Below are 109,291 nucleotides of genomic sequence, written 5' to 3' on the forward strand. Positions count from 1 at the left end.
CTGTCAGCTAGGGACTTTGTAATCACTTGACCAGGCCTAAACAAAATTTACACTCGGGCTTCTCGAGGACCCAGAGTCCTCAGCCCAGGGTCTGCTAAAGGAGACCGCTCAACATTCTCACTTGGCCCCGGAACAATGGCGTCCACCCCTTGGGTTTGCCCAGCACAGCCCCGCTTCATACCCGTTGGCTGGTATAATCATAAACAACAGTTCCTTTCACCCTCCAAAGTTCCAACCTCGGCTTGCCACCATAATAAAAGACTTCTCACTGACAAATGACGCCCAGTTAATTCTTTCTTGAACAGCTGCTACAATGAGTAGTCGTTTTAGACCCATGAATTCCTTAGAAAACGGTAGGTATCACAGGAGAACGGATAAATGAGATGTGGTATATCCACACAAGGGAAAATTATGTGCATCCAGAGGAACGCAGTACCAGCACGTGTCACAAGGACAAACCTCAGAAATGTGCGAAGAGAAAAGCCAGATGCAAAAACCCACATGCTATACAATTCCACCAACTCAATGGACATGAGTTTGAGCATACTCCGGGAGATAGTGAAGGACAGGGAAGCCTGGCATGCTGCAGTCCATGGGGTCGCAGAGTCAGACACAACTGAGCAAGTACAAGCATACATGTGTACAATTCCAAGTATAAGAAAAGCCCAGAACGGGCCAATCTATATAGACAACATAGCTTAGTGGTTGGTCAAGTCTAGAAGTGGATGGGTGTCTTTTGGGGGGTAAGAGAAATGTTGTTAAGATGGATTGTGGTGATAGTTGCAAAATACTGTGAATATACTAAAAAAAACACAAAACTGAATTGTACACTTTAAAAGGGGGATAACATGGTATGTAAATTACATCTCAATAAATCTGTTACCAAAAGCAAACAAACAAGTTCTTACCCAGAAGTTCTTACTCTGTCAGTGGCTGCTTGCAGAGGAAATTCCTCAGTGGTGTCTGAGCATGTCTCTGTATTTGGCAGACTGGTCCTCCCAGAACCTTCTCCCCCACCACCTGCTACTCAGAGACCATCAGCCACTGTGCCAGCATCTCAGCTTTCTATTAACCTGGTCCCAACTTCCATCTCCTCCAAACAGACACACCTGCGCGGTATTCCATACACAACAACTGCGAGTTAATAAGTGAGCTCACGTGAGGACCATCACCCATGCCCAAGCATTTATTTGTTTCTGATTTCAGGGGATGGGCCCCATTAATCGTGACCCAAGGAAGAAATGCTTTGCCTCGGGTCAGTGAATGTAAATGTAAATGTGGCATTCACGGGCCAGGCAGGGAGGGAGGTGACCCCCATGGGCCACCTATGGAAGGAATGTGGGGGCTTCCACAAGACTGCAGAGGTGGCTCCATCCTCATGTAAGCTGAGTGGGCTGACGCAGACCATGCCTGACAGCAGATGGCAGGGAGGGGGCCCAGGTGGCCAGTTCGTGTGCTTTAGCCCAGCAGTCCCCAGCCTCCAGGATCTAATACCCGATGCTCTGAGGTGGCGCTGATATAATAATGCTAGAAGTAAAGTGCACAATGGCTTCCTTGGTGGCTCAGACGGTAAAGAACCTGAGTGCAATGCAGGAGACTCAGACTCAAATATCTGGGTCAGGAAGACCCCCTGGATAAGGGAACGACAACCCACTCCAGTCTTCTTCCTGGAGAATTCCATGGACAGAGGAGGCTAGTGGGCTAGTCCTTGGGGTCACAAAGAGTCCAAAACAACTGAACAACACACACGAGATGCACAATAAAGCTAATGCTCTTGAATCATCCTGAAACCATCCTCCCCACTCCCCAGTCAATGGAAAATTGTCTTCCACAAAACTTGTCCCTAGTGCCAAAAAGTTGGGGACTGCTAGTTTAATCTACCTGCTAGGTTATTCTGATCCTGTTTATCAAAGCTGGAAACTGCCTGGTCCGAGACTCCTGTGTTAGGGAAAACAGACTGAAACCACTCATCCTGGCCAGGCACCATAGTATTGTAACTATTTGCATGAGTTATTTTATGACAGGAGAGCCTAGTAAGGAACACTGAACTAAGGAGTCACCACCAACCAGAAGAGTTTGGGAAAGGACGAAAGGAGACACCATGCGTCTTACCACCTCCTTCTCGCGGGCATCCATCGTGGTTGAGCAATACGTACCCCACCAGGAAGGACCTTGAGTCAGAGTGATTGACCAGACAACCAGGGAACTAATCCCATCACCATAAAACCCGATACTGCAAGCCACGCGGCAGAGCAGTTCTCCTGGGTTCCCACACCCTCCTGCTCTCCACCTGGGCACCCCTTCCAATAAAGTCTCTTGCTTTGTCAGCACGTGTGTCTCCTCAGACAATTTATGTCAGAATAGTAAGACAAGAGCCCACTCTTAGGCCCTGGAAGGGGTCCCCCTTCCTGCAACACTTGAATGCCAAGCCTGTGTCCTGAAGGATTTCCTAACTCGCCCAGGAGCTTGCCTCTGATACCCTAAGAGAGCCAGCCCGTGGAATGTTCCAGCATGTTCTGGCATGTTCCAGACCCTTCCCTCTGTGCATTTCCCAGCACAGACTTTTAGAACAGGAAGGATCAGCCTGGCTCGTTTTAGAGAAGAGAGGAACTCAGCCCAGGAAGCTGAAATGATACACCTCAGCCAGACAGCAGGTTGCACGTGGCTCAGTTGGTTCTTGATGGAGCTGTTTTCACTTTTTCTGCTTCTCAGATTCAACAAGTTCATATGGCATACTTACTGTAACCCGGCACTGTACCAGTTCCAAAGACAGCAGTACTGAGGTTCAGCCCTCAAATTCTACCCTTGCTTTTAAAATATTACTTAATTACATGTTATGTTTCTTATTACACTGAATGGTCATGACCTCATTTACAGATCCAATTTAGGCTGCATTCACAATTCAGTCCAGTCCCTTCCTACCAACTATCACTTTATACAAATAGGCACTTAAAAAAAAAAAAAAAAAACTGAGATGAAACCCTTCTAGCATAAAATTAGCTATTGTAAGCCAGTGGGAGTTTGCTTTATGACTCAGGGAACCCGAAATGGGTGCTCTGTGAACACCAAGAGGAATGGGAAGTGGGTACAGGAGGGAGGGGGCATGCATATACCCATGGCCAATTCATGTTGATGTATGGCAAAAACCGTCACAATATTGTAATTATCCTACAATTAAAAATAAAATATAAATTAAAAAAATTAGCTGTTGTAAACAAGTCAATGGCATTTGGTACATTTTATGATGTATAACCACCCCCTCTATCTAGTTCCAGAACATTTTCATCACTCCCAGAGGAGACCCCATGTCCATTAAGCACTCTCCCTCCCCACCTGCTTCTTGGCAACCAATCTACGCTCAGCCTCTATAAAGTTATCTATCCTGGACATTTCACATCAGTGGAATCATGTAGGATCTGGCCTTTGTGACCGACTTCTTTGACTGAGTGCCATGTTGTCAAGGTTCATCCGCATGGTAGCCGGAGTCTGTGCTCCCTTCCTCTTGATGAAAATGGGTGTTGTAAAAAAATGTTTTAATTTGATTATTTATTTGGCTGCACCAAGTCTTAGTTGTGGCATGTGGGATCTTTTCTGTTGTGGCATGAACACTCCTAGTTGCGGCATGTGGGATCCAGTTCCCCCCAGCCCCCTGCATTAGGAGTATGGAGTCTTAGCCACTGAACACCAGGGGAGTCTTGGAAATGGGCATATTTTATGTTTTAAAGACAGGTGCAACCCACTCCAGTATTCTTGCCTGGAAAGTCCCATGGACAGAGCCTGGTGGGCTACAGCCCAAGAGGTCACAGAAAGTCAGACATGACTGAGCAACTGAGCACTCACGTGGGCAGTGAAGGTCACCCCAACCCCCAGACACAGGAAACGCTGGGTTCAGCCCAGGTACTTAGCCCAGGGGGTTCTCAGCGGGGCGACTCTGTCCCCGTGGGAACACCGAGTAACATCTGGAGTTTTCGGTTGTCATGACTGGGGCATGTGCTTCTGGTATCTGGTGAGTAGGGGTCAAGGATGCTCCTCAACATCCAACAAGGCACAAGACAGCCCCCGCCCAAGAAAAGATCTGGATCCAGATGCCAATAGTGCTGAGAGTAGGGACCCTCTCTTGGGCTGACTTCAGCTTCTTCTCTAGGGCTGATCTGGCCCGGGTCATGTGGAGCAGCATTTCTTAAACTCACCTACCCTCAGGAACCTGGGTGCTTTTATATAAAAATACATATTCCTGGGGCCCTTCCCAGGCCTTCTGAATCCGAATCTCTAGGCAAAAGCCCCAGAAATCTATATTTAATAAGACCAAGGTATATTTTATTATAGGATCAGAAGTCCTCACTGAGCTGTGGGTCGCTTGGCAGCTTATTATGTGTCTCTGTTATTATTTTATCTGTAAAATGGTGAAGATGTCTTTCTTTTCCATCTGGAAGAGTTCTTGTCTTGGCGGAGGCTATAGAAGTGTTCTACACAAGGTAAATTTATCATAACATGCAAAACAATCCTAAAATGATGAAGTTCTTACTTAAATTCCTCAAGACCAAGGAGTCTGTCTCCTTGCACACTGTTGCTGTTACTCAGAGGCTAAGTTGGGTCCAACTCTTTTGCGACTCTGAGGACCATAGCCCGTCAGGCTCCTCTGTCCATCAGATTTCCCAGGCAAGAATACTGGAGTGGATTGCCATTTCCTTCTCCAGGGGACCCTTCCTGAACCAAGGATCCAACCTACATCTCCTGCGTTGGCAGGCTAATTATTTACCACTGAACCACCTTGGAAGACCTCGCTACACATTACATACTCAGTAAACCTTTACTGAAAGAAAGCAGGCAAGATTTATTCTATCCCATAAACAACAGACCAGGGCCTTTGACCTGAATCCATGTGTAGACTTCCCTGGGTCCCTCTGTCCTTAAAACTGTTCCTATATTGAAAGGTATATTTTAAGGCTGTATTGATAGGAAGAGCAATATAGTCCAGGTTGGATTCATTATTATATGTTCATTATTATTTTATTCAGGCTTTCCCCTTCTATTAAAAAAATTTAGGGCTTCCCTCGTGGCTCAGTGGTAAAGAAACCTGCCAATTCAGGAGATACAGGTTTGATTTCTGGTGGTCCAGGAAGATCTCAAATGCTACAGAGCAACTAAGCTCATGTACCACAACTATTGAACCTGTGCTCTAGATCCAGGGGTCTGCAGCGACTGCAACTATTGAAGTCTGCACGCCCCAGAGTCTGTGCTCTGCGACAAAAGAGGCCACTGCAATGAGTAGCCCCCCCACTGTCTGCAACTAGAGAAAAGCCCACACAACAACAAACACCCAGCGTGGCCAAAAATAAATAAAATTTTAAAAATATTTTTAAAATCATACATTTCCCCGAACCCCTAAAAATATCAAATGCCCCTGGTGCCCAGTAAGGAAGTCGGCCCCCCCCCAGGAGGTTCTGATCCAGTTGGTCTGGGGTGTGGCCAGACCACACAGGTTTGTAAAGGCTCCCCCCAGCCCAGGCTGAGTGCAATGGCCAGGCCTGGTCCTGCAGTGGAGGGTTCAGTAAGAGTCTTTCTCAAGCGGAGTCACCTGTCTACCATGGGAAGTGATTGACAAGGTCAGGGAGGCCAGGCATGTCCACGCCCATGCCATATTCCAAGCAGCTTACGTGTAGGAAGTGGAAAAACCACTGTTCTCACCTTCTCAGTCCCTGAGATCAGCAAGGGGCCAGCCATCGCCCTGCTGGGTTGGTTGGCCTGAAGTCCTTGGCGGCCTCTCAAGCTCGGGGACTGAAGGGAAACTGAAGGGAAACCTGGAGGGCACGCAGCGCTGAGTAGCTCTGTTACTTCTCTTTCCCCTGCACGCGCGCGCGCACACACACACACACACAGAACCACTCACCCTGCCTACAGAGAAACACACATCACAGACACCTAGAACCACCTCTCCCCAAACAGCCACCAACACACCCACATACGCACACAAGTCCAGCCCCCCATGCGCCCTCACAGAGACTACGCACCAACACACACACACACACACACACACACACACATGCACGCACACACACACACACACGCACGCACACACGGATGAAGCCCTGAGCTCATCTACAACTTTAGGACAGAGGGCGGGAAGAAGATGAAATGAGGAAGAAAATACCTAGTTAGAAAAACCACAAAGCAGGAAAAAGTAAACCAATACAACCACAACTTATGTGTGGAATCTATAAAGTAAACAAAAGAATATAACAAAATGGAAACACACTCACAGACACAGAGAACAAACTAGTGGTTAGTAGTCCGGAGAAGGAAGTGGGGAGGGACAAGATGGGGCAGGGGATTAAGAGGTACCAACTACTAAGTATAAAACCAATAAGCTACAAGGATATGCTGGGCAGCACAGGAGTATAACCCATACTTTATAATAATACAGTTTATTGAATCACTGTTACACAACTGAAGCTAGTTGTAAATCAACCGTGTATGTGTGCATTCAGTCAGTTGTGTCCGACTCTTTGCAACCCCGTGGACTATAGCCCACCAGGATCTTCTGTCCAGGGGATTTTCCAGGCAAGAATACTAGAGTGGGTTGCCATTTCCTACCCCAGGGGATCTCCTGGACCCAGGGTTTGAACACATCACTCTTATGTCCATTGAACGTTCACTCTTAGGTCTCCCGCATTGGCAAGCAGATTCTTTATCACTAGCACCACCTGGGAAGCCCAAATTCACTATACTTCCTTTAAAAAAAAAAAAAAAAAAAGGTAGGCCCTCAATGAAACTAGAGAAAGTGTCTCTAAATCACATCATTGCAGGCAGCGGTGATCAGATTCCACGGATGAAGCCAATGAGTTCAGAGCCCCCACCCCTATCCCACCCCCAACACCCCTCCCTGACAGCCACCCCCAGCTGCTGAGAGCTCCCTGCTGTGTGAGGGTTTCACGTTCAAGCATGTGCAGAAAGGGGAGACCTCAACCCACCGCCCCTCCATCAGGTTTATGATAAGGTTTTTATTTTCCTCCCACTTTAATTTTAGACGTGAACAAGAAATGCAGATTATGGCTTAGAAAACAACCTTAAAGAGTTGTTAGTGTTCTTACCTTCCTAGCTCTCTCTGCTGGGACAGCTCCCACCCCTCCCACGAAAAAGCAAAAGAAACATCCCCAGTGAAAGCAAAAAAGTAGTGAAAGTGTTAAGTCACTCAGTCATGTCCGACTCTTTACAACCCTATAGCCTGTAGCCTGCCAGGCTCCTCTGTCCACGGGATTCTACAGGCAAGAATACTGGAGTGGGTAACCATTTCCTTCTCCAGGGGATCTTAATCCAGCGATCAAACCCCAGTTTCCTGAAGTATGGGTGGATTCTTAACCATCTGAGCTGCCAGGGAAACCCTAAGAACTGATTGTCAAATGTTTCTCACTTTCCCTTTTCTCCACCAAGTTCTTATTGAGGATACTCGGGTTCGAGGGGACCGTGGGCAGGCGCCTGGGAGAAACTTGTGGCCCTCTGGGGCCAATGGGACATTTTCTACTGACCACACTTGGCTGGAAGCCACCCACTTACTCGAAGCCAGCCTTGCCCTTCCTGGTATCGAGGGGAAATCCGGAGACAGGAGCTAGAGAAAAGGGTTAGGTTTCATTCTTCCAAGAAAATGGAAGGCATCCAGTGATTCTACTCAGAGAGAGAGACAGAGCAAATGAAATCACACAAAGACACAGAACAGAAATGAACTTTCTAACACAGCTTTCAGACTCCTCTAGCATTCAAACATAAAGGCTGCCCCCTCGGCAGAAGAAAACATCAGAATGACTGGTTAATTTGAGAGGATAAGGTGCCCTTTCCCCACAAGTAAAATCACTACCATCGGCTATTTTCCTCCACTTTCCCCTCCTGGTGAGTAACAGGTTGGAAATGTTAGATTTTCTTATTAGATGTCTCTCTCTCCCCTTCTACCATCAATTCCATGAGGCAGAGAACAGCGCTCCCACCCCCGCCCTTTACTCTTTCCCACGCTGGGCACACAGGTAAACAAAGCACCAACAGCTGAACCTCTTAGAGAGGCCACTCAGGAACTGAGATGCACCGTCCACCCCTCCTCATTTTTCAGGCTCAGTGGGAGCGAGGCAGGCGGTAGATGGGTCCCCCAGGGTAAAGCGATGGGAGATTCATTCCCTGGGGTCCAAAACTCCAAGAGAAGACTAGCAGGACAATTACTGGAGAAGGCTAGGGCCTGCCCAGATCACATAAGTCTCTTTCCTGAAGTCGGGAGACCTCCCCAACCACACATACACAGAAAGCTCCTTGGAGACCAAAGGGGAGTTATGTCAAGGGACGTTCCACCCAGAGGCCTTTTTGGTAGGATCCATCTTGGCTAAGAGAGGTGTGCTCACACATGGGAGGATCCTGAGATATACAAAATATGGAGAGTGAACCAGGAGAATCAAAATGATTGCCTGAAGGAAACCTGGAAGAAATACCTCATAAAAGTGATTCAAGCTGCCGCGAGGGCACGACTCTCTCCCCGAGTCCGCGCGTGTGTCTATTCACACGTACTGCACTTGTTCTTCCCTCTTAATAAGCACTTCACTTTGTCCACTACTTCCCGACTTTGGGGGAATTCTTTTCTTCAGGAGCCAAAGGGCTGGGCCCTTGTCACTGTCCACCAGCTGCTTTCACCACAGCGACCTGGCCTCAATCTCTGGCTGGGAAGCCAAGCCTCGCTGCAAGTCGAGGCCACCCGAGATCGGGAGGAGAGGACTGAGTGGGGTTCAGATCAGCTGAGGATCTGGGGCAGGCCAGCCCAGGGTGCAGGTCTTCTTGTTCCAAGTCCAGTTCTGTCACCACCAGGCTGCTCCAAAGAATTCACGCTGCAGAACAGAGCAGTTCTCCAGGCCAGAGCAGTTCCAAATGGTAGTTTAGGCCAGAAACAGCTTTACGAAGCCATTGAAGGAATTCCCCAGTGGGCCAATGGCTAAGACTTTGTGCTCCCGATGCAGGAGACCTGGGTTCAATCCCTGGTCAGGGAACTAGATCCCATATGCTGCAACTAAGAGTTCACATGCCTCAACCAAAGATCCTGAGTGCTGCAACTAAGACTCTGATGCAATCAAATAAATAAACAAATATTTTTGTAAAAAACCCCAAAACTTAAAAAAGAAGATGCTATCAGGCAGTTGCTCAAGAAGCTAAACTGAACTACCATGTGACCCAGCAATTCCAACCCAAAGAGAACTGGAAACATACACCCACACAGAAAACTGTCAATAAGTGATCACAGCAGGCTTATTCACAATCATCAAAACGTGGACAAGACTCACGTGGGCCACCCACGGACAAACAGACAAAGTGCAGCATACTCCTACAATGGAGTATTATTCAGCCACTGAAAGGAAGGACGCCCTGAGAGCAAGCTACAACGTGGATGAACTTTGAAAACGTGACGCTCGGTTAAAGAAGCCAGATGCGAATGGTCCTGTAGTACGATTATGTCTATATGAAGTATCCAGAATAGGTAATTCCAGAGAAACAGAAGGAAACGGGTGGCTGCCAAGTGCTGGGGCAGGAGGAATGACAAGACACTGCTTAATGGGTAGAGTGTTATGTTGGGCTGATAGAAATGCTTTGGAACTCGATGGAAAGGTGGAGGGCTGCCCAACACTGTGCATGCACCAGGTGTCTCTGAATTATACACTTTAATATTACACGACTGAGGTTTCAATTAACATATACACACTACTATTCATAAAATAGATCATCAACAAACCCACTGTATAGTATAGGGAGCTCTACTTAATACTCTGTAAGAGCCTGTAAGGGAAAGGGCTCTGATTCTTTTTCAGATCAGATATATGCATATGTATAACTGAATCACTCTACTGTACGCCAGAAGCTAACACATCTATTGTTGTACACAACAATATACACAACTATATTGTGTTGTACACAACTATAGTTGTAACACAACTATTATAAGACAACTAACTGTAAAGCAACTACTCTCCAATGTAAAATTTTTTAAAAATGCTACATGAAAAAAAAAAAAATGTTACATGAATTTTAGCTTAAAGGAAACAATAAAGAAGCTACTGGAAAATGGAACTGAAGAGCCTATTTGCAGGGCAGGGACAGAGACACAGACACAGAGAACAGACTTGTGGACACAGCGCGGGAAGGAGCCGGTGAGATGAATTGAGAGTAACACTGACGTGTGTACACCACCACGTGTCAGACAGACAGCTATCAGGAAGCAACTGCATAGCTGAGGGATCTCAGCTTGGTGCCCTGTGATGTCCCAGAGGGGTGGGATGCGGGGTTGGGAGAGAGGTTCAGGAGGGAGGGGATACATGTATCCTTACAGCTGATTCAAGTTACTGCCAACAGCAACCAACACAACCTTGTAAAGCAATGATCCTCCCGTTAAACATAAATGTAAAACAACAGCAACAAAAGCCACGGAAGTGCTGGCAGGCAGGGCAGTGCTGGGTCGATGCTCACGCTTTCCAGGCAGGGGTGTCTGGCATCCAAGCTGTACAGCACCTGGGACACAGCAGAAGTCAACTGATGATACATGTATATGTATAGCTGAGTCCCTTTGCTGCTCACTCACCTGAAACTATCATAACACCGTTAATCGGCTCTACCACCAATACAAAACAGCTTTTAAAAAATGACACATGAAAACCACAGATGTGCTAGACTAGAGGTTCCCAGATGTTGCCCTTGGCACTCACTTTGCACTGTGGCCCCCCACCCTGTACCACAGCATCTTCTCAGGACAGCTCCATGTCCTCTGCCTGCCTCTTGTCTATAGAGAAACTTTAGCCAAGGAATAAATTTAATCAGAGAAGTGAGGAAATGCAGATGCAAAGGAAGAGTCAAGCAAGACAAAATAGCAATAGTGAAGCCATTAAACAAAGTCAGGGGCCTTTAGTTTCTCAAGGGCTATCGGTAATATTCTGAGCCATATCCTTTGAGCTGTTTTGCAGACCCTAAAACCCCCATCAGGTGAAAGAATTTAACTGCATAATGACCAGACAGCAGCAATGACATAAGCTGCTCCAAATTACAAAATTCTGATAACTGGCCTCAAGCAAATGCTAGCAAACTGACCCTGGAATTTTGTACCTAAAGCAATCAAGATGATGTTCATCAGGCCACGGCACCACTAGTTTCAAGGTGATGGTGGGAGTGGACTACTGTTCTGCATATAGCTCCGCCCGCTACCTGTGCATCCCTGAAACTCCCCTTTCAAAGCTCTTGCCCTGATCAACAGTGGGGAGTTGGGTTCTTCTTGAGCAACAAGCAGCTAAACCTAAACCCAGTAACACTCTCACACATACACAGCTATATAAACACTGGTTTAACAATCCTGTGTTCTCTGAAGACACCGATATGGCGCACACGAGCTAGCGTGAGTCTGCCCACTTGAGAGACCAGGAACAAGATCGCCGAGACAGGGCAGTACTAAGAACAGGGTAAGTGCTGGGACTTCCCTGGTTAAGTGACCCAGCGGTTAAGATTCCGCGCTTCCGTTGCCAGGAGAGAGGGTTCCATCCCTGATTGGGGAGCTAGGACCCTGCAGGCTGTGAGGCACGGCCCCAAATTCCAAACGAACAAACAAAAAAAAAAGAAGGGCTCTTATCTGAATAATAAAGAAATGAGCTGCCAAGCTATGCAAAGATAGAGAACCTGAAATGCCTATTCTTAAGTGAAAAAAGCCACTCTGAGAAGGCTGATTTCCCTGTGTATGTTTCCAACTGTACGGCAATCTGGGAGAGGCAAAGCTTTACAGCCAGTAAGAACTAGGGGATAGGGGAGGCAGGCAGGAACAGGCAACAGTTTTTAGGGAGTAAAATCACTCTGTATGATACTGAGATGGTGGATACATGTCATCCTACATTTGTCCAAACACGCAGAACATAAAACAGCAAGCATGAACCCTGACGCCCGCTGTGCATGCCGGATGACGATCACATATCAGTGTAGGTTCATCAATTGTAACAAATGTGGGGGATGTTGAGAATAGGGGAGGCTATGCATGGGGCAGGGAGTACATGAGAAATCTCTATCTTCAGCTCAATTTTGCTATGAACCTAAAACTGCTCTAAAAAAACAACCTGAAAGGATAAAAAAATAAAAAAAGGTACTTAAATGTGTGAACACTTTTCCTCAGACTGCAGAGAACAGTCACAAAACAGTTAAATGCACTCGACTGTACACTTGGCCATGAACTTTTTTCTTTCTTTTTTTTTTTTCCCCAGTCTTTCCAAGCCTCAGATTCTTGTTTCTTTAGCATTCTTAAGACTTAAAAAAAAAAAACCTCCGGGTTTCTCTCTTTCATTGCCCTTGCTGGATCTACTTTCAATTCACTCGTGCACCCATGAAAAACAGACGACTCATTGTAAACATCTGAGTCATAAATACAGGAGATAACTTTAATAGGATCCAAAATGCAAATCAGAATTTTGTAAGTAAAATTCCAACGTCTACACTTACTCCTACACAGAGATCTTGGAGCCCAAAAAGTCAAAGCAGGATTTTAATATCCCAAACACGAGAGGCTGTCGCTGGGGAGAAAACTGAAGCCAAGTTTGTGTGTGAGTGTATGAAGCCACATTTTATAAATAGTTCAGGGCCCCATAGAAGTGTTCTCGGTAGCAACTGCGGAGCCAGTTGTCCCAGAGAAAACATTTTCATGGGTAATGCTGTGGTCAGCCAGGAATGAGTCACGTGCTCTAAGCTGGCTAAAACAGATGCAATAACTGATTTCTTTTTGCTAACAGGACTCGAACCCAAACTTGCATGTACAAGGACTCACAGTTACAAACAAGATATACAGCCATTCGGGGTTTGAAATTCATAAATTCCTCTTTGAGGTCCAAGTAGGTATAAAATAAAGCTCTTGCAATAATTGAATGTGATGCAGTGCTTCCAACATACTCCCAAGTCCCCAAGAAACAGGGCAGAACAAAATAGTTTTTTAATTCGTAAAAAATACACAGATAAGCCTGTACTTGGAACAATAAAATGGAATGTCTACTGAACACTCCAAGCGCCAGGCATCTGATGTTATTTTTCAAGTTCTGCAGACTATATATGTTACAGTCCTTGAAATAGGGCTCTTGTTTTGAAGATTTTGAAGACTCTGCATATGTAACGGATAACAGTTTGAGACAATTTATATGCCACCATCTGAGCAAAACTGCTAAATATGCGTGGCCTTCAATTTTGTCAAAAGAAAGAAAAATACACACTCGCGATTGGGGTGAGTGGCAGTCTTTCAAAACCAGAACTTAGGGTTTAAATTGACAAAGTCACACGGCGATGACACGATTTACCATCACCATCCACAATGAAGTTTTATCACCAGGTAGGAAAAGAGGGGATGACATTCATAGTCCTGGCGAGTTACAATGCCCTCCTTCTAGCATCTCACATCTACCCCGATCAATTAACAAAGCATGTTTTGTTCGGAGCATGAATGAGAACAGCTTCCTTCTGTGCATCTTGTTAAAACTTGAAAGCTACGGCTTGCTGCCACTGATGACGTTTACTGGGTTCCGACAGCCTCATGTTCAAATCTGACTCACTAGCCATCCACCCAACTCACCATCGGTCATGTTGACATCGCGGATATTCAGCCAGTCTGAAGTTTTCTATCATGAAGGACCTTCTACTGTTATGGAACAAATAAAGGCTCTTTGTAACAACAGCTGGAAACACAACATAAGACCTTTCTTCACATGGCAAGAATTGATAAATAGTTCACGGAGTGAACCAAAGACTTTATTTTTGAAAAGCAGAGAACAAAGTACTATGAAGTATATCTATAGTCACTGCAAAAATAATGACTGGAAGTTTCAAAACATTAAATGAATAAGCTGAATCAATGGGTTATGACTATAATTTTCACCCAATATACAGATTTTTGATCAATGTCTAGGCTTTGATTTCTACACAGTATTATTCACATGCATTCCTTGTGCCTATTTATTATCAAAACAGGGACTCTTGACAGTCGAGTCTGGCTTTGTCTTGATTTCAAAGATGACACAGCAGCGAACTGAGAACTCTAGCTTGCTGCTTCAGTCCTAGGAATCATGTCTTCCGATGTTATACAAACAAACTGTATTTCTGAAAAATAAAATCCAGACTTCAGATGCCGTTGAATCAGTCGGGTCCCCACGCTTTTCAGCACCATGGTACCCAGACGTGCCCCAACGTGCTCTGTCTATCCAAGCATCCGCTAGGAACCCCAAAAGGGCCCACTTTAATGAGTTCCATTATAGAGGTTTCCAGGAACCACACTAAACCCAAGAAAAGGCAGTGGATGAAATTATCCATTACTTTTCCTGTTAAGGCAAAAAAAAAAAAAGTGAGCGTGCACTGGCAAATAGGAAAATGACAACAGTCATACGGTTACGGAAAATGGTTCTATAAATCCCTTCTTTCAAAATTATGCTCAAAGGTGTTTAAGGCCAAAAGAAGGTCACAAAAAGTGTTAATATAAAAAACAATCACTCTACCAGAAAAAAGCCCTTCGTGGAAAGTGGCTGAGGATCTGGTCCCAAGTAGGCAGATCAGTGATAAGATCCAGCCTTCTATTTATAGCCTGCATTTATGACCTCATGGCTACGTGGGTGTGAATAACCCCTGCTTGTACTTCGAGACAAATTAAGAAATTAAAGTGAATTCATGTGCTATTTAAAAGCCTGCAGCTACAGAATCTGAGAGCCAAGCCCTTAGTCTATAAGGTTTTTGTCATCAGAAGTGGAAACAGATGGCTATGGTGGTAGGCACTAAAGGTTGGTTCAGCCACACTGGGGCCAGAACAGTTTCAAAAATAAGGCAGTCTGGGGCTTCTGATTTGGAGACCACTGACAGAAAGGCCCACTGGAGGCAAGGAAAGAAGCCAGCCAGTGGCAAATCACCAGAAGATACTCAGACAGGACAACGATCACAGCAAGATGGAATGACTTGGGGTCACAGTCAGGGGGAGGAGGGAGACAGAAAACCCTGGACCCAGCACTCAAGGAGAATGTCTCCGCGTGTCTGTGCGCGACTCCGAGCAGCCATTTCTGGGGTTTGGAGGTGTGTGATTTTTGCGATATTTTCCCCCCAAAAGAAGACATGAAGGTGGAGCCCCTGGAGACATGAGACCACCAAGGTAGAGCCTTCAACAGGAGCAGGGGCTGGGTGAAGAGTCGGAGATGCCTTCCTGCAGCTCACGGCTCCCTTCAGGTCCGGCTGAGTCCTACAAACGCTTGTAGGTGCCCAGGAGAGCTTTGCAGTTGGGACAGTGGTGGTCCACATCCTGCAGGGCGTCCACACAGAAAGGGATGAAGCAGCAGCCCGCGATGCACCTGGAACAGAAAAGGCCACACACGCAGCGTGTTACTATGATCATCTGGATGGCAGCCACCAAAAAGATACATGCGTGCGTGCTCAAGCTGTGTCCGACTCTGTGACCCCACGGACTGTAGCCCACCAGGCTCCTCTGTCCATAGGATTCTCCAGGCAAGAATATTGGAGTGGGTTGCCATGCCCCCTCCAGGGGATCTTCCTAACCCAGGGATCAAACCCACATCTCCTGTGTCCCTTGCATTGGCAGAGAGATTCCTTACCACTGAACTCCCTGGGAAGATTGGTCAGAGTCCTAACCCCTGTAACGTATGACTGTGATCTAATTTGGAAAAACGGGTCTTTGCAGATGTAATTAAGGATCTCAAGATAGGATCTTCCTCAATTATGTGGGGTGGGCTCCTGAAACTCAGAGACTGGGGTCCTGATAAGAGAAGAGAAATACAGAGGTGAGACTTCCCTGGTGGTGCAGTGGATAAGAATCTGCCTGCCAACGCAGGGGACACGGGTTCCATCCCTGGTCAGGCGAAGATTCCATATACCATGGGGCAACTGAGCCCAAGCGCCTAGAGCCAGTACTCCGCAAAGAGAAGCCTCCACAGTGAGAGGCCTGAGTGAGCGTCACAAAGAAGTAGCCGCCCCGCTCACCGCAGCTAGGGAAAGCCTGTGCGCAGCAACAGAGACCCAGTGCAGCCAAAATAAGATTAATTAATTAATAAGAACACTATATCACACGAAATATTCAAAAGAAGAAAGAAATACAGAGAGACAAAGCCCATGGGAAGACAGAGGCAGAGACTAGAGAGATATAGCCACCGCCAAGAACACCTGGACTTCCAGAAGCTGCAAGAGGCAAGGATAGATTCTGCCCTTAGAGCCTTCCGAAGGAGCGTGGTGCCTTGATTTGGGACTTCTGGCTTCCAGAACGCTAAGTCCCTTCAGTCGTGTCCGACTGTATGTGACCCTAAGGACTGTAGACTACCAGGCTCCTCTGTCCGTGGGATTCTCCAGGCAAGAATACTGGAGCGGGTTGTCATGCCCTCCTCCAGGGGATCTTCCCAACCAGGGATCAAACCCGCGTATCTTACATCTCCAGGATTGGCAGGTGGGTTCTTTACCACTAGCGCCACCTGGGAACCTTCCAGAATGGTGAGAGAAAACAGTTCCTTTCGTTTGAAGCCACCCAGGTTTACTGTAATTTGTTATGGCAGCTCCAACTCTCGCCAAGGCTGTCACCACATACAGACTGTCCAGGGCGTATTATCAACTCTTCAGTCATTGGGGCATCTTTCAAAGTCTTAGATTGCAATCAGCGAACTCCTCTTACAAAGGGCCAGGGGGTACGTATTTCAGGCTACAAGGGTCTTATTCTGTCACTGGAGCGTGAAAGCTGCCACAGATAATCTGTTCATAAAGGGCGTGACGTGTTCCAATAAAACTTACAAGGGGCTGGATTTGGCCCCTGGGCTGTGGTTTGCTGACTCCTGTCTTGGACTGATCGCCTTTCCATACAGAGAAGCTGCTTCTCACAGCACCAACCAAATAAAGTCCCGCAAATTATGTCCTTTAACCTACATAAGTCAACATCGGCACACACAGGAAGGACCTCTTGGCAGGAAGGGCCTCCCTACAGCCTGAGGTGTAAGAAGAAAGATATTCAGTCTTTGTCTCTGGTTCCTGGCACAGAGCTCCAAGACTCTTGGAATTTCCTGAGTGATGGAGTTGCATCTTCTGTTATTCACAAGGAATCGCTTTCCATCACACCTGAGTGTATGCTAAGGAGGGCGACTGGGGTGGGTCCCTAGACAGGCTCGGGATGGGCTGGTCACCAGAAAGACCAAGTCACTAGAGGCTTGGAACTCTCAGCCCCAACCTCGGGTGAGGGGCTGAGGACTAGATTATAAAAGCTCCTGAACAACTGTGTCTGGAGAGCTGGGTTGGTGGATGCATTTATGTCCCCGGAGGGTGGCGGCATCCCAGCTCCGCAGGGACAGACACCCTCAGGACCCATCTGACCTCGCCCTGTTACCCCCTCAGCTGGCTGGCTGTCTGTCTCCTGGACAATAAACCGGTAAATGCAAGTCAAGTGCCATTCTGAGTTCTGTGAGCCATTCTAACATATCATCAAACCTGAAGAGCAACTAGCAGGACCCCTGATTGGTCCAAAGGACCGGGGATCCAGGACTTTTGACTGGCATCTGAAGTAGGGGGCCGGCTGTGGGACTGAACCTTTAAGCTGTGGGGGTCTGTACTGACGCCAGGTCATTCGTGTCTGAACTGAATGGAATCACTGGACACCCACCCGGTGCTGGAGCATTGGCTGGTGTCAGAAGACACCCCACAGCCTCATAACCAAAGTTGGCCAAAAACACCGTTTAAAAAAAAAAAAAACCAGTATCTTACAGGAAGGCACTGATTTATATAAAGCAGGATCCGGATCTGGAAACAACCCGATGAGGAAACAATCTCATGAATGGAATTTCCTATTGCCTAAGCTTACCTGGGTTCACATAAGGGTAGCATTTAGAGATAAGCCTAACCTCTGGTTCCAAGGGACAATACACACACATTCACTGACTTTATCCTCAGCAACCCCTCCAAACCCCCAAGGGAGGCATGAGCACTCCCAGTTTACAGATGAGCAAACCGGAGCACATGAGGTCACCGGCCCACAGCCACACAGCAGTGAGAAGCAGGATCTGAGAACACGCTACTGCACGTAAGGAAGAAAAAGGAGGAAGGGACAGAAAAAGCTCCCTCCATTCGAAAGCCAGGGGCCAATATGTGATCAACTTTTCCATTTTGTCCTTCCCTGATTTCAAAGATAAAGTTAGTTTCAATAGGAATGTCCAAAAGATGATGAACTTCTATGTCACATGTTCAGTATCCTTTCTTCCCCACTGTATGCAAGTCCTCAAGGAAGTCAATTAAGCTCTTAGAGGCTTTGAGCTTCTCTTTCAAATTAGGAAGATATCACTCCTTCTCTTTTTAGGTCACAAGCAGAAAATGAGGAGACAGCCAAGCAAGGCTTCTGAAAAGAAACACACAAACCCTGCTTCCTTCAAGGAAGAAAACGGAGCGCCTGAGGTTTCCCAAGTGACTCACCCAACCAGGAATACGGAGGCTGCCTGCCTTTGTTTAGGGGGAAAAAAAATTAAGTGGTACTTCCTCAAATTTCTCCCAGGACAGAAAGTATTATCTCTTTCAACATAATACCCTTGGTTCAGACATAAATATTTACACACTCCCGTTCCGGAGACAACAGAAAACTACCGGGGGTCATAAAAGGATAAGAAGTTTTGAAGAGACGACTATAAAGTATTTTAATGTACAGATTGTTTAAAGCTTCTCCCTGAATCAAACAAACATTATTACTTAGGTCATGAAATCCTAGAAGAAAAAGAAATCCCCAAGGGTGTCGTCCTACACAGATGCACCCGGCTGCCTCGCTTGTCCCGACACACAGGGAATGGTCTGAGAACAAATGACGGGTGAGCAGCCTCTAGGCGCTGACATGATCGAGGGCAGGGGTCCTCAACTGGGCACAATTTCTGGGTTGTAACAACAGGGGCAGGGGAGCTACTGGCGTCTAGAGATGTGAGCTCAACATTCTACAGGGCACACCCCGCAACAGAGAAGCATGTGCTGTGGCTCAGAAATCCTGGAGGAGAGGAATTCGGGAGAGCTCGGGGTCCGAGTGGACCCCAGACTTACCCCAGCAGGCACAGGCTCCCGCAGGAGAGCCAGGTGAGGGCGCCCGCATTATATGACAGCTGCGTCACAATCATCTTGTTGCAGGAAGGACAGCACATCTGGACCGGGCGGTCATAAAAGGAGATGGGCTGCTGCACGTAGACTGTCTGCACGGCAACTGATCAGAAGAAGAGAACAAACCGGCCAATCAGGAAATGAGAGAGACATTTGTTACGTGCAAAACAAGAGGGGCAGGGTCCCGACAGATATCTGCACATCCGTATTCAGGGCAGCGTTGTTCACAAGAGCCAAGAGGCAAAAGCGGCCCAACTGTCCATCTGTGAATGACTGGATGAACAAAATGCAGTCCATTCATTCAATGGAATATTACTCAGCCTTAAAAAGGAACGATACTCTGATATATTTTACAACATGGATGGACCTTGAGGGCATCAGGCTAAGTGAAATAAGCCAGTCACAAGAAGACCAATACTGTATGAGTCTACATAGAGGAGCCAACTAGAGTAGCCAAATTCACAGAGATAAAAAGAATGGGGACTTCCCTGGCAGTCCAGTGGTTAAGACTTCATCTTCCAATGCAGGGGGTGCAGGTTCGATCCCTGGTCGGGGAGCTAAGATCTCACATGCCTTGAGGCCGAACAATCAAAACATAAAACAGACACAATATTGTAACAAATTCAATAAAGGTTTTTTAAATGGTTCACATTAAAAAAAAAAAAAAAGGTGTAATGGTGGGTGCCAGGCTGGGGGATAAGAGGGATTAGAGCAACCATTTCATGGGTACAGAGTTTGTTTTGTAAAATGTAGAGTTGTGGAGATGGGAGGTGGTAGGGATTGCACAAAAATATGAACATACTTAATGCCACTGAAGAGTGCATTGACATGCTTCAGGCAATCAATTTTATGTGCATTTTACCATAATAAAGTGGGGACCGGGTTAGGAAGAGAAAGATGACAAAAAGGGAAAAAGAGAAAAAAGTGGCAGATTTCCAGAATTTTCAATTGAGGGGTTCTTGAAACTTCCACACACAAGATGGGAGGGGAGGACTCTTTGTTTCTGGGGAGACTTGGCCCAGCTCCACCAGGCTTCAAACTCAACCGTCTCTGAGCTCAAGTGGGGAGCTAGCTGAGAATGCAGATTCCTGGGCCTGGCCCTCAAGACAGTCTGATTCAGCAGGTCTGGGGCAGGGTCCCCAAACCAATTTTTAAGCTTTTGAGTGGCTCTATGAAGGTGGTCTGCACATGGTAATTTCAGAAACAGTGATGTGATGGGTTTTGGCCTCAATTTTCTTCATCCATAGATTAGTGGTTGCCAGGGGTTAGTAGGAGGGGGGCTGAGAGGGTGACTGCTAACGGGAATGGGGTTTCTTTCTGGGGTGATGGAAACATTCTGGAATGAGTGCTGATGGCTGCACAGCTCTGTGAATATGCTAAAACCACTGAACTGTATACTTTAAAAGAGTGAACTTTATGATATGGGAATTCTATTCAATAAAGCTGTTAATGAAAAAATGCAATAAGAGCCATCGCTAGGATTAAATGGGACAAAGATGGTAAAGAACCTCACCCAGTGCTGGTATAGGGTGAATCCTCCATACACAAGCCTTCAATTCACACAGGCTCCTTAACTAGCTCAAAGGTTCAAAGATAAGACAGGCATTTACCAAGCCAGGGAATACTGACCCAGTTCTTTAAAGTCAGAGGACCATGTTGATACATGCAATGGGTATGTAACGTCATGCTAAAAAGAGAAAACGATGTGGACAACATCCACAAGCATCAGAAGAGCACCAAGAGTGACGGAAGTCACTAGGCCCTCAGGGCTTAGTATGTTCTTTTTGATTTTTGGCCAAGTTGTTGAAACTCGTAGTTCTGTCCAAGTAACTTCCTTCTGTTCTTTTTTATGTTGTTGAAATGCCATTTCTGTGATCGCTGTATTAGGGGACATTACAACCCAGAGCTAACCAGACTTACTATTCCTAGAACGACCTATTAATAGAGGGCTCCTGCACACACACCGTCCCCGGCAGAAGAGCAGTATTAAAGCACAATTTAGCACTAAGGTAAGTTTTTTGGGGCTGCAAGAATGAGTTACTTATTGATCAGAGTGGGATCTATAAAATAGTCTAAAGCCTTTTCATCTCCCATTTGGAGCAGTCAGTCAATTCAGCATGATTTTTTTTATCTTTTGACCACGCAACATGTGAGATCTTAGTTCCCTGACCAGGAATCAAACCTGAAATCCCTTTACTGGGAGCACAGAGTCTTAACCACTGGACCACCAGGGAAGGCCCCCAGTGACAGTTCATGTATATCCCAGGATTACTCATAGAGCTTTATTTAACCTTAATAGTCTCCGACTGTAGGTACTTAATGAGCCCCATTTTACAGATGGGGAAAACTGAGGCACAAGAAGGCTGATGAACCCCGGCAGCCTGACACCTGGGCCCACTCTCTGAGCTGCATATGACAATGAATCAGCAACATACCTGAATGCATCTGAGCAACAGGAAGTACCAAAGGGAAAGGTCATGAAGAAAGTGCTGGAAGGCAGGGGAGTGGCCTGCACTCGTGAAGAGCTGGGGGGTGGGTTGCAGCCTACCCATTCATCAATCACGGCTGCATTCTCTCCCTCTCCTACTCCAGCCCTAGCCTCCGGGCAGGGGTTCTCCAGACGAACCTCAGCAGCAAGGGTGGGAGCCTCCCAAATCAAGCTCCCATTCTCACATTTTTCTGGGATAGTCGGTCATCCCCCTGTGATGAACACCAGAGGACTGACTGATGTCCGACTTGGGAAAGCTCATGAGCCAGGCTTTATATTATGGAAAAGTCAAGAGCCTTCCTGACATGGAACCCAAGACAAGATATGAAATTTTAGGACAACAGGGAGAGCTGGACTGACTGCCTAGACTCTGGGGCAAAGTCCCTTTGGTGGCTCTCCTTTTAAAAAAAATTTAAAAATTATTTTTATTCATTTGAAAGTGAAAGTCTCTCATATCTGACTATGACCCCAAGGACTGTAGCCCACTAGGCTCCTGATTGTCCATGGAATTCTTCAGGCAATAATACTGGAGTAGGTTGCCATTCCCTTCTCCAGGGGATCTTCCCGACCCAGGGATCAAACCTGGGTCTCCTGCATTGCAGATGGACTCCTATTAATTTATTTTTTGGCTGCACCAAGTGGCATGTGGGATCTTAGTTCCCCGACCAGGGATCGAACCTGTGCCCTCTGCAGTGGAAACCAGGAGTCTTAAAACTGGACCACCAGGGAAGTCTTTGGCCACTGCCCTAAACCTCAAGAAGTCCCACCCAGGGCAGGGGGCCAAGGAAGGGAAGGGGCCGGGAAGTTGTACATACGTACTTGCATTGGCATTGGGGACAGGCACTGGCTGGGTATAGTAGGCAGGTGGGTTCATTCCCTTCCCGTCTGGGCCCGTCATGAGCCCCGTGTTCGGCCCAGGCGTGGGTGCTGGAGGTGTGGGGTAGTAACTGTTGACGGCCACCGTCTCTTCATAGGATGGGGGCGCGGTCGGCACCGCGGAGGGCCCAGCGGCCGCCTGGTAGGATCCTGGAACAGACATTTTACCTAAAGCAAAACCAGAAGACACCAGATCAGCAACTCCATGGACATCCCCGCCCCCGTCCAGTCTCTTCATTTCCACCCTCGGTCTTTCATTTTCTTCCCGATAAACAGATGATCAGGAAATGACCAGTATCCAGCCTTGATCAAAAGCCACAAAGGGAATGACCATCAGCCCTTCCCGGCTCAAGAAGGACCACCTTTAAAAAGAGATTCCCTACGTAAAGCTAAAAGGTAGAGCACTCCCCTGGTGGTCCAGGGGTTAAGACTCTACGCTTCTTCTGCAAGGGGCAAGGGTTCGATCCCTGGTCAGGGAACTAAGATCCCACATGTTAACCAAAAAAAAAAAAAAAAAGATTGCCTTGGGTATTGCACATCCTTTGCATTTTCATTTTAATAAATAAATAAAAGGTAGATAATGACAAGAGAAAAGTCACCCAAACCTAGAAATTTCCCAGGGCAGGGGCTTCCCTGGTGGCTCAGTGGTAAAGAATCAGCCTGGTCCGGGAAGATCCCACATGCCTCAGAGCAACAAAGCCCACGCGCAACTATTGAGCCTGTGTTCTAGACCTTGCACGCTGCAACTACTGAGCCCATGTGCTGTAACTCCTGAAGCCTGCAGGCCCCAGAGCCCGCGCTCTGCACCAAGAGAAGCCACCGCAATGAGAAGCCCGAGTACCGCGAGTGGAGAGTAGTCCACCGCCCCCTCCCCATCGCCACAACTAGAGAAAATCCCGAGCAGCAAGAAAGACAAAATTAAATAAATAAAACTATGGAAAAAAAATATAGAGAGAGAAAAATCCCCAAGGCAAAGGTCTGCCCAATGTGAGCAGAAGCTTTTTCACACTTGAAACCATCACCTAACCACAACCTATCTTTCACATCTAACGTTTTTTCCTTTTGTTTCTTTCTTTCAATTAACCGCTGCAACTTTTACTCAGTGTTTCGGGGGATGGAAAAAACAAAGGCCTTCAAAACCCAACTACAAACTATGGCAAAAGGAATACTGAGCAAAACAAGCCAGATGCCAAGAAATGCATACCACGTAATGCTAGAGAGCTGAGGTCCAGAAACAGACAAAAGGAACCTGGGGGTAGAAGTCAAGAAAGTGATGAATCTGGGAAGGGGAAGTGGAGTCTAGAAGCAGGGGAGGGGCTTAGTCATGTTCTCTTTCTTCATCTGGGGAGGTTACATAGGAATGTCCACTTTGTGAAAACTAGAGTTGTACAATAATGTGCCCTTTTTTGTATATGTGTTAGAGTTTTTTATTTTACTTCTTATCATGCATTCATTAACTCATTCTGGGGAGTATTTGTAGCTTTTAATACATCTGATTACAACTGATAACCTAGGTAATAGGAAAAATATTCTTTAACATGGTATGTTGTTGCTGTTGTTTTAGTCACTAAGTCGTGTCTGACTCTTTTGCGACCCCATGGACTGTAGCCTGCCAGGCTCCTCAGTCCATAGGATTTCCCAAGCAAGAATACTGGAGTGGGTTGCCATTTCCTTCTCCAATATGTTATAGTTTTTTTTTTAAAGTAAACACACAGGCACACACACACCAAGCAATTCACATTTTGACAAACGAGAATCAGAGCACATATTTCCTTTAGTGAGGGCAAAGAAAAGTTTTTCTTCCCCGCAGAGCTGATGCCTGCCTAGAATTACATGGCCTGGACCCGGGGCGTGTTCCTGTCTGCGGTCCCATGCTCGGCCGCCCCCGGGGCCGCTGGAGAAGGACACAGTGCCGTCCTTTGTCTGGTTCTGCTTTCCAGCGGGGCAGGGCTCAGGCTGCGTTAGAAGATCCATTCAAACCTGTCTCAGGAGAAACGGGGCCCCGAGCTCTGAGGGCAGTGAGCCACCGGCCGGCGGCTCGGTCGGCCCGTCGCTGCTTCCCACGCACCCTGCCTCTTCTTCTAGAACCCGTGGGAAGCAGAGGCAACCATTCATTCTGCCGCGGGGAAAGGGGGAGACTCCTTCAAGGACACTCTGCTTTTCAGCCCAGCCCGAAAGAGGAGATTTCTCTCGGGGAAGAGATGAAAGGGCTTTCAAAGTGGAAAGAGAGGCATGGGAAAATGAACGTGCAGAAAAATCAATCAGTAAAGCCAGACAGGTCGGGGCTGGGTTCTAGAAAATTTTGAAAGTTCTATGGAGATGTTTGGGCCTTATTCTATAAGCTTGGACTGTCCAAAGGAACTTTCTGGAATGAGGGAAATGGTCTCTATCTGGACTCTCCATTACGGTCGCCAGCAACCACACAAGGCTGGCTGAACACTTGAAATGTGACCGAGGAACAGAATGGCTAAATTATATTTAAGTGATTTAAATTTAAAATAGAAAATGGGGGGTGGGGGTGGGCAGTGGCATTCCCTGGTGGGGCTCAGTGGTAAAGAATCAGCCTGCCAACGCAGGAGAAGCAGGAGAAACAGGTTCGATCGCTGATCTGGGAGGATCCCACATGCCTCGGAGCAATCAGGCCCGTGGGCCTCAACTGTTGAGCCTGCGCTCTAGAGTCTGAGAGCTGCAATTAGCGAAGCCCTCGCGCCTACAGCCTGTGCTGCACAAGAGAAGCCACTGCAATGAGAAGCCTGTGCCCGCCACGAAGAGTAGCCCTTGCTCGCCAGTTAGAGAAAGCCTGCACACAGCAACGAAGACCCAGCGCATTCAAGAGACTTAGCGTGCATGCTTTTTAAAGTTCATTTCACCTGTTTCTTTTTAATTTTCAACATGTGGTTGTGTTCATCGCTCTCAGTCATGTCTGACTCTTTGCCACCCAAGAGATTCTAGCCCGCCAGGCTCCTCTGTCCATGGAATTCTCCAGGCAAGAATACCGGAGTGCGTTGCCATTTCCTTCTCCAGGGGACCTTCCCAACCCAGGGATTGAACCCAGATCTCCCACACTGCAGGCAGATTCTTAAATGTGGCTACTAAACCACTTTGAATTGCCTACGTGACTCTCTTTCTGGTCCTATGGGACAGCGATGCTACAGAGCAATAGGAGCCACGGAAGGTTCTAGAAGAAAGGTTCACCCTGGACAGGGCAGAGGAAGCAGGTCTGTGGCGGAAACAAGAAGCACAGTTCAGAAGGCCCCTATGTGTGGGTGGTGGCTGGGGGTCTACAGTACAGGAGGAGTTAGCCAGAAGGACCACAGGGCATCTCTGCAAAAACGGGTTTAGGGTTTAAGACTGAGACAGACTGTGAAAAGCTGTCAAAGTTCTGTGTCAATTTCCTCTGCTACCCAGAAACTGAAGAAGAAGTAGGCGGGGAAGACGGCCACAGACCTCAGCCCCAGGACACCTCTCTACCAGGCTCACCTCTGAGGTCGGCTGTTGTCCCCTCCAGGCTGTCCCCCGCCAGCCGCACCTCGCAGCCCCCATCTGTGGACTGGGCTGGAGACCAGTCGGGAGGATACAGTGGCCTGGGGCTTCCAGGTAACTTACATCCGTGCTGACCGTCAAGGACTCACTGTCCCTTCCTGTCTCAGGAAAGGCAGCCCCGGAGCTCCCCGCGCCACTTATTATGAAAAATGAGTCATGTTTAAAACACCACAAGAGCAGAAAGCATTGCGGGTGTGGGGGTGGGGGGGGGGTCTAGAAAGTCTAAAACAGCACAGTCGGCCATGGTTTCAAGCAGAGTGCTTTGCGAGGGGAAGGGGCTTCCCTGATGACTCAAATGGTAAAGAATCTGCCCGCGATGCAGGAGACCTGGGTTCAATCCCTGGGTCAGGAAGATCCCCTGGAGAAGGAAATGGCAACCCACTCCAGTATTCTTGCCTGAAAAGCTCCATGGACGGCGAAGTCCAATGGGTTACAGTCTATGGGGTAGCAAAGAGTCAGACACGACTGAGCCATTACCTCTCAGAAACGGAAGAAACTCGGCTGGGAATTGTGAACTGTGCTGTTGAGGGAGAACATGTAGGAGTTAGGAAGCGGGGGGCAGGCAGAGTTCTTTCCAAGACATCTCAAGGAAGGAAGGCCCTGGGATTCTGTCCTGGAAATGAACACCCACCCACCCTTGCCCCCGTTTTATTATGCGTCGTCATCTTCCTTGTAGTCACGTCCTATTTTCTGGAACTTTAGGACACTGTCTCTTGGGAACATGGCTTTTGGATCAAACAGCCACATAAACACGCTCATAATTCTGAAAAGAACAAGAGCCAACAGCCTAGAATGGGGTGTGTGTGTGTGTGTGTTTTTAAGAAAAAACATAACCAGCTGCTTCAAAAGCTTTCTAAATAAATTCCACAGCCTGCTTTCTTCCCCAAGGCCCCAGGCCAGGAAATGCCACTTCAGTGAGTCCCCATTTTTTTTTGCCCCCCTCTCGCCATCCCCCATTTCTTTTTAATTTGATTTCCCCCAAGATCAGGAGGCCCACCGAGCCACCCACTTAACCACCCTTCCAGAATGGGTTCAACTGGCCTCCATCCGCTCCTCCTCTCCCGCACAATGTGAAACGTTTAAGGGCAGACGGACATACAGACACAGACATACACATGGGGACACTTGCAGACACCCTCCACTGCCTCCAGAGAACACTTTATATCGCTCCAGAGCACAACTCCATCGAAGACATGTGGGACAAACGGGAAACCACAGGAAAGCATCTCTGAGGTTAACAAAACAGCAAAGCCACAGTTCTGGCACAAAAAAAGCACAGCCTTGAGAATCCTTTGGTTGCTCACCAGGTGGCTAGGGTACAGGCCTCTGCAGAACTCAGGTTGCCATAGTTACGGGGAGCTTTGTGGGGGGAATAAAGGAACAAACAAGGGGTCTCCCTCCTCCGCCCCCAGTTGTTTAACTTTGTCGTTAAGCCCCTGAGAGTGGCTTTTCTCGACTGTCCATTTAAAAGGACACATTGAAGGGGACTCCACCCACCTTCCACCTGCCCCTGCAGGAATCAGGGAAATGTTAAGGGCTGGAGAGCTCTGTTCACACCATCTCAGAATGACTCTTTTATTTAGCTCCTTCCAAATCCAGAGAGAGGCATTTCAAACTCATTTTTTAAACATGGAAAATGTGACTGGGGCTGGCCTCCTGGGCACGCGACCCATATAGTCCCACAGGACCCTACAGGCACAAGGGCCTGCCAAGCTCAGCTGAATGTGGCCGCCATCCTGAAATGTCAAATACTTCTTGAACCAGGGGCCCTTCCTTTCCACTCTGCATTGGGGCCGAATGCTATGTAGCTGAATGTGACCACTGGTTATAAAAGGGAGGCATTTCTGAGGCACCAAGAGATGCATTCCTGGTGCAAAAAGAACCAGGCTTGACCTTGGAAATTGGCCCATGACCAGCTGCACCAACCTGGCCCCCATTTTCTCATCCACAAATATGTCCACTGGAAGTCTGGGGTCCCTAACTGAAAACATCCCTTGTTCTAAGTCTCGATGATTTGCTGGGTGGGTGAAAGTTACTCTCTTAAGTGGTCAGGGAGGGTTATACCGCTATTTATTCCTGGGCCTACAGAAATGAGTCTGGGAGTAGCTCATTCATTGAACCCAGTTCAGAGCAGGACTTTCCAATCTTGCTTTCATTACAGTTGCCTCTCCTCTTTTCCTCTTCCCCACCCCCAAGGAAAAAAAAATTATATTCAAATTCAATTAATTAATTTGAATATAATTTAATTTCCACCTAACAAGAGAAATTCAATACTAAGAAATAAGATTTGGTTGGGCAGGGTTGAGTTTTGGAGGGCCACACATCACTGTGATATCTAAGATTTTTTGGCCCCCTCTCCCCTCCCCTGAGACCTGATTTTTCCCCATGGGTCCTCACTGAGAACCCACTATTTGGAAAGAGGTATTAATATTTGAGTATCCCCAATCACCCACATTTATTCATTGAGTCCTTCTGACATGTGACCCCTCTTTTCTTGGTGTCATAAATGCAATTGTCCGAACGCATTCCTTTTACCGACCAAGTCCTAGGATCCTTGACAACTGCATGTTCTCCTCCAGGCAGGCCCAGCCCTCTCACAACTTCAATCTCATGAGCCACGAGGAAGGGAGGTAAATGCAGTGAGGGGGGATCAGCCTGGGGGACACTCCCTTCTGCTGTACGGGGGCCAAGCAGGGCTGGGCTGGCTGGCGTCCGCTTCCTCCTACACTGGTCACTCCTCTGGGTCTTGAATCTGCTGGATCCTCACCCCAGGAAGAAGGTAAAGGGTGCTCAGAGGTTGCAGATAAGCAGGCTTATTTTGGCATCTTTGAATACAGAGGTCCTACCTGGCTGAGCAGAATCTACTACTCATACCTCAACCACCCCAGACTCACAAATGCATTAAGATGAACCATAATGGGCTCTTAATTTACTGCAAGGGGCCCTGTAATTCACGCCTTTACCTGCCATCATCCCATCCCCACAACACTGAGTCAGGAATGAAAAATTACAATACCATCAACCTGTTTTACAAATGAAAAAACTAGGTACCATACAAGGTAACTCCCATAAGGTTATCAACTGATTTCTCAATGGAAACTCTACAAACCAGAAGTGAATGGCACGAAATATTAAAGTGATGAAAGAAAAGATTTTACAACCAAGAATACTCTACCCAGCAACTCTCGTTCAGAGTTGATGGAGAAATCAAAAACTTTACAGACAAGCAAAAGTTAAGAGAGTTTAGCACCAACAAACCAGCTTTGCAACAAATACTAAAGGAACTTCTCTAGGCAAGCAACACAAGAGAAGGAAAAAAAAACCTACAAAAAATAAACCCAAAACACTGGTAATATGGAAAATGGTAATAGGATCATACATATGGATTAAATGCACCAACCAAAAGAGACTGGTGGGATGGATACAAAACAAGACCCATATATATGCTGTCTAAAAGAGACCCACCGCAGACCTGGGGACACTTACAGATGAAAGGTAAGAGGATGGGAGAAGGTATTCCATGCAAATGGAAATCAGAAGAAAGTTGGACTAGCAATGCTCATTATCAGACAAAATAGACTTTAATACAAATGAAAAAACTGGGCACCCAGAGAGATTGAGCATCTTGTCCAAAGTCACACAGACGAAATGGCAGGGTTGGGATTAGAACCCATGCCCCTTGGACTCTGGAGCTCTTTAGAACTCACCAAAATACCTCCCAGGATGGGAGATCCAGACACAATCAGCAACTCATTTCACACAATTTAGCCCTCAAAGAAATGTGAAAGGAAAATCAATTGAACCCGAGGTGACAAGTCACCTCTTTTTTTCTCTACCTCCCTCATACTTCTGAAGATTAATTTCCAGACTTTCACACCACATACCCAAGACAAGATTCTAAAAAACACCTGCCAATTTATGGTCTCTGGGGCTTCCCAGGTGGCGCAGTTGGTAAAGAATCCACCGGTCAATGCAGGAGACGCTGGAGACATGGATTTGATCTCTGAGTGGGGAAGATCTCCTGGAGGAGGAAATGGCAACCCACTCCAGTATTCTTGCCTGGAAAAGCCCTCGGACAGAAGAGCCTGTGGGCTACAGTTCATAATGTCGCAGAGAGTCAGACATGACTTAAGTGACTAAACAACAGCAACAACAAATTAAGGACTCCCAACTAATTTCGTCACTGAGGACTTTCAATTCAAAATGATCTGCTTCTTTAAGGATGATCAGGGGTCCAGGAGTCACTGATCAGCCTACGGTAGATATCCACAGAGCAATTCCTGCTCTTTTTGGAGGAGGCAAGCAATGGGGATTCCCTGGTAGCTCAGCCTGTAAAGAATCCGCCTGCAATGCAGGAGACCTGGATTCGATCCCTGGGTTGGGAAGATACCCTGGAGAAGGGAAGGGCTACCCACTCTCAGTATTCTGGCGTGGAGAATTCCAAGGACTATACAGTCCATGGAGTCGCAAACAGTCAGACATGACTGAGCAACTTTCACTTTTGGGCTTCCTTGGTGACTCAGAGGTTAAGAATCCGCCTGCAATGCAGGAGACGCAGGTTCAATCCCTGGGTCAGGAATATCCTGTGGAGGAGGGAATGGAAACCCACTCCAGCATTTTTGCCTGGAGAATTCCATGAACAGAGAGGCCTGGCGGGCTATGACCCATAGGGTCACAGAGTTGGACATGACTGAAGAGACTTAGAGCAGCAGCAATGAAGAGGTGATCTCAGAATTCTGAGATGCTGTATCTGTTTAATTTTTATATTTTGGCCGTGCCATGAAGCATGTGGGATCTTAGTTCCCCAGCCAGGGATCGAACCCATACCACCTGCAGTGAGAGCATGGAGTCTTAACCACTGGGCCACCAGGAAAGTCCTGTGAGATTCCATATCTGTTTAAAAAAAAAAAACATGTGGAGCTGAAATACCTCTACCACCTGCTGCAGCTCCCAGGGAAGAAAAAGCAAACGCCACATCATCTGAGTCTCAGATTGCGCTTTTTAATATCCCTCTGGTGAAAGACAGGAGGAAAAAGCCCTCAAAATCCTGGAGAGAAGCCATGTCGACGGGCACAGCCATCTTCTCTCCTTGAGCTGCGATTAATGAATTGATCCTGAAACCTCAAGACGCAAGAAAAAAACTCCAAGTCACTTTCAGCACCAGATTTTTTCCTCAAAATACCTGGCCTAAACAGTCTTAGAATTTCCTGAAACACCCCAGTGGAGCTCACTCAAGCTCTGGGAGTCAACTTACTCTGCCTGTGACTGCACAGGGGCTCAGTGAAGGGCATGGGGGCCCAGCCTGGCAGTGTTTGCCTGGAATCCTAAATTCAGAAGCAGGGACTTGACTTCTAGGAAGCCTAGAGATGGCTGGCCAACCAGCTTGGTCACTGACGTGGCAGTTCCAAAACATCGCTGGGATGAACCTCAAAAACATGACTTCGAGAGAAGTCAGACTCGAAATCACTGTATGATTCCATCCATTTATACAAAATGTCCAGGACAGGTAAATCCAGAGAGAAAACCAACTAGTGGGGCAGGGGTTGGGGGAGCCGGGGGAGGAAACGGGGGTTCTTTTTAGGGTGATGAAAATGTTCTGGAACTGGAATAGTTGCACAGTGCTGGGAATGGACTGCATGCTGCTGAACTGTACACTTTCAGATGGTGAATTTTAACGTTTGGTGAACGTGAGGAACAACAGCAACAACTTTAAAAAAAAAAAGAAAAGAAAAGGCAGTGCTAGCAGAATTTCCTGGCGGTAAACTGGTTAGAACGCGGTGCTTCCAATGCAGGAGCATGGGTTCCATCCCTGATCAGAGAACTAAGATCCCACAAGCCATGAAGTAAAAACTAAAAAAAATATAAAAAGAAAGAAAAAAAGCAGTGCTAGAAATCTCTACAGTCTCCATATTACAAGCCAAGGCCTGTAATTTAAGCTCCAATTCACTGGCCTTAGTTCAGCCATCCAGTGGTTCATTTACCTAAAAGAGACCACTGGGGTCTTTCAGATAGCTGCCAACATGCCTCCCAGTTAAGGTGACCAAAGGTCCTGCATGGCCCAGGGGTTCTCAGGACAGGCTGAACCGCTACTCTGCACCCTGCCTCTCACTTCACCTCCCACCACAGATGCAAATCTTTGACGTGTCTGCAGCCTTGCTTGGATGGCCCCAAACGAGCCCAGAGCATTCTCTTTCCTCTTTGCCCCCTCCCACCACCCCCACCTCGCCAGTTTCCTTCCTTCCCCATGGGTCTGCAAATTCCTCTCACCCATCATACCCTTGCTCAGCTGTCACCTCCTGCAAGAGGTGATCTCTGGCCTTCCCAGGGAAGAACTAATTCCTCCCAAACCTCTCTACACGGTGCAGAAATCAGTGGTGCATGGTCTGAAGCCAGATGGCCTCTGGTCGGTCACCTTGAGTTCCCCAGAGCATGACTTTGGTGCCTCAGTTTTCCCATCTGTGAAATGGGCACACTCGCAGTTTCTTCCTCATGAGGCTCTTGGGAAGATTAAATGAATCCACTTGTGGCAAGGACCCAGGGCACCGAGAGACATGCATGCCCTTAGCAAGTGCTAGCTGTCATTACACATATTTATCTGCTTTACTTGTCACAGGGATTGAAATTTACTAACATCTGCATCCCCAGCACTCAGAACTAAGCTCAAAACATGATGGATGCTTCATAGGGTGACCCACTGTCCCAGTTCACCCAGGATGGAGCAGTTTCCCCGGATACAGGAGTTTTGGTACTTAAACTGGGAAAGTCCCAGGCAAACTCGATATTCCCACATATATTTGGAGATGATACCTATGCATAAGGACACCAAAATCCATCTTGGATGGCATCCAGATCTGGAAGTAAACATAAATGGGAGGAACTAAACCTTAAGAGCTTCAACTTAGAATCTAACCAAAATAAAGCTTTTTAAATAGAAAGATGTTAAAAGACTGATACTGGGAGAGAGTGAAGGCAAAAGAAGCGGGTGGCAGAGGATGAGATGTTTAGATAACATCACTGACTCAACGGACATGCATTTGCGCAAACTCCAAGAGATAGTGAAGGACAGGGGAGCCTGGTGGGCTGCAGTTCATGAGGTTGCAAAGAGTTGGACACAACTTAGTGACTGAACAACAACAGAAAGGCAGATGTTACTAACAACAGACCTCAGTAACAGATGGCCCTCCCAGTTCAGTTCAAGGTAGCCGTGAGGATCTGGCCAAAGCATCAGCAAATATGCTCCAGAACTAGAATCGCTTAATTGGTCTGGAATCCTTTGTTTCCTCCAGAGTTCTTTGGAGAGGGTGATATTTCTTCTCAACAGGGCACCCTGGGATGTCAAGGTGCAAGATCAAGATGTGGGCAGAAAGAACTTGAAAAGGGAAGTGTGCAAACACCAACAAGATAAAAACAGAAAGAAAAAAAAAAAGCCAAACCCTCCAAACTTCAAGATTAGTTGATTTTTTTTCTCTTCAATGTTAAGTTTCATCTTGGGTCTCTGGTGAAGGGGTGCACATGGATTCTGCCAACAACCACTCCCAGGTCTGGTTGGGATTTCAGAAGAGAGTGAGGAGGGGGTGCTTCCCTCGGCTCCACCATCCATTCAAGATCTGGACTCTGAGCAGGCGCCTTGCTGCCACCAGCTGAAACTCAGTAATACCTGTCACTCCACATTCATCACCTGGTCCTTGGTGTGCCTCCGAAGCCACTTAATCTAACCCAGATGGTGCGTCATGCATTCTCCAGAAATGACAGTCTTTTTTCATGGGTGTCAAGAAAATTCAGAGACTCTAACGACCTTCTACCCTGAGACACCATAAACGTCAGCAACTGCTGCTGACATGCATGGACAGGAAGAGGGGGGACAGAGTTCACACTGCTGCAGGCACCTCCACCCTCAATGCTTGTTTATAACCAGCAAGGATGGGAGGGGGGAGCTGGGCAGAAACCAGGGGCTGTAAGGAGCCTTGGGTGATTTTTTCCTTCCTAACTCCAATCCTTTCTGGTGAAACGACCGACAGGGAAGCAGGGTCCAAAAACAAAGGAGAGAGAAGACAGAGAGGTAACGCCTGATGCTGAGTAAATTCTCCCTGGGCAATTGCACAAGACACGCGGGCTTGACCGCCGACTCCGATCAGGAGCTGACCTGGTGGAGATGCATGGCCACTGAGCTCAGAGATGTTAGAGGTGGATGTCTCTGACCAGTACCTGATACCATCGCCTGTGGGGTTTTCAGAAACACCTGCATGGGTCCTGTTATTTACAAGCATGGCCAGGCACCACCCATCTTTAAGAGGTCAGAGGGGATGATATGGACCACAACCTGCATACCCAACAATGATTTAGGGAAAAGAGAAGACACGGAAGAATGTGAGCAGGTGCGGCACATAGAGGGGAACAGAAAGGGCCCAAAGAAAATTAAGACCACAGGACTTTTTTTTTTTTTTTTTGATGATAGGATTTTTAAGACAAGTTGAATATGTAAGAGCAAAAACCTGGAGGGCTTCCCTGGTGGCTCGGTGGTAAAGAATTCACCTCCCAAATGCAGGAGACACAGATCCGATCCCTGGTCCGGGAAGATCCCTTGTGCAGAACAACTAAACCCGCGTGCCGCAACTACCGAGCCTGTGTCTAGAGTCTGGGAGCCACAACTACTGCGCCCATGCCCCTAGAGCCCGCGCCCTGCAACAGGAGAGGCCGCCGCAGCGAGAAGCCTGCACACCCCAACTGGAGTAGCCCCTGCTCCCCACAATGAGAGAAAAGCCCGAGGAGCAAACGAAGACCCAGCATAGCCAAAAAAAAAAAAATAAAAGAAAGAAGAGTACAACCTCGGTTCAAAACCCAGCTCTGTCACTTCTAGACTGTGTGAACCTGTTTCATTTCTCCATGCCTCGGTCTCTTCATCAGGAAAATGGAATTATAATCAGACCTGCACCTCCGCAGGGTTGCAAGTAGATGTGCTCAGAACACTGGGCACTTGTGTCACTACGAAGGCATTAGATCTAACTACTTACAGGGAAGCGGAATCCAGTCCAGGGCGGGGGGAAGGGGCTTTGCCCACAGTGACACAGACCTGCAGAAGGCAGAACACAGATCCCTTCACACCACACTCGCCCCTTCTCAGGCCACTACCTTCACGCCTTTACTTGTTTGTCCAAACTGCCTACAGTCTGATCCTCCCACCCTCACCCGCAATGGGGAGACAGAATAACACCCTGTAAAGCTGTCCACAGCCTCATCACAGAATGCTCATTCTGGTGGCTCAGACAACAAAGAATCCATCTGCAATGCAGGAGACCTGGGTTCAGTGCCTGGGTCGGGAAGATTCCCTGGAGGAGGGAATGGCTACCCCCTCCAATATTCTGGCCTGGAGAATCCCATGGACAGAGGAGTCTGCTGGGCTACAGTCCATGGGGTCCCAGAGCTGGATACGACCTAGCAACTCATACTTTCACTTTCAATTCCCAGAATATGTGGTTCTTTTTTTTTTTTAATACTTATTTTTATCTTTTAAAGGTTTTTTTAAAATTTGGACTTTTTTTTTAAGTTTCTACTTACTTTGATACAATATATTGTTCAGTCACATAAGTCATGTCTGACTCTTTGCAATCCCATGCCTGCAGCATGCCAGGCTTCCCTGACCTTCACCATCTCCCAGAGCTTGCTCAAACTCACATCCATTGAGTCGGGGACGCCATCCAACATAGTTTCTGTTTTATGTTTTGGGTTTTGGCCTGGAGGCATGTGGAATCTTAGCTCTCCAACCGGGGATCAAACCTGCACCCCCTGAATTGAAAGACGAAGTCTTAACCACAGGACCGCCAGGGAAATTCCAGAACATGTTGCTTTAAATGGCAAAAGGGACTTTGCAGCTGTGATGAGGTTAAGGCCCTTGAGAGGAGGAGATGATTCAGGTGGCCCCAAGACAACCACAGTGGTCCTTAGAAGAGGGGAGGCAGGAGGGCCTCAAAGAGAGAAGAGGCCCTATTGGCTTTGAAACTGGCTCAGGGAGCCATGGACCAAGATACATAGGTGGTTGCTAGTTGGTTTATCCAGTAGTCATGTACAGATGAGCGAGTTGGACCATAAAGGCTGAGAACAGAAGAATTGAGGCTTTTGAACTGCAGTACTAGAGGATACTCTTGAGAGTCCCTTGGACAGAAGATCAAACCAGTCAGTCCTAAAGGAAATCAACCCTGAATATTGACTGGAAGGACTGATGCTGAAGCTGATGCTCCAACACTTTGGCCACATGATGCAAAGAGCCAGCTCATTGGAAAAGACCCTGATGCGGGCAAAGATTGAAGGTGGGAGGAGAAGCAGGCGACAGAGGATGAGATGGTTGGATGGCATCACCGACTCAATGGACATGAATTTGAGAAAATTCTGGGTGATAGTGAAGGACAAGTGAGCCTGGTGGGCTGCAGTCCACGGGGTCCTAAAGAGTCAGACACGACTGAGCAACCGAACAACAAAACAAAGAAGGTAGAAAGGGCCAGGAAACGGATTCTCTTTCACCGAGAGCCTCCTGGAGAGCAGCGCCTAGAGTCTCCCCCAGCGACACACATTGTGGACTCCTGACCTCCAGACTCTATGATGATAAACGTGTTATTTCAGCTACTAGGCTTGTAATCTCTTACAGTAGGCAGAGCAAACAAACCTGCCCACTCCTAGCTGGGTTGCCCAATTCTTACCAGCCCTGCAGGCTCCCAAGGGGTCTCTCCCACTCCCACAACAGTGCCCCCACCAGAGACCTGAGCCCCTCAACCTCCCACCCTAGCCCCCAGGCATCTGTCCACCCACCCTCAGCTCAGAAGGAACCCTTCTCCGGGCTCAACCTCCACTTAAAGCCCACGAGAGTGGCCACCCCACCACGCCCTGCCACATCCCAGGGACGCTGCTCCAGCAATGACCCCTTCTTCCAGCCCTGCCCTCTCAGCTGGCTCCTCTCCTGATCTCAGGCTTGCTTGTACTTGTGCTCAGTGTGTCTGATTTTTCTGCGACCCCATGGACTGTAGTCCACCAGGCTCCTCTGTCCATGGAATTCTCCAGGCAAGAATACTGGAGTGGGTTGCCATGCCCTCCTCCAGGGGATCTTCCCGACCCAGGGATCAAACTCATGTCTCCGGCGTCTCCTGCATTGGCAGGCAGGTTCTTTAACACAAATACCACCTGGGAAACCCCTCCTAATCTCTAAGTTTGTTCAAATTGTTCCTCGATAAAAAGTAAACACAGGGCTTCCCTGGCGGCTCGGTGGTAAAGAATCCACCTGCCGATGCAGGAGACACAGGTTCCATCCCGGAACCAGGGAGATCCCACCTGCCATGGAGCAAATAAGCCCGTGCGCCCCAACTACCGATCCTGTGCTCTGGAGTCCGGGAGCCACAACTGATGAAGCCCTGCACCCTAAACAGGGCCTGGGCTCCTCAACAAGAGAAGCCACTGCAATGAGAAGCCTGCGCACAACTAGAGTGTAGCCCCCGCTCCCCGAAACTAGACGAAGCCCGAGCAGAAACGAAGACCCGGCCCAGCCATAAATAAATAAATATTTTAAATAAGAAAGGTGAAAACAAAAGCCCCCTCTACCCCAGCCTGCATCCTCAGCCCCCCTGACTACGAGCTTCTCTTCCACATCCTCAGATTCACCCCAGACCACCAATCTCCTTCCTCCCTCGGCCATGACCCCTCCAAGCCCACTTCCCCTTTCCTGTCCTCCTCTCCCAAGGCTGCTGGCACCTTCTCTGGAAGGACTTCCTCACTAGCCTGGCCTTGCACCTCCCTCTTCTTCCGGGTCAGCCCTTCCATGGAAGGACCCCAGGGACTTGGGGGTCTGCGCACAACCCCGAGAGTCTCTTTAACTCCTCAACCCCACATCTGCCATCTTCACCTTTAGCAAAGAGCAAACTGTTTGAACAGAGAGCTGGCCTCTCCCCCAGGCCTGGTGGGGAGGTAGACTGAGTTTCACACAATGGAAGCACCTACCAAAATTTAACACGCAGGAGTCCTTTAACCCAGCGATTCCTCCTCAGGTATATGCATCGGAGCTGACGCCACGCATTGAGGCAGTGACAGACGCTGAGCACACAGGGGTACCCACTGCCCTGTTGCTAGGAACCACTTAATTGTCCACCAGCAGAGAACTGCGTAGACCAGTCACGCTCCATCCACACAGGGGAATGACATGCGACCATCAAGGCTGAACGGGGAACTTCACGTGTGGGAACACAGATATCCCTGCAATGTTAACAGACCACTGCGTGAAAAAAGCCCAAATGGTGTTTATCGTCTCAGGCCATCACAGGTGTACAAGGAAGGATACACACATTTCCTTATAAAATACGCATGAAATGTCTCCAAATGGATACGCAAGGAAGTGATACAGTAACCGGAAATTCTCTGGCAGTGCAGAGGTTAGGACTCAGCGCTTTCACCGAACCACCCAAAGGTGGGGGAGGAAAAAAAGAAACAGACAACAGTGGCTGCCTGTAAAAGGAGGACGGAGGTACACTGAGGAATGTAGCGGGATGAATGCTTTTCACTCTTAGACTCGGTCTTTTGTATACTGAACCATAGCAATACTACATAGTCAAAAAATTAAGAAATTATTTAAGTTAAATATAATTATAACATAATAAATTTGTAGTTCTATGATCTATTCTCTAGAATTGGTATTAATTATAACATAGTTATAATTAAATGCTTTACAATTAAATTAAATTTAAAATATAATAGACTTTTTTTTTTTAAATAGGGACGAAGAGCCCTTTCTGCAAACCCCATATCTGCTCTTCCCAGGTTGGTTTCTCACATCCTCCCACTTCTGGGTGAAATGACATCATCAGTTCCTGGTCCCATGACTGGTGTTTCATGCCCATCAGCTGGCCTTCGGCCCCTCCCTAAGGGGTTGCAGACAGATTTTCAAGTTACTGATTACTTCTCTTTGGTCAGAAGACATGAACACCACCACTTGCTCTATCTCAGTCCCAATCTGTACTGACAACATCCTATCTGCACTGACAACATCCTATCTGCCACAGTAAAACTCTGCTCTTTTCGTTTTGCACTGTGGTCTATTTTTCATGCAGGAAGTTCTAAAGGCTGAGGGTGGATGTGGGATTGTGAGCTGGGTGGCAGGGGCCCTCCCTCATGGGCCTTAAGGAGCCCCTTTGAGGAGGGAAAGTGAACCAGCCTGGGAAGACATGGAAGCAAAGGGGAAACAGCCCAGATTCTAAGGCAAGCGGAAGGTCTAAGAGAAGGATGCAGGCAAGGGAAACAGGAGGGGGATGCAGAGGCAGGCACACCTGTGTTCCATGGGGAAGTGACAGAGGTTGGCCAGGAGGGTGGGGCCAGGTTACAGGGGCCTTTTCGCCATCAAGAGCCCGGCCCTGGGACTTCCTGGCAGTCCAACGGTTAGGTGAAGTTACTCAGTCGTGTCTGACTCTCTGCGACCCCATGAACACCAGGCTCCTCCGTCCATGGGATTCTCCAGGCAAGAATACTGGAGTGGGTTGCCATTTCCTTCTCCAGGGAATCTTCCCAACCCAGGGATAGAACCCAGGTCTCCCGCATTGTAGACAGACGCTTTACCGTCTGAGCCTCTAGGGAAGTCCAACAGTTAAGACCCCGCAATTTCACTGCAGGGGATGTGGGTTCAATCCCTGGTCAGGGAACTAAGATCCCCCACATGTTGCACAAACAAAATAAAACAAACAAAAAAAGCCTGGTCCAGGGGAGGTGGGGATGGGGCCGGATCTTTCAGGGAGGGAACCCCGCCCCGCAAGCAGGTTCTGTTTCATTAACCAGCAGCCCAAAAGCGACTTGAAAAACCCCCTCCAAGTTTTCAACTCCTGCCAAGGATAATTCAGATTCTAAAAATAAGCCTCAAAACCTAGAATATCAGGAGAAAGCAGCCACAGCAAAAGCCACCCAACAAGTCCTCGTCAGTATAAACACACATCAAAGGCCCAACTTCCCATAGCCAAGGGCTTCTCTCCCCAGATCACAGAATCAACAGGACAAAAACTCCAGGCTCATAACTCCTGGTATTGCTATCGTCTGACCAAGGCCCTTTTTTCAATATCCCTCCCCCAAAAGTCTCTTAATCATTTTCTAAAATGATCCCCTGTTTCTCTCTGCCTCCTTAAGAGTCTGCCAAAAAAAAAAAAAAAAAGAGAGAGCTAGAAAAACGCTCACCTCGGAGTCTTGTGGTCCTGTGACACCCCAGGCTGCGGACAGCCCCCATCCCGTCCCCCCATTTGCTGTTTCAAGGCTTCTGAGGGCGCCCCGTGGGTAAGAACTCTGTGTAAAGTAAGAGCTACTAGCTTCCCTGGAAGCCTCCCATAAGGAAAGTCAACAAGCTGGGCATTTGTCTTGATGATAACTATCTGCGTTACTTGGGAGGCTCCTATTTGCTTATTTCCTCAATTCTGGCCATATTCCAGATGACTGTGGGTTTTATAACTGTCATGTCTTTGAGAATTATAAAAGCGTTTCCTTCAGCAAGACTTCAGGTGAGGACAGGGTGGTAAACATTAACCTCCTGCAGTCTTTTCAGCCTTCCCCTGGCCTATCCATAACAATCCCAGCCCTGGATGATGTACGCCTTCCTCATACGTCCTAATTGCTTCCTGTCTGCAAATTAGATTCTGTTTCCCTAACTGGCCCGCATCACACCCCTCTGGGGAAGGGCTGTGATCCTTGTTTCTCTGGATTCTCCCTCCACAGAGCTTTGGGGAAAGTGACGCACAGACTACCTCCTAGCCAGAGATTTCATGTGCATAGATGGCATATATGTCCCATATGTGATGCGGCAATCTATAGCGTAAGCTCAAAGAGCTTATTGGCAGGGCGTAGTTTTTCCAGTCTGACATACAGCACTGTATAAGTTTGGGGGCTTCCCAGGCAGCTAAGGTGGTAAAGAATCCACCTGGTAAGAGATGGGAAGATCTCTGGAGAAGGAAGCAGCCACACACCCTAGTACTCTTGCCTGGGAAATCCCATAGACAGAGAAGCCTGCTGGGCTACAGTCCCTGGGGTCACAGAGTCGGACACCAACTTAGCAACTGAACAACAACTGTGTAAGCTTTAGGTGTACAACGTAACGATTTCCCTTACACACATCATGAAATGATCACAAGCAGTTTACTGGACAGCCATCCTCTTGTAGTCTCAACACTAAAGAAACAGAAAAAAATTCTTTGCATGAGAACTCTGATTTACTCTCTTAATAAGTTTCATGAATAATGTATAGTATGTTCATTATCTTTATTATGAATTTACATTCTGATTACTTACTTAGAGAACTAGAGAAGTGTGTATTTTTATGTTTTTTGCTTTTTTAAACTTTTTATTTTATGTTGGAGCATAGCTGATTGACAATATTGTGACAGCTTCAGGTGGGCAGCAAAGGAATTCAGCCACACAGATGCATGTACCCCTTCTTCCCCAGGCTCCCCCGCCATCCAGGCCACCACGTAACATTCAGCAGAGGAGTGTGTATTTTTTAAATAGAGAAGAAAAGACAAATTTCCTTAAAGAATTCCAAATGACAGGTGTAGAAGCGCCCTCCCTCTAAGTGAAAGTGAAAGTGAAGTCTCTCCTGTCGTGTCCAACTCTTTGTGACCCCAAGGGCTGTAGCCTACCAGGCTCCTCCGTCCATGGGATTTTCCAGACCAGAGTACTGGAGTGGGTTGCCATTTCTCCAGGGGATCTTCCTGACCCAGGGATCGAATCCTGGTCTCCTGCATTGCAGGCAGATTCTTTTTTTTTTTTTTTTTAAATTTTATTAGTTGGAGGCCAATTACTTCACAACATTTCAGTGGGCTTTGTCATACATTGACACGAATCAGCCATTGAGTTACACGTATTCCCCATCCCGATCCCCCCTCCCACCTCCCTCTCCACCCGACTCCTCTGGGTCCTCCCAGTGCACCAGGCCCGAGCACTCGTCTCATGCATCCCACCTGGGCTAGTGATCTGATTCACCATAGATAATATACATGCTGTTCTTTTGAAACATCCCACCCTCACCTTCTCCCACGGAGTTCAAAAGTCTGTTCTGTACTTCTGTGTTTCTTTTTCTGTTTTGCATATAGGGTTATCGTTACCATCTATCTAAATTCCGTATATATGTGTTAGTATGCTGTAATGTTCTTTATCTTTCTGGCTTACTTCACTCTGTATAATGGGCTCCAGTTTCGTCCATCTCATTAGAACTGATTCAAATGAATTCTTTTTAACGGCTGAGTAATATTCCATGGTGTATATGTACCACAGCTTCCTTATCCATTCATCTTGCAGGCAGATTCTTTACCGTTTGAGCTACAGGGAAGTCTCTTCTCCCTCTAAGAGGTAGAACTTAATCTTGACCCTTCATCTCCTGGATGAGGCCTTCTGTGATAGCTCAGCTGGTAAAGAATCTGCCTGCAATGCAGGAGACACCGGTTCGATTCCTGGGTCGGGAAGATCTGCTGGAGAAGGGGAAGGCTACCCACTCCAGTATTCTTGGGCTTCCCTGGTGGCTCAGCTGGTAAAGAATCCGCCTACAATGCGGGAGACCTGGGTTTGATCCCTGGGTTGGGAAGATCCCCTGGAGAAGGGAAAGGGTAGAGGTCTATGAAAAGAGAAAAAGAGGAACTCTGCTACGGGGAAACCTGTCAAACACCACCAGCGATGTCATCTGAGTATCATGTTGTACCCCCTGATGTGACGTGAAGTGAAGAGCCCCTTCATCTCGGTGGCCTTCTCCCCCCAAACCGGTAACCCCAGTAGAATCACAAGACAAACATCAGACCAACCCAATGTGAGGGAAATTCTACAAAATCTTTGCCCATTACTGCCTAGAAACAGCCATGAAAAACAAGGGAAGATTGAGAAACCAGAGGAGACAGGAGGAGACTTAGTGATGGTGTGATTAAATGTAGTGTGGTCCCCTGGATAAGGTCTGGGAACAGAAAAAGGGACATTAGCAGAAACTTCAAACAATGTCTGGAGGGTGAGCAACAGTGAGGTGCCAGAGCTAGTTTCCTAGTTTCACAAACGTCCTGCGGTGATGATGTAAGATGTTCACAGATGAGGGAAGACATTCACAGCGGGGAAACTAGGTGAGGGTGGATGAAAAACTCCTTGCACTAACTGCTACGTTCTGGCAAATCTAAAATTAAACTATCAGATGGAGGTTTCCCTGGTGGCTCAATGGCTAAGACTCCCGAGAGGGCCCAAGGTCAGGGCACTAGATCCCACATGCAATAACCAAGATCCCGCAGAGCCAAATAAATAAATATTAAAAAAAAAGAAAAACCTTTAAGATGAACTGGAGCAGGGCAGGCCTTACTCAAAAGCATACAAGTTCAGTTTTTAAAGACAAAACAGGGCTTCCGGAGTAATCCAGTGGTTAAGAATCTGAAGGCCAGTGCTAGGGGACGCAGGTTCAATACCTGGTCCGGGTAGATCCCACGTTCCTCAGGACAACTACGTTCTTACGCCACAACTACAGAGGCCTGCATGCCTGCCTAGAGCCCACGCTCCACAGCAAGAGACGCCGCCGCAATGAGAAGCCCACGGACGCAACTAAAGAGTAGCTCCCGCTGGCTGCAACTAGAGAAAAGTCTGCCCAGCAACGAATACCCAGCGCAGCCAAAAACAATAAATGAGTCTTTTTTTTAATTAAAAAAAAAAAAAATCTAGCTGCCATCATAAAGAAGTTTAAGGTTTAATTTACTTTTTTTTTTAAAAAAAAAGAAAGTTTCCTTTTTTTTCCCCTCAAGTATTTTGGTTAAATGGGAAGGATTAAGTGGAGACTGGGTGATGATCAGGGTTTCTAGTATTTCTCTCTGACCGATTACCAGATAGGTACACAGGTAGATAGACGACTACCAACTACCAGATAGATACACAGGTAGGTAGGCAAACAGATAGATACATAGATACCCCCATTTTAAGTGAATAAGCCTTAAAGTTTAATGAATCTCCTTCCAGCTTTTGCACACTGATACCTGGCCACAAATAGGTGATAAACTCTACATATATATCTCACCATAAATAGGTTAAGTGGCCACAGGTAGGTGATAAACTCTTCTAAAAATAAACTGTCTATAGAACAGTTTTCTGGATTTAGGTATTAGATCAACACACAAAAGGGCAAGGCCTTCAGAGAGAAGATAAAGCAGCTTTTTCACCACCAACTTAATCTCTAAAATCAGTTCTTTCAGGAAGAGAAAGAGGAAGATTATTCAATTCCATTCCCTGCCCCCACAGTCCAGGCCCCAGAAAAGAATCTTGCTTGGAGAGAATACAAGCATTAGAGAAATGACCCCAGGGAAAAAGACATTCCTGCGCAAAAAAGGACACACACACATGCAAATCGTCGGGCCCCCTAAGAAAATAGCCTAGTTTGTACACAAGGTGGAGAACCAGCCGAGGAGGTCAAAGAGAGCTGGTCTTTCACAGTCTCTGGAGAAAACTATTCTCCACAATCTATTAGGAGGAAGAATTTAGACAAAAAGGGAAACTGGGATCTCCAACTCTCTTCGGGAGAGGAAGTGAGAAATTACACTAAGGTTCTTAGGCCAGTGAACCCCAAATAAATTCAGTCTACCTCCATTAAAAATACAGGAGCTCACAGGCAAAGATTTCAGAGACGTGTTTTCACAGTCCATCTTCCGAATTCAGTTTCTTTCACCAGGCAAAGATATAGTGACCACAATCTGAGAGTCAGGTTCAAATATGGCTTAAGTACAAATTACAGTGATTTGTGGAATGGAAAATGCTTTCACTGGGGAGCTGGGCTGCGCCCCCAGAATCAAAGGGAAACAATCCCCCCCTGGATTCCTGGTGAAACCACATCCCCAGTTTCCACATGAATGACGGTTTCTGATGAAACAGCACAATGAGAACATTAATAGGACTGCATCAAGAGACAAAATTATACGTACCCTGATTACAACTTCATAAAAAAACAGGCACCGTGACAAGAAGCCGCCAAATAAAGAAAACTGATGCTAGCTGTTTCATTCACAGGCTGAGATTATACCGGATACTCTTCGTTATCTTTCATGCTTTCTGTTATATTGTTATTTTTTACATAACTTTAAAAAATACCAATGCAGCCTTTCTGAATAATCTCCCTGGACTCAAGGATAGGGTGAGTCAATGCTAAGCTCTTACATTTACACCAGGAACATTGTCAATTCTAATATTCCATGAGAGGAAATTCCCTGGCAGTCCAGTGGTCAGGATTTCCTCCTTGATTTCACTGCAGGGTGCATGGGTTAGATCTTCCAAAATAAATAAATTTTTTAAAGAAGAAAAGAAAAAACCCCCATGAGCTAAGTAGCTTAAATTCGTCACCATTATTTTCCCTGACATTAACACTCACAAAGAAGAAAGTGCCTCTGACTTTTCAGATCTTGGTGAATTAACTTCCTACCTACTAGGTAAACAGGGAATTGCCGCTGAGACACCCGTGATATTTACTTTCTTCTGTCCAGGCCCTAAGTCTTATGAAAGTACACATAGTTCTTCTACAGAAATAATCTGCAGTCAAAAGACAACTTCACTGGCTACAAAAGTGTTATCCCAAACGCCCGGAGCTCCAGTGCAGGTGCAAATAAGATGAAATTGTGAGGACTCAAACAACCCCGATCAGTAAACACCAGTTCAGAACCGGGCATGGTTGGGGACCAACCAACCAACCATGGGGAACAGACACCAAAGACAGGGACGCAGGTACTGAAGTACAGCAGAGTCAAGGAAGGCTATTTGCTTGGTGATGCGGACCACCTTGCCCAAAGAGCTATTTTCATTGCAGTAAAAGCACAGATAGAAGACAGGTCACAGTGTCAAGACTCTAGGACTTCAAGTCATGGAACTCATTTTTTTCCACCATCACTGTAGCTGGGGTGGATTCATTTTCAGTGGGAGAATTTTAAGTCCTTGATGGGCATACTCCCATTCTCAGAATGGCACCATAGCGCTGCCAGTCATGGGTAAAAGCAAGGAAGCATGCCCTGTCTATCTCCTTGAAAATGAACTTGGGCTGGAAATGCCTTCTGGTTCCTTTGCCCTCAGGGGCTTCCCTTTTACTGTCCTCAACTATGGGCTAGCCTGCACCTCCTCCAAAGCTTTGCTGAGCCTCTTCTGCTCATTTGGAATACATGTACCTTCTGTGACGTGTATACTCAGGTCTCTGCTTTTCTATGAAATTTTCCCTGACTCATAGCCCACTCCTTTCCATTTCTTTCCAATCCTTTCAGAGTCAAGGGCATGGCTGAGCACTGACTATCCACCTGTGTTTTTTTCCATTTTCCACCTGCAGCATAAACCCCCTCAGAACCTAGAACCATTTCTTCTGTGTCCTTTACAAGACTAGAATCGCATTCTATTTCCCCACAACCATCCAGTAAAAGTGACTAAAGGAACAAAAGAAAGTTTACTCACCAGATAGTGAAATGACTTCAATCTAGTATTTAGAGACTTAAGAAATTGATCCTCTATCTCAGATCAATCACTGAGACACTTAATACACAAAAACATTTCAATGAGGGTACTTTCACAAATGTGAATAAAAGCATCTATTATTCATGCCTTCAAGTAACAGGAAAGAGGGAAGATGGGCCCCTCCCATCGTAGATCTACAAAAGATGTTTCTTGGAGAGTCTGGGGAACCTTTAAACCCCAGTGCCAGGACTGGTTGAGAGGTAAGCCAGAAGCAGCATGGGTGTTATTCTATCCAGGTAGAGTAAGTCACCTGCTTACAGGCCTCCGAGTCAACTTCAATAAAACCAAACACGCTGGTGGAGTCCCCAATACCAGCTCAAGCTGGACAGGGCGTCCAGGTGAGTCTCATTGTAAGAGTCAATCAGAGATGGGGGGCGGGGGGGTTGGTGTTAAGAAGATAAGGGAGGCAGTCAAGCTCACAGTAATGCAAACCACATCTTTTCCTTAAAAGAGCCCCAGAGGAACTGCAGGGCCAACCTGCGTTCCAGACAGCCCTTGAACTAGCACCAGCTCACCCAGCCAAGGGTTTATTCCCCTTGGGAAGATGGGTGGGCAAGTCTTACCCTGATGCGCTAAGATGGGAAGGCCCTGTGCCTTCCAGAAACTGGATTTCCCAGCCACCAAAGCTCAGTCCCACATGCAGTGACATCAGCCGCACTTATCCGAAGCACAAGAGCCACCAGAGAAGCAATCGAAGACCGGCTGGCCTGACCCCTGGAATGCACAGCCGGTCCAGAGTACCCAGTGTCCCCATCACCTCCTCTCCTGACCTCGATGAAGGGTTTCTGGCACAACAGTGACCCCACTGCCCAGATCACAGTGAGCTGGAAACCGAAGAGAAAGAGGCCACCTGCCTAGCTGGGCGTGGAGGGCCAATGTCCACCTCCACGGCCTGTGCCACTGGCATGTATCTGGCAGCGGCAGTGGACGGGGTCCCGGCCCACCCCTGCGCTCACAGGGTGCCTACCCTACTCGCCCCCCGCCCCACGCCGCGCGAGGGGTCTAGCCAGGGCCCTGGCTCCGTCTGCTCTGGGTCCCGAATTTTCATCTCTCGGGGGCTCCCTAGACCCGCCGGTGTCCGCCGAGAGTGGTCCTGAATACTGTGGGGAACTTGGAGGGGAAAAACAGATATCGTGAACCCCAGAAATCGAATTTCTGGGACCGGCGTCGGAAATCTGTTGGGCTTTTTTTGTTTGGTTGGTTTTGTTTCTGAATCGCCGATAATCGGCGATAATGAGTGTGGAAACTTGAACTTTAAGAGAGCAGCCACCAGAGCGACTTTCTTGAAAAGCCTCGGGGTGTCCTCTCCCGGGGAGGAGGCCCCCGCGAGCAACACTGGGCGCACTTTCAGGTGGGGGCGGGACGACCCCACCGCGCGCGATCCGCGGGCGATCGGCTCACTTCGGGGAGCAGAAACGGGGCCCAGCCTGGACTGCGGCGGGAACAAGAACCAAGGGACTGGAAGCCCGGCCTCGCCAGCCCCGCGCGGAAGATCGCAGCGGGACTCCGGCGCCCTCTAACCACCTCGAACCCCGGGGACCCGCCAGGGTTCCGGGACACCGCCACCACTCCCGCGGAGTCCGGGGCGGGTGCTCGCTCCGCACGGACCCCTCTCTCCACCCACCACCCGCTCGAAGCTCCACGGATCAACGCCCCGGTCGCTGTCCCCTCCCCATCTGCGACCCCAGCCCGCGCCACCGCCGCCCGCCAGCGCGCACCTCACTCACCGCCGCGCGCGCCGCCAGTTGAGCCGGGAGGTCTGAGCAGACGGAGCTGGCTGGCGGACTGGCTGGAAGGCGGCGGGGAGGGGCGCCCGAAGGCGGGGGGCGGGGCGCTCCGGCTCCCTCTTCCGGCTTGACCCCGCCTTTACGCGCCGCCTGGACCAGATCCTCGCCACGCGCGGGGGGCTGCCTCCCCCAAGCTAGAAACCCCACCAGGGACCTGCGACCCTCTGGCTTCTGCCCTTCCCCTCCACCTCTCCGATCTCCCGCTACCCTCGGAACACCCCCTGGCGACACCCCCAGACCCCGCTCACTCCCTGGAACCCCAGTTTCAGCCCAGACACCACTCTCCCCAGGGAGAGTGTCTCCCCTTTCGGGTTCTGCTCCCCGCCACGTGCCCGCACAACCTTGAACTCCCCTCCTGATTTCCATTCCCTCTCTGCTCTCCCCTGCTCCCCTGGGTCCCCATCTTCCGCATTTGTTCTTCCCGGTTCTCAGATAATGCTGATCACCTCCAGATCCCTTGCGAAGGCATCCAGCGCTCCCTGCCCTCCGGCAGTCGGCCCTTTTCTCCCCAAACCTCAATTCTGTGCATTCAGATGCATCCAAGCAACCCAAGAAAACCGTGTGCCTTTGGGCATGTGCCCACTTTCTCTGGTCTCAGTCTCCTGTCTGTAAAATGGGCATAACAGTACCTGTCTCATAAGATCTACAGGGGTTTAGCTGAACCAATGCAGGCAAAGCGTTTGGCACAGATTGTGTTAAAGCAAACCTGTCCTAGCTGCTAACTGTTGGGTTGGCCAAGAAGTTCATTCAGGTTTTCCATAAGAGGAAACAGACAATCCTGGATGAACTTTTTGGTCAACCCAATACTTTGTATGCCCCCAGGGTGTCCCGTGGCCCCTAGGGACTTTCTTAATCACTGAAAGCTCTGGAAATCAGTAACTACTATTTCAACATCCATCAACTCACTGCACCTCAACATATGCTGCATCTATGATAAGAGCCTCTATTATCCTGCTACAGTAGTAATAGCAGCCCTGATCCTGCTAGCAAGGCCACCTGGAAAGGCATTTCAGGGCTTTGATGATGTTGGTATGACTTTGAGGTGGAAAACCCTCTATCCATGGGATTCTCTAGGCAAGAATACTGGAGTGGGTTGCCATTCCCTTCTCCAATGGATCTTCCTGACCCAGGGATTGAACCCAGGTCGCCTACATTGCAGGCAGATTCTTTACCATTTGAGCCATCAGAGAACCCCAAATACAGAGTCCTGGAGAACGGGCAGAACCCTATTGTGGCTACCTAAAGAATGCTACCTGGGCAGAGAGCCTAAGAGCCCCCTGTGGATTCACAGACCTGGATCCCAGGACTCTTCTGGAGGTAGAACCTCTCCCCACCCCCCAGCTTCACACTGAGACCCAGGTAGAGAGTGACTGTCCGAGGCCTTACAGCAAACTGTTCCCCTTCTTCCCTGCCCAAAAGTCTCACCGTCTTTCACCAAGTGAACCCAGATACTAGCAGCCATGGACATAATACTCAGTTAAAAGAGGGTAATTCAAAGTCCTTCCCAGCATGAGAAATTGCCAGGTAGAATGTTATTAGTGATGCCAATCTTTTCTTGTTTTAAAACTCTAGAGGAAAACAAAACATATACGCATTAAAAAAAAAAAAAAAACTATAGAGGGACTTCCCGGCAGCCCAGTGGTCGGGACTCTGCGCTTAACAATGCTGGGGGCGCAGGTTCAATTCCTTTGTCAGGGGACTAGGGATCCCACAAAAAAAAAAAGCAAGAATAAACAAACAGATATAAACCCACACATATGTGGGCAATGGGTTTTTGAGAAAGGTACTGAGATCATTTCATGGTAAGAGAGTCTTTAAGGCAAGTGGTGCTGGAGCAACTGCATATTCACACTCAAGAGAGTGAAGCTGGATCCCTACCTCACACCGTATCAAAAAATGAATTCACGATAGAGAAACTATAAAACTCTTAGAAGGAAAAAAAAGTGTAAATCCTGTGATCTTGGATTAGGCGATGGTCTGTTAAATATGACATCAGAAGCTTAAGCAACAGAAAGAAAAAAGATAAATTTAACTTCATCAAAATTGAAAAGTTTTTGTGCATGAAAGGACACTATTGGCATACTTTGTGTTTATAAGGGTTCAGCTTCAGATCACCACAATAAAGTGAATATTGCAATAAAGCGACACACAAATGTTTTAGCTTCCCAGTGAATATTAAATATATATTAACACTGTACTATAGTCAATTGTGTCTAATAGCATTGTCTTTTAAAAAGTACATACCTTAATTTTTAAAATACTTTATTGCTAAAAATTGCTAACCATCATCTGAGTCTTCAGAGAATCTTAGTAGTAATAACAAAGATCACAGATCACCATAACAAATATAATAGTCATGAAAAAGTTTGAAAGATTTAAGGAATTACCAAAATGTAACAGATAGACAGAAAGTAAGCAAATATTGTTGAGAAAATGACTTCAGTAGACTTGCTTAGCAAAGTTGACACAAACCTTAAATTTCTAAAAAAAAACAAAACTTGCCATATCTGCAAAGTGCAATAAAGTATTTGCACTTTATTTATAAAGCAAACCAGCATAAAACAAGGCATGCCTGTATCAAGAGAATGAAAAGACAATCCACAGAATGGGAGAAAATATTTCCAAATCACTTAATCAGGACCTAGTATCCAGATTTTATAAAGTGCTCTTACAAATCAACAACAAAAAGACATCAACTCAGTTTTTTAACTAGGCATTGGGATGGTGGAAGAGTTCTGGAGAAATGCAAAACTATGAATAGGCAGAACACAGAGAAATTTTAGGGCAGTGAAAATACTCTATATGATATTATGATGGATGAGTACATGTGTGCTCAGTCGCTTAGTTGTGTCTGACTTTCTGTGGATATATGTCATTATATTTGTGGATATTTGTGGATATCTGTGGATACATGTTATTGTATTTGTGGATATTTGTAGATATATGTCATTATATTTGTCAATATTTGTGGATATATGTCATTATATTTGTCCAAACCCTTAGAGAGCAGGACATGGCAACCCACTCCAGTATCCTAGCCTGGAAAACTCCATGGATGGAGGAGCCTGGCAGGCTACAGTCCATGGGGTCACAGAGTCAGACACGACTGAGTGACTTCACATAGAGTATACCACAGCAAGAAGGAACACTGGGGGTCCCTGGTGACTCAGTGGTAAAGAATCCACCAGCCAGTGCAGGAGACACAGTTTCAATCCCTGGTCTGGGAAGACCCCACATGCCGCGGAGTTACTGAGCCTATGCCCCACAACTACTGAGCCTGTGCTCTGGAGCCCAGGAACCACGCCGCCCACTACGGAAACCCACGTGCCCCAGAGCCTGTGCTCCGCAACAGGAGAAACCACCCCAGTGAGAAGCCCTGCACGCTGCAAGAAAGAGTAGCCCCCACTCATCACAGCTGGAGAAAAGCCTGAGCAGCAATGAAGTCCCAGCACAGCCAAAAATGAATAAGATAAAATTATATATATATATGGGCTTTCCTGGTGGCTCAGATGGTAAAGAACCCACCAGCAATGCGGGAGACCTGGGTTAGATCCCTGGGTGGGGAAGATCTCCTGGAGGAGGGCATGGCAACCCACTCCAGTATCGTGGCCTGGAGAATCCCCATGGACAGAGGAGCCTGGCGGGCTACAGTCCATGGGGTCGCAAGGAGTCTGACTTGACTGAGCGACCGAGCACACACACACACACATATATTTATGTGTATATACGCCATGCTGTGCTGAGTCATGTCTGACTCTGTGCGACCCCGTGGACTGTAGCCCATCAGGCGCCTCTGTCCATGAGGATTCTCCAGGCCACAATACTGGAGTGGGTTCCCATGCCCTCCTCTAGGATGTGTGTGTATATATATATTCCCACATGCCTCAGAGCAACGAAGTTTATGTCCCACAACTACCGAGCCCTCGAGCCAGAACAAAAAAGCCCCGTGTACCTCAGCTAAGACCTGACACAGTCAAATGCATAAATAAATAAAGATATTAAGGACTTCCCTGGTGGTCCAGGGGTTGAGAATCTGCCTGCCAATGCAGGGGACCCAGGTTGCATCCCTGGTCCTGGAAAAATCTACACGCTATGGGGCAACTAAGTCCATGCACCACAACTACATGCAAACCCATGCTCTAGAGACCACAGGCTGTAACTACTGAGCCTGTGCACCACAACTACTGACGCCCATACCCTGCGGAGCTGGTGCTCTGCAACAAGAGACGCCGCCACAGTGAGAACCTCTGCACCGCAGCTAGAGAGTAACCCTGGCTCGCCACAACTAGAGAAAGCCCACGCTCAGCAACGAAGACCTCACAGCCAACAATAAAATAGATAAATACAATTTTAAAAAATAATAATACATATATATATATATATTTAAAGTGAACCCTAATATAAACTATGGATTTGGGTGATGATGAAATGTCAGTGTAAGTCATCAATTGTAACAAATGCACTGCTATCAACCAGGGTTCTTGGACCTCCCTAGTCAATAGAAATTGATTAAGAGGCCAGACAAGAACTTCAGGCAAGGCTTTATTGGGGCTTCTGCTACAGCCGGAGGGATCGAAAACAAGTAACAGGTTCCCGTGCTCCTCTCCAAGGGGAGCTGGTTCCTGAAATGGAGTGCAGGTAGGAGTGGGTCTAGAGGTCGGGCTGGAGGTGGTTTAGGTGGTTTGCGTACCCCTAAGGTGGTATTGTATACCGGTCGTATGCACCCTGTTTTTAATCCCAACTTTTCAGAACCCTGGTGGCTTAGACGGTAAAGAATCTGCCTGCAATATGGGAGACCTGGGTTCAATCCCTGGGTTGGGAAGATCCCCTGAGAAGGAAACGGCAACCCACTCCAATATCCTGGCCTGGAGAATTCCATGGACAGGGGAGCCTGGCAGGCTATAGTCCATGGGGTGGCAAAAAGTCGGATGCAACTGAGCGACTTTCACTTTCAGAAGTGATAGTTGGGTGTTTTTGATCTTTTTTTATCTTGTCCAAAATTTGCCCCAAGTGTACAGGCATTCAGCTATTTTTAGTCTCATATAGTTTCTTTGTATTTTGTTGCCCAAGGAGACGTCTGTCCAGGTGCAAGCCCGACAGCAAAGGGGCCCAGGTCCCAGGCCCCAGCCCTGTCTCAGTACCGCTCCAGTGGGGAATGTTGATAATAGGGGAGGCTATGTATTTACGAAGACAGGGAGTATACGGGAACTTCCCGTAACCTCCTAAGTTTCTACAAATCTAAAACTGCTGTTTTTGGTCTTCGCTACTGTGCAGGTTTTTTCTCTAGTTGTGGCTACTCTTCATTGCTCTGCAGGGGCTGCTCACTGCAGTGGCTTCTTGCTGGGTGGCACGGGCCCCAGGGCTGGCTGGTTGCAGTAGCTGCTCAACGGCTGTGCAAGGCGTGAGCTCAGCCCTTGTGGCTCCTGGGCTTAGAGCACAGGTTCAATAGTTGTGGTGCACGGGCTTAGTTGCTCCACAGTATGTGGCATCTTCCCAGATCAGGGGTCAAACTTGTGTCTCCTGTGTTGGCAGGCAGATTCCTTACCACTGAGCCACCATGGAAGCCCCTAAAACTGCTTTTTAAAAATAAAAATAAATAAATAAATAAATAAAAATAACAACAGCCATTATTTTTTTAAGTTCTGGGGATGGAGAGTGATGATAGCTACACAAGATTGTGAATGTACTTAATGCCACTGAACTGTACAATTGAACATGGTTGAAATGATAAATTTTATGTTATGTATATTTTACTGCACACAAATTTAAGTTAAACAAAACACTGGCAAAGGATTTGAACAGCCATTTCTACAAAGAAGATATACAAACGCCAACAAGCACATGAAAAGATGCTCAATATCATTAGTCATCGTGGAAAATGCAAATCAAAACCGCAACAAGAAACCACTTCATACCCACTATAGAAAGTGAAGTCACTCAGTCGTGTCCGACTCGTTGCGACCCCATGGACTGTAGCCTACCAGGTTCCTCCGTCCATGGGATTCTCCAGGCAAGAATACTGGAGTGGGTTGCCATTTCCTTCTCCAGGGGATCTTCCCGACCCAGGGATTGAACCCAGTTCTCCCACATTGCAGGCAGACGCTTTAACCTCTGAGCCACCAAGGAAGCCCAACCATACCCAGTATGATAGTCATAAAAAAAAAAAAAAAAAAAAAGCTTTTCAATGGAAAATAAATAAGTGTTGGGGAGCATGTGAAGAAATGGAAACCTTCACACATTGCTGGTAGGACTGTAAAATGGTGCAACCACTGTTCTACCCCTAGATGTATACACAAAAAGATTGAAAACAGGTTTACAAACAAAAATTTGTGCAGGAATGTTCATAGCATTATTCCAAATAATCAAAAGATGGAAATAACCTAAATGTCCATTAACTGATGCACACATAAACAAATGTGCTATATCCTTATGATAGAACATTATTTGATCATAAAAAAGAGTGAAATGCTAACATTTGCTATAGTTTGGACAAACCCGGAAAACCTGATACTAAGCTAAAGAAGCCAGACACGAAAGGTCACATGGTATATGATTCCATTCATATCAAATTTCAAGAACAGGAAGACTCTATAGATACAGAAAACCGATTAGTGGTTGCCAGGGGCAGGAAGGAGCGGGGAGATAGGTATGCGATTTCTTTTGGGAGGGGCTAAAAATGTTCTTTGGAGAAGGAAATGGCAACCCACTCCAGTACCCTTGCCAGGAGAATCCCATGGATGGAGAAGCCTGGTGGGCTACAGTCCATGGGGTCGCAAAGAGTCAGACACGACTGAGCGACTTCACTTCACTTCACTTCAAAAATGTTCTGGAAGCTAACCATGGTGATAGTTGCACAACATGCTGAATTGGGAAGTTTACTGAATTATAGAGTTTGTGAAAGTGTTAGTCACTCAGTTGTGTCCGAATCTTTGTGACCCCAGGACTGTAGCCTGCCAGGCTCCTCTGTCCACGGAATTATCTGGGCAAGAATACTGGAGTGAGTAACCATTCCTTTCTCCAATGGGATCTTCTGGATTGTAGAGTTTAAAATGGTGAAAATGTTAAATCTTATGTGAATTTATAGCAATTTTTAAAAAGTAAGCCAGGCATCTCATGTATGCTCTGTTAGGACATAGCAGAGGCGGGGTTCACATTTATACACATTTCTGTGACTGTTTCTCTTCCCATTGAAGACTTTGCAGTTGGTGTTCCAACCCGAAAGGGCCCAGAGCAAGATCTGGGAAGTAGACACATACAAGCCAACACCCCTGGCATCACATGAACCGGACAGAGATGTGGAGACTTCCTGTGGGTGTTTTCTGAAACTTCAACAGCCAGGGGAGAAAAACAGGTTGCCTAAAAGAATGTAGGATATAATCTTATATTGTGTTTAAAAGAAAAAAAAACTACACATACATACACCTGGGAAAAAAGTCTTCACACTTTTTCAAGGATAAAAAAACGCTGTGACATGGCAGGAATGGCATGTAACTAACATGAATGTATTGGAAATCTAAAGTTTAAAATGCCAGGGATTGTAGAGCAAGATGTCCTTTGTTTATGGTTTTTGGTTATTGATTTAATTTTGTCTTTTGTTTTCTTATCCAAATGCCTGCCCACACAAGAATGAGATTATCTGGATGTGAGATGGGATAAACCTAGATCCTATGATTAAATTGTCTGGGATTTTAACCAAATAACCATACATCCCTGCATGATAAATAATTCTGATTAATTTTATCACTAACTACTAAAAGCACACACATACAAAACGCTGTGCTAAGGACTTCCCTGGCAGTCCAGTGGTTAAGACTCTGCGCTTCCAGTGCAGGGGGCATGGTTCAATCCCTGGTCAGGGAACTAAGATCCTGCCACACAGCGAAATTTTTAAAAAAAAGAACAAGATAAATAGTTGTCTCTAAGTGAGGAGAATAATTAGGGATTTTTCTTCTCCTTTTGCTACTTTCCATTTTCTAACATTTTTAAGAACAAACAGCAATTGCTGGTTTCAAAAAACGAATTTTCAAAGAAAGAACCCAGCTGCCAGAAGCCGCCTCCACGGGCTGACCTATGTTATTCATAACAATGAATTCTGGTAACTAATGTTTCCATAACACCTTTTTCACTTTCAAAACATGTTTCCCACACACACACACCACACGATTCATCCTTGCAAAAGGCCCGAGCAGCCAAGGTTCTTCCTGCTGAGTTACAAAGATGGGGAAACTGAGGCCGGGGACACGAGAGGCTGTCCTTGGGCCCAGAGCCTCGCTCTCTGCCCTTGGCCAGGCTCTGGCCCTGGATATGCCCTTTGCTCTGGTGCTGCCAAGATGGAGCTGAAATGGGGTGAATTCAGGGGCAAAGAGAGGCTTTGGTGGAGTTGCCAGCTGTAGCAAATAAAAACACAAGACGCCCAGTTAAATTTGAATTTCAGATAAACAGCAAGTAATATTCCGAATGCTGCAGACTTGTGATATATTATCAGCCTTGCCCAAGACATACTTATGCTAAAAAAAAAAAAAAAAAAAAATTACTCATTGTCTGAAATTCACATTTAACTGGGCGTTCTCTATTTTGTCTGCCTGGTCAGTAGGCCTTTGGCCAAAGCGATGGTACCTACAGACAGTGGCCAGCGTGGAGGCTGGGCTGACCCAACCCCATAATTATGGGGCCAGTCTTTGCCCTCGAGGTGTGGGAACTAGCCCCTAACTAGCCAGGCCTCTGTCTCCACCAGGCCCCGGAGAAGCAGCAGGCGGGGCTTTTCCTAGTCTGTCCAGAGGCAGACTTTGGTGACCTCCTTGGTTGGGGGGAGTGGGGGGTCCCATTAACTGCAGGGGAAAGAGGGTCCTCAGGAGGTGAGGCCTGATCCCCCCAGTAACATCACCTGAATGACATGCTGTATGCCTGAGGTTCTATTTAACAAGACACCCCCTCACTGCTAAAGAATCTGCCTGCAAGAGACAGGGGTTCGATCCCTGGTGGGAAAGATCCCCTGGAGGAGGAAATAGCAACCCACTCCAGTATTCTTGCCAGGAGAATTCCATGGACAGAGGAGCCTGGCAGGCTACAGTCCATGGTGTTGCAAACAGCCAGACATGACTTAGCGACTAAACACCACCACCTGGAGCACCGCAACGGCTCAAGGACGTGGAATGAACCCCCAGTGCATAAGGAGGAGGAGGATAGACACTAACACTAACTCTACCCCCACAGGGTCCTGGGCACTGGACCTTTTTACATCCATTATCTCCTGTTCTCTCTCTCTTTTTAAAAAACATTTATTTTTGACTGCACTGGGTCTTGGTTGCTGCACGTGGGCTTTCTCTAGCTGTGGCGAGTAGGGGGCTACTCTCCAGCTGCGGTGCTCGGGTCTCACTGCGGGGCTCTCCCGCTGCAGACCACGGGCTCCCGGGCACGCTTAGGGCTTCAGGAGTTGTGGCGCAGGGGCCCGTCAGGTGGGATCCTCCTGGACCAGGGATCGAATCCGAGGCCCCCGCCTTGGCAGGCGGAGTCTCAGCCACTGGGCCACCGGGGCAGTCCCTATCTCCTCTTCTCTTTACAAAAACCCTCCTGTGTTACAGAGGAGGCATCGGAGGCCCAGAGAGATTAAGGAACAAGCCCCAAGTCACACAGCAAGAAGGTGCCAGGAGACGGGATTTGAACCAAGTCCAGCAGACTCCAAACGCTGACACGCAGCCTTCTCACTCCCTCAGCTGCTGTGATCTGGCTGCCAGGACTCTCACAGGGGCCTCGAGCTGGCATCACAAAGCCAAAGGCAAGGTCCCAACTCCCCTGCAGTTCTGGCTGGGAGCAGGAGATAGATAATAAATCAATAATGAGTACCCTGTGACTCTGCAGTCATCCCTGGCGCTTTCTAATTGTTGCAGCTTCCAGGAAACAAATGTCTTCATGGCACAGAAGAGCTTCGTTCTCTGGGATCCGTTCCAACAGCCCTGGGTGGGGAGGAGGGGCGATGCGGGTGGAGCACAAATCCCGGAATCATCTTTATTTAAAGATGGTGTGCCCAACAGCCCTGTGAGGGAAGTCATAATTATCGTGTGAGGACGAGGGCAATCATCTTCACCTCACAGATGAGGCCCAGAGACATTAAGCGGGTCGCCGAAAGTCACACAGCAATGGCAGCAGTGGCAAGCTGAACCCGGGCTGCCTGGCTCCGTGTCCCTGTTTAGTCACCTCGCCACGGAGAGCTTCTTGGAGCTTACAGCCTTCTAGATCACCCAGACCTGTATCTTTTAGACTGCTGAACCTCAGAGACTTTCCCTCCACTGTAACCTCCCACAGAGATGCAACCCACAAAAGAGAAATAAGCAGTTTTGTGTGAGTTGAAGCAAAACCCGGCCCTCCCCTGTCAGAAAGGGAACAGCTAATTTCCCCTGCTCCCCCCACAACCCCCAGCTAAGGTCTCCATGAAAGCTCCTCTGCTCCTTTGGAGGCTCTCCACCACTTTTCCTTCATTTTCCTGAATGGAGATGTAACTGACAAATAACATTGTTATTACTTTCAGGTGTACAACATAACGATTCCATAGTTGCCCATATTGCAAAGTGATCGCCACAATAAGTCTAGTTAACATCTGCCACCATGTATAATTACGTATCTCTTCTTCATTGTGATGAGAACTTTTAAGATCTACTGTCCTAGCAGTTTTCAAATATCCAATACTCTATTATTACTAACTGTAGTCACTATGCTATACATGACCTCCCCAGGACCTATTTATTTTATAACTGGAAGTTTGTACCTTTTGAGCACCTTCGAACGACCATCGTCTCATTTCATACACACCCCAGCCCCACCTTCTGGCAAGCATCCACGTGTCCCCTTTTTCTCAGAGTTTGGTGATTTTTTTTCCCTCAAATTCGATGTGTGAGTGAGATCCTCCGATTCTCGTCTTTCTCGGTCTGACTTACTTCACAGAGGCCCCGTCTTTCCAGGTGCCCCAACACCAGAGCCACCTTCCCACTCAACTTTCAGAGACTCTCTCACTTGGGGTGGACTCCCGGGCACACCACAGGCTAGACTGATCCTGCATTTTCTGGAATTTGACCCTGAACGCCAGTGTTTGTCCATCGGTTCAAGGCTGGTTTCTCTTTTGGCCGGAAGGAGAAGCACAGGTCGGGGGCTGTGACCGTGGGTCCAGGAAACTTGGGATTGCCCAACCGCCAGAGGGTCAGACCAGGGCTTGGGGGTGGGAGGTGGGCAGTCGGGCCCCCTCTGTTTGAGGAAATGGATGGCGCCTTGAAGTCATCCAGTTGTGAAGTCTGAGGCCTGGGCTCCAGTTCCCTTCTTGGCTACCTCTGAGTGGCAGGACCTCAGTCAGTCCCTCCCCTTTCCAGACTCCCTGTTTTCTCCACTGGCCCAACAACGCCCAGTGAGGCTGCGGCAAAGATGAACTCGGGAAAAGAAACAGCGTGGCTGGCACCATGCCTGGCACATAGAGAGGCTCCAGACGTTCAAAGCGGCTATTATCACTGAGTTGCTGCTGTTATTGTTGTTTTTAATTGAAGTCTAGTTGATTTACAATGTCGTGTTAATTTCTGCTGTGCGGCAAAGTGATTCAGTGACACGCATATATTCCTTCTTTTTCATACTCTTCTCCGTTATGGTTTATCACAGGATGTTGACTATAGTTCCCTGTATATACAGTAGGACCTTGTTTATATCTTCTATACACAACAGTTTGCATCTGCTAATCTCAAACTTGTTGCTGTTGTTTTTAGGCTTCCCTTCCACCAAAACCAAGTACTCACACAGCCTACGAGCCCTTTGTTTCTGGACTTACAGTTTTGATCTGCTAGCATCAGCCACATCACCATGAAAAGAAAGTAATGCCACCCAAGGAATAGACTCACGACCCATCCTGAGTTCCTGACTCAGTTTCCCCACAGTCCAGAGGTGTCCGGCCCTCCCTAAGGCCTCCAGAGCCCCATATGCTAACCCTCCCTTCTTCTCTGCCCTCATCTCCAAACACTGTCGATCTCACTCACTCCACCTTAGTCACACACCTCCTGTTCCAGCATCATCCTGCCTCAGGGCCTTTGCACTGGTTATTTCTCTCTGCCAGGATCACTGGCACCCCAGGTATCAACATGACTTACTCCCTCCTTCAAGTGTTTGCCTAAACATTACCTTCTCAACCGGGCAACTCTGGCCACCCTCTCTGAAATTACAGCCCCTCCCTCGCCCTCTTAACCCCATCCCACTTTTCTGTAACACTTGTGTTAGTTGCTCAGTCGTGTCTGACTCTGTGACCCCATGGATTGTAGCCCACCAGGCTTCTCTGTCCATGGGATTCTCCAGGCAAGACTACTGGAGTGGATTGCCATTCCCTTCTCCATCTGTAACACTTACTAGCTTCTAATTAATGACATCGTTTTATTATTCTGGGGCTTCCTTGATGACTCAGAGGTAAAGAATCCACCCACCAATGCAGGAGACACAGGTTTGATCCCAGGATTGGGACGATCCCCTGGAGGAGGAAATGGCAACCCGCTCCAGTATTCTTGCCTGGGAAATCCCATGGACAGAGGAGTCTGGCAGGCTACAGTCCATGGGGTCACAAAGAGTCAGACATGACTGAGCGACCAAACAACAATAACAACATTTATTATTCCACATCTGATTGTGTGCAGTTCACGAATGTCTCTCACATGGCCAGTGCAAGCCTCACACTGGAATAAAGAGAAGGCAGTCTGGAGGGGAGGTTGGGAGCACCTTGACATCCCTGACACCGCCAACTTCCCCTTTCTGTACCCCGGGCCCCAGGCACACACAACCCTGAAGCCCTAACATGGGAACATCATCAGGAGCATTTCTAGAAAAAAGACGAATCGCACTACTTCCCCTTCTACCTACCCACCCTTAGAGATGGAGGTTGTCTCCCCCACCCCCACCCCCACACTTTCCAGGCCACCATCCCCTCCTCTACCTTCTTGAGCCACTGAAAGGAGACATTGAAACGTGGAACAAACATTTGCAAACGCCTCTGCCCTCACCCCCAGCCTCTAAGATTTCTTCTCCCTCCTTAGCTAGTCAAGAGCCAGGGCTAAATGTTCATTACCAGACCTTCTGCACTCTGAACCAAAGTTATCCTCTGTTTAAAACTCATTTTTTAAAAAAAAATTGTAATCACTTACTACATGCCAGATCCAATAGGAGCACTTGTACATCTGTCCTCTTGTTTGATCTTCATGACAACCCATCTTTCTTAATAATAACAACAATAATAAATGCATAACCAGGTATCAGCCTAACTTTAATCCTCGCCAGAACCCTAGGAAGTAGGCACTATTATTCTCCCTATTTTACATATGAGGAAACTGAGACACAGAGAGGTCATATAGCTTGCCCAAGGTCACACAGCGGGTTAGTGTGAAGCCATGATCAAAATTCAGACAGGTTCTTTCTAAAGTCCCTGGAGATCCAGTGGTTAAGACTCCGTGCTTCCATTACAGGGAGCACAGTTTCCACCCCTGGTCAGGCAACTAAGATGCTACATGCCATGTGGCCATGGGCAAAATAAATAAATAAAATCCATGTGCATGCCCCATTATTCTATCTTCCCTGAGCAGGAGTTCTAAACCCCATTTTATAAATGATGAAGCAACCAAGACCCAAGGTTTTTCCCACTTGTAAGTGTCAGAACCAGGATCTGAACCTAAGCTAGAACTTAAAATGCTAAGTCGCTTCAGTCGTGTCCAACTCTTCGTGGCCCTATGGACTGTAGCCCGCTAAGCAACTCTGTCCCTGGGATTCTCCAGGGAAGAATACTGGAGTGGGTTGCCGTGGCCTTCTCCAGGGGATCTTCCCAACCCAGGGATTGAATCTGTGTCTCTTCTGTCTCCTGCCTAGGCAGGCAGGCTCTTAACCTCTAGCACCACCTGAGAAAGTGCCCCTTCTAATTCATTGCAGCTGTGGGGTCCCAGTCTAGCTCGTAGTCATGTGTGCGTGGAGCCAGTTTTGACCCCCCCTGGGAAATAACCCACCACGTCACACAACAGAGAAGCCTCAAGGACTTCAGACCAAAAGGCCATTGACAAGGAAGACCTTTGAAATCAGGGTTGAGGAGGGTCCCCTCCTCCAAAGCTGTCAAGGGACAAAAGAGGAAACAAAGGAGGAGAAAGAAGTGACTTGGGATTCATCTCATTCTAAAACCCACGTATGTGTTTCTCAATACGGTAAGCAGGGTGTGACATGAGACAAACAAAATCGTGTGTGGTCACTGGGTGCAGAGGTCCTCTGTGCCCCCTCCACCCCCACCCCAGGTTATTATCGGCAACCATCATGTTGCTTCCCCCTCTGCGGATCCCACGCTGGGCATCACCGCCCCGATGGCCCCCAAACCTCGCAGGTGGCACTCTAGTGTTAAGAAGGAGATGGACAAACACCAAAAAACCACGGATGCGTTTTCTTCTGCTGCCATTAAGAAGGGAGAAATAGTCCTGTGTGTCCATTTACGGAAAGCGGATTGCAGTATCTTTAAGTGAAAAAAGCAAGCAGTAGAGTGGGGAGTCGAGATTAATGACGCTCTGCGTTAGTAACAAATACAGCAGTACTTTCACACCGAGTGGTGGGACATGAGACCATGGGACTGGATTAAGATCACCCACCTTTCTTTTCTAAAGGAAATGGGATAGAATGGAGTAGACTGTCCTAGAATAACACAGAACAGAAGACAACCCCGGCTGGCATTCCTCATAACAAGTAGTGTTTCATCAGACTTCTAGCTATCGTCCAGTGTCCCTGGGTACTGGGTTACAATGCAAAATCTATTGTCCCACTGTGGCTTGTAGCTAAAAATAGTTTGAAAACCCCCGATATGGAACCTATCTAAAAGGAAAGACACAAACAGCCAAGAGGGGTTTCCCTTGGAAGGGAGGCAGGCGGGGGGCTTTGTTTTATACAATTCTGTACTGTTTGGTTCTTTCTTTTTTAAACAATGAGCGTGCATTGCTTTTGCAATAAAATAAAGACCTTTTTAAACCTTTCAGTAAAAATAAACATTCCTGCCTCAGTCTCCAGGAAAGAGGCTGTGCAGTTTGAGCTGTCAACAAGTTTTTTGATGTGAAAAAGACCAAAACCCTGCCCCGAAGGGCTCTGCCTCCCAGTGGGCTACAAGGGTCTCCCTGGTTTTTTTCCACCCATCTTGCTCCAGAAAGCCACAGGATCATCCAAAAAGGAAACACTCCTTAAGATGTCAGTCTCCATTTTCAAAAATGGAACAGGCGCACCAGTTTCAAGGCTGGGTTGGTGGGCAGAGCCCTGGGGATGGGGCTGCCAACTGGGGAGCGGGGCTGGAAACCCCCTCGCCACACGCAGGCTGGTTTTCCTGCCACTGAGAGCAATAGGACAATATCACAGACCATTAGGAAAATCAACACACCCCCTCCCTCCACCACCAGCCTCACCCACCATCCTTGTATTGTGTTTTCAGTTCAGTGTTACATCATCTAAGTATTTTCCATGTTGTCGAAGAGCTCTCACAACTCCTTCTTCTAAACGCCTACGTAAGAATCCACAAGGGGTGATAACATACATGTTGACATCTATGACAAATGTCATGGCAGTAGATGTCACCAGGCACTCAGTCTTTCCTTCCTTTTACAATTGGTTCCTTTGAGCAATTTCTCAGACGTGTGATCGCTGGAAAGTGTAGACCTTTCCAGGCCGCTGAAAACCCCTCTGCCAAACTGCTTTCTGCAAAGGCTGAGACCCACACCTTTTTAAGAAACTGCAGGCTGGGGTGATTAAGTCACTGCCACCTCTGACTTCTGATGTGAAACATCTGTGACTCAGGCGTCCTGTGTCAGGAAGAGAGAGCCCTATAGGAAAGAGAGAGACTTCCTCTCCCTCTGTGGGAACCGGCCAGGGTCTGAGCCACAGTGGAGGGGGCGGACCCTTGGAGGACTCGAAGGGCAGGGTGGGCATCCTTTCTTCTCCCTCCCAGATGGAAACCTGGAACCCAGACCCTCAGCATCCCAGGGCTGGGAGGATGGACCGTATCGGTAGGCTGTGACCCTGAGCGATGTGGTCCCAACCGTGTTCTGCTGGTGGCTTAGTCAGGTCGGGCTCTCAGGAGAATACTGCCGACGAGATGGCTTGTAAGTAAGCCACGTTTGGTTCTTACCTTCTGGTAGGTGCTAGTAGATTCGGTGTCTGTGGGGAGCCCATCTCCTGGGTCACAGACAACTGTCTTCTCTCAGTGTTCTCACACGCTGGGAGGGTCAGGGAAGCTCTCTGGGGTCTCTTTTATTCATTTTTAAATAAATTTTTTTTTTTTTACTTTCGGCTGTGCTGGGTCTTTGCTGCTGTGAGAGGTTTTCTCTAGTTGCAGCGAGCGGGGGCAACTCTCCGGTTGTATTGTGCACACTTCTCATTGTGATGGCTTCTCTTGTTGCGGAGTACGGACTCTCAGGCACACAGGCTTCAGTAGCTGTGGCTCCGGGGCTCTAGAGCACAGGCTCAATAGTTGTGGCACACAGACTTAGATGCTCAGAGGCATGTGGAATCTTCCCAGATAAAGCATCGAACCTGTGTCTCCAGCGTTGGCGGGCTCCATCATCATGATGACCTACTTACCTCTCAAAGGCCCTTCTTCCTAACACTCTCACACTGGAGGTTAGGCTCCAACATAGGAATTTCTTTTTTAGGTTTTTCCTTTCTGGCTTGGCTGTGGACTTCAGTTCCCCCACCAGGGATTGAACCCCGCACCCTGGGCACTGAAAGCAGAGTCCTAACCACTGGACCACCAAGGAATTCCCATCAACTTGAAGGGGACACAAACCTTCAGTCCTGGGAAAATGCTGAGCAGGGAAGATGAGGCCTGTGGTTTGTCCAGACGGGGCAGATGGATGAATGGGGATACAGACTCGTGTCGGCTCTGCCTTCAGGGGCCCCCAAAACCCTCACAAGGCCTGGGGTTCCTCATAGCTGAAAAGCTGCGGCTTCCTGCTTCCAGGCAAGACCCTTGCATGCCTTCTTTAAGGCACGGCAGGTGTTCGCCCTGTGCCCACCCCCTTCCTGGGGTATGGAGCCCTCTCCAGTCCCGTGTTGGACAGGAGGGATTGAGAACAAGAAAGAAAATAAAAAAAAAAAGAAGGGCCTGTCGGAGTCACCAGCAGCATGCTTATTCTGAGCCCTTCAGCAGGTTACTTAGTTTTCTCACAACCGCACCGGGCCAGGGGCATCACGGTCCCCACCAACCCCATCACTGGCTGCCCACTTAGGATCAAGACCACACTCTTGGGATTTCCCTGGCCGTCCAGTGGTTAGGACTCTGCACTTTCACTGCCAAGGGCCCAGGCTTGATCCCTGGTCGGGGAACTAAGATCCCACAAGCCACATGATACAGTCCAGAAAAAAAACAAAAAACATTTTAAAAGAATAATTTTAGTTTCACAGACTAGATTGTTTGTTTCAAAGCAAATCCCTTACATCACATGTCATCTGTAAACACCCCAGGTTGAGTGTCTAAAAGATGAGAACTCTTTTGAAAAGGATAACCAGAAAACTACAATGTGCCTCTCACAAAATGAACTTTTGAATTTCACTCCATGTCATCCAGTCTGGGTTTATATTTCCCTGACAGTCTCATCAATGTTTTTTAAGGAATCTGATTTGTTTGAAACAGGATCCTGTTCAGTCTCCAGCAGTTGGCACTCAGCTCGTCTGGCACATAGTAGGTGCTCAGTAAACACTTGCTGGGTGGCCAAATGTGGGGGAAAAAATAATCAAAACAACAACACACATTGGTAGAGTACTTCTCAAGCTGGGCCCCAAGGATGTTCTCATCCTGCTAACCCTGGCAGCCATGCCAAGAGGGGATGTCTTTCGTGGTTCCGTTTTACAAAGGACAAAAAAGAGGCACAGAGAGGTCAAGTGACTTGTCTGAGGCCACAGAGCAAGGATAAACCAGTGAAACCGGCATGGGGCACTAGCGAACTGTGCCAGGTGCTACACTTTACCTGACAACAGCCTTCATCTCCAGGCAAGGAAACTGTGGGCAAGGCCGGCCTCACACACACCCTACTGTCCCCTAGGAGCATGAAGACAGACGGGCACTTGGCACAGTTTCCCAGGCCAAGAGTTAATCCCCTCTCTACACTCGACCCCGTCGGTGCCCTGGAGAGGGACTCCTGACCCACTTTCCCTCCTTCAGGAGGACCTCCTCTGGGCCCCAGAGGGAGGAGCCGAGTCATCTCAGGTTGCCCTGGCCCTGTTTGGTCATTCAACAAATATTTATTGATCATCACTAGCTGCCAGCCATTGTGGCAGGCCCAGGAGAACAAACAATGCCCAAGATCAAGTTTAAGTCCAGTGGGAAGACAGAACTTAAAGAAGACCACTAAATACTTTTATAACAGTCAATGGGAAAAGGGCATATGGAAAGGATGTAGAAGCTGCAGGTGCATCTGGGTAGGGTGGTCAGGGAGGACTTCCTGGAGGAGGTGAGACCAAGGCTGATGAATGTAAACTCCTAAAGCTAATGGTGGAGTTCTTTTTTTCTCCCTTTGATATTGATGCAGTTTATTCTGAACTTGGTGGTATTTTTTTAAATTGAAGTATAGTTGATTTACAATGTTTCAAGTTACAGCAAACTGATTCAGTTATATACTTATATGTATTCTATACTTATATTTATTCTTTTTGTATATTTTATATTATGATTGAAGGCAGGAGGAAAAGGGGAGGACAAAGGATGAGATGGTTGGATGGCATCACCGACTCGATGGAGATGAGTTTGAGCTAGCTCCAGGAGTTGGTGATGGAGCCAACTCCCAGAGCCAAGCTCAGGGAAGCCTGGCATGCTGCAGTCCATGGGGTTGCAAAGAGTCAGACATGACTGAGTGACGGAAATGAACTGAACTGGTGTTCTTTTCCAGACTCTTTACCATTATAGGTTATTATAAGATACTGAGTATAGTTCCCTGTGCTACACAGTCCATGCATGCTCAGTTGCTAAGTCCTGTCTGACGTGTTGGACTGTAACCCACCAGGCTTCCATGCCCATGGGATTTCCCAGGCAAGAATACTGGAGTGGGTTGCTATTTCCTCCTCTAGGGGATCGTCCTGACCCAAGGATCAAACCCCGGGATCAGAGGAGGCAGCCCACAGAGTCTGAGAACTCTACGTTGGGGCGGTTTATTAAGTACTTACGAGGTGTAAAGGTTGGAGTCACAAAGACCCAAGTGTGGGACTTTTCTTCTGATTTGTTCACTGCTTTAACCCCAGCGCCCAGAAAAGGGGTTGGTTAACAGTAAGCTTTCGATGGTTGATTTATGCCTGAATGAATGAAACAATTAATGAATCAATCCATCAATGAGTGACTGAAGAATTAATGGATGAGTGATTGAATCAGTGAAGGAGTGAGCAAATTTATGAATGAGTGAGTAACTGAGTCAGGAGTGAGTGAGTGAGTGAAGGCATCTGTATTCTGAATGCTGACTCTGTGGAGTGGCTGGGGAGGGAGGTGGATACAAAGAAGAAATTACTGCTCCCTGAGGGGTAGGAAATCCAACAAAGGCCTCTTAAAGGGGCTGATGCACAAGTCAAATCTTAGTATAAGGGTGAGGCAGGCAGGGAGGGAGAGCATTCCAGATGGAGGGCACCACACGGGCAAAGGCCTGGCGGGCTGACAATCGCCTGCGGTTCAGAATTACTGGCACGTAGGATGAAGGTGGTTGTAGAAAAGAGGTTGGTGGTAAGTCAGGGATGGGCCCCCAGGCTCTGGGACCAAGCATCTGAAGGCCGCCCTTAAGTGATGAGGAGTCAGAAATTTTAAGCAGAAAAACAGTGGGATCAGACCTGACTGTGTCTGGCTGTAGGATTTCCCTAGCCAAGACCTTTCACCCTTTCACTGCCTTCCAGAGCAGGACTGAAGCCCAAACACATAATTCCCACTCCCAAGGCTGAATCTTTCATTACTTATTTAAAAAAAAAAAAAAAAAGCAGGTGTTTCAAAATATTTACCCAGCACCACCCGGGGCACAGAAATAATGGTTGAACCAACTGTTTACTTCTGCCAGGCCTGGGGTCAGCCTTGGTTATGTACCAACAGCTCTGTAAGGTAAGTACATTTGGGTCCCATTTTATGAATGAGGAAAGTGAGCTCAGAGAGGTTTAGAGAATGGCCATAAGTCACACAGCTACTTGGGAGTCACTCCAGAGCCCAGGCAGTCTGGCTCCAGAGCCCCTGCTGCCATCACTGTAACTGCCTAAAGCATTGGCCCTGGTTTTCTGCCTTTGATTTGGAAAAGTAACCCACCACACTCAGGACAGGCACTTCAGGAAAGGCTGCCTTTGCCCAACTGGCCTCAGCTTTATATCACCGCCTGCTTTGGAGAACATGACAGTCACTACTGTGTTCCCTGGGGGCTTCCCAGGTGGCTCAGTGATAAAGAATCTGCCTGCCGATGCACGAGATGCAGGTTTGACCCTTGGGTTGGGAAGATCCCCTGGAGAAAAAAATGGTTACCCACTCCAGTATTCTGGCCTGGGAAATCCCATGCATGGAGGAACCTGGTGGACCACAGTCCATGGGATCGATGACTTAGCGACTAAACAACAATTGTGTCCCCCTTGGGGCTGTTGTTGAGGACAGTGCTGTCAGTCCCAGCATGCTGCTGTGTCCCCTAGATAAAGAGAAAAGCCCTGGGTTCTTCAGGCCCAGGAAAGCCAGACTCCTCTTGAACTCTTGTTTTCAGCCAGACTTCCCTTGAACTCTTAATTTGTTTTCTCCTTTGAAACAGTGAGAATCTTGAAATTGATCCCATTTCCCCTCTTTGCTGTGGCTGCTAGGAAACTCAAACCAAATGTACATCCCAGCTCTGGAAACGGAAGGGTGCTTCAACATGAATTTTTTTTTTTTTTTTTAATTTTCCTTCCCTCCTTTTTTTTCATTTTTTAAGTTTCTACATTAGAAAAAAACTTCATTGCTCTGTTGATATCCTTGTTAGTAACTCCTCATTCATTTTGGCAAGAGGCAAGGTTACAGGTAAATACATACATACATGAAAAGTGAATGAGTAACAATAATATCATGAGATCAGGGTTTCTCAACCTTGGTGATGTTAATATTTGGAGTTGGCTCATTCATTGTCGTGGGGGGCCATCCTGTGCACTGTGGGGTGTTTAGCAGTATCCCTGGCCTCTCCCCATCAGATAGCAACCCCCAGCCCCTCAGCATTCTGTCAACCGAAGGTGTTCATTGGGGCAAACTCACCCAGTTAAGAACCTCTGCTCTGGCTCGTGCTCCTTAAAGGCAGGCCGAGATTGTTTAGGACAGCAACCAGGGACTTCCTCGGGGTGGTAGTTGACAGGGTGAGAACAGCTGGCACAAGGGATGAACAAATGTCCACCCCATCACCCCTCTCCAGGCTTTCTGCCCCTAGAACTCTTACCATCTCAATCCTCATGGCAGCCCCATAGAGTCAAAATTAGATCCCCACTTTACAGATAAAGGCACTGGGGTCCAGAGAGGCTGAGCACGTGGACCAAGGTCACACAGCACATGGGCGACAGGACAGAGAGGAGCAGGGAGTGGTCACTGCAAGACATTGGACGTAAGCTGGATTCTGGACTCAGATTTGACTAGGCAGCTGGAATCCCAGGTGGGGGAATCTGAGCATGAAATTGCCCATAGGTGGGCATCTGAACAGCTTACTTAAGACTAGGGGACTCATGAGAGAACCGAAAACGTGTATGTGGATGTTGTAACAGCATTGTTCACAATAATCAGAAGGTGGAAACAACCCACACGGCCAACCACAAACGAACAGATAAACATGGTCTACTCACACAAATGGAATATTATTCAGTCATAAAAGGAATGAAGTCGGCTTCATGCTATGACGTGGATGAGTCTTGAAAACATCATGGGCAGTGAAAATAGCCAAACACGAAAGGTCACATATTGTATGATTCTGTTGACGTGAAATGTCCAGAATAGGCAAATCTGGAGACAAAAAGTAGATTCGTGGTTGCTGAGAGGTAGCGGGTAGGGAGTGGGGGAAGTGGGAGGTAATAGCTAAAGGGAGCAGGGTTTCCTTCCCAGATGATGAAAATGTTCTAAAACTGTGATAGTTGCACAACTCTCTGTGTACTAAAAGTCATTGAACTGTACACTTTAAATGGGTGAATCAATCGGGACTTCCCTGGTGGTCCAGTGGTTGAGAATCCGCCTCCTAATGCAGGGGACAGAGGTTCAATCCCCGGTCGGGGAAGATCCCACGTGCCACGGGGCAGCTAAGCCCATGTGCCACGACTACTGATCCTGTGCCCTAGAGTCCATGAGCCACAACTACTGAAGCCTGCCTGCTTAGGGCCTCGGCTCTGCAACGAAGAGTAACCCCACTCACCACAACTAGAGAAAGCCCACACACAGCAGTGAAGACCCAGTGCTGCCAAATAAATAAATAATGGGTGAATCGTTTGGTATGTGAATGATGTCTCAATAAAACTGTTAGAAAATAAAATAAAGACTGAGTGGGAGGATACTCCCAAAGCAGAGGATTCAGGCTTTAGTAGTGTTGGCTGAGCTACTGCCTGGCTGCATGACCATGGACTTCACCTCCCAGAGCCTCAGTTTCCTTATCTGTTAAGTGGGTACATCCACAGTCCCCCATCTGCTAGGGTTCAAGGGAAGTTGAAGGAGCTAAAGCATGCAGCCCAGAGCCTGCCATTTGAGAGCACTATAGACATTAGCATCTACATTATAGCTATAATGGATGTATAGTGTCCATTCCAGGGATGGGACAATTTTTTGGAATCAAAATCACACAGGCTTTCTTGCCCTGGGAAGAAAACAAAAGCCCTCACTGTTGTCCTAGCCCCCAATCCTAAACTCAGGCCGGACTTCTTTCTCTAGATCCAAAGGGCCCAGTCTATCACTTATAGCTTCAAGAGACCAAATGACCCCAGGGGTCTGCAAAGAGGTCCTCATGGCTCCCATCACCTGGGGCTCTTGAATGCGTGCTCCACTCCCTGTAGTCCCCACTGCTCCTGGTGGCTTTGAGGATCTCAAGAAAGTTAAAAAGAGGATGGCACTGACCCTGCAAAATAACCCAGCCTGGGTGGGATGGGGTGAAGGGACTCCCCAAAGAAGCAAGTGTGGGGGGGCGCTTATCCCTCAGAAACCTGTCCCTAGGGGAAAACAGAGGATCTCTATCAACATGGCCTGGGGAAAAAAGTCTGTACTCTTTTCAGACCTGCCCCCACAGGCTCCAGGCCAAGAATGTGCACAGCAGCATCTATTACATTTCTAAAATTATGCCTAGGTCTGGGGGCGTTGGCCAGGGCTAGGAGCGGGAAAGGATGTGGTAGGCGGGCAGGCAGGCAGGAAACCTTTAATCCAGTGCCTTGTGCCCCGGCTTGCACACTGGGCAGTGGGAAAGGCGTGCCCCTTCAGCAGATGCTAGATCGGCCCCAAGAATCAAAAGCCTTTCTGTGCACAGCCTGGGCGCTCAACCGTTTTTCAACACTGCTGCACTGCCTTCCCGGATGGTTTGAATTTTCTTTGGATAGAGGCAGTTGGGGGGAAAGAGATGATGTCTTTGGGCCACCCAGTTTGAAAAGTAAATGAGAAAAAGAAAATTGCTGGTGGTCAAAAATCTAGAAGTGCGAACAGGGTTGCTGCAGACAGTTGTGCAGGCTGTGCACTGCACAACTGCTGAGGAGGCTCTCCTCAAACATAGAGTCATGCTGTGTATATACCCATTCGAGGTCACCCATTATGTACCAGAAGAACCACCTGGCTCAGGTGACCAAGGCCTTATTCTTGGATGGAGCTGGGGGGATGGGAATCAGTGGCCAGTTTGTATCTGGGGGACACAGCAAGACCTCATTACAATGTCAGTCCTGATTGAAACAGACACTGCCCATACAGATCACTAAATGAAACAGGGTTGGGGAGGGAGGAGAAGTCAAGGGAGTAAGAGCGCCCAAATTTGTGGGCTCGCCTACCTTCCAGATATGATTGCCAGAAAAAAATAGAGGATACCCAGTTAAATTTGAACATCAGATAAACAATGAATACAAAATATCCCCAGGGCCAAGATCAAACAAAGAAACAATGAAATTTTTTTAGCATAAGTATACCCCCAAATATTGCATGGGATATACTTACACTAAAGAAATCGCCTGTTAGTTCTCTGACAGTCTCTATTTTTCTTTGGTAATTCTAGCAATCCTACCCTCCCTCAGAAGGCATGTCTGTAAAAGCTCTTTGCCACCCACCATTGCCTGGAAATAGCTATTAAACCAGCATCTAATCAGGAACAAACTTCCCCCAGGCCTTTTGTCTGCTAAGCAGGATGGGAAGCAAGAGAGACCTCCCCCTTTTCCTACACACATGTGCACACGCGCACACACACACACACACATGTGTTGGTGTCATTGCAAAGGCCTCTTCTTCTCCTGGGAGCTCTGAAATCGCCCCCTGGCCTGGGTAAGAGGTTTCTCTATAGGTGGGTGCCCAGCACGGCCACATGTCTGTGGGGAGGACGGAAACCCAGCCTTGGAGCCTGAGGATCTCAGAGCACTGCCCACACAGCCGAAACTGGAAGAGTGTATATTGCACAAGGCCAGTGCGGTAAGTCAGACACTGTGACTCTGGAAACCGGGTGACCTTGGACTCAGGTGTCCTCTCATTCATTGGAGCTGGGGTTGCCCAGGGGTCAGCCTAGTGGGGGGCGGTGCTCAGGTCGATGGGGAGGCTCCTCCCTAGCTGTCCCCTTGGGTTTTCTGGAAGGTAGGTAGAGAATGAGGGAGGTAGGGCGGTAGGCAACCCCCAGGAGGTTTCTATGGGAAGATCTGGCTAACTTCTTGTGGCGCCACCTGTGGTCAGAACCAACTACACGTGACCAGTGGGTGGTGGCACCAACCCAGCTTGCAGGACTCTCATGGGCACAGGAAACCTGGACAGAAAGTTACCCAAGGCCCAGGCAGGACAGACCTGGATCAGGAACCCAGAAGAGCCCTAGCAAGTAACAGGAGGGTCTTCCCTGCCTCCCATCTCCCCCTCCAGTTCAGAACTGGTGATCAACTTCTCCACCCGTGCTCCCCACTCCTCTGTCTGCTTGAGTCCCTGGGAAGGGTAGGGAGGTGAGAAGGAGCTAAAATGCCCCAGGGATGAGCCAGCTCTGTTTGGGAGCAGTTCCACCCTCGCTGGTGACTCAGGTGATAAAGAATCCACCTGCAATGTGGGAGACCTGGGTTTGATCCCTGGGTGGGGAAGATCCCCTGGAGGAGGACATGGCAACCCACTCCAGTATTCTTGCCTGGAGAATCCCCATGGACAGAGGAGCCTGGCGGGCTACAGTCCATGGGGTCACAAAGAGTCAGACATGAGAGCAACTAACACTTTCACTTCCACCTTCCTAGCCCACAGGTCAGTGGACACCATTTGGGAGGCTCCCTGTGGCTCCCAGAGACTTTCGAGAGTCCCTCTCCATCATCCCGGAATCCTGTTCCCTGGAGAGGCACAGGGGCACTTGGTCCTTGTAAAAGCTGCCCTGTTTGGTGGCATAAGTAGGGCAGAGATGCCTTCTTCCCACGAGAGGGCCGGCCAACCGAGTTCTTTTTTATTTTTAATATTTTAATTTATTTATTTATTTGGCTGCATCAGGTCTTAGTTGCAGCATGTGGGTTCCCTGACCAGGGATTGAACCCAGGCCCTCTGCATTGGGAGTGCAGAATCTTAGCCACTGGGCCACCAGGGAAATTCCCAACCAAATTCTTGATTCTAGTTTTTGTTCCCACTTCTGATCCTTGTGGGGTGGAAAGAGGAAAGGTGCTCACAAGGGCAGAGGCCAGAGCTGCTCTGTCACCAGGGAAACTCACAATGCAGCCAGATGCAGGTCCCCAGGGCTGCTTTCTCCTGAGTAATTTGGTCACAATTGGGTTCGAGGGGTCAGACCCTATTGTCCTGTCTATTTAGACTTGTGGAGTCACAAAGAGTCAGACATGACTAAGCACGCATGCACGCACTGCAAAGGCAGAGTAACATTCTCCCCTCCAACTGCCAACTCCTGGAGGGCAGGGACCCTGCTGATTCAGCATGGATGGACTCCTGTGAGAGCCCCCAGAGGGAGCAGGCAGTCAGGGAAGGCTTCCTGGAGGAAGTGGCACTGGTTGAAGCCAGAGTTCACTGCAGGGAGGAGCAGGAAGGACACTGTCTTACAGAAACGGTGAGATGGAAGGTGTGGCACACGGACTGACTGAGCAGACGAGTAACCCTGGGCAGCTCTGGCTGGTGGAACCGGAGCATGGGGTGGGGAATGGGGAGCTAGAGGAACAGCTGAACAGAGAGAGCATTCTAGAAAGCAGGATTCAGATTCAAGAGAGCCAGCCTTTCCCTGACTCCTGCTGCCCGATAACTAGGCAAAGCCACTTCACTTGCTAAACCTCAGTTTCTTCATCTCTAAGACTCTGATGCTGGGAAAGACTGACAGCAGGAGGAGAAGGGGGTGACAGATGAGATGGTTGGTTTGGCATCATCAACTCAATGGACATGAGTTTCAGCAAACTCTGGGAGATGGTGAAGGAGAGGGGAGCCTGGTGTGCTGCAGCCCAAGGGGTCACAAAGAGTCGGACACAACTGAGCGACTGAACAATAAGATGGGAACAACGGCAGTGATGAACATTGCTGCTCTGGGGGTCTGCATTTACCTGCCAGACCCTGGGGTCTGCATTTACCTGCACATCTCACTCATTTCCATGACACCCCTAGAAAACAGGGGGCACCCTTATCTCCATTGTACAGATGGGGTGGTTGAGGCTTATGACGGTTCAGGAAGATGTCCCAGTTCCAAGGTTCAGGGTTTGAACCCAGATCCCAGGATTTGAAGCCCAGGCTCGAACTGACCCTAGGAAGGAACAGGGGGGATGCTGTTTGGAACGTGAACACAGTTGTCTCTCACTTTCTTTTTTTTCCTTGGGGTGGCCATAGCAGTTAGCAGAAACTGAGTGGCTTTGGAAAAAAAAAATTGGGGCTTCCCTGGTGGTCCAGTGGTTAAGAATGCACCTTGCGATGCAGGGGACACAAGTTCGATCCCTGGCCCAGGAAGATCCAACATGCCTCAGGGCAACTAAGCCTGAAGCCCACTCGCTCTAGAGCCCACGCTCCCAACAAGAGAAGCCGCCGCAGTGAGAGGCCCACATACCACCTCTCCAGAGTAGCCCCCGCTTGCTGCAACTAGGGAAAGCCCACACGCAGCAACGAAGACCCAGTGTAGCCAAAAATAAATAAATATATATAAAAATCGGACATATATTTATTCTCTCTCAGTCTTGGAGCCCAGAAGTCTGAAATCAAAGTGCTGGCAGGGTTGGTCCCTTCTAGAGGCTCAGTGTGGGGGAGAACCTTCTCCCTGCCCCTCTCCCAGCTTATGGGGGCTTCCAACTGATGCAGCTCAGGACACTCTACCCCAAAATACTGCACCCCAGTATGCTGAATACCTCAAGCAGAAGCAGGAAGATCACCCTGACCTTGTCCTTCTTTCCTGAAACAGGAGAATAAAATTCCCATCGGAGAGGTGGCCTCCCGGTACCAGGAGGAAGGGGGACTTTCTTATCACCAGGGGCAGGGAACTGGGGGTCAAGAAATCTGAACAAGGTTTGTTCATCTCACCTTTTTCCTTGTTATTTCTCCACTTCCCACCCCAAACCCAAACCCCTTTGTCTTCCCTGTTCTTCACACATTTACTTGTTTCTTTGTCTCAAAGGTACAAAGTCTTCCTGTTTTGATCACTTCTGATCTGTATTCTCTTGTGAAGACTCCTCTGTACAAGAGAAAATTCAGTCAAAGGTGTTTCCTTCTCTCCTGTTCATCTTTGTCAGTTCAACTTCCAGACCCAGCCAGGGACCTTAAGAGGGCTGAGAAAAACTCCTCCTTACCTGGCAGTCCTGGAGTGTCCTTGGCTTGTGGCTGCATCTCTCTAATCTCTGCCTCCATCATCCTTGTATATGCATTCTCTCTTCCTCTTACAAGGACGCTTGTCATTGGATTTGGGGCCCCCACCTGTATAATCCAGGATGCTCTCGAGAGTCTTTCTCTTTTTTTTTTTTTAACGATTTTTTTTTTTTTTTCTTTTTAAGCACACAGCTTGCAGGATCTCAGTTTCCTGATGAGAGATGGAACCCAGGTCACCGCAGTGAAGGCACCAAGTCCTAACCACTGGACCTCCAGGGAATTCCCTCAAGGTCTTAATTACATCTGCAAAGATCCCATTCACAGGTTCTGGGTAGAGATCTCTTTGGGGGAAGGGGCTCCATTCAGCCCCCTCCACTCTCCCCATCTCTGGGAGGGAGGGCTGACCAGAGCAGACAAGACTCCAGAGGCTCCATGAGCAACTCACACACACAAAGGGAGGGACTCTGCAGTGAGAAGTTTACTTTCTGGTGGCTCCTCTGAAGCCTGGCTTCCTTCTACAGCCTCGCTGTCTGGCAAGGGAGTAGCCAACCCCACTTGACTGCTAAAACTTGAAATGTGGCCAGTCACAATGGAGCCATGTGCAGTGCCCAACACATGCCAGAATCCAAAGATTTTACATGAAAAAAGGAATAAATATAAAATATCTCATTTATAACTTCTTATATCAATTACATGTTCTAATAGTAACATTTTAGGGGGCTTCCCTAGTGGTTTAGTGGTTAAGAACCCGTCTACCAATGCAGGGGACATGGGTTCGATTCCCGGTCCGGGAAGATTCCACATGCTGTGGAAGCAGCTAAGCCTGAGGGCCACAACACCGAGCCCTCGCGCTGCAACTAGAGAAGCCACCACAATGAGTAGCTCCTGCTCGCCACAACCAGAGAGAGCCTGTGCATAGCAACAAAATCCTAGAGCAGTCAAAATAAATAAGTGAAATAAATCTTTCTAATAAATAAACAAATAACATTTTGGATAGACTGGGTTAAAATATACACTATTCATAATAAGTTCATTCATTTTATTGTTTTAAATTGCAGTAAAATTCACGTATCATAAAATCAACCATTTTAAACCAAACAATTCACTGGCATTTAGTACATTCACAGTGTTATGCGACCATCACCACTACCTAGTTCTGGGACATTTCTATCAGCCCAAGTACCCTGATGAATAGATGAGACCTTCTTTAAGTTGGATTCAGGAACGCAAGAAGGGGGAGCTCTCATACCCTCTCATACGTTGCTGTCTGCAGACTCCAAACAGGAAGAGATGTACCTTGCATCTCCAATAGGAAGAAAGTTATTACTTTACTAGCCCAGGAGGAAGAAGCAAGATTTTCTCCTCGCCCGGCAACTGCCCAGCCAATGAGAGGCTGTAACAACTCAGCCAATGAAAAGGCACTACACTTAGAACTCCCAGCTTCCTCCAATGAGCTTTTTGTTTATAATAGCCCCTCCCAACTCTCCTTTCTCTTCTATAAATAAAGAATGGTCCTGTCTTTGTGTCTCTGGGCTTGGTTCTAGTTTTGGTTATAGGGTACAAGCTGTAACATGCTTGTCCTGAATTGCAATTTTCTGCTATTCCTCAATAAACCCTTTTGCTGGTTAAAAACAAAACACAGAAACCGGCTGTTTTAGTTTTAGTCAACAACCAATTAGCAGTCACTCCCCTCTCTCCCCAGCGCTTGGCCACCACTGACTTGGCCACTAGTCTCTATGGAGTTCCCTAGTCTAGACATACAGCAGGGACTTCAGTGGCTATTTTATGCCAGTGGATGCTTGGCTTCCAGGACCTCATAGATTCGTACCAGTTGGGGCCAGGCACAACCCCCACCTCTGCCTCGGTAGCTCAGCCCCGGCACAAAGTGGATGCTCGATAAACATATATGCTGGGAGAAGGAAGGAACAGGGATCCCAGAAAGAGAAGCAACTCTGGGATCCCCATTCTGCCCTCCATCTGAATGGTCTGGGCAGCAACTCGGTCAAAAAGTAGAGAGATTGTGTGTGTGTGTGTGTGTGTGTGTGAGAGAGAGAGAGAGAGAGAGAGATTGTGTGTGTGTGTGTGTGTGTGTGTGTGTGTGTGGTACAATTTAAAAAATATATGTGTGTATATATATTTTATAGATACCAAATATATCTATTTGGTCTTTGCCCCATTCCTGGCACAGAGCCCCTAAAATCCTTGGAATTTCCTGAGTGATAAGAGTGTCTTTTGTTTGCTAATGAGAACTCAGGGACTGGGGCTAAAAAGCTTCAGGAGGGGAGCTGGTAGCCAGAAAAAACAGCCAAGTGCCTTTAGAGTGGGAACTTTCAGTCCCATCTACTGGGAAAAAGGTTGAAGACTGAGTTCAGTTACCAGCGACTGACAGTTTAATCACTTGGGCCTGTGTAATCAAACCTCAATTTAAAAAATACCCTAAATAATGGGGTTCCGGGGACTTCTGGGTTGGTAAACACATCATGTGCCAGGAGCGTGGCACACCCCCAGCTCCAAGGGGTCAGACGTCCCTGTGCTCAGGACCCTTCAGACCCTGTGTCTCACATCATCTCCATCTGGTGGTTCACCTGTCTCCTTATGACAAACGGTAATACGTAATAGTAAGGACAGCTCTTTCCTGCACTCTGCGAGCCCTTCTAGCAAATAATCAAACTGAATGGGAGACATTGTGAGAATCCTCAAATCTCCAGGTGGTGGGACAGAAGTGCAGGTAACCTGGGGACCCCATTTATGGCTGGGATCTGCAGCGGGGACTGTCTTGTGGGACTGAGCCCTGAACCTGTGGGGTCTAATTCTAGTTGTGGCATCTAATTAGTGGCCCTAGTTAGTGTCAAAACTGAACTGCTGGGACTTCCTGGTGGTAAAGGATCCGCCTGCCTGGTGGTTAACGATCCGCCTGCCAACACAGGGGACGGAGGCTGGATTCCTGGTCCAGGAAGATCGCATAGGCTGCTGGGGCAACTAAGCCTGTGCGCTACAGCTACTGAGCCTGGACCCTGCAAGTACTGAAGCCCACACACCTAGAGCCCATGCTCCACAACCAGAGAAGCCAACACAAAGAGAAGCCAATGCCTTGCAACTCGAGAGCAGCCCCAATCGCTGAAATTAGAGAAAGCCTGCGTGCCCCAACAAAGACACTGTGCAGCCAAATAAATAAATATTAAAAAAAAAAAAAAAAAAAAAAAGAATTGCAGGACACTCACTTGAAATGGGAGATCAGTGTGTTTGAGGGGTTCCTCTGGGCTTTGTTGCATGGATGGGCTGACAGCAAGATAACTTTGTTGCTGGTAGTAAACATGGGTAATGCCTTTGCTTCCTGAGAGATGGGGTACTTCTGGGGGGCCCCACAGGGCACCCCGTGAGGATGGGTGAGAGGATGTGGGCTGAGAGCCGGCCACCACTCTGGGCTCAGAAGAAGGACTTCTAAGATGTTACCAGGTGAAAGCCAGTGCTCCAAGGGCTCTGCTCATCACATGAATGACAGGGCTGTGCTCTGTGGGTGCGAGGCTGCCAACACAGCCATCAGGGACCAGGCCAGTCGCAGAAACAGGAGGAGTGAGCAGACTATAATTACAAACATGGGGGATTCTTAGCTAATATTTTACTCTCCTATTTTTGAAGGTGATTCAGGCAAAGGGACATTTCTCATCTCTAAGAAAATCAAAACAAGGAGAAATGACAACTCTCAGAATGAAAGAAAATAATAGCAAATGAAGCAACTGACAAAGGGTTAATTTCCAAAATACATAAGCAGCTCATACAAGTCAATACCAGAAAAACAAGCAACCCAATCAAAGAGTGGGGAAAAGACCTAAACAGACATTTCTCCAAAGAAGACATATAGATGGCTAACACATGAAAAGATGCTCAGCATCACTCATGATTAGAAAAATGCAAATCAAAACTACAATGAGATATCATCTTACACCAGTCAGAATGGCCATCATCAAAAAGTCTACAAACAGTAAATGTTGGAGAGGGTTTGGAGAAAATGGAATCCTCTTGCGCTGTTGGTGGGAATGTAAATTGACACAACCACTATGGAAGATGGTATGGAGATTCCTTAAAAATCTAGGAATAAAACCACCATATGACCCAACAATTCTACTAGGCATACATGAGGAAACCAAAATTGAAAAAGATACACATACCCCAATGTTCATTGCAGCACTATTTACAATAACTAGAACATGGAAGCAACCTAGATGTCCATCGGCAGATGAATGGATAAAGAAGATGTGGTACATATATGAATGTGAAAGTGAAAGTTACTCAGTCACATCCAACTCTTTGAGACCCAGTGGACTCCAGGCTCCTCCGTCCATGGAATTGTCCAGGCCAGAATAGTGGAGTGGGTAGCCATTCCCTTCTCCAGGGGATCTTCCCAACCTAGGGATTAAACCCAGGTCTCCCACATTGCAGGCGAATTCTTTACTGCCTGAGCCACCAGGCAAGCCCAAGAATACTGGAGTGGGTAGCCTATCTCTGCTCCAGGGGATCTTCCCAACCCAGGAATCAAACCAGGGTCTCCTGCATACGGGCAGATTCTTCACCAGCTAAGCTACCAGGGAAGCCATATATAAACCACAGAATATTACTCAGCCATAAAAAGGAACACATTTGAGTCAGTTCTAATGAGGTGGATGAACCTAGAGCCTATTATACAGAGTGAAGCAAGTCAGAAAGAGAAATCAAATAATGCATACTAAGGCATATATGTGGCATCTAGAAAGATGGTACTGATGAAATTATTTGCAGGGCAGCAGTGGAAACACAGACATAGAGAACAGACTTCTGGACATGGTGGGGGCAGGGTGGGGGATGGGAAGAGGAAGGACAGGGTGGGATGTATGGAGAGAGTAACATAGAAATTTAAAACACCATCTGTAAAATAGATAGCCAATGGGAACTTGCTGTATGCCTCGAACCTCAAACTGGGGCTCTGTAACAACCTAGAGGGGTGGGATGGGGAGAGAGGTGGGAGGAAGGTTCAAGAGGGAGGGGATATATATGTACCTTTGGCTGATTCTACAGGTAGTGGCTTCCCTCATAGCTCAGTCGGTAGAAGGATCTGTCTACAATGCAGGAGACTGGGGTTCAATTCCTGGGTCGGGAAGATCCCTGGAGAAAGAAATGGCAACCCACCCCAGTATTCTTGCCTGGAGAACCCCACAGAGAGAGGAATCTGGCGGGCTTCAGCCCATGGGGTCGCAAAGAGTCGTACACAACTTAGCAACTAAGCCGTCATGGCCGATTCGTGTGGATGTTTGGCAGAAACCAATACAATTCTGTAAAGCTATTATCCTTCAATTAAAAAATAAATACATTAAAAAAAATAGATTTAAAAAAAAAAAAAGAGGGGAACGGCATCGCGATGTGGTTCGAGGTTCTCCCTGGGATCGCCTTCATGGGCATGGGCTTGTTCATCCCAGGGGATGGCCACTGCAGGCATCCACAGGTTCAGTAATCGGGGCGAGGAAAAAAGTGTTGCCCTTTACTCATATCAGTGGTATTTGATGAAGAGAGACAGGCCCGTCTCTGGACTAAACCGTGACTACGTGTCAAAGGGTTTGGAGAACATTGATTAAGGAAATGTTTTCCTGATTGATGAAAAACAACTCTTCTATCCCTACTAGAAGATTATGCAATGTATCATGTAGCATGCAGAGTATTTTGTAGTGTGTAATAAAAAGAAAAAGGAAAAAAAAATCAGCAGTATAAGAGTCAACTACAAATTGGCACTTGCCATCTACGCCTACAATGATTAAATCATGAGCTACTGCAGCTACTGATTCTCAACACCCTCTAAAGGAGTTCAAGGTGGGGAACAGAAATGGGGCACTCTGTACTCAGGGAAAAACTGGCAGGACAGTTAGATATCTTAGTTAGATATTTAGTTTGATATTTTCGGGAACTGATTTTATGAGCCCAATTCTTGTATTGCCTCCTAACTAAAAAAGCACTAAAATCCTTCACGATGATGACTGCTCCTTGTTCTGCAAAAATAATTGCTTGATTGCATGTACTCCCCTTCACCAACATCACATCTATACTGTCCCTCCCCCTGCCTCTTTGAAGCGGTTTCTCAAAGCTTATCTGAGGTGCTGTCTCCCTGGCTATAGTCCTCATTTTGTCCCCAAATAAAACTTAACTCGCAACTCTCACATCGTGTATTTTTTTAAGTTGGCACAAGCATGACAGCCTCCTGTCAGGGAGATGGAGACAGACAGCAGAGGGCCTATGGCAAGCAGGAGGGCAGGGCCGTCTAAAGGGTCCTACGGGGCACTGTCATTAGTGCATACAATGCTTCTCCATCCGGGACTTTCTTTTTTAAAATCTATTCATTTATTTTTGGCTGCTGAAACTAGAGAAAGCTTGCATGCACCAGTGAAGACCCTGGGCAGTCAAATAAATAAATAGCAAAAAGAAGAAGAAGAAGAATACCCAATTGAAGTGGGAGAATCAGTGGGTTTGAGTGGTTTTTTAAATCATTTATTTATTTATTTATTTCTGGTTGCATTGGGTGTTCATTGCTGCCTGCGGGCTTTCTCTAGTTGCAGCGAGGGGGGCTACTCTCTAGGTGTAGTGTGCTGGCTTCTCATTGTGGTGGCTCTCCTTGCAGAGCACTGGGTCCTAGGGCATGCGGGCTTCAGCAGTTGAGGCTCGAGGGCTTAGTTGTCCCAGCACATGTGGAATCTTTCCCAACCAGGGATTGAACCATGTCCCCTGCACTGGCAGGTGGATTCTTAACCACTGGATCAACAGGAAAGTCCCATCCCTGACTTTCTAACTAGGCTTTTCTCTTGGTCCAACTGGCAGTGCCAGTGAGCTAATATCCTAGCCTCAGTCTTCTAGCAAGGACAGGCGCTGGCAGGAGACACCCCAGTTCCCTGGCCCCTTGGGAGGCATAACTCCCAGATGTACCCAGAGGGTACAGCTGTGAGCCCCAGCTGCCCACAGCCAGCATCCTGAGCTACCTCCTTCCCACCCCCGCCCTGTTTCCCCCCAGCCCTTCCCAGGATCCCCTCCCTAATAAACTCTTTGCAGTCAGATCTTGGCCTCAGAGCCTGCCTCTGGGGCAATCAAAATTAAGATAAGGGACCACGTCAGGGACTGGCTGTTCCTTCGCTGCAGCCAGTATTTGCTGGATAGGAAAGGCAGACCCTGTATCACTCGACAGTGCCTTTTTTTTTTTTTCCAAAGAGAAACCAGGATCCAGACTTTGCTGTGAAACCTTCCGAGTTTTCATAGCCAGCTCAAATTAAAACAATACAGAACAAAGTAAAACAGAATAAAACGCAACATGTCTGCGAGCCGGCCCTGACCCTCGACCGGCCGGGTCAGAGCTGTTGGTGGCGGGTGGAGGGCACCCAAAGCTGTGAGCGGCGGGGGGCCTTGGTCACAGGGGCTTCTTGACAACCTGCTTTGGTGCCCTGGGTGGGTGGGGACCAGCGGAGGAGGTCCTCGGAGGGCCGGGCAGTATGGCCTGTTTACAAGACCCCAGCTGGAAGCATCTGGAAGGCTCTGCGTGGCCGCCCGCGGGCCGGCAGTAGACTCAGAATAAACAATCAGCCCGAATGCTTTTCTAAACACGGAGACCCAGAGCCGCCCGCGGACTCCCCAGGCTCGCCAGGGTGGGGTGCGGTCCCAGGATCACTCAGCCTGGCGGACATCTAAGCTCAGGCCCAGGAAAAACAAACTTGGGGACCGGGGCGGGGGGGGGGGAGGCCGCGCTGGAGTGCCCCCAGGAGAAGGCAGTCCTGAGAGAGCCAAGTCCAGACCCCCACACTTGTGAACTTCTTTTTAATTCCGTGCAGACGCAGGAGGCCGTCTTTATAGATTTCCATCTCCCTGCACCACCACCCCCCCGCCCCCGCCTCTTTCCTCTTGCAGAGAAAACAAAACGGGTGTCTCTCGAGATTGTTTTTGCCCCATTTCACATGGTTTATTTAAAGCCATCGCTTTTCGCCTGCCTTCTGAGAATTTAAATTAAGAATACAGGGTGTCAAGAGTACAGGAGGGTGATGTAAAATTTGGGTTCTATGTGTTTTTTGTTCTACAACCAGCGAAAGCCATCCACGCCTGTTATAAATTGTTTAATACTTTTAGTAGATTTTAAGTTTTAACTATGTTCCGTCAGGGAGAGGGGAAGAAACGTTCCTGAAAGCAGACCTCTAATGGGCCCCTTAAGAGCCCCATATTTCATATATCATAGCACATTTAATCCTCATCATGATCCAAGTAAGCTGTATAGTATTGTCGAATTACAATATCTCTTGGTTAGAGATGTAGAAACCTACATCAAAGAGGCTTTACATGATTGGAATGACCGTGGGAAGGACTTCAGGCATGGCTGGATCCAGGAGTTCCAATGCTGTCATGAGACTCTCTTTCTCTCTCTCTCTCTCCATCTCTTGGCTCTACTGTCCGCTGTCACTGTTTCCTTCTTAGTCAGACCTTTCCCTTATGATTGCAAAGATGGTCCCCAGCAGTTCCAAGCTTCCTGTTGCCAAGCAACCCTGCTGGACAGAGTTTCCCAAGAATTTCAGCAAAAGTCCTATGACTGCATCTCATGGGTCCAGCTCATTGGGTCACATGCCAATCACTATGGCTAGGGTGAGAGAGTTCATAAGCACAGGCCATACTGGGAGTTTGAGAGGGTCAGTCCACTAAAATACAGGTAGGAATAGGGGTAGTTACTGTGCCCATTTTGAATGGGTAGACAGTGGGCATTCAAAAATAACAAGTCATGGGATTTCCCTGTTGGTCCAGTGGCTAAGACTGTCCTCTCAATGCACAAGCCCAGCCAGGTTCAATCCCTGGTCAGGGAACTAGATTCGACATGTCCCAACTAAGAGTTTGCATGTTGCAACAGAAAGATCCTACATGCCGCAAAGAAACTCAAAGATCCTTCCTGCTGCAACTCCCAGCACAGCTGAATAAATAAATATTAAAAAATAAAATAACAGATGCCAGCCACAGCAAGGGTGAATCCTGTGGCACCAGCAGGGCTGTTGGGACAGTTGCACAGGTTGCACACAACACATTTCTGGGGTGCCCCGTTTACATTCAGTGTCGTTGTGCATTTATATTTTTATCATAGTACATTTTCAACAATAGCAATTTAGTGTCTCACAACTGAAAACACTGGTTGAAAAGAAAAACAGATCCACAGTATGTTGCAAGTCTTACCATCAAGAGGTGGAATCTATTTCCTCACGCCTCAAATCTGGGCTGGCCTTGTGACTTGCTCTGAACAGCAGAACATAGCAGAAGTGACGCTGTGAATTTTGAGGCTGACACTTATATTCTCTTGGAAGAGGAGGTCCTTTGGGAGGATAAGGAGTCACGTGAAGGAAACCAAGATGCCCCGGCTGCCCAGCTTTGGAGGACCTGGGGAGGTGGGACAGACAGATGGAGCAAACTTTGCTGTCAGCTCATTTAAGCTGCCTAGAGGAAAAAATGTCAACCCACTCTGGTATTCTTACCTGGAAAATTCCATGTACAGAGGAGCCTGGCAGGCTGCAGTCTGTGAGGTCACAAAGAATCAGACATGACTGAGCATGCTCACACGCAAGCACACACACACACACATGCATGCATTTAATCTGGGAACTGTTTCCCAGAATCCCTTCTCTATATGATTCCAGGTTTGTTGTTCAGTTGCTCAGTTGTGTCTGACTCTTGGCGACCGCATAGACTGCAGCACGCCAGGCTTCCCTTCACCATCTCAGTGATGCCATCTAACCATTTCATCCTCTGTTGCCCCCTTCTCCTCCTGCCCTCAATCTTTCCCAGCATCAAGGCCTTTTCCAATGAGTCAGCACTTCACATCAGGTGGCTGAAGTATTGGAGCTTCAGCTTCAGCATCAATCCTTCCAGTGAATAATCAGGGTTGATTTCCTTTAGGATTGACTGGTTTGATATCCTTGCTGTCCAGGGGATCGTGAAGAGTCTTCTCCAGCACTGCAGTTCAAAAGCATCAATCCTTCAGCTCTTGGCCTTCTTTTGTTCCAGTTTTCACATCTGTACATGACTACTGGGAAGCCCATAGCTTTGACTATACAGACCTTAGTTGACAAAGTGATGTCTCTGCTTTTTAATACGCTGTCTAGGTTGGTCATAGCTTTTCTTCTAAGGAGCAAGCATCTTTTCATTTCATGGCTGCAGTCACCATCTGCAGTGATTTTGGAGCCCAAGAAAATAAAGTCTGTCATTGTTTCCACTTTTTTCCCATCTATTTGTCATGAAGTGATGGGTTCCAGGTTGAAATTAGCCAAAAGGAGCGTGTGAAACAGACGAGGCCCTCTGAAAGTCAGTGTGGTTGTATACAATCACGGTGTCTCCTGGGATGACTTATGTAGAAGCACAGGCACAATAGGGGCTTCCCTGGGGGCTCAGCAGTGAAGAATCCACCTGCCAAGGCAGGAGACGTGGGTTCAGTTCCTGGATCGAGAAGATCCCTTGGAGAAGGAAATGGCAACACACTCCAGTATTCTTGCCTGGGACACCCCACAGACAGAGGAGCCCAGCGAGCTACAGTCCACGGGGTCACAAAGAATCTAGACATGACACAGGGACTAACCAACACCACCACCTCAGTGTATTGCGTTTTGCTTTATTGTGATTCACAGAGATTGCAGGGATTTGCTGTTTTTAACAAAGGTTTACTTGATTGGCACCATTTTGACAATGACATTCTCTCCCTCAGAGTCTGTGTGTCACGTTTTGGGACTTCTTGCCATATTTCACACTTTTTCATGATCATTTTATTTGTTATGGTGACCTGTGATCGGTGATCTTTGATGTTACTACTATGACCAACTGAAGACTCAGAAGATGGTTAGCATCTTTCAGCAGTAACTATTTTAAAACTAAGGTATCTATATTGGTATTTTTTTTAACATAATGCTATTTTAATGCACACTTAATAGACTACAGTGTGATGTAAACATAACTTTGATACACACTGGGAAATTTGAAAATTCAGAGTTCAGTTTAGTCGCTCAGTCATGTCCAGCTCTTTGTGGCCCCATGGACTGCAGCACGCCAAGCCTCCCTGTCCATCACCAACTCCCGGGGCTTGCTCAAACTCGTGTCCATTGAGTCAGTGATGCCATCCAACCATCTCATCTTCTGTCGTCCCCTTCTTCTCCTGCCTTCAATCTTTCTCAGCATCAGGGTCTTTTCCAATGAGTCAGTTCTTCGCATCAGGTGGCCAAAGGATTGGAGTTTTCAGTTTCAGCATCAGTCCTTCCAATGAATATTCAGGACTGATTTCCTTCAGGATAGACTAATTTGATCTCCTTGCAGCCCAAGGGACTCTCAAGAGTCCTTGCTTTATTGCGGTGTTTGCTTTATTGCCATTTGGTCTGAAACCAAACCCACAATATCGCTGAGAGATGCCTGTACTTTGATCCAAATCCTTGCTTCAGAGTCTGCTTTTGGAGGAACCAAGTCTAAGGCCTCTTGGGTGCCCAAGTGCCCTGTGTTGTGTGCTGAAGGAACCCAATGACAGAGCTCTGAGCAGAAAGAAAGAAACCTTTCCTTTTAACCTTTCATTCATTCATTCAACAAACAGTCAACAGGCTTCTGCTACGTTCAAGCACTGGAGACAGTAGAGGCCAGAACTTGGGGTCATTTGAGCTGGTGCAAACTGCAGTCCCAAATATGGGCACATCATCCACTCTTTCAGAGTTTCATTTAATTGTCACTATGTCCTATGAGGCAGGAAATGTCATGGTCCTGATTTTTCAGATGAGGAAATGGAGGCACAGAGAGGCTGAGTAACTTGCCCAAGGTCACACAGCTAATCAGTAGCAGAGCCAGGGTTCAAGCCCAGGGGTCAACTCCATACCCATGTTCTTAGCCACTTCCTCAGAAGTTCTAGAGACTGGGCTGATTAAGGAAAGGCCCAGAATTTAGGACTTGAGGCTTCCCTGGTGGCTCAGCAGTAAAGAATCTGCCTGCCAAGGTAGGAGGCGCAGGTTCAATCCCTGAGTGGGGAAGATTCCCCTGGAGAAGGAAATGGCAATACACTCCAGTATTCTTGCTTGGAGAATTCACGGATAAACGAGCCTGGGGGGGCTACAGTCCGTGGGGTCACAAAGAGTCAGACACAATTTAGTGACTAAGTAAACAAGAATTTAGGATTTACTCCCCCAAATGGTATGAGTCATCCATAATACTTGTGAGAAAAATCTCATTAGTTTGCTTTTCTAAGTCTGATGAAATTGAGATCTGATTCCCGTTGCCAGGGGGCAGGCTTTTGCCATTCTGAAGCTTGTTTCCACAAACAGTCCCCACAAGCCTCTCCCGGATAGCCTGGTTCTATCCCCCTAAGGCCCCAGGTATACACAATATCTCTTCCTTTTACTGCCAAATCTTCCCTTCCTAGCCACACCCCAGGTTCCTGAGTACTGAGCAAGGCTGGCCACAGTGCTTGCTTCAGTAATGAGCATGTGACTTAAGCTGAGCCAAAAAGACTCCAATCTAAGAGGAAGTCTTCATTAGGCTGGTGAGATGAAACCCTGGGGCTGTGATGCACCATCTTTGCCAGTCAAGGGAGACAGTCCACTGAAGAATTAGGCAAGCATGGCCAAGAGACACCGAGAGATCCCCAACCACCTGCCTGAGCCCCTGGATCAAGCCATGCCTGAAGCTGCTGCTCTCCTGAATTTCCAGGGACACAAAATAATATGTTCTGCTTCAATGTGAGTTTATTTCAGTCAGAGTCTGTAATTTGCAGCTAGATGAAGCCTGACTATGTAGTAGACTTAAAAAAAACCAAAGCTTTTTGATTCTCTACTAGTCCAGGGCAAACATCGCCCTTTAGATAGCAAAGACCTTGAGGCTCCTTGAGGGGGGGGGTGAAGGGAGGGAAAATATTTCTCATTCTTCTGTGATGACTCAATAGCTAAAATAAGCTCTGGTTCATTTCTCAAGCAGGTTATCCTGCCTGACAATCATTACTCATCCCAACCCTAACCAGCCTTGAGGTTGGTGTGGCTGCAAAGCTCTCTAAGGCTCCCTAGATTTTCCATATTCCTCTGAAAAGACTGTGTCACTGCACCTTTCACCTCCAGCTCAGAGTCCTGAGAGCTGGATTTTTCTAGAGCACCAAGAAAACATTTTACCAAATGCCCAGCCAAATCAACACCCAATAGATACTTGCAATGCACAAGAGGACTTTGGAAATCTTGCCTCTATAGAAAGTTCCCAAAGAAACTGTTCTTGCCTCTTCTTACCAAGTGCTGGGCCAGCTTAGCTGGTAAAGAACACACCTGCCAATGCAGGAGATACAAGAGGTGCAGGTTCAATACTGGGTCGGGAAGATCCCCTGGAGGAGGGCATGGCAACCCACTCCAGTGTTCTTGCCTGGAGAATTCCAAGAACAGAGGAGCCTGGCAGGCTACAGTCCATGGGGTCGCAAAGTGTGAACGACTAACACTTTCACTTTTGAGAATCAAGGAGTGGGGTCGGCAGGGGGCAGAGGAGGACCCTCTGGCTGAGCCGAAGATGCAAGACTCTTTCTGGAAGGACTGAGGGAGTATGGGAAGATTCTAAGTTGGGGAAATCATACACAACCTCATTTTAGGTTAGGTTCCCTAGAAACAGAGGCTGAGATGGGGATTTGGGTGCACGCAGCTTTTTGAGGGGGAGGTTCTCAGAAGGGGGGCGGTGTCAGTCCCTCCGGGCTGTGTGTGGAGCAGCAGGTAACAGGGTGGGGGTGACGGCTGTGAGTCACTAGCCACCAACGCTCCCAGCGGCTGGCACAGAGGACCTGGGCAGCCCCTTCCTTCCTCCTTGGGACCACCCACCTGCTTTCAGGGTAGAGACTCACCGTCGGCTGCAGCTGGCGGGGATGGGGGTTCACCGGTGACGGCACAGCTCAGTGGCTGAGAGCCCAGAGCTTTGCCAGCTGGCAGAGCTGGGATGAATCCTGGTTCCTGGATGCCTCGGGCACCCATCAGGAGCTGCAGAGGTGCCCAGCTCCCAGGATGAGGGTAGCTGAAACACGATCACGTGTTAGGGGCCCCTCCACCCAGAGCCCAGCCTGTAATGCCTGCGTGTGCATGCCATGTCCCTTCAGTCACGTCCGACTCTCTGCGACCCCACGGGCTGTAGCCCACCAGGCTCCTCTGTCCATGGGATTCTTCAGGCAAGAATACTAGGAGTGGGTTCACTGGATTTAGGGCCCACCCTAAATCCAGGATGGTCTCATCTCAAGATCCCCAATTTGATGACACCTGCAAAGACCCTCTTTTCAAATAAAGTCACATTCACATGTGCCACGGTTAGGACGCATCTTTAGGGGAATTACTATCAACCTGCTAGCAGTGCAGTGAGAGTAAAAATAAGCCATCAGCTGCCCCGACTCCATGGGGCTGAGAAAGATGAAGAGGATGACCTGCCCAGGGAGGGGAGGAGGTGGAGAGGCTCAGAGATCAGCAGGGACAGAGGGGCCATCAGTCTTCACTCCCCGCTGGAAACCCCACTCACAGAGGAGGAAACAGCCAGGGAGGTTGCAGCACCACGGAGGTCCCACTCGGGACAGACTGCCACGTCTGACCCCGCGGCCCCTGGAGCCTCTCACATCCCCACCCACCTCTCTGGACCTTCTCGGCCCAGCATCCAGGCGCGTGGGGTCCCTTGGGCCGGCCTGGGGGATGAGGGGGTCTTGTTGAGCCAGACCAGGGCGGCTGGCCGGACTCCAGGTCCAAGGCAGACGCCACCCAGGCCCTGCTTTCGGTTCTTCAAAGGCCACCAGCTCTGCTCCCTCAAGCTCACAGAGTCCGGCCCCCCCCTCCACCACCCACCCGAGTGACCACGCTGGGGGTCAGAGTTTTCCATGCACCTCCCCCGCCCTCCCCACAAAGCCTGAATGCCTAGAATTCTGCAGGAATTCCCACAACGGCCCTCCCACCCTGGGTCCCCAGTGAAGGAAACAAAGGCCCTCTGGGGCCTGGGGCTAGAGGGCAGGGAGGCCCAGGGCAGTCTCTGGGAATCCCATTCCTGGAGATTCGCTCTTAGACAGGAAAGGACGGAGCCAGAATGAACCCTCATGGGGCCGCCACAGCCGGCTGTCAGCCCACATCACACGTGCATACGCAGTTGTGTATCCCTCTCCACGCCCTGCTCCACACACACACAGGAACCACAGACATCCCCACACACGTGCCTGACCACACAAGCAAGGGCGCAGGCACCCCCCTCCCTGATGCTGAGATGGGACACAAGAGGATGCCACGTTCCCAGAGGGCATCCATCCTTATGGACAAGGGGAACCCGGGACTGGGTGCACAGGAGCTGGTGAAGCCTGGGGGCTGACTTCAAGTACACCAAGCCTGGGTTCAAAGCCCACCACTGCGACCTCGGGCAAGTCACTCAACCCCTCTAAGTCTGCTTCCTCATCCGATTATTGAGATACTATTCATTCCCAGCGCAAAGGGCTGTTTCTTTGGGGCAGTGGGGGAGGCCACGCTGCTCCGGTGTCCAACCAGGGATTAAACCCATGGTACCTGCATTAGGAGCATGGAGTCTTAACCAGTGGGCCATCAGGGAAGTCCTTCAAAGGGCTATTGGAAAGACTAACTCATGGAACATGTAAGCACTCAGAAACCCATTCACGGGAAGGATTGTACAGATGTTTGCTGATATGATATGTTGATTTTTTTTTTTAAATGCACAATGTAAGAGTTGCCAGTTAAGTTTTATTTGGGGGAAAATGAGAACTGCAGCCCGGCAGAGAGCAGTTCAGATAGCTCTGAGAGACTGCTCCAAGGAGGCGAAGGGTTGTTGTTCAGTCGCTAAGTCGTGTCTGACTCTTCGCAACCCCATGAACTGCAGCATGCCAGGTCTCCCTGTCCATCACCGACTCCCAGAGCTTGCTCAAACTCACGTCCATCAAGTCGGTGATGCCATCCAACCATCTCGTCCTCTGCCACCCCTTTCTCCTCCACCTTTAATCTTTCCCAGCATCAGGGCATTTTCCAATGAGTCGGCTCTTCACATCAGGTGGACAAAGTATTGGAGCTTCAGCTTCAGCATCAGTCCTCCTAGTGAATATTCAGGGTTGATTTCCTTTAGGATTGACTGCTTTCATCTCCTTGCAGTCCAAGGGACTCTCAAGATTCTTCTCCAGCACCACAGTTCGAAAGCATCAATTCTTTGACACTCAACCTTCTTTAGAGAGACATACAACCCCAAACAAAACCTCACATGCAGAGACACACAGGCATACAGACTGGTTTCTGTCTGTCTGACCTAACACCTTGCCCTGCCCAGGGTGTGGGATCAGGACTCCCAGCAGTCTGTGGGACTGAGCCCTAAACCTGTGGGCATATGCGGCTGCATTAGTTACTACTCCAGGTAAGTAGTGTCAGAATCGAATTAAATGATAGGATACCCAATTGGTGTCCAGAGAATTGGAGAATTGGCTGGTGTGGAGGAAAAAATATTCACATATTTGGTATTGGAAGTGTAGATAGATAGATATCTACTACTAGTAGATAGATATCTACTATCTATGAGTAGATAGTTTTATCTTTATGAGGGTACTGTAAGGATGAAATGAGACAATGCATATAACAAGAGCTCAGGAAGAATTTGCCATGGGTAGCATTTGCCTTAACATGGTAACAGCAGGATTTATTTGGGTTTTATGAAGTAAGAACTGAGTAGCAAAAAAAAAAAAAAAGAACTGAGTAGCAGTCCTCAAATTCAGAGTACCATAGACTGAGACAGGAGGAAAATTAGTTTTGTTTTCACTACCCTGTAACTGAAATTTAGTGTCTGTCTTCAATTCTTGATGTAGCAACATCCATGGACCTATGACTTCATCACCAAGAAGAGCCACAAATATTTTCATATCCCAAGACTGTCACATGTATATATGACACAGCTGGCTTCTTTTGTAACCTGGGGGGGAGGGTTGCATTGGAAAAGACTCTTCTGAATGTTTGTGGATGTGATCAGTCATGTCTGACTCTCTGTGGCCCCATGGGCTATACCCCAACAGTCTCCTCTGTCCATGGAATTTCCCAAGCAAATACTGGGGCAAGTTGCCATTTCCTGCTCCAGGGAATCTTCCTGACCCAGGGATCGAACCCACATCTCTTGCGTCTCCTGCATTGGCAGGTGGATTCTTTACCATTACATCACCTGGGAAGACCGATGTTAGGATCTTTGCAAGTCATTTTGAAATTTATCCCCCCAAAAATGACTATATAGAGTTATGAATAGATGGAGAGATAGATGAAGAGATGAATAGATGGAGAAAGGGATGAAGGAATGAATGGATCAAGGGATGGATGGATATAACAAAACGTTATCTGGGTGATCAGTATGGGGTATTCTCTGCACCAATCTTTCAACTTTTCAACTTTTCTATATGTTTGAATATTGTCACAATAAAATGTTGGGGGAAAGATTTCTAAAAGAGACAAAAGGATGAACCTGAGAAAGACAAAGACAGAGTCTGAGCAAAGAAAGATACATCTTAAAGCTCATGTTTATCATTGAGTCCTTTTATCAACGTCAAATTATATAGGGAAGAAAATGGACAAAAGAAGTGTAAGGACTTTCCTGGTGCTGGTAGTATGGTGGATAGGAATCCACCTACCAAAACAGGGGACACGGGTTTGATCATGGGTCTGGAAGACTCTGCATGCTGCGGAGCAACTACGGAGCCGCAACTACTGAGCCCGCGCTGCAGAGCCTGTATCCTGCAGCGAGAGAACCCACGGCAGAGACGCCCGAGCAGAGCAGCAGAGAACAGCCCCGGCTCCCCGCAACTAGAGGAAGGCCGCGAGGAGCAACGAAGACCTAGCGCGGCCGTGCAGAAAGAAAGAGGCACAAAACGCAGACACACAATGCAAGTCTTCAGTAACTGCACATAAAGGAGGAAAAATCACATTTTCCCTAGAAGGAAAGTTCAGTGTCTATAGGCTGTATTGCCAACGTGATGCCCACAGGCCGCCTGTGGCACTGAGCGGTTGAAATATGGCTGGTCAGATCCGACATGTGCTGTAAAATATATACCTGATTTTGAAGACTTCGTATCAGAAAAAAAGGGGGGGGGGGGCGGGGAGAGAGAGAATGGAAAATAGCTCTGGAATATTTAAAAGTACTGATTACATGTTGAAATGTTAATACTTTGGTTATGTTGAATTAAATAAAATATAGCTAAAACTGATTTCCCCTGCTTCTTTTTACTTTTTTTTTCTTTTTACTTTTTTAAAAGTGCAGCTACAAGAAAATTAAGAAGACATATGCAGCTGCATTAGTTATGCTTCTGCTGCTTAAGTCAAAAGTGCCCACTTAGAAAATTCTGACTTTACCAAGACACATACATTTCTCTTCTGCTTCTAGAATTACTTTTTTCTTTCACTGGCCAACTAGACATGGATATACACCAGAAAAAGAAAATTCACTGGCTGACTAGACATGGATACGCCACGAAGGGCGTAATTGTTTCCCTTTGCTTATCTTTCGCAGCATACCTGCTTTTTCCATTTTTCTTGTGGTTCATACCTCTGGGAAATAATGATGTCAAATTAGTGTTTAAGACATTTGGAAGTAAAATAAAATCTTTATATAATAAAAATATTTTTAGAAGAAATATCCGGTCTTATGTCAACAGAAATAAATCCAGAAGTAAATTCAATACAAAACATAATTTTGGAAGGGGTGCCTGGACCCCACAAGAGTTCCCAGGAACTGGGGTGTCCCAGCTGGATCCCTGCCCTCCCCTCCTTTGAGAATCACGTGGTTTCTGACCAGGACTTTCCTGTTTCCAGATGACTCTGCCCCAAGAAGACAGTCATCAGAAAAACACGAGGCCCCACGTGACAGTCGCCTGACCCTTCTGTGTAGGCCGTGGCACCAGCCCTGATTGGGGCAGGCATGAGGTTTGGTCACTCTGGGCTCTGCTCCAGAGTAAAGAGACCTGGAGAGGAGTCTGCCAGAGTAGACAGCGGCTCCGTCCTCCGCCAGAGCGTGGCATCTAGCTACGTCAGGGTCCATGCCCCCTGGACACCTACCCCAAAGGCAGCCCAGGCAGGGGGTACCCGGGAGGTGGGGCCAGGCTGGCCCACCCGTCACTAGCATCAGCAACTTACTGCGAGGTCCTTGCTGGACTGGCTCTCTCGTACTGCTCACCTCTCCAGGGTTGAGCCCTTCTCATCCTTGTTAACATATTTTGAGCACGTTCCAGGTGCCGGCACCAGACAAAGCTCATCTCCTTTTATCCCTAGGCGCCCTTCAGGGAGGAGCTGTCATTATGTTTCCTAATTCGATGATAAGACGAAAGGACAGAGAGGTTAAGTAAGTGGTCCAAAGTCACACAGCTCAGGACCCATATGTTCGACAACCACTCTGCGCTGCCTCTTTGAGGAAGCGCCAGAAACCCAAGTGCTCCACTTCAATAAACCAATTCTTACCAGGGAAGGTGTCACACCGCTCACCAGCGCTTCTGCCCAGGAGCGCTGCTCCTCCCTCAGGTGCCCCACATCCTCAGGGCGTCACCACCCACCAGTCACCCAGCCAGACACCCCAGTCTAGCAGCCAGTGCTTCCTCCGCAGTCCTAAGCGTCTCTGACGTCAGCTGCTTTCTCTCCAACCCCTCCCCTCACTACCAACTTGCATCACATGGTGCAAGTCACTTGGCCTCTCTATGCCTCAGTTTCCCCATCTGTAAAATGGGGATAATGATAGGCCTATCTCATATAATCATTTGAGATCAAAGTGATTTTCTTTAATTTTTATTTTTGGCTGCACCAAGGCTTAGTTGTGGCATGTGGGATTTAGGCCTCTGACCAGGGATGGAACTGGGGCCCCCTGCTTTGGGAGCGAAGAGTCTTAGCCACTGGATCACCGAGGAAGTCCCCAACGTGATTTTTTTAGCTTTAGTTTTTATTTATTTATTTTGGCCACATCGAATGACTTGTGGGATCTCAGTTCCTGGACCAGGGACTGAATATGGGCCCTGGCAGTGAAAGCCCAAATCTTAACCACTAGGCCACCAGAGAGCTCCCAAAGTGATTTTTTTTTTCATCAAAACACACACATATATATATTTTAACATACATGTATCAGGGCGTACCATGGCCCTGGCACACAGTAAGAGCTCAACGCTATTTAACTATCATAATGAGCATCTGCATCCAGAGCCCAGCACAGTGGACAGGACCGCAGATGACTGTGAGGTCAGAGATGGTTTCCTGGGCAGATTCGATCATGCCCTCCCTAGCTGGAGGTCCTGTGGTGCGATCCCCAGGAGCCTGAGCATGAAGCACAAACTCCTTGGGCTGTCTCAGGAGCCCCAGCTTTGGTCGCCCACCCGCTCCTGCCCGCACCCATCTGTCTCCTTCCCCCGCCCCCGGTCCCAGCAGGGAGTTCTCCCCACTACGGGCCCCTGCAGCAGTTTATCAGTTTGTACCTTCTTGTCTGTTGACTGTCCCCCCACTGGAATGCCCCAGCTGTGAGGGCCAGGACCTCACCAGGTGTCCACAGCTGGGTCTCCCGGCAGGTACACCTGGAAGGTGCTTCAACATGCATTTGTGGAATGACCGAATGCCGGAATCAGTGAAGGAAAAAATGGATCTCTTCCGGCACTTGTTCTACAGCCTGGGAAACTGAAGGGGAGATGCGGTGACATCACAGGTCAGATACACTGTGGGTGGCGGAGCCAGATTGGGGTTATTACTATGAAATATTTCATGAGGACAAACGGGCCACATGCATGCAGACAGAGCTCTGGATGACTTCCTCTCCAATGTGCCACCAGCCCTGATGACACAGGCAACTGGAGGTTTCACAAATCACTGCCCTTCATCACGACTACAGTCCCCCCTGAGCACTGGGGTAGGGGCCAGCTGAAAGGTCTTTTCACCCAATGGTGGGATGGAGGGGTCGGGATGGTCCCTCTGGGAGGGTACAAGGACGCTCCACGGGATGGGAAATCATATCCTAACGGCTGAGTCGTAGCCAGATGGTGGAATGGCATCACTGGCAAGCATGATCCATGACGTCCATCCCAAGCTCATCCTGGCCCATTGCTCCAATCCACAGAGCTTGGCTGTATTCACATCGGCTCACAGGGAAGATGCTGCTGAGGAGGAAGGAAGAAGCAAGCCCAGAGAGGAGGGACCCAGCTTGGTGTGGGCAGCCTGACCGATGTCCCGCATGGAGGGAGGGAACCAGGTCTTGATACCCAGGCCCACGAGGCACCTATTGTACTGAGTCCTCACCTGCACCTGCATGAAATGGGCAGAACTGTTATCTCCATCTCACCCTCATGAAATGGACAGAACTGCTATCTTTGAGCAGGGCTCAGAGAGGCTGAGGGCTTTGCCCAGGGTCACACAGCCAGCCAGAATTACCCGGGGGCTGGAACTCCTGGGCCTCCCCTGCAGCATTCCAGCTGATCCTAATCCACACTCCAGTCCACACCAAGAAACACTCCAGCCCACGCTAAGAAACATGTTGCTGCCTTTATTTTATTTTTTTTTTTACAAAAAACTCACAAGCTATGTGCTATTTGCCCCCTTTTACAGAGGAGGAAAATGAGGCTTGTATAAAGGAGATCATTTACCCAGAGTCCACAGCTGGCAGGAGTGGGATTTGAACCCAAGCACCTTCAGGGCCCACGGGCTTCGCTCTGCACCTGCCGGCCTCCTTCATCCTCACCTCTTGGCCTTCGCACAGCTGGGCAGGAGCAGGCGGGCTGACCCACACTCAGTCAAGGACACGGGGCCGCAGCCACCCCCCTGCCTTCCCAGGCCTCTGGCTCCCCCAGCACCTGTGTACCTGGTCACTCTGTTCTCATGCACGACCCCCTGCTTTGGCCCTGCCTGATCCCCCATCCCCAGAAGTCCCTTTGAAAGAGTAATTGGGAGCTGGAATGAAGGACTGAGGCTGAGGGATGGGCAGACGAACAGCCAGCCTGAAGGCAGGCAGGGACACAGCCAAGGGACCCAGACAACCAGGCGAGCATGAGAAAGCAGGCGACGTACACATGAAATGCTGATGTCTGATGTGAGCGAGGCAGACAGAGAAATCTGAGTTAACTGTGGACCAAAAGAGAAAGAAAAATGCCTCTTCTCACCAGCTTAACATGGCCCCCTGGAGGCCAAGTGTGTGACCTTTAAAGAAATACTCTGAAAACTGGATCTGGCTCAGCGGAAAGTTTTAGAATCCTTCCCCCCTCCCCCGCACCCAACAGCTTTATCAAGATGTAATTCACATACCCAGGAATTCCCCAGTGGTCCAGTGGTTAACACTTCATGCTTCCATTGCAGAGGGCAGAGGTTTGATCCCTGGTTAGGGAACTAAGATCCCACGATGAGGCCAATTTTTTTTTTTAATTCACATACCATACAGTTCACCCATTGAAAGTGAACATTTCAATAGCTTTTAGTATATTCAAAGTTGTGCAACCATCACACAGTCAATTTTAGAACATTTCATCAGCTCAAAAAGAAACTCTGTACCTTTTATTATCACTTTCCTGTTCCTCATTCTGCTCCCCACAGCCTCAATTTAGTTCAGTTCAGTCGCTCAGTCGTGTCCAACTCTTTGCAACCCCATGGACTGCAGCACACTAGGCCTCCCTGTCCATCACCAACTCCCAGAGTTTCCTCAAACTCATGTTCATCCAGTCGGTAATGCTATGCAACCATCTCATCCTCTGTCATCCCCTTTTCCTCCTGCCTTCAATCTTTCCCAGCATGAGGGTCTTTTCCAGTTCTTTGCATCAGGTGGCCAAAGGATTGGAGTTTCAGCTTCAGCATCAGTCCTTCCAATGAATACTCAGGATTGATTTCCTTTAAAATTGACTGGTTTGATCTCCTTGCAGTCCAAGGGGACCCACTAATCTTTCTGTCTCTACAGATTTGCCTATTTTGGACGTTTTCCAGGAGTGGTATCTTGTATATTAGGGCCTCTTGTATCTTTAGGATCAGGGTGTCAAGGTTCACCTACATTGTAGCACATATCAGTACTTCAGTTCTTGGGGAGGGGGATAAATTAGGAGTTTAGAATTAACATATACACACCACCATATATAAAATAGATAACCAGCAAGGACGTGAAGGGACAAAATAGGTGATTAATTAGTTAATCCCACTAGGTGACTGTAAGTAGAAAAATACGGGAGACCCCTGTAAAGTTAATGATTACTCGAGAAAACAGGTTTGCTTAACCACAAAACCAAGCAGGCTTGCTTAGCAACAAAACCATCAACAGAAGCACAAGACAAGCACCCAAAACAATAAAACAATGGTGGCATGAGACCCACATCCTGGGCAGTGAGCTCAGTAACTTAATGATCCCTGGGACATGCTCTCTGCACACACAGAAGAAAATAATACTTTGTGGACCCAGCCTGACCATGTAGGGACAAGAAAACTCCTTTGTCCGATGCGGAGGAAGAGTTGACGATGGAAGCATGTTTACTCGAGAAAGACAAAGAAGGTCTTCTCCCCCTCCCCACTTTTCGTTTGATTATAAAACTGTAACCCAGTAAGTTCTCAGGGCGTGGCACTTCTCGCCCACCCGCTTGTAAGCCTCACAAGCTATTCTAATAAATCACTTCTTATCTACCACTTTGCTCTCACTGAGTTCTTCTCTGCAGTGAGACATAAAGGACTGGGGTACCAGAGCTCTTCAGAGGTCCCCCTGAAATGACACCGATCAGTTCCAATATCAGTACTTCATTCCTTGGGGAGGGGGATAAATTGGGAGTTTGGGATTAACATATACATACCACTATATATAAAATAGATAACCAACAGGGGTCTAGGGTATAGCACTGGGAACTGTACTCAATATTTTGTAATAACCTACAATGCAAAAGAAGCTGAAAAAGAACAGACACATATATGTATAACTGATACGCTTGGCTGTTCACCTGAAACACAACACTGTAAATCAGCTATACTTCAATAAAAAAAAATACTTTATTTCTTTTTATTGACTGGTGACACTTCCTGGTACAAATACTCCACATTTTGTTTGTCAATTCATCCAGCTGACAGACATTTGGGTTAGTCCTTCTGTTTGGTATGATGAATAATCCGCTGTGAACATCCCTGTTCAAATTTCTGTGTGTTTCTGCTTCTTTGGGGTCCACGCCTAGGAGCAGAAGTGCTGGGTCATATGGGAAAGAACCTTGGAGTCATCGTTCATATTTGGAGATCCCTGATAAACACATGGGCAAGAAACTCTAAGAATAATCCCAGGACTTCTCACACAGGCTTCTCGCATGCCAGACCCTGTTCTATAGTCACTCACCGAAGCTTCACAACAATCGACTCATGAGGCGCTAGTATTATCTCAATGGCATAAAGAAACTGAGGCACAGCTCTGGCTGGCTCCCGAGACCCTGCTCTTAACACTAGACCAGGACAAGATTTCTGATGGGTGATAAAATGGTAGACAGAACAGAGCAAGGCCACCTGGAGTCACGCCCCGAGGACTTCGGGCTGTGGCTTCCTCTCCCTTCCTGAGTTGACCCCAAGGGACAAGCGCCTCACCAGGGAGGAGCACTGAGACCCCTCAGGCCTGGCTGCACCCCTCCTGGGTGAAACTGTTTAAAAAACACTTATTTACTCGGTTGCACCGGGTCTTAGTTGCAGCACATGGGATTTTTTTTTTTTAGTTGATGTACACAGGATTGTTAGTTGCAGCATGTGGAGTCTGGTTCCCTGACCAGGGATTGAACCAAGGCCCCCTGCATTGGGAGCACAGACTCTTAGCCACTGGACCATCAGGGAAGTTCCCTGGATGAGGCATTTTTCTTTTTGGACTGTGCTGGGTCCTCAATACAGAACTTACACAGGACTGGGGAAACAGACTCTTGGAGGGCAGAAACAAAACCTTGTGTGCACCAGAACTCAGGAGGAAGGAGCAGCGACCCCACAAGAGACTGACCCAGACTTGCTTGTGAGTGTCCAGGAGTCTCCAGTGGAGGTGTGGGTCAATAGTGGCCTGCTGCAGGGTCAGAGGCATTGAATAGAACAGTGTGTGCACAAGATCTTTTGAAGAAGATGGGCATTATCCTCATTACCCCTACCAAAGTTTGGTCTCAGGTCAAACAACAGGGAGGGAACACAGTCCTGTCCATCAACAGAAAATTGGATTAAAGATTTACTGAGCATGAAAATATCAATAACCTCAGGTATGCAAATGACACCACCCTTATAGCAAAGAGTGAAGAGGAACCAAAGAGCCTCTTGATGAAAGTGAAAGAGGAGAGTGAAAAAGTTGGCTTAAAGCTCAACATTCAAAAAACGAAGATCATGGCATGTGGTCCCATCACTTCAGGGCAAATAGATGGGGAAACAATGGAAACAGTGACAGACTTAATTTTCTTGGGCTCCAAAATCACTGCAGATGGTGACTGCAAAGTGAAAGTGAAAATGAAAATAAAGTTGCTCAGTCATGTCGGACTCTTTACAACACCACAGACTGTAGCCCACCAGGCTCCTCCATCCATGGAATTTTCCAGGCAAGAATACTGGAGTGGGTTGCCACTCCCTTCTCCAGGGGATCTTCCTGACCCAGGGATAAAACCCAGGTCTCTCACATAGCAGGCAAACGCTTTACTGTCTGAGCCACCAAGGAACTACAGCCATGAAATTAAAAGTAACTTGCTCCTTGGAAGAAAAACTATGACAAACCTAGACAGCATATTAAAAAACAGAGACATTGCTTTGTCAACAAAGGTATGTCTAATCACAGCTATGGTTTTTCCAGTAGTCATGTACGCATGTGAGAGTTGAACCATAAAGAAAGCTGAGCGCCGAAGAATTGATGCTTTACAACTGTGGTGTTGGAGAAGACTCTTGAGGGTCCCTTGGTCTGCAAGATCAACCAGTCAATCATAAAGGAAATCAGTCCTGAATAATCACTGGAAAGACTGATCCTGAAGCTAAAGCTCCAATACTTTGGCCACCTGATGCGAAGAACTGACTAACTGGAAAAGATCCTGATGCTGGGAAAGGTTGAAGACAGGAGGAGAAGGGGATGACAGAGGATAAGATGGTTGGATGGCATTACCGACTCGATGGACGTGAGTTTGAGCAAGCTCCAGGAGTTGATGATGGACAGGGAGGCCTGGCGTGCTGCAGTCCACAGGGTTGCAAAGAGTCGGACACAACTGAGCAACTGAACTGAACTGAACTGAAAAGAGCATGGCCCTGCCCATCAGAACAAGACCCAGTTTTCCCCACAGTCAGTCTCTCATCAGGAAGCTTCCATAAGCTTCTTATCCTTATCCATCAGAGGGTAGACATAATGAAAACCACAATCACAGAAAACTAACCAACTGATCGCATGGACCACAGCCTTGTCTAACTCCATGAAACTATGAGCCATGCTGTGTAGGGCCACCCAAGACAGATGGGTCACAGTGGAGAGTTCTGACAAAACATGGTCCACTGGAGAAGGGAATGACAAACCACTTCAGTACTCTTGCCTTGAGAACCCCATGAGCAGCATGAAAAGGCAAAAAGATAGGACACTGAAAGATAAACTCCCCAGGTTGGTAGGTGCCCAATATGCTACTGGAGAAGAGGGAGAAATAACTCCAGAAGAAGGAAGAGACAGAGCCAAAGTGAAAATAACACCCAGCTGTGGATGTGACTGGTGAGGGAAGAAAAGTCTGATGCTGTAAAGAACAATTGCATAGGTTGTTAGGTCCATGAATCAAGGCAAATTGGAAGTGATCAAACAGGAGATGGCAAGAGTGAACGTCGACATTCTAGGAATCAGCAAACTAAATGGACTGGAATGGGTGAATTTAACTCAGATGACCATTATATCTACTACTGTGGGCAGGAATCCCTTAGGAGAAATGGAGTAGCCCTCCTAGTCAACAAAAGAGTCCAAAATGCAGTACTTGGGTGCAATTAAAAACAACAGAATGATTTCTGTTTATTTCCGAGGCAAACCATTCATTATCACAGTAAACCAAGTCTATGCCCCAACCACTAATGCCAAAGAAGCTGAAGATGAACGGTTCTATGAAGGCCTACAAGACTTTCTAGAACTAACACCAAAAAAATATGTCCTTTTCATCATAGGGGACTGGAATGCAAAAGTAGGAAGTCAAGAGATACCTGGAGTAACAGGCAAGTTTGGCCTTGGAGTACAAAATGAAGCAGGCAAAGGCTAACAGAGTTTTGCCAAGAGAATGCACTGTTCATAGCAAACACCCTCTTCCAACAACACAAGAGAAGACTCTACACATGGACATCACCAGATGGTCAATACTGAAATCAGATTCCAAAGATGGAGAAGCTCTATACAGTCAGCAAAAATGAGACCGGGAGCTGACTATGGCTCAGATCATGAACTTCTTATAGCAAAATTCAGACTTAAATTGAAGAAAGTAGGGAAAACCACTAGGCCATTCAGGTATGACCTAAATCAAATCCCTTACAATTATACAGTGGAAGTGACAAATAGATTTGAGGGATTAGATCTGATACACCAGAGTGCCTGAAGAACTATAGACGGAGGTTCATGACGTTGTATACGAGGTGGTGATCAAGACCATCCCGAAGAAAAAGAAACGCAAAACGGCAAAATGGTTTTCTGAGGAGGCCTTACAAATAGCTGTGAAAAGAAGAGAAGTGAAAGACAAAGGAGAGAAGGAAAGATATACCCATCTGAATGCAGAGTTCCAAAGAATAGCGAGGAGATATAAGAAAGCTTTCCTCAGTGATTGGTGCAAAGAAATAGAGGAAAACAATAGAATGGGAAAGACTAGAGATCTCTTCAAGAAAATGAGAGATAACAAGGGAACATTTCATGCAAATATGAGCACAGTAAAGGACAGAAATGGTATGGACTTAACAGCAGCAGAAGATACTAAGAGGTGGCAGGAATACACAGAACTATACAAAAAAGCTCTTAATGACCCGGACAACCATGATGATGTGATCACTCACCTAGAGCCAGACATCCTGGAATGCGAAGTCAAGTGGGCCTTAGGAAGCATCACTACAAACAAAGCTAGTGGATGTGGTGGAATTCCAGCTGAGCTATTCCAAATCCTAAAAGCTGATGCTGTGAAAGTGCTGCACTCAATAAGCCAGCAAATTTGGAAAGCTCAGCAATGGTCACAGAACTGGAAAAGGTCAATTTTCATACCAATACCAAAGAAAGACAATGCCAAAGAATGTTCAAACTACTGCACAAATGCACTCATCTCACATATCAGCAAAGTAATGCTCAAAATTCTCCAAGCCAGACTTCAACATATGTGAACCAAGAACTACCAGATGTTCAAGCTGGGTTTAGAAAGGCAGAGGAACCAGAGATCAAATTGCCAACATCCCTTGGATCATCAAAAAACCAAGAGAGTTCCAGAGAAACATCTACTTCTGCTTTATTAACTCACCAGGTGAAACAAACAGCACTGTAAAACTGTTAAAGTAAAACCAGAGCTGCATTTTTGCTCACAAACTGATAATGACGTGAGTTTGCAGCCTGAAATTATAAGTGGAAGCCCCTGGAAATTTGAAGTCTCATGCATGGAGTGGATGCACTGCCCAGGACCCTTTCCCAATTGGTACTCCAGATTACTGTTAACAAGGGACAGTGCTGTTTAATTCTGGATGCTACTGGGCCCAATTTGACGATGTATATGCAGTTACCTCTATCATTTTATTTATTTTCTTTTAATGAGTGTATATTGAAATCAAGTCAAAAATCTTCTATAAAGAATTGAAATTGTGTGTCATGAGTGAAGTGATTTCTTTGGCTAACAAGTCCTTCAAAACTAAAACAAAAGTACAACTTTTTAAACACCAGGACCAGGTTGCACTAGTGGTAAAGAATGCAGGAGATGCAAGAGATGTGGGTTCAATCCCTGCATTGGGAAGATCCACTGGAGTGGTAACCCACTCCAGTATTCTTGCCTGGAGAATCCCATGGACAGAGAAGCCTGGTGGGCTACAGTCCATGGGGCCACAAAAGAGTAAGACACAACTAAGTCACTGAGCCCACACAGCCTCAGTTTTAAAGCTAAAGGTACAGGGTTTGGGAAACCCTCTGGCCCCAGCTGGGCGGGACAGCTGGTCACCCTACTGGCCCAGAAGCCCCATCGCCTGCCAGCCCTGCCACCCATTACTGCCCACCTCCAGCACCTTACACTACAAGTCACATTCCAGCTTTTGTCCAGCATCTCGTATTCTCAGCTGTGGTTTTCTTTTACCATTTCTCACTTTACCCTTATTCTCCAGGCCCAACTTCTCATGGGTCCTTGGCAAAACAAGAAACAAACAGAGTCTGAATTCTTTATTAATCTGGACTTACTCCGTCTCAACTCTTGTCCATTCGGCGATGAAGGTCTTCCTTTCTTTTATGAAACAATGGGGGAGTGGAAGTGGTTGTGAGATTTTTAATGTCTTCATTAATCAAAATAAAAAATTAGCCATTTTGGCTTCCTTGGTGGTCCAGTGGTTAAGATTTTGTGCTTCTATGGCAGGGGGACATACGTCCAATCCTCAGTTGGGAAAGTTCCCCAGGCCACCAGGTCCATGTGGCAAAAGAAAAAGAGAAAAACAGCCAACTCATGCCCATCCTTAGATTTTTAAAATCAACTTGAAATTTTAGTTTTGAACTCAGAGAAAAATTGTGAAAGTAGCACAGGGAACTCATATTCAGCTTCCCCTGTTATTAATACATTTTTGTTTACTAAATTCTGTGCTTTATTCTAATTTCCTTAGTTTAAAGTCTTTTTCTGTTCCAGAAACCCATTTGGGATATCACATTACATGTAGGTTGCTCTGGGCTATGACAATTCTTCAGACTTTCCTGAGGTTTTGATCACCTTGATTCTTTCCAGGAATAATTGTCAAGTCCCTCAACTGGGGTTTGTCTGATTGTCTCCTCATGACTTCTCTGTCCACTCAGTAGTTAAGATTCCCTGCTTCCACTGCAGGGGGCACAGCTTCGATCCCTGGCTGGTGAACTAAGATCCTGCAAGCCCCATGCCCCACCTCCAAAAAAAAGAAGAAGAATGTAGTCTGTGTTTTGGGAGGAAGACCATAGAGGTCAAAGGGCATTGTCAACAATCATATCAAGGGTACAAGCCCTCAAGATGACATATCACTGTTGGTGGTGACCTTGAAAACCAGGCTGACTGAAGTGAATTATCTGAAATTCTTTTGTGTGGGAAATTCATCTCTCTGATATTTTGTTGTTGTTCAGTCACTCAGTCCTGTCTGACTCTTTGCAACCCCATGAACTTCAGCATGCCAGGCTTCCCTGTCCTTCACTATCTCCCAGAGTTTGCTCAAATTCACGTCCATCGAATTGATGATGCCATCCAACCATCTCATCCTCTGTCATCCACTTCTCCTCCTGCCTTCAATCTTTCCCAGCATCGGAGTCTTTTCCAGTGAGTCAGCTCTCTGCATCAGGTGGCCAAAGTACTGGAGCTTCAGCTTCACCATCAGTCCTGTCAATGAACATTCAGGGTTGATTTCCTTTAGTACTGACTGGTTTGATCTCCGTGCTATCCAAGAGTCTTCTCCAGCACCACAGTTCAAAAGTATCAGTTCTTCAGCGCTCAGCCCTCTTTTATAGTCCAACTCTCACATCTATACATGACTACTGGAAAAACCATAGCTTTGACTAGACAGACCTTTGTTCCAAAATGATATCTCTACTTTTTAATACTCTGTCTAGGTTGGTCATAGCTTTTCTTCCAAGCAGCAAGCATCTTTTAATTTCATGGATGCAGTCACCGTCCGCAGTGATTTTGGAGGCCGAGAAAATAAAGTCTGTCACTGTTTCCCTTTTTCCCCATTTATTTGCCAGGAAATGATGGGACTGGATGCCATAATCTTCATTTTCTGACTGTTGAGTTTTAAGCCAGCTTTTTCACTCTCCTTTTTCACTTTCATCAAGAGGCTCTTTAGTTCTTCTTTGCTTTCTGCCATAAGGGTGGTGTCATCTGCATATCTGAGGTTATTGATCTTTCTCCCAGAAATCTTGATTCCAGCTTGAGCCTTAACGAGCCTGGCATTTCACATGATGCACTCTGCATATAAGTTAAATAAACAGGATGACAACACACAGCCTTGACGTACTCTTTTCCCAATTTTGAACCAGTCCATTGTTCCATGTCCCATTCTAACTGTTGCGTCTTGACCTGCATATAGCTTTCTCAGGAGGCAGGTAAGGTGGTCTGGTATTCCCATCTCTTTAAGAATTTTCCAGTTTGTTATGATCTATAGTCAAAGGCTTTGGCATAGTCAATGAAGCAGAAGTAGATGTTTTTCTGAAATTCTCCTGTTTTTTTCTATGATCCAACTGATGTTGGCAATTTGATCTCTGGTTCTTCTGCCTTTTCTAAATCCAACTTATACATCTGGAAGTTCTAGGTTTGCATACTGTTGAAGGCTGGCTTGAAGGATTTTGAGCATGTGAGATGAGTGCAATTGTGGGGTAGTCTGAGCATTCTTTGGCATTGCCTTTCTTAGGGATTGGAATGAAAACTGACCTTTTTCAGTCCTGTGGCCACTGTTGAGTTTTCCAAATTTGCTGGCATATTAAGTATAGCACTTTAACAACATCATCTTTTAGGATTTGAAATAGCTCAATTGGAATTCCATCACATCCACTAGCTTTGTTCGTAGTGATGCTTCCTAAGGCCCACCTGATTTCACATTCCAGGATGTCTGACTCTAGGTAAGTGATCCCTCCATCATGGTTGTCCGGGTCATTAAAAGCTTTTTTGTACAGTTCTTCTGTGTATTCCTGCCAACTCTTCTTAACATCCTCTGCTTCTGTTGGGTCTATACCATTTCTGTCCCTTATTGTGCTCATCTTTGCATGAAATGTTCCCTTGTTATCTCCCGTTTTCCTGAAGAGATCTCTAGTCTTTCCCATTCTATTGTCTTCCTCTACCCAGAGCCCTGATCCTGGCTTCACCACTGCATACTGTAACTGGCCCAAAGGGTTTGCCAGAGAGAGACAGAGCCCCCTCTGTGTGCCAGGCCCGTGTGGGGACATTTTCACACAAGAGGCAGCTTTCTCACAAAATGGGGTTCAGTCTCCCCAGTTTACAGACGAGGCTGAGAGAGCAGTATGGAGCCCCGGGTCACACGCTGTTGAGTGGCATCTGCAGGGTTTGAACCCTCTGGCTTCTCACCTCCCTTCCCACCCCTGCGCTGGGCTCGCTAAAGCTAACTGCTGACCAGCAGGAAGAAACCCAGGCCACAGAGCGGGCACTTGCACCAGTCTTGGTCCCCTTCCTCTACCCTGGGGCCCCACACCCCAGCGAGAGACAGGCCAGGCAAGGACCTTCAGCTCTGCCGCTCTGGAAACGCTGAGTTAGAAAACAGAAAAGGGGTGGGGTGGGGGGGATGAACCACAGGATGCCAGGGCTTGAAGGGTGCCTGCCACCTGGTGAAGCCCCTCCCTCACCGCCCTTTCTATACAAGGCCTGGTGGGCGCCCACCCACTGGGAGAAGCCTGGACGTTTCTTTCAGGGAGTCTTGGCTCACTCCGTGGACCACAACCGGAGGCTCGTCTCCATCACTCCCCGGCCTGCTAGCGGGACTGGACTGGGTGTCGGTGAAACCGGGGGTTCCTACTCCTAAGGGAAAGTCTGGGGGTCCCGGACCCCACTCTTGACCTCCAAGCTTCCTCTGGTGCTCTCAGATCTGGGAAACGTAGTTCAGGTTTCCAAGCGGGAGCAGTGGACCAGGCGGTATCCTGAGACGCTGATTCACCCCTTAGGAGACCCTTTCCTGCTGTCTGGCCGTGGGGTTCCTCCTCTGTAAACCGTGGGTAAGAGCTGACTCCCCCCACGCCCAGGAGGCTGTCCTCCGCCTGCAACCGGATGCCGGTGGCCCGGTCGCCCGTGACCACAGCGCCCCCTTCTGGCTGGGTGCCTCTCGGCCTCGGGGGCACGTCCTGTGCTCTCTGTCTCCCCCTACAGATCATTCATGGAAGGGCAACTCGGTTGAAAGCCACTCAGAAGGAGACCAGAATTAGGTTTCTAAAGGGGTACTCGGG

General features: G+C 47.7%; 1 protein-coding gene, 1 non-coding gene and 1 pseudogene across 4 annotated transcripts; 1 reads left to right on the forward strand and 2 right to left on the reverse strand.

Moving 5' to 3' along the window:
* Nucleotides 1–13,724: 13,724 nt before the first annotated feature.
* LITAF (lipopolysaccharide induced TNF factor) lies at nt 13,725–48,318 on the reverse strand. 3 transcript variants are annotated; one of them, XM_065924337.1, is made up of 4 exons: nt 48,238–48,318; nt 22,427–22,651; nt 19,066–19,222; nt 13,725–15,353 (listed from the first exon to the last, which is right to left on the reverse strand). In XM_065924337.1, the coding sequence occupies exons 2-4, from the start codon at nt 22,644–22,646 to the stop codon at nt 15,245–15,247; spliced, it is 486 nt and encodes a 161-aa protein (XP_065780409.1). In that variant the 5' UTR covers nt 22,647–22,651; nt 48,238–48,318; the 3' UTR covers nt 13,725–15,244. The 3 variants fall into 3 exon arrangements, with proteins under 3 accessions (XP_065780409.1, XP_065780407.1, XP_065780410.1); XM_065924335.1 differs by having other exon boundaries at nt 48,247–48,309; XM_065924338.1 differs by lacking the exon at nt 48,238–48,318 and adding an exon at nt 30,956–31,081.
* Nucleotides 48,319–73,969: 25,651 nt separating this feature from the next.
* Nucleotides 73,970–74,042, reverse strand: TRNAG-CCC (transfer RNA glycine (anticodon CCC)). Its single transcript has one exon. It is a non-coding gene; the product is annotated as a tRNA-Gly (tRNA).
* Nucleotides 74,043–81,626: 7,584 nt separating this feature from the next.
* Nucleotides 81,627–81,840, forward strand: LOC136158483 (NADH dehydrogenase [ubiquinone] 1 alpha subcomplex subunit 1 pseudogene; annotated as a pseudogene).
* Nucleotides 81,841–109,291: the final 27,451 nt, after the last annotated feature.

Source organism: Muntiacus reevesi, chromosome 2 (genome assembly GCF_963930625.1).
Source record: "Muntiacus reevesi chromosome 2, mMunRee1.1, whole genome shotgun sequence".
Lineage (NCBI taxonomy): Eukaryota > Metazoa > Chordata > Mammalia > Artiodactyla > Cervidae > Muntiacus > Muntiacus reevesi.

What these genes read in the sequence shown, in the direction of transcription:
- LITAF (XM_065924337.1), bottom strand. Translation starts at nt 22,646, where the DNA reads ATGTCTGTTCCAGGATCCTACCAGGCGGCCGCTGGGCCCTCCGCGGTG. An exon ending in TGTCCCCAATGCCAATGCAA is followed by an intron (nt 19,223 to 22,426) that starts GTACGTATGTAC and finishes TCTTCTGATCAG; the next exon opens with TTGCCGTGCAGACAGTCTAC. An exon ending in GGGAGCCTGTGCCTGCTGGG is followed by an intron (nt 15,354 to 19,065) that starts GTAAGTCTGGGG and finishes TTTCTGTTCCAG; the next exon opens with GTGCATCGCGGGCTGCTGCT.